At 33.6% G+C, this 116,001-nt stretch overlaps 3 protein-coding genes across 4 annotated transcripts; 1 reads left to right on the top strand and 2 right to left on the bottom strand.

Annotated features, from left to right (window-relative positions):
• Positions 1–17,449: 17,449 nt before the first annotated feature.
• LOC139498476 (bystin-like) lies at positions 17,450–35,679 on the bottom strand. Its single transcript, XM_071286864.1, has 10 exons — positions 35,470–35,679; positions 31,657–31,742; positions 26,958–27,066; positions 26,245–26,377; positions 23,696–23,838; positions 23,174–23,271; positions 21,446–21,524; positions 20,458–20,523; positions 18,738–18,946; positions 17,450–17,696 (listed from the first exon to the last, which is right to left on the bottom strand). The coding sequence occupies exons 1-10, from the start codon at positions 35,614–35,616 to the stop codon at positions 17,465–17,467; spliced, it is 1,302 nt and encodes a 433-aa protein (XP_071142965.1). The 5' UTR covers positions 35,617–35,679; the 3' UTR covers positions 17,450–17,464.
• Positions 35,680–39,961: 4,282 nt separating this feature from the next.
• Positions 39,962–86,906, top strand: LOC139498477 (17-beta-hydroxysteroid dehydrogenase 13-like). Of its 2 annotated transcripts, none has more exons than XM_071286866.1 (6): positions 39,962–40,226; positions 45,313–45,552; positions 45,892–45,998; positions 57,229–57,366; positions 58,164–58,280; positions 86,749–86,906. In XM_071286866.1, the coding sequence occupies exons 1-6, from the start codon at positions 40,002–40,004 to the stop codon at positions 86,828–86,830; spliced, it is 909 nt and encodes a 302-aa protein (XP_071142967.1). In that variant the 5' UTR covers positions 39,962–40,001; the 3' UTR covers positions 86,831–86,906. The 2 variants fall into 2 exon arrangements, with proteins under 2 accessions (XP_071142967.1, XP_071142966.1); XM_071286865.1 differs by lacking the exons at positions 57,229–57,366; positions 58,164–58,280; positions 86,749–86,906 and adding exons at positions 48,376–48,513; positions 49,111–49,227; positions 49,856–54,157.
• Positions 86,907–91,064: 4,158 nt separating this feature from the next.
• LOC139498478 (uncharacterized) lies at positions 91,065–101,284 on the bottom strand. The gene is made up of 3 exons (XM_071286867.1): positions 101,152–101,284; positions 98,454–98,789; positions 91,065–93,217 (listed from the first exon to the last, which is right to left on the bottom strand). Exons 2-3 carry the CDS (start codon positions 98,782–98,784, stop codon positions 91,266–91,268), a joined length of 2,283 nt encoding a protein of 760 aa, XP_071142968.1. The 5' UTR covers positions 98,785–98,789; positions 101,152–101,284; the 3' UTR covers positions 91,065–91,265.
• Between the last annotated feature and the right edge of the window lie 14,717 nt (positions 101,285–116,001).

Genomic DNA, 116,001 nt, shown 5'->3' on the forward strand with positions numbered 1-116,001 from the left:
TCGGAAAAAGACCAAAGTGATCATAACTTATAGTATATCTCCCAGTCACCCTTCACCAAATTCTTTCATAAATAAAAAAAACAATTGGCCACATTATAGAAAGTTTTGCTCTACCTGTTAAATCAAAACATCACTTAACATTATTACAATTTATGCACACTTATTAGAACTCATAATACCGTACATCCTCTCGATACTGTTCATATTTGGCATTGCACAAGTTCGTGCGTTTTATTACGTCTTTACCTAAAAGCGTAGGATATACTGATTAAAACACTTTGGATACACGATTCACTTCTTAGTTGTAATTCGCTTTGAAATAACTATCAGTTACTACAATTACTCCTTTGTCGATATTTTATGTATATGGTTTTTGTGCCTTGTACCGACATTTTGAGTTTAGCCAATTGCAACTGAACTTTTTTATCATGTTGTGCTGTTACACCAGTGTTCTATGTTAAGGAGAGGGTTGGGGGCTCACATGTTTAAACCTGCCGCACTTGTTTTGTCGGTCAAACGTCAGAATCCTGCAGTACATTGGTTATGTAGATCTGTCATTTCATAAGTTATAAATTATTAACCGTTAGTTTAATCGTTTTTTTTCATATTTTTTTTTTCATATCGGGGCCTTTTTTAGGCGACTGTATGGTATAGGTTTTCCTCATTGTTAAATGTTATACATTCAATTTGGACTATAATAGTTTATACGCCAACTTCATTTAAACTTTGACGGACAGTTGTCTCACTGGCCATCACACCACATCTACAAAGCTCCGCATGTAAAAAAAAAAGTAATAAAAAAATTAAAGCAGTTGGAATGCCATCTATGGCATTCGGCAAATTAAGTTCAACGAGCTCCTTCATGTATGTCTGCCTTCGTCTAGGCGAATTTGGACCAACATCGGCATTTGGAAGAGCCTCAAATTGTGAAAAGGAAGTCATTAAAGTTTTAATGACTGTACTATACTTTTTAAAACTTTCTTTCCTCTGAAATATATTTATTAACTGTTCATTTCATCTGGAAAAACATTGAAAGTCTCAATTTTCAATAGAAACATTCCAAGCAGATGTACGCGAGTTACATATTTCAATTTTGGCTTTGTATGACAGATATTTTAAGTTCAACTACTTTGACTAAGTTAACAGATAAACATTTACAATAAAATACAGAAAAAGGGTCGCCGACACCATCTCGAAAACCTTGACAAGAAAGTGTTTGTCACGGTTTTTGTCAACGAACTGTACAGTGATTATTTCAAAACGCACAACGAACGCGACACATTTGGTGGAACGAACAATACAGTCAGAGAAAATTTATTTTGTATGATATTGCGTTTATTCTAAGTTTTAGGGCACATTTGAAGGCACGTAGTAATTCAATGTATAGTTATTTAGTATTGCTTAAGGTATTAATACTCAAAGGTGTATGCACGAAAAGATATTCAGCATTGTTTACATCGTAAACCGTATGAAATTGCACCATGTCTGTGCGTTTTGCATCTAGCAGTTTAATCAAACGTTTTATACAATATCTAAAACTTACAACAACTGTATATAGACAATAACTGTTTAGTGTCTTTAAATATCAGCTGTATTTGTACGAGGCTAGGAAACAAGGTGTATGCGAGCTTTTAGCGAGCTACTACACCTGTTTCGAGCCGAGTACAAATACAGCTGATATTTAAAGACACTAAACGGTTATTGTCTTTATCCTGCAATTAATTCTGTATATAGTTTGTGTTTTGAAAGACACAAAAACTAACATATTTAGCATTTATTTTCGATTTGTAATCCCTTGAGGCCCGCGTAGTAATATCAAAATCACACATTACGCTGAAGACGGGTTCGCAAAAAAGAATCTCAAATGGTCAACAATAATACATCGCTCAAGGTGAATAATTATCTATTTTAACATAACAACTAATTTCAACAGTAAAAACAAATAACAAAACATTGTCAAATTTGAAACAGAAGTGTACGAGTTGTCCTACGCTTCAGACTTTACATTCCCTAAACATGCATGCTGAAATTGACATGGTTGATTTTGTAACACAATCATACACATTCAAGTTTTGAAATCGACAATTGAAATCGTCATTGGAATGCAACTGGAATACACATTCTGAGGTCACACAGGTTCAAACAATACTCAGTCCGGCAGTGGGCGGAGCTTTAAAGCGATATCTGTATAGTATACAGATACAGCATAGCGATATCTGTAGGGCTGTATCTGTATAGTAGGACACCCAATTGCAGGATAAAATTGAATAAAGATACTAACATGCTCATTGACATATTTATATATACTCAAATAAATTCTAGAGAGGCATTCAAAGTTATTGTCATCCCAAATGTTGTCCTGATTATCGCTTCGAACGCGTCAACGTCCGGATTCAATTGTATCGGGGTTATACGGGGTGTTAGTATTAACTTCAGATGATAGGGACTGCACACCCTTGTGACCCTACTCTCTTTCATAATTATATTCGTATACATATATAAACTTAGACTACTATAACACAGAGATTGGTCACTTTTGATTTATTCCGGTGTATTGCTATCACCTAGATTTCCAATTGATACGTAACTTTCGTTTTGGGTTTTTCGCCGATCTATACACATGATGAATACATAGATATCATTAACATTCCTTATCGATTGTTATACATCCATTTCTTTAACGAATACTCATCGAATACTTTTGAAAGAAGATAAATAATATGCACATGCATGAGGAAGAACATCTCAAAAACGTTTGAAATCTCAAGGAACGATAACTTTGCATGGACGATTAAACATTTTTTGTTGGAAAATACGAATGCCTACTCAAATCCATTTTATTAGAAAAATCGAAGTATAGAGTGTCAAATATGCACTTGCACTGCACTATTATTTATATAGTAGAAAAGAATGATATACAATTACATGAACATTATATATACATGTAGATATAGGAAGATGTGGTGTGAGTACTAATGAGACATCTCTCCATCCAAATAACAATTTATAAAAGTAAGCCATGTAACTGTTATGATACAATTATTAATATTATAAATAACAATAAACCAGAGACTTCAGTATACTGAGTTGTATCACTACAATATAAGAGATATTACGGTGAGGTTGAATTCCGTTTCATTAATTTATCATCCACGCACGAACTTGTCCCAGAAAAAGAAATTATATTATATAAACAAACCTGACTATCAGGTATAGATATGTTATTTTTTTTTCTGAGACAAGTGGTTGTCGAACCATCCACAAGAACATGCGGTAATCCGATGTTCAGTACATCAGTACTTTGATTTTTAACTGTTAACGGTTTTAAAAGTTAGATGTGGGTGTATAATTTAGGTTTTGTTTTGCATCTTATATACTTGTATAATTATACTCAATTGGTAGTATGGAGCTACGAGATATTTTAATTTTTGAAATTAAAAGCACATTTAACAAAACCGATTTCTGTTGGTGCAAACAAGTATAATTTGAATTTTCAACTGAAAAAAACGTACACGTACACGTTCACTCATTTTTCACTAATTTTCAATTAAACTTATGGCATATCTTTTTTTTTTATTCATGAAATATATTTAAGTATAGAAAAGCAGGACACATAATTCAGCATTCACTCTCCCCTTAATTCTTTATCAAAAATCTTTGACAACAGACTTTGTTTTGGAATTATAAATGCAAAACTTAATAAAAAATCTTATTTCTTTAAGTGTTATCTAGGTTATCTCATCTTTATTCTCTGACAAATTCTAGTCTGGCCTGCCATAGAATAGTGATATATTTTTAAGTGTTCTATCGAACAGCTTTCGAAAATAACTGACATCTGTTTAGACAAAAAATTTATGTTGAAAAAATCTAAAAATATACCTCAATTTTAGAATTTCAAAACTACTCCATGCCACTGTGACCTCCCTCTTCCTACCCCCCTCACCAATTAAAAAAAGTAAAAAACGCAACACTATAGTCATCCTTTTAGTCAGCACTAAACTGTTTACAAAGATATCTGTAGCTGCTGAAGATACATGATTCAAACGCGCAGAATCAAGGCTGAGTTTCATTTGGTTGAATAAAAAAAAAGTATCTACAGTATCGTACAAATTTGTCAGAGAAACAATATTCAGTATGCTTATATTACACTGAATTCATTATCTAAACTCATCTAAGAGGTGTCCAGGCTCACCTGAATCTGAGTGTTTACCTTAATCAACTTTGTTTGAGTCTGATTCGTACGAAACATGTTAAATCCTCGAGCATTTTAGCGCCCGACCTAAGTCAGGAGACTCTTGGCTTTGTAAGTCTTGTACATGTTTTTTTTAAATTTTAGTTCATTCAAATATTGATAACCAATAACAACTTTTTAAATCATTTGAAATGAGAAAACAGAAAACAGTAAATTAAAAAAATATTGGTTATTTTTTTCATAATAACAGTAAACAGAGTCACAATAATGTCAATTTAAAAAAAACCCAGATAACAGCTAGTTATGGTGAATTACAGTAAAAGGATCAATGATCTTGAATATTTGCCACTTTTGACTTAAATATAAAGGCACAGAACCAGGACATTTGAGCACAGAACCAGGACCGTTTTTTCAAGCACAGCGTCAGGATAATTTCGTTTAGCGAACTAGCACGACTTTTGCAATAAAATATTGTTGTAATATTCTTTGCATGGTACTTATGACGTATCAGAGAAATATTAAGGAACAAAAAGGTTGTTTTATTGCCATTCTGATACAATGTAAACAAACCCACCAGCACAGAATCAGGACACACCAGCACCCGCCAGAACCGAATCACCAACACAGAACGTTCTCTCGCAGGACAACCTTAGCCACCGTGATAACAGTATTGTTAAAACTTGTGACACTTGAAGAAGGCCATTTGTTGAGCCGAAATATTTGTCAACACGTTTTAATAACAACATTTTCGTATAATAACGTCTTATATCAGTACCGTTGTGCAAATTTTTAGACTGATATATAGAGATTAATACATGGCCTTTTCCATATCAGCCTGGGTATCATCCCGAGACCCCCATATCAGCCCGAGACGGAATGATACCTAGGCTGATATGGAAAAGGCCATGTATTAATCGCTTTATCATATACTTCCGACAATAGTTTTATGTAAGGCAAATAAACTAATGCAATAGCTAAAACAGTCAAACATTTTATAAAGAAAATTAAAATTATGAATCAAATATACTATAGTTGTCCAACAACAGCATATATACTCCTTATATATTTATGGTAACATTTCCTATAGAGGCATTTTGAAACATTGAAAATTTGGAAGAGTTTTACGATCATTACTACTCCATGTTTGTTGTACTATAAAATGATTCATAATTGTCAATGGCATTTGTTAGTAAGTATTAAACTATCCCCACAAAAGTTCCCGTAAATTTTGACGTCGTCATAAAAAACATCTGACGTCACCATGGAAAAGTAGACAACCGATACCGGAAACACCGGAAGTAACTTGCACGAGAGGCACTGATATGGGTTTTTTGCACGAGAGGCACTTGATATGGGTTATCAGCCCGGGTGGGAAGATATGGCTTGTGCACTTCCGCCCATTACACATATGCAAAAGCTATCATATTAATGCTAAGTATATGATATATATATATTACAAGAATGTTGCAAGACCGTTTTTCAAGGTTGCATTTCATATGCCGGAAAATACGACAGCTCAACGTCTGTGACGTAACATGCCAAACAACAACGTCATTCGATATATGACGTCACGACAAAATGACCACTACATTTGGGACCAATTGGAGAAAAACATAACCCGTATTTTAATTGAAAGAGATACAGCATTGATAAGAAGCTTGCATAAATTTATCCATGGACATATGTGTCCCTCCGGCACTGCCGGTTTGGACATATGTGACTCGCCATGACATTTGCAGGCTTATGGAGGTAGAACGTCATTGTTAGAAAAATTATAAACATGATAAATATCGAGATTCAATGAAATACGTATTTGTGAAGAAGAGATAAACACTTTCCTTCGCTTCTTTTTTGCGGACGCCGAACTGTACATCATATATAAGTTTGAAGAAGTTTTACTTTATCGTTTGAGGTGAAAAATATTTGAATCTACATTTTAAATTGATACAAAAAAAATTTCCAAATCAAAATAATTAAAATGAGAAGATAAATACCTTACAGATTCCTTTACCGTCGATGCTGAAATGTTTAATGTTATAAACAATTTTAGCGTCTTTGGCCTCAAATTTCTGCTCTATAGATTTCCTTTCATAATTGAAGTCTGAATATATCCATAATTAATGCACCGTATCAAATGCATTTAAGATAACACCTACTTATAAACTGTTACGCGTCGCATACTATGTATAGAGACATGCATAATAAATCTAAATTAAAAAAAGGAATTCTTAATGCTTACTTTGACAAATTTTAAACTAACTTCATTTCAACAAGTTTAAATTACATGTTCTAAAATAGAGCTAAGAATTGTTTGCATTGGAGTAAATTTAAGTCTTTGAAATTTTATTCAAATACGCTATTGAACATCACTAAAAGCCAATTAATACAATAATTTTGTGTTTTATAAATTAGTGCCTTCAATAAATAAAAGTCGTCATAAAACAGTCTCATTTTCATACCGGTATTCGAAATGACTCGTTTCATTGCTATTACAACACATATGTCATAATAAAATGACAGAGAGTTTTGTTTCGGACTATTCTAGATAAATATACAAAAATCATAGTTTAGACAATGTACCCTCCTAAGCCTGGAAATGGCTAGTCATATATAGTTAACGGCGTTTTTCTCACCTCCATAAGCCTGGATATGTCGTGGCTGGTCACATATGTGTCCCTCCGGCAGCAAGAGGGTTAAGCACCAGAATATAACTATAAACTTGTATTTTTGTCCATCTGATGAGTTGGGCCTTTTTCAACTGATTTTTATAGTTCGTTCTTATGCTGTACTGTTATACCACTGTCCCAGGATATGGAAGGGTTGGAATCCCGCTAACATGTTTAAACCCGCCACATTATGTATGTATGTGCCTGTCCCAAGTCAGGAGCAAGTAATTTAGTGGTTGTCGTTTGTTTATGTGTTATACGTATTTGTTTTTTTGTTCATTTTTTTTTATATAAATAAGGCTGTTAGTTTTCTGGTTTGAATTGTTTTACATTGTCATTTCAGGGCCTTTTATAGCTGACTTTGCGGTATGGGCTTTGCTCATTGTTGTAGGCCATATGGTGACCTATAGTTGTTAATTTTTGTGTCATTTTGGTCTCTTGTGGACAGTTGTCTCATTGGCAATCATACCACATCTTCTTTTTTATATATACAAATTTTCAATTTATTTTAGGTTTTATTTTTTTTTCCAAATTTGAGGCGGTGACCAGACTAGCTTTATATACAATAAGCAGTTGTTGCATTTAACAAACATTTGTAGTTACTGGTACCTAAGCTAGTTTCCTATAGGAGCAATAGCTTTCTGTCACTGCTTTCAATATAAGGCACTATTTGTTACATCCTTGGTCAAGTTTATGGTCATCATGTTAGAAATTTAACTGTGCAGGCTTCTTATTGTATGCTATACTCCAATAACTTATGGTTTAAATGGACAAAAGGGAATGTTGTTCTGTAGTTGTCATTTGCTGGGGTGGTTCATAAGTCTTTCTCTTTTCTCGTTTTTTATATAGATTAAACTGTTGGTTTTCCAGTTTGAATTTTTGTACACAACCAAGTCTTTTTGGGACCCTTTATAGCTTGCTTTTTCTGTGAGCCAAGGGTCCGTGTGAACCTATAATTGTTTACTTTTTATATATTGAGACTTGGATGGAGAGGTGTCTCAGCGGCACTTATATTATAGTTAAATTCCAGCTTGTTTTGTGTCAGTACTAGTGAAACAATCAGCATATATATATATATATATGTGTGTGAATTGTTAGATGTAGTTTGTACTTAGATATAGGAAGATGTGGTGTGTGTGCCAATGAGACAACTCTCCATTCAAATAACAATTTAAAAGTAAACCATTATAGGTCAATGTACGGCCTTCAACAAGGAGCCTTGGCTCACACCGAACAACAAGCTATAAAGGGCCCCAAAATTACTAGTTAAAAACCATTCAAACAAGAAAACCAACGGTCTAAACTACAGTTAACTCTCATTGTCTCGAACTCGGTTGACTCGAAATTTCGGATGAGTCGAAGTTTTCACGTGGTCCCGAACTTTATTTCAATACAAAAGTATGTAATTCGACTCCTGATGAGTCGAAATTTGATTAGTCGAAATTTCGGTTGAGTCCAACTAAATTTACTGTCCCAAGGTTAACAAAAGCATTCAAAATTCATTTTTTTATCTCGAACTAATACACATAAGTCAAAACATGACCTCTGGGATTTAAATGGATTGAAGAGTTAATCTGATAATACACGTGTAATTAAATTTCCGGTCACTGACCACTGTATTGATTTATGACATGCTATTTCCATGAGTGTTTACCCAAGATTATCTTTTGAAAAAAATACAGAAAAAAAACTGTTCTGTTTATATTTAAATATATACTCTCAGTCAAATTATTTGTTCAATATTTTACACCATAAGGTATTGGGAAAATCAGGAATCATAATATTTTCGGTGTCATCTGGTTGACCACAATCTTTTTTTCATCAATTTGGGTAATAGAATATATACGTTTAGGGACAAAAAAAAACCCACCCCTCCCCACCCTTAAAGTCGAAATAGTCATATCTTAGAGGTTGATGTGTTCTGTCTTATAATTTAAGCCTCAGTTTTTTGTGGGCTTCGTGTTGCCAATTTTTAAGGTGGTACCCAACACTTCCACTAAAATTAATTTGGCTCGTTTAAATTTCATAAAATTTTGACAAAGTATATACTTTGTCTCTTTGACAAAAATATAAAAATTTCAAATAATTTGAAAAAAACGGTTTTTTCAGAAAAATTACACTGGTTATATAGCAGTTTGACAAATACTAATTTTGATCATTGAGAAACTTAATATTCCCTTTACAACACAACGTAATTAAAACGTTAAGCTGAGTTATCTCCCTGTAGTGTTAGGTACCACCTTAAGTTGTGTTTTGTGTACTGTTGCTTGTTTGTCTTTTTCTTTTTAACCAAGGAGTTGTAAGTTGAACTATTGGAAACTAGGATTGTGCAAACAAATGATAGTTTAAACATATTTATTTATAGTGGATAAGGAAACAAGTTTTGCAACTTATATAAATCCCTTTCAACTTTGTGGGTGCGAGTGCTGCCTTGTAGCGGCATTAGCCTGCTCTTTTTCGAAATCTACAAGGGTGTCTCTAACGTGCAAGAGATATGGCTCTCTCTTAACACAGGTCAGCCATTTATCGTCCCCTTCCGAGGGACTGTCATAGTTTCCTCGAGACCATACAAAATGGTGTCAAGGGAGAGCCGAAAATGATAGACAGAGACACGAAGGTGAACAAACAGAGAGACTGGCATAACAATTGGTACTGAATTAAGAATACAAGATCAATTATTATTTAAGAATTGCTGCATAAAAATATTCTGTCAAATTAAACCAGGTGCTCCGCAGGGCGCAGCTTTATACGACCGCAGAGGTCGAACCCTGAACAGTTGGGGCAAGTATGGACAAAACATTCAAGCGTGATACAGCTCTGAATTTGGATTGTGATCAAATTTTTGACATTAACATGGTTTTTTTTTACACAAAACAAATGTCAAGATTTTACAAATCAATTAAAGATTTCTTCTTCAAACTTTTTAAATCAAAAATTAAATAGTTGACACAGCATAGGTTTCTGACACAGAATGAATGTGGTCTAATGAACTTAAAAAAATTTTTTTTTGCCTTTGAGCAATTCACTATGCTGTTGAATATTAATCCTCTCAAAAAAATGTTTGAAGAAATTTTCTTTTTATTTATGAAATCTGAAATGAGAAAAATTTAAACCCCCCCCCTTTTTTCACATCCCCGTTTCCCTTTTTCCAAAACTGATATCAATTCAAATTTCTAATGGAGTTTGCAACAATAACTTCTCTTTTAAATACATCATAAAATATTAAAATGTAAAATAAAGTGCTTGTTATCACTAAATGGTAAATATTGGTTGGTAGTAAAAGTGAATATACATTGTTTATTGTATAAAACAATAAAAACCAGATGCTCCGCAGTGCGTAGCTTTATACGACCGCAGAGGTTGAACCCTGAACGGTTGGGGCAAGTATGGACACAACATTCAAGCTGGATTCAGCTCTAAATTTGGATTGTGATTAAATAGTTGACACAGCATAGGTTTCTGACACAGAATGAATGTGTTCTAATGAACTTAAAATTTTTGTTTTCTCTTAGAGCAATTCACTATGCTGTTGAATATTAATCCTCTCAAAACAAGAATGTGTCCTCAGTACATGAATGCCCCACTCGCACTATCATTTTCCATGTTCAGTGGACCGTGAAATTGGGGTAAAAACTCTAATTTGGCATTAAAATTAGAAAGATCATATCATAGGGGACATGTGTACTAAGTTTGAAGTCGATTGGACTTACACTTCATCAAAAACTACCTTGACCAAAAACTTTAACCTGAAGCGGGACAGACGGACGGACAGACGCACAGACCAGAAAACATAATGCCCCTCTACTATCGTAGGTGGGGCATAAAAATGTTTGAAGAAATTTTCTTTTTTATTTATGAAATTTCAAATGAGAAAAATTGAACCCAATTTTTTTAATCACATCCCCCTTTCCTTTATTCCAAAACTAATCTCAATTAAAATTTCTAATGGAGTTTGCAACAATAACTACTCATTTAAATACATCATAAAATATTAAGATGTAAAAAAAACTGCTTGTTATCACTGAATGTTATTTATTATAATTTATCAGTTGGTAGTAAAAAGTGAATATACATTGTATATTGTATATAACAAAGATTTAAGTTGATTCTGGACAAAGAAAGATAACTCCAATTAAAAAAAAATCTTGCTATTGCACAATATTTTGCAATTAGATATTTCTTGCTTACTATTCTGGACAAAGAAAGATAACTCTAATTAAAAAAAAATTTGCTATTTCACAATATTGTGCAATTAGATATTTCTTGCCATTGCGCAATACTGTGCAATTGAAAAGACTTGCTATTGCACAATACTTAATATAATAATTTTAGATCCTGATTTGGACCAACTTGAAAACTGGGCCCATAATAAAAAATCTAAGTACATTTTTGGATTCAGCATATCAAAGAACCCCAAGATTTCAATTTTTGTTGAAATCAGACTAAGTTTAATTTTGGACCCTTTGGACTTTAGTGTAGACCAATTTGAAAACAGGACCAAAAATGAAGAATCTACATACACAGTTAGATTTGGTATATCAAAGAACCCCATTTATTCAATATATGATGAAATCAAACAAAGTTTAATTTTGGACCCCGATTTGGACCAACTTGAAAACTGGGCCAATAATCAAGAATCTAAGTATATTTTTAGATTCAGCATATCAAAGAACCTAACTGATTCATTTTTTGTCAAAATCAAACTAAGTTTAATTTTGGACCCTTTGGACCTTAATGTAGACCAATTTGAAAACGGGACCAAAAGTTAAGAATCTACATACACAGTCATGACAGTTAGATTCGGCATATCAAAAAACCCCAATTATTCAATTTTGATGAAATCAAACAAAGTTTAATTTTGGACCCTTTGGGCCCCTTATTCTGTTGGGACCAAAACTCACAAAATCAATACCAACCTTCCTTTTATGGTCATAAACCTTGTGTTTAAATTTCATAGATTTCTATTTACTTATACTAACGTTATGGTGCGAAAACCAAGAAAAATGCTTATTTGGGTCCCTTTTTGGCCCCTAATTCCTAAACTGTTGGGACCTAAACTCCCAAAATCAATACCAACCTTCCTTTTGTAGTCATTAACATTGTGTTTAAATTTCATTGATTTCTATTTACTTAAACTAAAGTTATTGTGCGAAAACCAAGAATAATGCTTATTTGGGCCCTTTTTTGGCCCCTAATTCCTAAACTGTTGAAACCAAAACTCCCAAAATCAATCCCAACCGTTCTTTTGTGGTCATAAACCTTGTGTCAAAATTTCATAGATTTCTATTAACTTAAACTAAAGTTATAGTGCGAAAACCAAGAAAATGCTTATTTGGGCCCTTTTTGGCCCCTAATTCCTAAAATGTTGGGACCAAAACTCCCAAAATCAATACCAACCTTCCTTTTGTGGTCATAAACCTTGTGTTAAAATTTCATAGATTTCCATTCACTTTTACTAAAGTTAGAGTGCGAAAACTAAAAGTATTCTGACGCCGGACGACGACGACGACGCCAACGTGATAGCAATATACGACGAAAATTTTTTCAAATTTTGCGGTCGTATAAAAAACTGCTTGTTATCACTGAATGGTAAAGATTAATTTAATTTATCAGTTGGTAGTAAAAAGTGAATATACATTGTATATTGTATATAACAAAGATTTAAGTTGATTCTGGACAAAGAAAGATAACTCCAATTAAAAAAAATCTTGCTATTGCACAATATTTTGCAATTAGATATTTCTTGCTTACTATTCTGGACAAAGAAAGATAACTCTAATTAAAAAAAAATTTGCTATTTCACAATATTGTGCAATTAGATATTTCTTGCCATTGCGCAATACTGTGCAATTGAAAAGACTTGCTATTGCACAATACTTAATATAATAATTTTAGATTCTGATTTGGACCAACTTGTAAACTGGGCCCATAATAAAAAATCTAAGTACATTTTTGGATTCAGCATATAAAAGAACCCCAAGATTTCAATTTTTGTTAAAATCAGACTAAGTTTAATTTTGGACCCTTTGGACTTTAGTGTTGACCAATTTGAAAACAGGACCAAAAATGAAGAATCTACATACACAGTTAGATTTGGTATATCAAAGAACCCCATTTATTCAATTTTTGATGAAATCAAACAAAGTTTAATTTTGGACCCCGATTTGGACCAACTTGAAAACAGGGCCAATAATCAAGAATCTAAGTACATTTTTAGATTCAGCATATCAAAGAACCTAACTGATTCATTTTTTGTCAAAATCAAACTAAGTTTAATTTTGGACCCTTTGGACCTTAATGTAGACCAATTTGAAAACGGGACCAAAAGTTAAAAATCTACATACACAGTCATGACAGTTAGATTCGGCATATCAAAGAACACCAATTATTCAATTTTGATGAAATCAAACAAAGTTTAATTTTGGACCCTTTGGGCCCCTTATTCTGTTGGGACCAAAACTCACAAAATCAATACCAACCTTCCTTTTATGGTCATAAACCTTGTGTTTAAATTTCATAGATTTCTATTTACTTATACTAACGTTATGGTGCGAAAACCAAGAAAAATGCTTATTTGGGTCCCTTTTTGGCCCCTAATTCCTAAACTGTTGGGACCTAAACTCCCAAAATCAATACCAACCTTCCTTTTGTAGTCATTAACATTGTGTTTAAATTTCATTGATTTCTATTTACTTATACTAAAGTTATTGTGCGAAAACCAAAAATAATGCTTATTTGGGCCCTTTTTTGGCCCTTAATTCCTAAACTGTTGGAACCAAAACTCCCAAAATCAATCCCAACCTTCCTTTTGTGGTCATAAACCTTGTGTCAAAATTTCATAGATTTCTATTCACTTAAACTAAAGTTATAGTGCGAAAACCAAGAAAATGCTTATTTGGGCACTTTTTGGCCCCTAATTCCTAAAATGTTGAGACCAAAACTCCCAAAATCAATACCAACCTTCCTTTTGTGGTCATAAACCTTGTGTTAAAATTTCATAGATTTCCATTCACTTTTACTAAAGTTAGAGTGCGAAAACTAAAAGTATTCGGACGCCGGACGACGACGCAGACGACGACGACGACGACGACGACGCCAACGTGATAGCAATATACGACGAAAATTTTTTCAAATTTTGCGGTCGTATAAAAACTTCATCAGCAACATTTTATATTGGCAAATTTCCAATGAAGTTATTTACATAAAGTTATTGGCAAATAAAAATAGAAAATGACATCATAGTCATGTCTGGCAAATGTCCAACATACATTATCTAAAAACATTTTAGATAAGATAAGGAAAAAAAGCTTCATCAGCAACATTTTATATTGGCAAATTTCCAATGAAGTTATTTACATAAAGTTATTGGCAAATAAAAATAGAAAATGACATCATAGTCATGTCTGGCAAATTTCCAACATATATTATCAACTACTATTCTATACAAAGAAAGATAACTCCAATTGAAAATTAATTGCTATTGCACAATATTGTGCAATTAGATATTTCTTGCTATTGTGCAATACTGTGCAATTGAAAATTTCTTGCTATTGCACAATACTTGATATGGAATCCTGATTTGGACCAACTTGAAAACTGGGCCCATAATCAAAAATCAAAGTACATATTTAGATAAAGCATATAAAAAAAGCCCAAGAATTTAATCTTTGTTAAAATCAAACTTAGTTTAATTTTGGACCCTTTGGACCTTAATGTAGACCAATTTGAAAACTGGACCAAAAATTAAGAATCTACATACACAGTTAGATTTGGCATATGAAAGAACCCATTTATTCAATTTTTGATGAAATCAAACAAAGTTTAATTTTGGACCCCCATTTGGACCAACTTGAAAACTAGGCCAATAATTAAAAATCTAAGTACATTTTTAAATTCAGCATATCGTTAGATTCGGCATATCAAAGAACCCCAATTATTCAATTTTTGATGAAATCACACAAAGTTCAATTTTGGACCCTTTGGGCCCCTTATTCCTAAACTGTTAGGACCAAAACTCCCAAAATCAAACCCAACCTTCCTTTATGGTCATAAACCTTGTGTTTAAATTTCATAGATTTCTATTTACTTATACTAAAGTTATGGTGCAAAAACCAAAAATAATGCTTATTTCAAGTTATTTGGGCCCCTTTTTGGCCCCTAATTCATAAACTGTTGTGACCTCAACTCCAAAAATCAATCCCAACCTTCCTTTTGTGGTCATAAACCTTGTGTTAAAATTTCATTGATTTCTATTTACTTATACTAAAGTTATTGTGCGAAAACCAAAAATAATGCTTATTTGGGCCCTTTTTTGGCCCTTAATTCCTAAACTGTTGGAACCAAAACTCCCAAAATCAATCCCAACCTTCCTTTTGTGGTCATAAACCTTGTGTCAAAATTTCATAGATTTCTATTCACTTAAACTAAAGTTATAGTGCGAAAACCAAGAAAATGCTTATTTGGGCACTTTTTGGCCCCTAATTCCTAAAATGTTGAGACCAAAACTCCCAAAATCAATCCCAACCTTCCTTTTGTGGTCATAAACCTTGTGTTAAAATTTCATTGATTTCTATTCACTTTTACTAAAGTTAGAGTGCGAAAACTAAAAGTATTCGGACGACGACGACTCCAACGTGATAGCAATATACGACCAAAAAATTAAAATTTTTGCGGTCGTATAAAAATGTGAGAGTTCAATTTGGTAAAAACAATCAGTATTTACAATTCAACAACTTGGTATTAGAGGCTGCCAGCATCTTAGTTGACTAGATAAAAAGATCCTGCATTTGTTTTCACCTGTCCTAAGTCAGGAACCTGTTGTTCAGAGGTTGCTGTTTGTTAGTGTGTGGTTTATAGCTATAGGCGTTTCTCTGTTCTTTTTTTTATATAGATAAGACGGTGACCGTTAGTTTTCCCTTTTGAGTGATTTTACACTAGTAAATTTGGGGCCCTTTAGAGCTTGCTAGTCAATAGGAGTCAAGTTTAAGGCTGTACTATACAGTGTTCCAGCTAGGTTTTCAAAAGGGCAGGGTGCCAATCCTGAAAAAGGGCATTTAACACGCGATATGATAATATGAAAAGGGCATATTTTAATAAAAGATGTTAATCAAACATTTGTGTTTATTCGTTGAATCACAGGTTATACAAGAACAACATCTTTAGCCCATATAGAACTCTATCTTTCTACTTTTAAGGCTGAAAAACTTGTCAAGCAGCTTGTCACACAAGTTTTTTTATCATTGCTTGGCACAGTTGAACTTTATATGCAGTATGTTTTGAAAGGAGATCTGTTTCATACTGTTTCTATGGTCTACCACATTTTACCAGTTTCACCTTTCTACCCCTGCTGTGCTTGATGGCAATACAGCACAAAACAGCTGTGCTCAGTAAATTCACAATTTTAGGATATAAAGCAACAGTGAAAAATAGTATCAAAAATAAAGAATACAGAAAAAGATGACCAAGGCACCCTACCAACACTGCTACTAAGACCCTCTTTAACTTTTCCCATAACTCAAAATAAATACCTAAACATATATATTCTTAAGCAAGAAGTATGGAGACACATTTTAGAATATGTAAATGGGTTACTCAATGCTAGGAAAAAAATCAGATTGAGTTATCTTTCTTTATTCGGGTGTGCTCCTTCTTTGGAGGATTATAAACAGTACGTAAATATGATCACAATATGGCCACCGATTTTGTTATTTTCGTATCAAAAATGAAGGCAGTCAATGACAAATACGTCTGAATTTTCTGTTTATTTTACAGAAAACAAGTAAAACAATGTCTTCAACGAGTTTATAATGGTTTTCCAACTTTCTGTCATTACGTTTCTTCCATGAAACTACGGTAAACATCGCAAATTGTGCCCAAGTTGTTGTATGCACATTTCTTCAAAGATAATTGCTGACTGACCGATTCTATTTGAACGAATTAATGTTGATGATCATTAATGACCCATCCGATAAACGGATTACCTATAACAACAGATTATGACACCAGTTGTAACCATTGATTAGCTTGGGGTGGTAAACAAAGTCATAACCTTTTCCCCAGGTAAAATTTAGTAATTAGCGTATCATATCAATACGCAAATTAATATGCAATCGATCTTCAAAAAAGGCAGGGCGCCCTGGAAACTGTAAAAAGGGCACAGGGCGCCGCGCCCTCTGAAAACGGCCTAGCTGGAACACTGCTATATGACCTATTACGGTTTAGTTTACTTTTTCAAATTATGACTTTGGACGGATAGTTGTCTCATTGTCACTCATACCACATCTTCTTATATGTATTAAAATGCTTCTTTCCTGTCATGGATGTAGCCAATGTAAACTGATAAATTGTTCATTTTTAATAACTCTAAAGACGGAAGCCTAAAAAGTTCTGGTAAAGTCTGAAAATATCTATAAAAGTTATGGAGATCAAAATGAGCCAGGCCAGATGAGATCCAAACCATCATTAGATAAAAATGGTGGTCATGATTTTAATGACAAACAAGGTTTAAACTGTGAACAGGGAGAGTTACCATGAATGTTTTGGCTTTTAAATCAACAGACCATGAGTAAAATCACAATTATCAAATCCTTCAGAATGTTTACAAAATTTATTGCAAGGCCATAGCTCCTGCAGATGACTCGCCAATTTCTAAATCTCTTCGCTTTGAATTCATTAGTTCTCTTCTGACTTCTGGAGTTATCTGTTCGTGTACTTGTGCTCGTAAGAGATCCATTAAAGCCTCACATTGTTCACATGAAATGTCCTCTTTATATCTCTGTACAAATGTCAATAAACACTGATGCCACAAAACTGGGAGCAATCGTTTATCTTTTGTAAAACTGAAAAATAAATAATATTTGACTGGTTAGGAAAGATAAGATAAAACTTTAAATAAATAGAGATGATGTCCGAACTTGTATATAATGTTATAAAGGGACATAACTCAAGAAAGACAAAAGTGACTACAACCAAATTTAAACTGAGTTGATGATTTATGTCATGTTATTTTTCTGTGTTCACGTTCATATCTAACTAAGGGAGGTACAAGAAATAAATGTGAATCTTGTATTTGATTATTTAAACTCATATGTGCAACTCAATCCCTTCTCACTTCTTTTGAAGAAGAATGTAACTTGGTAGTTAAGAATAGAAATGCATACCCTTTATAACATTATTTTTTGATAGCATATTTGAGAATGTTATCCCAAAAGTCTTCATAATAGATCTACACTTAATAGGGACATTGACCCTTGTATTACTAGGGTGCAGTATTTCAAATTGAGAAATTATTGCAAGGTTTTTATTATTGCAGAAATTGCGATGGACAGATTTTACAAAAAAAAAATATCATATTTTGTGTATTGAAGAAAAATTGCATTTTTGTTACATTTGTTTTTGTGGTTTTGTCAATCTCTGCATTCAAAGAGGGGGGATAGGACCTTTATCGGGACTCTGGGATCGGGTGTTTTTAAGCTCGGGATTTCGAGATTGACCCTTTTGGGATCAGGGAATCCTTTTTTTCTGATTTCGGGACGTCGGGATTTACTTTATTTAAATTCAGGACCTCAGGATTTCGTTTTTTTAAGTCCGGGATTTCGGGATCAGGACCCCTCTTATCCCCCCTCTTCAAAGTCCATAGAAAAAAATTGTAAGTTGAACATATGTGATTCAACTGTACCCACGAAACCCACAAAAATCGGTTTAAAATGAAGAATTATAAGGAATCCACCAAAATCAAATTCACAATTCTTGTCCACTTTTAGGAAACTACAATAACAATTAAACCCCAAAATTTCTGAATTTACAGCACATTGTTGAATATTACTTTACTTATAATCCTTATTCATGCTGGGACTAGTTTTTTGTATCAAATTACTTACCTCAGAAAATGAAAAACAACAGCATCTATTACCCTGAATGGTAAGGCATATTTTTTATCCAGTAATGTCCTAAGAAATATACTGTTTGCACCATTATAGTCCATTTCTGCTATTTTCAAGATGGCTGCTGCTGAATGTAACATGGGAATTGAATTCTTTGCTAAGATACTGGCAACAATCACTGCCTCTCTTAATGTACAATTTCCTGACTGTCAATAGAAAAACATTCACTTTTTAAAATTTTTTTAAACAGAGTTTAACTGTGTGTTTTGTTATGTGTTTATTTATTCCACATTGGCAAGAGGTATACTTGGGGTTGAGATCTCATAAAACATGTTAACGCTCCACATTTTAGCACCTGTCTCAAGACAGGAACCTCTAGCCTTTGTTAGTCTTGTGTGTGTTTTTTTATATATATTTTGTTTCATTTGTATGTGTGTAGTTAAGTGTGGCGTCCATTTCACTGAACTAGTATGTATACATTATCACTTAGAGGACAGCTGAACCTTTCCTCCAGATCTTCTAGCTGCTTTGAAGACCCACTAGTGGTCTTGAGATGTTTACTGCTCTTTGGAAGTTAGTTGTCACTTTGACTCATTCCCAATTTCCATTTTCTATTTATCATGTTTATAAATCCTTGCAGTGCTGAGCAATGGTGAGAATCAAAATAGAATACATAGGCAGATCCATGAGGGGCCCGCCTCACCCCCACCTTTTTGTGGGAAAAATTTGGTTGATTATATAGGTAATCACTGAAGCATGACTGGAGCAGGCCCCTCCTTATGAAAAGTTTGGGTCCGCCACTGGAATACAATACATTACTTTAGCATTCAAACATTTCCAGCTTTATAAAAAAAATTATATCTTATAAGCCATAATATTATATTTAAATCAACAGGGATTATTTTATATAAAGGGGGGCTAATCATAGTATATCAATAATGTGGTCATTTTTATAAATTTCCTGTTTACAAAACTTTGAATATTTCGAAAAAACTAAGGATTTTCTTATCCCAGGCATAGATTACCTTAGCCGTATATGGCACAACTTTTTGGAATTTTGGATCCTCAATGCTCTTCAACTTTGTACTTGTTTGGTTTTATAAGTATTATGATATGAGCATCACTGATGAGTCTTATGTAGACGAATCGCGCGTCTGGCGTGCTAAATTATAATCCTGGTACCTTTGATAACTATTTACACCACTGGGTTGATGCCACTGCTGGTTGAGGTTTCGTCCCCGAGGGTATCACCAGCCCAGTAGTCATCACTTCAGTGTTTACATTAATATCAATAATATGGTCATTTTTATAAATTTCCTGTTTACAAAACTTTGAATATTTTGAAAAACTAAGGATTTTCTTATCCCAGGCATAGATTACCTTAGCTGTATTTGGGGCAACTTTTAGAAATTTTGGATCCTCAATGCTCTTCAACTTTATACTTGTTTGGCTTTATAAATATTTTGATATGAGCGTCACTGATGAGTCTTATGTAGACGAAACACGCGTCTGGCATACTAAATTATAATCCTGGTACCTTTGATAACTACTCTTCATTGAATGTGATTACTGCAAAGTAATACTTACAGAAAAAGGGAGATAATCAACTACAAATAATAATTTAAAATAAAATTTTAGTTTCTGGGAAAGGGCTATTGTTTAACTATAAGTGTTAGTGCAAAAACTGTCACAAACAATATACTGTTATATTTCTCACCTCACAAAGTGGTAGTAATATTCCTTTAAAAAAGGCAGCTGGTTTGAATAGTGATTTTCTTACAGCCTGCAAAAGAGTAAGATTATCATAAATATATAATTCAAATGTCTGAAAAGAAAGAGCTTTGTTGTAGTGTAAGGTTCTTTATGATCAATTTAGTGGTCCAAATTGTAAAATAGTCATCTATGGTGACTGGACAAACCTACAATTTTTAGCACTGATGAATACATGTGCATAAAAAAACATGCTAACTTGCACTATAATTTTCCTTATTCGTTGAACTGAAAAATCAGGTTCAAAACTGTAGTTTGACACATGATTGTAAAAATTCTCATCAAATGAACATGCATGTTCATTTAGTTTCAAGTTATTATGACAACAACTTCATTGTAAACTATCTTTTATTCTAATAACCAAAACATTTAACCTGATATGGGACAGACAAACCTAAAAATTGCATTATTGTAGATGTGACATTAAAATGTAACAAAGTCTGTATTAATAGCAATTACCCTAAAATATTTACAGTAAGAGTTGAGGGAGAGTGGACCAATAGTTGTACAATAGTTACAGAATAAAAATGTGCAAGTTATTAGACATGCACTGTGTATTCTATAATTGAATCAAAATTTTTCAATGATTAAATCTGTTTAAAATACAGATCCTATGTCCATAGCTTACAAGGACATTAAAATGCTACATTCTATTTTCTATTTAGAGACCTCTGTATTTGTCCGATAAAAACACTTCTCCAAAAAATTTGCAGGCTGACATTTCATTGGCTGATGTAATAAGTACCAGATTAGAAAGTAAAACAGATTTGTGATCAATTGTGTCAGATCCTTTGTAAGCAAAGTTAGGACACATAATCTGTACTATAATTAGTTTGCCAATGATCTAAACAAGAACTTATAAATGTTTTATCACAACTTTCCATACCATCATCGCTTAATCTTTTGGTTTTTGTACTTACCATATATAAACTTACCATATATAAATGAAAATTGAGTCTTTTAAATTCTGCAATATCATCTCTTATTCTTGGAAATAAAACCAAATTAAAAAATCTGAAATAAAAATCATTCTCGATTATAATTTACCATTCTATATTTGAAGTTGGAAAATAATTGTTATGCAAGAATAGTTTCCTTTTAAAGAGTTTTTCTTTTTTTTTAATTTCATTAAAACCTCATTTGAAATTCTTCTGTCAAAAGTCAATTAAACTTTCAATATGGACACATAGCACTGGTATAATTTGTCTCCAAGTATAAAATCAATGAAAATCATAACAAAACAATAAAAGGGCAATGACTGTGAAAATTAATAAATAAACATATCCAAGTGTAAAAAACTGGTTTCGATGACTTTGAAATGATTGTTTGAAGTGTTCTTTTGTGAAGTCAAAATTGAAGGTCAGTGTCTGTGATGATGTTAACTGGTAGGCAAATTGCAATTCAGTGACTCTGACGAAAGTTTAAACTTTTTTTTCCCACTTTATTTGGCCTTTTATCTATATTCATTTGAGCTTTACTGATGAGTCTTTTGTGGGTCTGGAGAAAGAAATTTTAATATGTCTTGTTTTATTGACAAGTTTAACAAGAGTGCACACGCTGAAATGTCTCGCCTTCTTTACTAATCATTGATATTATGTTGATAGACCTAAATATAAAGCTTTATTACAACTGTCACATAAACTCAACATTAACCAAGAAAACAAAACATTGATCAATGAACCATGAAAATGAGGTCAAGGTCAGATGAACCATGCTAGACAGACATGTACAGCTAACAATTTTTCAATAAAACCAATATAGTTGACTTATTGCTTATAAATTAAGAAAAACAGACCAAAACACAAACACTTAACACTTAGCAATGGACCGTGAAAATGAGGTCAAGGTCAAATAAAACCTGCGTAACAGACATATAGATCATAAAATATTTCCATACACCAAATATAGTTGACCTAATGCATAAAGTATTTGAAAAATAGACCAAAACTCAAAAACTTAACTTTGACCACTGAACCATGATAATGAGGTCAAGGTCAGATGACACCTGTCAGTTAGACATGTACACCTTACAATCATTCCATACTCCAAATATAGAAGACCTATTGCATAAAGTATAAGAAAAACAGACCAAAACACAAAAACTTAACTATAACCACTGAACCATGAAAATGAGGTCAAGGTCAAATGACACCTGCCAGTTGGACATGTACACCTTACAGTCCTTCCATACACCGAATATACTAGCCCTATTGCTTATAGTATCTGAGATATGGACTTGACCACCAAAACTTAACCTTGTTCACTGATCTATGAAATGAGGTCGAGGTCAAGTGAAAACTGTCTGACGGGCATGAGGACCTTGCAAGGTACGCACATACCAAATATAGTTATCCAATTACTTATAATAAGAGAGAAATTAACATTACAAAAAATCTTAACTTTTTTTTCAAGTAGTCACTGAACCATGAAAATGAGGTCAAGGACATTGGACATGTGACTGACGGAAAGTTCGTAACATGAGGCATCTATATACAAAGTATGAAGCATACAGGTCTTCCACCTTCTAAAATATATAGCTTTTAAGAAGTGAGCTAACACCGCCGCCGCTGTAGCTGCCGCCGGATCACTATCCCTTTGTTGAGCTTTCTGCAACAAAAGTTGCAGGCTCGACAAAAATTAAATCCTCCTTTTACAGTATTTACCTCTGTGCCATTTTTGCATTTAAATTAGAAGCAAATATTCTGGTGGCCTGGTACATAGATGCTGCAGACCATGTCTCAGGTTCTGTTAAATACAATATCTGAAATAGTAATTTTAACGTTGTAACAATTTATCAAACTTCACAGCTTGTACAAGCAAACTTATTGAGAAACTGGTACAACATACAGTCATAAAAATCAACTTTAGAGAACTTTTTCTAAGAAAAATAATTGCAAGAATCATGTTGTTGATATCATTTAAACCTGGCTGGACTCATTTTTTTCAAAACTGGTTAATTCAAAGATTGTAAAATAATCATATTCTACCAACTGCAAAATTTATTAATAATTAATATGAGATGTCACTCTACACATGTCTTACCTTTTTTGTTATGGAGACTTAAATAATAAATATATGTAAAAATAAAATGTCCTTCTTCTCACTGCTAGATCTGATATGGCCTAAAAGGATGAGTCTATGGACTCACCTTCAAAAGTCCAAGTGCAATTAAAATATTTTTATACCTGTTCCCAGTTCTGTAAATTTGGGATAATTTTAAAGGCTTTAGGGAGCTTTCCACTTCTATATTTCTGTAAAATCTGTCTTATACTTTTGTACATGCCAACAACTCTCTTGTCTAACTGTTGCATATTTACACTGGCATTATCTGAAAATATTAAAAGAGTAATAATTAATCTAAAAACAAGGATATGTGATATATGATTTTGGGATTATCTTGTTAAAAAAAAAATTACCGTTAAAATCGTTAAATAAGCAGCAGGTTTTTTCTCTATCTTTGTCCCTGCATGTGATACTCAGGTGCGTTTAATGTATGTTTTTTTTCTGTTTCCAGGACCAGCGTGATAAAACAATATCTGGATATTTTTTATGGAGACAGTCAGATTGTCAAGTGCTTGCAGTGACTTGATAAATTGTTTTATGTGGCATATTTTGTTATGAATAAATATATTTACTTTATCGTTTGTTCTTTATTTCATTGTTGGTTTAGGAAGTTTATAACCATGTGTTCATTTTATAAACAAAGAAAGATAACCGTGTTTGATGAGAAGTACCATACAGGATATTGTGTATTTATCATAAATATGTAATTGTTTGTTGTTTTAATATGTTTTAAAATAAAATCTTCTAATGGAATAATAAAGGAAGTGATTGTGTTTCTTGCCAATAATCCAAGTTTCGTTTAATGTTGAAAATTTTTGAAATTGTTAAAAGAAGGAAGATTAAAGATATTAAGTGAAAATAATGATTTAAATATTCTATCACTTCTAATGCAATCCCATTCATGCATGACTTGCATTTTGTTTCCTTTTTTTGTGCCATTTTAACAATAATAGTCCAGTCAATCTAGCATAAATTTGACCCTAATCTTAAATTACTTGCAACAGAAGATTTTTAAGTTTTAATCTTAAGCATTATACCCCAAATATACACAGAAAAAAAGTCCAACAAATCTAACTTGAGGAAGACTAAAAAATCACAATTTAAAATTCATATGGAGATTTGTATTAAAATGGGAGATAACTCTGTGAAATATCAATAAAAATTGATCCAAAATTATAAATTTACGGCTTCTTTTCAGAGAATGAACTGATTCTTGATATTTTAGCCATCTTTAGAGTATAACAAACAACTCAAAGGGTGTTTACATATCATTTATTAAGCTACAATCTAGATTTCATAATTCATTGGTTGACCATTTACTAAATTTTTCAACATGTCAAGGTAAAGAATCTCAAATTTAATAAAAAAAATAATTAAGCATATATTTTTCTTTTTGTGGTATAAAGTTTCTTTAAACAAGGTGTATGCTGAAAACATATACTAAACAGATATAACTAATACCAAATTTTCACATTATTTTTTTCAAAATGGTCACAAAGCCAAAAATTTGCAATTTTGCTAAAAAAAAACATTAATTTAAAGAAAATCAACCAAAAATTTACAAAAAAAAGATTCATTTTTGCTGAGTTATCTCCTCTGTCCAATGATAATTTCCATAGGAAATTAAAAATGCTGATTTTCAGTTTTCTCAAGTTAAATTATATGAGACTTTTTTCTGTGTATATTTGGGGCTTTATGCTAAAAATTAGAACTAAATCATGTTCTGTTGCAATCAGTTTGAGGTTAAAACTTAGTTTGACTGGACTATAAGTATATAGAAATAAGAAGATCCCAATAGTGGGGCAATTTTCCACCAGAGACCAAATGACATAAAAGTAACAAACCAAAGGACTTCGTACAACCCCAACAAACTTAACAAAGAGCAATACCAAGTAAAATTCTCTATACAACAAAATTATCTTAAATTCAAAATTTATGGATTAAATTGTAAGAAAACGCAAGTGTTCTTCAGTGAATTAAAAATTTTCAGGAAAAATCCTTTAACAAACAAGGGCAGATAATTATACTGAATTTGTGTTTTTTTTTTACACATTTTAAGAAATTAAGGCATGTGACCCTATTATTTTTTTAATTGATATTTCAGAAAGATCATTGAAAGTAATTCTCTCATTGAATTTTAACAAATTGTATGGTTTATGTTAAAACATTCCTCAAAAGGGAAATTATGCTTTTCGTATATAACTCATATAAAATAAAAGTGATTTTGTTAATTTCAATATATAATACACAAAAAACAAGGTCTGTGGATCACGAAGTTTTAATATTGAAATTTGAAAGTCTATTGTTAAACATTTAGACACTCCAGCTACTTCTTAAGGTGGTCAATAACACTACAGGGAGATAACTCTATGAAAACTGCTGAACATTTAAATCACCTTCTATTGTTAATGAAATATAAAGCTTCTCAATATTTTTCCAAATTGAATCAGGGTCTGGTACACAAAAGAATGATCAAAATTAGTGTATTTATATTTGTATTGAACTGTCAAATATTCAATATTTTTTTTCCAATAAAGTGTGTGGTTGAAGTTTTTTGATATTTTTTTTATTATTGTCAGAGCGTCAAAGTTAATATATTTTAAAAAATTTATGAAAATTAAACAAGCCAAATTCCTTTTAGTCAAGGTGTACCACCTTAAGCACTATTTACCTGACATTTGTGTTTGTACTTCTGTCTTCTTTTCTGTGATTTTCTCCATGATGATATCGGCCAGAGTTCTTTGTTTGACTGGCTCGTTGGACATAAACATTTGTAAGGCTTTCTCATCATCTTCATCCACTTCCTACAAAACATTAAAAAGAAATGCATAAAAAAGTTCCACCTTACACTCATTTAATATTTCCAAGGGACAAAACTCTTTTTAAAATAATCTATGGATCCCCATTATACAACTTGTCTGAGATATAACTGATATCAGCCTATAGTATAAGTTTTATAAAAATTTGGCAAGCTATAAAACAGACAAATATGAATTGCTTGTACAGGGTATTTTTATTAAAAAAAATAGTGAGAATTCCTTGAATTCTTAAAATGAAACTTAAATGATTTACCAGTTACAACTTGTTGATAGAAAGTGTCTGCAGAAAACCTCAGACAAATTTCTTCTGGAGTTTCTATGTTTTCATCTTTTTCTATCTAACATAAGAGTTTATAACTGCTCCTTGCTTTTTTTTAATATCCCAACCACATCCTCATCAAATTCAAATGATATGAATGATTGCCAATGAGACAATCAGTATAGAGAGAGAGCTCCAGTTATTTCCCTTTACTAAATTTTGTGTGGGAAGCAAACTAAAACCAAGTAGACCAAAAGAAACAATTTTTCACCTATGATACACAGTAATAATGTAGTGATAGCTTACAATGTCTTCATAAAATTCTTCATTATCAGAGGCAAGATCATTGTCGGAATCTGAATCATCTCGTGGCGGCCCTGTATCTAAAGTGGTCTTTTTCTTTACAGGTTGGGCCCTGAAAAAATAATCAATATTCATGTAAACATATGTATAAAAGTATAATTTTAAATCAGAAATCCTGCACTTCATAAAACAGAATAAAAACACAACACTTTATAGAAGAGACTGTACAACATTCATATTTTTTTTTTACAAAAATTCAAAATTCCAAGGAAAATTCACAAACGAGAAAGTCCTTTATCAAATAACAAACCAGATGCTCCTCAGGGCGCAGCTTGATACGACCACAGAGGTCAAATCCTGAACAGTTTGGGCAAGTATGGACACAACATTCAAGCTTGATACAGCTCTCAATTTGGATTGTGATTAAATAGTTGATACAGAATAGGTTCTGACAAAGAAAGAATGTGGTCTAAGAACTTAAAATTTAAATTGGACATATACCTATTATGGTCCAATATCCAAAATCTAAATACATGGTTAGATTGAGCATATCAAAGAACCCCAAGAATTCAATTTTTGATGAAATCAAATAAAGTTCAATTTTGAACCCTTTAGAACTCAAATGTGGATCAATTTGATAAAGGGGCCCAAATATCAAAAATCTAAATACATGGTTAGATTCAGCATATCAAAGAACCCCATACTTTCAATTTTTGTTGAAATCAAACAAATTTTAATTTTGGATCCCAATTTGGACCAACTTGAAAATTGGGTCCATAATCAAAAATCTAAGTACATGTTTAGATTCAGCATATCAAAGAACCCCAAGAATTCAATTGTTGTAAAAATCAAAGTAAGTTTAATTATGGACCCTTTTGACTTTAATGTAGACCAATTTGGAAACAGGACCAAAAATTAAGAATCTAAATACACGGTTATATTAGGCATATCAAAGAACCCCAATAATTCAATTTTTGATGAAATCAAGCAAAGTTTAATTTTGGCCCCTAATTCCTAAACTGTTGAGACCAAAACTTCCAAAATCAATCCTAACCTTTCTTTTGTGGTCATAAACCTTGTGTTTAAATTTTATAGATTTCTATTTACTTATACCAAATATAAACTAGAGGCTCTAAAGAGCCTGTGTCGCTCACCTTGGTTTATGTGCATATTAAACAAAGGACACAAATGGATTCATGACAAAATTGTGTTTTGGTGATGGTGATGTGTTTGAAGTTCTTACTTTCTGAACGATTTTGCTTCTTACAATATTATCTATAATGAACTTTGCCCATTAGTAACAGAGAACTATATTTGGTAAAAATTTACATATATTTACCAAATTAATGAAAATTGTTAAAAATTGACTATAAAGGGCAATAACTCCTTAAGGGGTCAATTGACCATTAAGGTCATGTTGACTTATTTGTAGATCTTACTTTGCTGAACATTATTGCTGTTTACAGTTTATCGCTATCTATAATAGTATTCAAGATAACCAAAAACGGCAAAATTTCTTTAAAAATTACCATTTGGAGGGCAGCAACCCAACAACCAGTTGTCCAATTCATCTGAAAAATTCAGGGCAGATAGATATTGACTTGATTAACAAATTAACCTATTGTCAGATTTGCTCTAAATGCTTTGGTTTCATAGTTATAAGCCAAAAACTGCATTTTACCCCTATGTTTTATTTTTAGCTGTGGCGGCCATCTTAGTTGGTTGACCAAGTCATGCCACACATTTTTTAAACTAGATACCCCAAAGATGATTGTGGCCAAGTTTGGATTAGTTTGGCCCAGTAGTTTCAGAGGAGAAGATTTTTGTAAAAGATACCTTTAATTTACGAAAAATGGTTAAAAATTTACTATAAAGGGCAATAACTCCTAAACGGGTCAACTGACCATTTTGGTCATGTTGACCTTTTTGTAGATCTTACTTTGATGAACATTATTGCTGTTTACAGTTTATCTCTATCTATAATAATATTCAAGATAATAACCAAAAACAGCAAAATTTCCTCAAACTTACCAATTCAGGGGCAGCAACCCAACAACGGGTTGACTGATTCAACTGAAAATTTCAGGGCAGATAGATATTGACTTGATTAACAATTTAACTTCTTGTCAGATTTGCTCTAAATGCTTTGGTTTCATAGTTATAAGCCAAAAACTGCATTTTACCCCTATGTTCTATTTTTAGCTGTGGCGGCCATCTTAGTTGGTTGACCAGGTCACGCCACACATTTTTTAAACTAGATACCCCAAAGATGATTGTGGCCAAGTTTGGATTAATTTGGCCCAGTAGTTTCAGAGGAGAAGATTTTTGTAAAAGATTACTTTAATTTACGAAAAATGGTTAAAAATTGACTATAAAGGGCAATAACTCCTACACGGGTCAACTGACCATTTTGGTCATGTTGACTTATTTGTAGATCTTACTGTGCTGAACATTATTGCTTTTTACAGTTTATCTCTATCTATAATAATATTCAAGATAATAACCAAAAACAGCAAAATTTCCTCAAAATTACCAATTCAGGGGCAGCAACCCAACAACCGATTGACCGATTCATCTGAAAATTTCAGGGCAGATAGATCTTGACCTAATAAACATTTTTATCCCATGTCAGATTTCCTCAAAATGCTTTGGTTTTTGAGTTATAAGCCAAAAACTGCATTTTACCCCTATGTTCTATTTTTAGCTGTGGCGGCCATCTTGGTTGGTTGACCAGGTCACGCCACACATTTTTTAAACTAGATACCCCAAAGATGATTGTGGCCAAGTTTGGATTAATTTGGCCCAGTAGTTTCAGAGGAGAAGATTTTTGTAAACGATTACTTTAATTTACGAAAAATGGTTAAAAATTGACTATAAAGGGCAATAACTCCTAAACGGGTCAACTGACCATTTTGGTCATGTTGACTTATTTGTAGATCTTACTTTGCTGAACATTATTGTTGTTTACAGTTTATCTCTATCTATAATAATATTCAAGATAATAACCAAAAACAGCAAAATTTCCTCAAAATTACCAATTCAGGGGCAGTAACCCAACAACCGATTGACCGATTCATCTGAAAATTTCAGGGCAGATAGATCTTGACCTGATAAACATTTTTACCCATGTCAGATTTGCTCTAAATGCTTTGGTTTTTGAGTTATAAGCCAAAAACTGCATTTTACCCCTATGTTCTATTTTTAGCCGTGGCGGCCATCTTGGTTGGTTGACCGGGTCACGCCACACATTTTTTAAACTAGATACCCCAATGATGATTGTGGACAAGTTTGGTTTGATTTGGCCCATTAGTTTCAGAGGAGAAGATTTTTGTAAAAGTTAACGACGACGGACGACGACGACGGACGACGACGCCGGACGCCGGACGCAAAGTGATGGGAATAGCTCACTTGGCCCTTCGGGCCAGGTGAGCTAAAAAGAAGATGTGGTATGATTGCCAATGAGACAACTGTCCACAAGAAACCAAAATGACACAGACATTAACAACTATAGGTCACCGTACGGCCTTCAACAATGAGCAAAGCCCATATCGCATAGTCAGCTATAAAAGGCCCCGATAAGACAATGTAAAACAATTCAATTGAGAAAACTTAACGGCCTTATTTATATAAAAAAATGAACAAAAAACAAATATATAACACATAAACAAACGACAACCACTGAATTACAGGCTCCTGACTTGGGACAGGCACATACATAAATAATGTGGCAGGGTTAAACATGTTAGCGGGATCCCAACCCTTCCCTAACCTGGGACAGTGGTATAACAGTACAACATAAGAACGAACTATAAAAATCAGTTGAAAAAGGCTTAACTAATCAGATGGACAAAAATACAAGTTGACGTGGCCGGGTACTTATACATCCCCACACAAAAAGACACAATGAACAGATCTGAGAGTACTCGCAGTTATCTGACAGCTAGTTCAAAGCCACTAACAACTAATAAAAAATTCATGCATCTAAGACTATATTATCAATCCGTGAACATCCAACATCCAATGGATTTAGTGTAAAGACGTCATAAACAGCCAGAGAAAAAATATGACCTTGTGCAATGCCAAGTTACAGGTATCAACAGATTGTAGATCCATGAATATGTATACAGTATGTATATAACATACTAGTAATATCTAGTTAGCTTTTAATTTACTGATAACAAAATCAATATTTATACCAATAAAAACAATATTCAATGATCTTATTACAGTGTTGAATAGGTAACCTTTTAGAATAAGTTTATTTAAAGGAGCAACAAGTTTACATGGATCATTTCTAAATTTCCAGGCACGGTTAACAACATTTCCGTAAAAATGAGGATGTGCTATCCCGTTTGAAATAAGTTTTCTACAGGTACAACCAAACTTCAAAACCAAATCTTTATATCTATGGAAAAATTTAGTAAAGGTTTTAAGCAATTTATAGTAACGATATCCCTGGTTTAATAATTTACCAGTAATACATAGATTGCGTTCGTAAAAATCAAAAACGTCACAACAGACACGGGCATAGCGAACCAGCTGTGAAATATAAACACCGTAAGATGGTGCCAAAGGAACATCACCATCTAAAAATGGAAAATTAACAATAGGGAACGAAAAATTGTCTCTTTTGTCGTAAATTTTAGTGTGGAGTTTCCCGTTTAAAAGTTTGTTTAGTGTTTGTTGTCTACCTGTATCTTACCTTATAATTCCATGTTCCTCTTCAAGTTCTGCTTGTTGTAATCTTGCTTGTTCCAAAATCTTCTTAGATAGCTTGTCATCAACATACTAAAATACAGTAAATTAAACAGGCTTTGTTAATATTTAACATTTTTAAATATCAAATAATTAAAGATTCATGCCTTTTGGCAATCTTCAGGCAAAGTCATTACAACTGTAACTGCCAGTACTCTTGTATTGTAACTTTAATTTGTATCTATTGTATTTCTGTTTCATATTGTTCTGAAGAGATACATGTAAGCCATTAGCAACTGATGTTTCCAGTGTTTTCTTATGATGTGTTGTTACAACATGCACTAGTCCGAGATTAATCTGACGTCGTACGGCTCTTTTGACAGACAAGCTGGGGCCGTGGGATGTCAGAGTTCGTCCCAATCAAAAAGTAGATATATGCCGCCCAAAATAGATACGCTGCTTCATTGCTTCTGGAGCCGACTGACGGCCTTGTAATTATATAAATGGGGCATCAATTTGTTCATTTTTCTCTTCATTTATCTAAGTTTCACCTACCTGCCACCCTTTATTTTCTCATATTTAGACAGTTTTCAAAGTGTCCCATTCATTTCGCCATTTTATTTTTAACTTTACAGACACATTTCATCCCACTACATACTGTCCATGCCTGTCCCAAGTCAGTAACCTGTACATGTATTTCTGTGATTGTCATTGGATAATGTCTGTCATATTTGTTACTCTTATACATTGTATTGAATTATCATAAAAAATGAGACATCTTTAATAGTTGTGCATTTTCCCGTACCTTCCTATGTCCTAAATTATGCTCTTTTAAAAATAACAATGTATATAGAATTGATTGTTCAATGACACCATTTACATCAATTGACAGGGGCGTAGCTAGAATGAAATGATGTGCAAGCATATACCGCCGAGCGTAGCGAGGAGAAAAATTTTGAGACCCTTTTATGCAGAAAATGGTTTGTTTTTCGGGTTTTGGCCATATGACGGTTAATTAAGAAGCTACATGACGTACATAGGACTTATACATAATTCATGAATGCAAAACTATTCAAAAATCTTCTGAATAGAACATCTAAATAGAATAAAGCATGGTTAATTGAATACATAAACAACACATTTTTGTGTTATGGAATTTACTAAAAATTGTCAAAAATCTGCCCTTCGGGTCTTAGCAGAAACGAACTTCTTTATTACTTTGTCAATAATCACACAAAAATCCCGATGAATATGCAGCAATGCTAGCGATGCTAAACCGTCGTTGTTCGTTGTTAATCGTACATATGTTTTCAACAGACGTAGTACAATGAACGATCTCTCTGCGGTAGCACCCGCGATATGTAATCCAGCGTGTTCGCCATCAAGCGACCTCCCGATTGAATTTGTCAAAATTACAAAATGTACATGACAAGTCAGTTTCTTTTGTCTCAAACAATGCTGTGATTTGTTCGTTTGTTGTATTTCCTACAACACGAGGAAGCAGATATGCGCAAAGCAGTGATTTTTCTGACTGATATCAGACGCGACTCCAGTTCCATAAATTATCATGTACCTATGTACATGTAGCTTCTTAATTAACCGTCCTATGGCCAAAACCCGAAAAACAAACAATTTTCCGGTACCACGATTTCCCGAGAAATACAAGAAAAACATTATATCCCCAAAACAAACTGATATATCCCGAGAAAAAGACAGTTGCTGGTGTTATGCTACGTTTTATAGTGTTATACTACTTTTAACAATATTAAAGAATATTAATTAAAGATATTACTCGTAAATTATCATGTGGTCTATGGACGCAAAATATAATGAGACTTTCCAAGACTGTTTTTGCGTGTTTGCAGGGTGATTGGCTTTGATAGTCACATTGCATCGGCATATTTAACGATATCGAAGGGTTCTGATAAATCTAATGGCCGATTGGTACATCGCATTCGAAACAGATAAACCGTACTCTGTAAAATGTTCTCCGAAACTACAAGAGTATAACAAATTATAATCTTGTAATAGATTCAAGTTACTGTCCGTTTTTGTCATCTGCAATAAAACTTTAATTTTGAAACCAAATGCCGCTATTTAATGACATTATATCATTTGAATACTCGTATGTGTATCCTTTATATTTTTAATTTATAAATTTTTATTTTGCAATTTATTTTTTTTGCATGCCGAATTGATGTGCACGCAACTGCGTGTTGGCGTATAGGGAGCTACGCGCCTGATTGACCTTGAAGTAAATGGTGTACCACGCGCATGCACATTCCTCAAAAAAAAAACTGTTTTCTTGAATGAATGTTTCATATGGACTTATTTCTGCTGTTTTGAAGTTTAGGTTGTTACAATAATTAATTGGACTGCCGAGGTATTTATCAGCCAAAGGTCTATAGCTACAATGTACATGGAACTTAAACAAGTTATTCAAGAAAATAAGAGGCATCATAATAAAATAAAGACATTATGTCATTTTTCTTAGTTTCTTTTGATACCTATTCTGACACAGACTTCTTTTAAGCTGATTTTTACTGTGCATATTGCTGGGTATCGGGACTGTTCGCCCTATAACATGTTCGCCCTAGGTCCGTTTGCTCAGAGTTCGTTCGCCCTCCTATAAAAATATTAATATTCAGGGCATTGAAGTTGAATAAACTTATTCAGATATTTCTATGATATATTTATCTTGTATATTCTTGAAATTTATGGAAACATTGAAATATTTAAAAGTTTATGGCTTGTTTAGGATCGTTAATTGTTCAATGACAAAATAATCACTGATTATTGTCATTGTCTTTTGATGAATTAATAATAAAAACAAACGTTTTGTTTTGATAAAATATTCAGCTTGAAATTAATAAAAACAATGATGTACGAACTGTTAATTATGAAAAGGATTTACAAGTTCATTTATTTATACTCTAAGACTAGTCATACTGCATACATTTGTGATTGACTGAATACAATTATTTTGTTAACAAATATCAATAAAGATAAATACATTGTATTCCAGTATTCTACTCTGCAAATCAAAGTGAAAATGATAAATTGATTGCGGCAATATAAATATTCTGTCAATTTTTCAACAAACTTAACATATTTTGTTCAAATACTTAAAATAATGCGACTAGACAACAATAAGAAAAAAAAAGAAAAATCAGGGCGAATGGACCCTGGGCGAACAGGTATCAGGGCGAACAGGTACTAGGGCGAACATGAATCAGGGCGAACGGACCCGGATTCATATTGCTGTGTGTTTGTTTTTTCGTCATTGGCTAGAGGTATTGGGAGATCTCACAAAATATGTTTTAACGTGCCACACTTTAGCTGAATTGACCCGGATCTGATTTGGTTTGTACCCATGACCATGTCATATCGGTTAAAAGCTCATTAGAGCTAATGTTGTCTTTGTTTGTATACCTTGCCAACTCTATATAAAGCTTATTTATTTATTATTTACCCCAGAAATGACCTATTTTATAAGCCTGTCTCTTGTCTGGGCACTATATTTATCTAGTCCAAATAATTATGACGTCTTGAAAGGCTATTATAATTTTTTGTAAGGCGTCAAAGAAAAAAATTATAATAGCCTTTCAAGACGTCATAATTATTTGGACTAATATTTATCATGTTATAGCTGATCGACTGTTTAGTATTTTGCATTGTTGAAAACCTTAGATGACTTTTAATTTCTTGTGTCCACGTCATTAGCACTCTGGTGTTGTCTCATCTGCTACTAGTTTGATTAACATTAAATCTCCTAATTTATGTAATAAAGCATTTATCATGCTTTATATCATGTTTATACCGAATCATCTTCGTCCTTTCTGTTACGAATTTTATTTCGGCCTTTGAGTTTAACTGATTTATCTGTTAAGATCTGATCTGCAAGTGTTTGGGTTTTGTCGGTTTCGCCCTCAGTTTTAGATACTTTAACTTTCTTTGCCTTTCCCATGTTTACAGGTTTCACGTGTTGACAATTAATATGGAAGAGATCGTTAGGTCCAGAGAAGTTCCGAAAATCCACAGTGTGCGAATAAAGGAATGATTGTATTATACAAATTAGTACCGGAATCATACTGTGATCAAAATCAGCTAAAACTGCTAATTAACTTCATACGCCGATTTTTTTAAATTAAAAAATCATTTATAAGTATTAAAAAATCAACATCAATGTTACCTTAGCGTTAAAAAGATTATTGGACAAGTCGGTTCGGAGAAGTTTTGGACCGATTATGTTAAGTCAACTCGGACCATCTTATATCGACCCAGACAAGTATTTAAGGAAAGTTTGAAGTATTTAATGATTATAAACCATTTAATATTAAATTTTGAATAAAATTTTCTTTTGATAGTTCCTGAATTTGCCAAAATAATTTCATCCCTGTGAATAGACTTAATCCTACGGAATCGTATTAGCATGATTAGGGACAACACAAACTTAATTTGGGCTGGCAATGACCGATATCTGGCAAACATAACTATTTCGTATGGTAAGCCGTTGTGGAATTTATTGTACCACTGAATTTATTTTTTTATTTTTCTGGTGATGGCCACGTGGCCAAATATTCTGCATTGCCCCTATCAGAGCTTTGGAAAGACCTATTCATATCAATATTTATATTTTCAGGAAAAAATCAAAACATAATGTCACATTCACTGAGTTTACCACTGACCGATTTATTTACTTTGGTCGACATACGCGATTTGTAGGTATCTTTTTATTTATAGTCAAATAAGACGTACACGGAATTTCAACCCTTCCATGTATTACATTCAAATACTTGTAATACGATTTCCCTAACCTGGAGTCTGGACTAAGCAAACATACAAACTATTATTCCCATGCATACAGTTACGTTGTTTCTTGAATGCGGTCCAACGATTTACAGAAAAGAGCGACGATTTACAGAAAAGAACCGAAAAGAACCGAAAAGGACCAAAAAGAACCGAAAATGGACCGAAAAGAACCGAAAAGGAATACATATATATTTATTAAATAAAGTTAAAACCATGTATATATACATGGATTTTTTATAGTGTTAAAGTTTTGACTGCCAACAGTCCTTGTTAAGGTAAATATTTAGAAAATTGTTTATCTTTTTATAGGTAAAATACACTAATAAACCTGGAGCGCATAAGTCAATGTCAACACTAGTATTATTGAATTATTAGAGTATATTGCTATTATTTTGTTGCGTGTTTCCTGTAGTATTTTTTCATTACTCATATTACATATCTATCTATTGTCTGTGTATTGCATATATATATATATATATATTGTTTGTATGGCTATATGCCCTCCTAGGGGCCCTTATTTGGTGAATAAAAAAAAATCTTTTCTATTTTTCTATTCTATAAAATAGGCATCCAACCCTACCTGTAATTTTTCACATACATGTGAGTTAAAATTAGTCCTCTCACAGTATAAGGTTTTCAATGATTTGCAATTTGCTTATTTCCTTCGATTACAAAAAAAGTCGATATCCTTTTCGGTTCTTTTCGGTCCTTTTCGGTTCTTTTTGGTCCTTTTCGGTCCTTTTCGGTTCTTTTCTGTAAATCGTCGCTCTTTTCTGTAAGTCGTCGAACCCTCTTGAATGAGCGTAGTTACCGTTAGTCACGTTAGGCACGTGTCTACACAAATTGTTTTCAAAAATATTTTTATTTTATAAAAAAAATAAACAAAGTTATGCTCGCCAGCCGAGAGAAGCCGTCAAAACTCTCTTAAAATTATCAAATGTCATGTGTACACTAGTATATCATCCCTAGTGAATGGAGTATTGGATATAATTGAATGCCCCTTTTTATATAGAAAAGATATCTAAAACTTTGGTTCAGATCATTTCGTTTCTATCAACAAATACTAGATTAGACACAAAAGTCGTGATATTTGTCAATTTTGTTTAGTTGTAGCTGGCTTTCAACTGGCCCGAGAACACAGTTATTTCGTAGTGCATTTCTTTTAGACAATAAATTCAAATTGAAAAAATCGCACCTGCTCTTTCTCAAAAAGATATTACAATGTAGTATACTACTAGTGGGACAAATAATATCAAAATTATAGAAACCTCTACCAGCTCTAACTCAAAATAATGACTATTCTGTGATAAGGGGGTCATAATTCAGTTTGACAGCTTCAGACGTACTAAAATTATACATTTTTAACTGGACCAAATCACTTCTTAACATAAAGATTCGTTCAGCACCCAATTTTTTTTAACATGTAATTAAAATTATTTCATCCCCTTCTTCATATTCAAATCAATATGAGTTAGATGTAATAATTTCTCATATAGATATATCATATATATTTTAAACCAAGTGTTTTATTATTTACAGTCTAATTGTATTGTAATTGTGTATGTAATTTAAATTCTATATGCATAGATCTATGATAATCAATGTTCTGTTCCCTTATACTTGTATTCTCTATCCCTTGTGGGCCCTAAATTGGAAATAAAATATATGAGATATCTTATCTTATATGAGACAATATCTGAAAAAGTCTAATTTTTGGAAATAAGAAAAAACAAAAATTTTTTGTTTAGACCCAGTATTTTAATAGCACAAATCGAAGAACACACATTGGGGATCTAGGAACTGTTGTCTGTAATTCAAACAATTGTTTAATAAGGAAACAATGGCTATTATAAAAATGGTACAAAAAAAATCCAGTTCTTTCCTGTTACCAAAGTGAATCAATTTTAAAAAGTTTCTAATGGGAATAAGGAATAAGTTTAAGACAATATTTGTGGTTTACTAGTATATCCTGCAATAGTTTATCAAATGCCAATTATTGATTTTAGCATTTGCAATACAAAAGGTTTAGAAATATACTTAAATATAGTCAGATATGTCATATGTCGGTAACATGAAAGAATCTTGAGTAACAGCACAACGGTAAGAGGACAGAGTTGGTAACAGAAAGGATTTTTCTGCTTTATTTTAAAGTTTAAGAAAAATACATCATTTTAAATTGGTCACAATTGGAAGATAACAGCAAACAATGTCATTTATCCTTTGAAACTGTATTTGCAAGATGAAAAATCTGCCTAGGTAATGAAAAATTCTAAAATAAATTCCTTTCTGTTACCATCTACTAAACTAGAATTGCACAATGTTCTCTGCTGTTATCAAAAGCAAAAAAACAATTTTTTTATTCAATATACTTTATCTTATTTTGAAATTTATTTAATATGGTGGTGATAACTTATATTAAATGAAATGGTTGGCATATAGTAGATTAACTTTTCGATTCTTCAGTGACATTGTCTTGAACATCCTTCCTGTTACTGATGATGGTTATGCTGTTACTTTTTACCAGGTAACATGACGGAACGTAACAGAAAGGAATTACGCGATAGTTTTTGTCCTTTTTATCACATTAAATGTAAGTGTATTTCCTGTGACATATAACTTTTAAAAAGATGATATAAAAACACACTTAATGCTGTGGTGCACACTTAAAAATATTCTCAGAAAGTGTAAGAAAAGGCTGTAACAGGATAGAACACCAATAAGTATTTTTCTATAAATTCTTACCTTGGATGGGCTTGAATTTTCAAACCTGGCCGCCTTCCAACTATTTCTTTGTACTAATGCATTCAGGAAAAAGTAAAATCACAAAAATACTGAACTTAGAGGAAGATCAATTGGGAAAGTCCATAATCACATGGCAAAATCAAATAACAAAACGCATCAAAAACGAATGGACAAAAACTGTCATAATGATGCTCTTCACAATACATAATGGGAAAATAACTCTTGGTCTTGTAAACGTTTCCACAGGTAAAAAAAAAACCAGTGGTAACAGGAGGCAAATCACCCCTGGGGACAAATTTGTTTTCTCTTAAAATTTGCAAAATTTTATTACATGCTATAGTTATAATATAAAAAGACAAATTAGGGGCAAGTTTATTATATAATATATCATATATGTGAGAATCAGACGCCTGTTTAATTAATTTGGATATTATTTGAATGATTTAGTTTTCAAAAAAACACAGGGGACAACATGATTTTAGGGGGGTTGAACATTTAAATTACAATATTTTATTGGAAGAAATATAAGAATGAGTGTTTAATTGGCAGGACATGGTGCATTATATAACTTAGTTTCTACTAAAAATTTACAATTTTTTAGATATTGTCTCTTATATATATCCTGCATAGGATGGAAAATATTGTCGCAAAACTAACACTGTGCCCCTCGAGTGATTTTAATGAGTGCGGAAATCCTGTTTGATCATATTTATCATTCCTTTATTCATTCTCATTTTGTTGAATTCGAAACCTTCTTGGGTTTTTCCATTTCATGTCGTTAACAGGTAAACAGACGAAATGGCAACAGTTGTTGAAAAACTAATATTTTTCGTCTGCATTTTCTTCCCAAGACTATTTTATTATTATATTGACGCTCTTATATCAGCATTTATTCCTGCCAAGCCCAAGAGTATTGCCGGGAAAATTGTACTGGTAACAGGGGCGGGGCATGGAATTGGCAAGGAAATCGCCTTAGAGCTTGCACGAAAAGGAGCTAAATTAGTTTTGTGGGACGTAAACAAGGTAATCGTTAGTTTAAAAATGGTTTATGTTTTAAATGCAATTCCGTCCACACGCTGACACATTGAATTGGTCAATCTTTTTTAAGTAACTGGTGTGCAATTGTGTGGTGCAAATGTTGACCACTGATATGTTGACCTATGACTGTGTGTGTACTAGACCCAGTCTAGACGACTTTATCTCACTTTTATTTTTATTTTACCTATATAACAGGATTTGAAAATAAGTACCCTAACCCATCTTGTCCACAGTACTATTTTATTTTTTTATTTACATATTTAACAGTCAGGGGGCTTACTGAAATAAGTGATTTTTAAATCACTTATTTGAGTAGCAAATTCGAGGTTTTATCACAAATTTGGATTTTGTAGTTTTTTCAAAATTTTTAACACATAGGTTTAGATGATATCTTTTAATTAGTAAAATTAAAAAAAATATGAACTTTTTGCTTCTTTTAAGTAGCAAGGTTCATGCCTTTGATGCTATCATTTAGCTGAAAATTCCATTTTAGTTGAAAAAAATGCTATAATAATGGCTTTACATAATGAGCTGATACTTTCTTAAAAGATTTTTCACAGCAGTGGGAGTATTTTTCCTTTGAAGTTCAAGGTTTCATCTTTCTGATTATGTAATAAAATTCTACTGTTCGCGATAAAAATTTCACTGTTCGGGGGTGTTGAAATTAGTGTGGGTTATTAACAGTATGATACTTAAAGAAGTGATTTTTGGGAAGAAAATTGAGGTCTGATACGTAAACAAGTGATTTTTATGTCATTATCCTAGATTCAGTACAAGGTCATCACCTGAAATGACCTGGTCATCCTAGACAACACAGATGTTGGTTCTGATAAGTTTAGAAACATAATTAGTCCCTGGATCATTAGTATTCTATATTTAAAGCTACATTTAAATTAAATCACATCTTCTAGTGATTTATTTGTACTACTTAAACAGGTGATTATTAAAGAAAGACAACTCTAACGTCCAACCTTTATGGAAATAATGTTACTTGAATCAGTGATTTAGAAAATCACTTGTTTAAGTAAGTCCCCTGACTGTTTAAAAAGCTATAAACTTTTAATCTGAAGAACATGTACATTTTACATGACACTGTCATGACTGTTCTCAATTCTTGACCTTTTGTTATCTGATTATCAGAATTGGGATTTTTTAAAGCACACTTCATCTCTAACAAACCTGTGCTATCTAATCTATTAACATGATTTAAAAGTTATTTCAATTTGTATGATTATGATGTTTTAACAATTTAAGCACCTTTACTTAAGAGTGTACCACCATGAATAAGAACAAAAATGTTCAGGTTGTTTTCATTCCAGATTGTTACTTTTGTTTACTATTCAATAGTAATTGCCACACTGTACATTGACCAATTACAACAACTAAATTACAAGCTCCCTAGCCTCTAAATGAAGTCATGGAAGTATGCCCTCAAGTAGTAAACTTGTCAGCTGTTAATGTTATTCAAAATTAAAATCTATCATTTTTAGCTCACCTGGCCCGAAGGGCCAAGTGAGCTTTTCCCATCACTTTGCGTCCGTCGTCGTCGTCCGTTGTCCGTCGTCCGTCGTCGTTAACTTTTACAAAAATCTTCTCCTCTGAAACTGCTGGGCCAAATTAAATCAAACTTGGCCACAATCATCATTGGGGTATCTAGTTTAAAAAATGTGTGGCATGACCCTGCCTACCAACCAAGATGGCCGCCATGGCTAAAAATAGAACATAGGGGTAAAATGCAGTTTTTGGCTTATAACTCAAAAACCAAAGCATTTAGAGCAAATCTGACATGGGGGTAAAATTGTTTTTTAGGTCAAGATCTATCTGCCCTGAAATTTTCAAATGAATCAGACAACCTGTTGTTGGGTTGCTGCCCCTGAATATGTAATTTTAAGGAAATTTTGCTGTTTTTGGTTATTATCTTGAATATTATTATAGATAAAGATAAACTGTAAACAGCAATAATGTTCAGCAAAATAAGATTTACAAATAAGTCAACATGACCGAAATGGTCAATTGACCCCTTTAGGAGTTATTGCCCTTTATAGTCAATTTTTAACCATTTTTCGTAAATCTTGGTCATCTTTTAGAAAAATCTTCTCCTCTGAAACTACTAGGCCAAATTAAACCAAACATGGCCACAATCATCATTGGGGTATCTAGTTTTAAAAATATGTCCGGTGACCCGGTCAACCAACCAAGATGGACGCCACGCCTAAAAATAGAATATAGGGGTAAAATGCAGTTTTTGGCTTATAACTCAAAAACCAAAGCATTTAGAGCAAATCTGACATGGGTGAAAAATTTTATCAGGTCAAGATCTATCTTCCCTGAAATTTTCAAATGAATCAGACAACCTGTTGTTGGGTTGCTGCCCCTTAATTGGTAATTTTAAGGAAATTTTGCTGTTTTTGGTTATTATCTTGAATATTATTATAGATAGAGATAAACTGTAAACAGCAATAATGTACAGCAAAGTAAGACCTAAAAAGAAGTCAACATGACCAAAATGGTCAATTGACCCCTAAGGAGTTATTGCCCTTTATATAGTCATTTTTTTTTAACAATTTTCACAAAATTTGTAAAATTTTACTAACATTTTCCACTGTAACTACTTGGTCAAGTTCATTATAGATAGAGATAATTGTAAGCAGCAAGAATGTTCAGTAAAGTCAGATCTACAAACACATCACCATCACCAAACCACAATTTTGTCTTGAATCCATCTGTGTCCTTTGTTTAGTATTCACATAGACCAAGGTGAGCGACACAGGCTCTTTAGAGCCTCTAGTTTTTATTACCGGTACAAAATATTGTTTAAGACAGGGAAATCTCATCTGACAGATAATACTTTATCTTAATTATTAATGTTTTTCTTTCATTTTTGAAAGATAGCTAGGGAGAATTTATTAAGTGATTACCTAAATTTTATTAAATGCTTATGGAACACATCCTAATGTCCTACAATATGATAATATGACCTTAAAGGTTATTTATAACTATTTCAACATAGATTTAAAAGTTCTTTTACTTGTAGTGCATTTACCTGGCTTATATACAAACAAACTGTCAGTTTTTTCATGCTTGGATAAAGTGATAAGAAGTATTATGAAATACTTCAATATGTAGCTTTAATTTAAGGTTGATAAAATAGAATATCCAAATATTTCTTTCTGAAATGTTTTATTTGAAGCTTAAGGCTTTACATTACTTGCTAATATTACAGAATAATAATTTATTCCTGTGACTTTTTTGTTCAAAGATCAGAGATTTGCTATAATTTGATTATTTCACATCTGATTTTTTTTTTCTTCAATTGCCTTGAAAAAATTGAATGACCATAAAAAAAAGACACAAAGTACAGATCTGAAAATAATCCCAGCTCAGTAAGTTCAAAGTCAATAACAACTAAAAAAAAGAATTGTGTATATGAAACCTCTTTAAGTTTCATCCTAGCTGAACCTGATTTTAACTGTTTATTGGTCAATGTTAAGTTTTTGTGTTTTGATCTTTTTTAAATTACCATAAATAATAGGTCAGCTATATTTTGTGAACAGAATAATAATAAAGTGAACATGTCAGTCTGACAGGATTTATCTGACCTTGACCTCATTGTCAGGAACCAATAAAAAATTATAACCATTTTGTGATTTTGTCTGTTTATTAGATACTAAAAGCTACAAGTCAACTATGTTTGGTGCATTGAATGAGTGTAAGGAGTACATGTTTGTGTGACTTGGTTTATCTGACCATGACTGCATTGTCATATACATGTAACATCGATTATGTTTGATAATTTTTAGTTTATTTAATTCATGTAGACAAATGCTGTCTGTTTTTCTTCATAAAAATGTCCCAAACCCACTGGGTATATATCAAATAAGCAAGAAATTATAGAATACATGAACATGTACTACTTTTCAGTTGTTATATTTTGTAGAAATTAAATTCTCTTTTATATATAAGTAAACAACTTTTAACTTTGAATTAAGAAATATGTGGACAAAAATAGTTTGAAATTTAACTTTTTGATACCAAGAAGTTGAGGATGAAAAATGTCCTGTTATTTTTCGCAAAGTGTCTCATTCTGCCTTCTTTTATTCAAAACTCCGGTTGTTTTCAAATTTCATCCTAGTTCAATTTATCTAGAGATAGCCTTATAGTAATCTGTTTGTACATGCATGCATCCTTCATTTTTAGCTCACCAGGATCAAACTTGGCCACCATCAACATTGGGGTATCTAGTTTAAAACCCGGCCCGGCCAACCAACCAAGATGGCCGCCATGGCTAAAAATAGAACATACATGTAGGAGTAAAATGTAGATTTTGGCTTATATCTCTGAAACCAAAGCATTTAGAGCAAATCTGACATGGGGTAAAATTGATTAATTGGACAACCTGTATTAGGTTGCTGCCCCTGAATTGATAATTTTAAGGAAATTTGGCCGTTTTCGGTTATTCTCTTGAATATTATTATAGATAGAGATAAACTGTCAACAGCAATAATGTTTAGCAAAGTAAGATCTACAAATAAGTCAACATGACCAAAATGGCAGTTGACCCCTTAAGGAGTAATTGCCCTTTATAGTCAATTTTTACCATTTTCACAAATTTTGTAAATTTTTACAAAATAGTTTCCACTGCAACTACTTGGCCAACTGGCAAGTTCATTATAGATAAAGATAATTGTAAGAAGCAAGAATTTTCAGCAAAGTAAGATCTACAAACACATCACCATCAACAAAACATAATTTTGTCATGAATCCATCTGTGTCCTTTGTTTAATATGCACAAAGACCATGGTGAGCGACACAGGCTCTTTAGAGCCTCTAGTTTTTATATCAATGAAAAAATATGCATACATAATAGAAGGTTTTCGGTTAATTCCCCTCACCTAGTTTCAAATTCTCTTCTCTAAAGGTTAATTCATTAAAGCATATTCATAGATCATTTGTATTTACCAATGTTTATATATATATACTGATACAAAATTTTATTTGAACAGGTTTCCAATTTATGCATGGTTTGATTGAGACAGGTTTTACTGTACAAGAAAATAATTTATGTTTACAGGCTGATAATGAAGAGACGGCTACAGAGATTAGAAGTATGGGAGAATCAGCTACAGCATTTGTTGTTGATGTCACGAAAACTGACGACATCCACAAAACAGCTGAACAAATGAGAAGAGAAATAGGAGACGTAGATATACTAGTGAACAATGCAGGAATTTTATACGGTGGAGAACTGTTAAAACTAAAAGAGGCTCACATAAGGAGAACTTTTGAAGTCAATACATTAGCACATTTCTGGGTAAATAAGTAATTTCTAAAGTAGTGTTATTATATTTTATATTTGAAATTGATGTGTTCTGCAATTGCCTAACTATTTGATTTTCTTATGTCTTTAATTTTATAATCGAATTGCTAGATAAATTATGACAGTCTTTGTTTGATTTCTTTGCTTGTTTAAAAATGTTTAAGTCTGGTCTTTTATAATTATGTTCTTCAATTCACAGATGCAGCTTAGTTAATACCGAGCATATATATGCTCTTAGATTAAAGTGGTGCTAGTATTTGCTTGAACTTTCAATAAGGTATGACAGATTACCAACTGTTTCATTCTTAAATTTGTCTTTCATATATTTTTTAGACAGTTAAGGAATTTATGCCTGCCATGTTAGAGAAGAACAGTGGACATATTGTTACCATAGCTTCCATGTCTGCTAAATCTGGGACTGCATATTTAGTAGATTACAGGTAAACATAATTTATTTTTAGAATTATGAAATTTATTTTTGTTGTTAGCTTTTTTCTGTGTTGATGTTATATAAATTAATCTGACCACATCCTCATTAAATAATTTCAATAAAGGGATAATCTAATTTCAGATTTCACATGCTTATAGTATTTTTTTTCTTGATCTGTTCACCTATTATTAAGCTATTTGGTTTTATCAGATACAAATAGTTAAGTCAATTTGAGCATTGGCCTAAATGTTTATCCAACATGACCTTTTGGTCTTTCTGTTTATCAAATTGCAACAAAAATGATGGAATGTCTGTCCAAGCTTATTTCTTTGAAATATAAATTACAGTAGCCTTTATTGCGTGATCTAAGCAAAGACCACTTACAATTATACCTCTTTCTTTATGATAAATCGATTTAAAATGGCTTTACTCAAATAAACACCAACAGAAATTACAATTTAAAATCATTTTGTGATTAATTACAGAAAGGGTTGTTGATGTTTCATGTGCATGTGAGGGACTTGCATGTTTGTTAATCAATGTCAAAGCATGTAAAGTAATTTGTTTGTTATATGGCATGTCACATAAAGTTTAAAAATACCACTGAAATTCCATTATCTAATTACTATTAAGTACTTGTAATAATGCTTTTGCTATTCATTCTCTGTATGTTAAAAGGGAAGAGTTTTTATTGTCAATAATTAATTGAGATGTTTTCTTGAGCTAGATTTCATGTTGGTAAAAAAAAAGTGACCACAGAACACATTTCAGACAATCAGACTTGCTAAGGTGACAAATTTTGGCAAGTGATTTCTTTTTTGCTAATTTTGCATATTTCACAAAAATAACACCTCACATTTTTATCAAAATTAGTGACAAAAAAGTTTTTTTAGATAATGTCAAATGATATTGGACTTTCACTGGTATTTTCAAACATGGTGTAATGTTTCCTCCTTTGTATATTTATGTATAAATCCCACTGCTTTAACCAAAAAAAGCAAATACTTATACAGCTTATACTTCTAGAATTAATAGACTAATATTCATCCTTGATTTAAAGTTTTTTGCAGTCATGTTTGCATAAATTTATGGTAAAGCCAAAGTATATTGACCACGGATGTCAATAATTTTTATCCACACGATCGTTTTTTGTCAACGGAAATTTTTAAAAGATTCCTTAGAGACTCAAAAGACGATTAAAAGCTGAATTGAAGGTTAGAAATTAGTTCATGATTTACACTTAAAAAGGCTTAGAGTAAGAGTTAGTATAAGGGGTTGGGATGATGGTTACAAGAATGTTTCTTAAGGAAAATATTTATAGTTTTTTATGAATCTTATATCAGAATGCAATACTCATGAAGTTGCATTGATAAAAACCTTAGATTTATTTCTGAATTTATATAGATAAATTTGGGTTATAAATCTTCCACATTTACCCTTTAGTGAAACTGGGCAGTAATTGGGCCAGGACTTCCAGGCTATTAAGTACACTAAATATTCGACTGCATGTAGATAATTGAGCATAGTATTTGTTTGTTGTATTATTTCTATGTTTTATGTTATTTGTTTCTGTCAGCTTTTTCTCTGTTTGGTGAAAGGGATTTTGTCATTTTTAAGCTATGTTTAAAGGGCATGAATTGTCTCCCTTTAAACAGGTTGGCATGTAATTTTGACTGATGTATCAAGGTATTTGGGTATTTCATCAATTAAAAATTGCTAACAGTTTGTTCCAATTACTAATACTTCACTATAATAACCAGTATTAAAATAATTAAGATATAACCGCATATTTTTTTATTCTTTTTGAGGAAAAAAATCCCTTTTTCTGTTGCATATTGTGCTTAGAAAAATAATTGCAAATATGCATAAAAAAAAAATGCTGACCTTCTGCTGTTGTTTGTTCTATGGTCGGGTTGTTGTCTCTTTGACACGTTCCCCATTTCCATTCTCAATTTTATGTAGGCAAAACATCTGTTCTGAAATATCTGTGAGGCAAAAATTACTCTTTTCAATTTAGCAGACATTTGCATGTAAAAATATCAACTAGCTAGTTACGTCTTATCATCTGTTGACATATAAGATTTGGCTCAAGATTTATAAACAACAATTATATCCATGTATTTAGTTCCGTATAAAAATAACCTTTCGTCGATTTAATACTTTTTGATATTAACTTTTCATGACAGCCATAAATGTATATTTTAAATTTTAAAATACTAAATTCTGATCTAATGGAAGAAATATTGATGCAAATTATTTAATTATATGATTTTGTTATTTAAAGTAATTCAATGCAGGTTAGATATATATAGGAAATAGAAATAGAATAAGTTAACTATCATTTCAGTTAAATAAAAATTTTCATATTTTTTTTTATTTTTCAATAGTGCTTCAAAATATGCAGCGTATGGATTTACAGAAGCTCTGCAAGAAGAAATACTAAAACTTGGAAAAGACGGAGTAAAAACTACAACTGTCAATCCTATGTTTGTTGCTACTGGTCTAGTTAAAGAACCAAAAGACAAGTAAGTCACTGAATTGTTAAGGGAGATAACACACTCTAAAGGTAGATAACTTAAGGATGTCCTTAGGTGAGGTTAGGTGAAAATCGATAAATCAAGGATTTAAAATTGTAACTATAAGCCGGTAGAGCATTCGTTAAGGATAAAAATAAGCTCAAAATAATAATAGGTCATGGACCTCCTTTTGGAGATATTTGAGATTTAAAATATGGCGGCAAAAGGCTGACTCAGACTTTTACCTTACATTTGCAGTGGTATTATTTGGGTCTCAAAACAAAAGAAAGAAAATCAAGAATCTTCTTAAATTTTGGTAAATGACCTTTCATGAGCTATTAAATCTTATGTGAAAAAATAAATCAGTGTTATGGGGCAAAATATTTTACCTTGTATTGTATGGAAAAACACCAAGGAGTCCGAACATTTGACATGAATTCCAAAACCTCACCTAAGTACATCCTTAAGGATTGTATATTTGGACAAATGTAAATGAGCAAAAATACCGAACTCCAAGGCAAATTCAAATCGGAAAATATCGGAAATATACTTGTGATTTATTCTTAAAAAAAAGGTTATTTTTTATGCCCTTCATGTATTTTTCAGGGTTTATCCAATTTTAAAACCAAAAGAAGTTGCCTTAGAAACAGTAAAAGGGATTATGTATGACCAGGAATTTGTTTACATTCCAAGATCGTTAAACATATCACTAAGAGTGGCAGGGTAAGTTGTAGAAAAAAAAGTGAAATAACAAAAATAAAACTAAACAACTCAAAGGAAAGTTCAAAAAGAAAGTCTCTTATCAAATGACAAACTCAAAATCTCAAACACATCAAACGAATGGATAACAACTATAATATTCATGAGACTCAATACTGCACTTTCTTATGTAGATGGTACAGGATTTGATATAAAAATAAGAAGATGTTGTATATTTGCCAATGGTACAATTCTCTGATAATTCACCATGAATCAATTCCAAGTTCTTTTACCACAAAAATATTCACAATGTCATCTATCTACACATTCATCTATTTCTGAAATAGAAGATATGGAATAGAAAACAACAAGCTACTTTACGCTGCAAAGCATTAAAGTTGGGAACATTTACATATACATAACATGTCCTCATGAAGCAACTATCTGTAGATTTTTCATGAAGGGCCAGTGTACCATCTTTCCTGTGACAGTTAAAATGATTTTCAACCTGTTGAACCAACTTTTTAGACCATATATAATTTATTGTTAATTTGTAATCATTCTGATTTATCATGAAATATTTGCAATTTTTCATCTGTTTTACATATGTTGATTTATAACTTTTTTTTGATTTTTTTGATTTTCTTTTCAGATTATTCCCAAGAAAATTTCAAAGATTTTTAAAGGCCTTTGCAGAACAGGGAATACAGCCTCAATATGACCCTCACAGCAAATCAGATTAGAATCGCTACACTCTAGGTTTTCCATTCCGAAGAAATATTATGAATGCATACACAGTTGGCAAACTGTCATATGAAATAATGTTTCAGACATTTATCTTTTGTATGTGGGTTTTTTATACAACCTCAAAAATAATTTTTATTTTGTCGTATATTGGTATCATGTCGTCTGTGTGGTCGTCGTCGTTAGTGTCAGCGTCATCCGAATAAGGATGATTTCAAGATAATAACTTTAGTATAAGTAAATAGAAATCAATAAAATTCTAAGAGAAGTTTATAACCACTAAAGGAAGGTTGGGATTTTTTTTTTTGTCTCAACAGTTTAGGAAGTAGAGGCCAAAAGGGTCCAAAAATAAACCTCGTTTGATTTCATCAAAATTTACATTTTTGGGGTTCTTTGATATGCTGAATCTAACTGTTTATTTATATTCTTAATTTTTGGTCCCGTTTTCAATTGGTCTACATTAAGGTCCAAATTAAACTTAGTTTGTTTTTAACAAAAATTGAATTGTGGGGTTCTTTGATATGCTGAATCTAAACAGGTACTTAAATTTATTTTTACGGGCCCAGTTTTCAAGTTGGTCCAAATAGGGATCCAAAATTACTTTGTTTGATTTCAACAAAAATTGAATATATAGGGTTCTTTGATATGCCATGTATTTAGATTTTTGATATTTGGGCCCGTTTATCAAATTGGTCCACATTGAGTTCTAAAGGGTCCAACATTGAACTTTATTTGATTTCATCAATAATTGAATTCTTGGGTTCTTTGATATGCTGAATCTAACCAATCATCTAGATTTTGGATATTGGACCATAATAGATAAATGTCCAATTTAACTTTTTTAAGTTCTTAGACCACATTCATAATCACTATTCTGTGTCAACCATTTAATCAAAATCCAAATTCAGAGCTGTATCAAGCTTGAATGTTGTGTCCATACTTACCCCAACTGTTCAGGGTTTGACCTCTGCAGGTGTATCAAACTGTGCCCTGAGGAGCATCTAGTTTTTATTATAAGAAAAAGCTGTGCTTACATTATGAAATTTACAGTGTGTTTGAAAAAACAATTGGAAATTTATCATCTGATAAAATGAGCAAGCCTTGTCATGAGTTCAAGTCACATAAAGTCATCTAAAGGAGAACCCCAGCTTGGAGTTATCTTTAATTATGCTCATCTTTAATGAGATAAGAAAATGTCAATGGAATTTTTATACAAAGTGTTATACATGGTGACATCCTCTTCTACCGTATATTTGTTTTGACCAAGGAAAGTTTGGCCATGACAAACAAATATTGTTCTATAATGACATATATTTGGGCATTTGATATGCATACATTTATTCATGACAATTTTTATTAAACTATTCAGTTTTAATGTTGGCAACTTGAAAATGTTTACATTCCATTGAAATATCCTCTTCTACCGTATATTTGTTACGACCAATGAAAGTTTGTCCATGACAACAAAAATATTGTTCTAATGACATATATTTGGGCATTTGATACACATACATTTATTCATGACAATTTGTATTAAACTATTCAGTTTTGATGTTGACAACTTAAATATGTTTACATGCCAAGATTTTGATAATTATAGAATAACTAATTGAAGAATTCAAATAGAGAAAAATATTCAACGAGTGACCGTACAAGACATTTATTCACAAATGCACGTAGTGCATGAGTTAATTATCAGTGTTGTTCGGTCACGAGAATATTTTTAAATATTTGAATTCTTTCATTATTTATTCTTTAAATTACATTGGCAAATGGCTTTTTTTATGGAAATTAATGTAAAACATGTAAGGAACTATATCTTTTTTCAACGCATTCACAATTTGTTTTGATCCGACGTTATCGACGTCTTGACAACATCTATTGTTGTATGATGTCAGAGAGTGAAATAACCACGTTTATTTCACATACAGTGAAATTATCGGGTTTTATTTAACTGTGAAATCGATGTAATTTACTGCAACCAATGTAATAATGATTTATAATTTATATTTTTTAGTTTCTCTAAATGAACAGTACATTTTATAACTGTATAAAACCAAAATTTTTTTATAGCATGACAATTTGTATTGAAATGTTTAGTTTTGATGTTAGCAACTTGAAAATTTTTACATTCCAAAGTTTTGATAATGATTTATAATTTATATTTTTTAGTTCCTCTAAATGAACAGTACATTTTATAACTGTATAAAACCAAAAAAAATTTATAGCATGACAATTTGTATTGAAATGTTAAGTTTTGATGTTAGCAACTTAAAAATTTTAACATTCCAAAGTTTTGATAATGATTTATAATTAATTTTTTTAGTTCCTTTAAATAAACAGTATATTGTAACAATATATTGTAATTATTATAACAAAATATTGATAATAAGGGATGAAAGACCAATGAAAAGTGATGTGTGATTTGAATTTCAAAGAGTTAAGGTTGTATCTCCCTGTTTGTTATATATATGAGCAGAAGTAAAGGATGTTTGCTACTCATGTTTTGACTTTTTGTCAGATATTTCAGAATCCTCTAGTTTTATCCATTTAGCCAATGAAAATTTTGCTTACCATTCCCTACTTTTCTTTCCATAACTTTATTGCATATAGTTTAAAAAGCCATATTCAAAAATCTTATAGAATCCTTGTCATTTTTTTTATTAGTTTTGAAAAAAAATTGTCAATATTAAATGTATGAAAAATCTACAGGGAATTATTTCCCATCAAATTTACAGTTGATTATGTTTCCAAATCAAGGACACAGACCTGTCATTTTTATCTACTTTTCAAGTTCTGTTATTTATATTTTATAAATTAATAACAGTCATTTATAAAGCTAGTAATTTTAAAACAGAGAAGCCAACATCTTTAGATAGGTACCTCATTTATAAAATGAATTTATTCACTGTAGACATTCAAATGAAAATTCAAAGCTGAATAAGAACAATGATTGATAGACCTTTACAAAGACTTCGGTGTAATATGGGGGATAATTACCATTTTAATCTTCAATGAACCTTCTTTGCCTGTGTATAACAAGAATAAAAATCAGTGTTTTCAGGTCTGTGTGTGTGTCCGTCCTAAATCAGCTTAAAAATTTGAGTTTGAGGTAGTTTTTGGTCGGTCAAATTAACATAAAGTTAATTACATAAGTTCATAAACATGTTCATTTTGAAGGAAACTGTTTAATGTATATGCCAAATTAGTATTCACAGACGATGAAATTATGATTATGCATATCAGATAACTGTTAGGTAAGTTAAAGATTTGCTTTAAGGTAGTATCAAAATGAAAATTAACAGTTGCAGATTCAGGGGGATGCATACATTTATTATTGTGGGTATTATTTTTTTTCTTAGAATAAGTAAATTGTATTTTTGTGGACATAAGGTATCATGATTTTGTTAAAATCTTCCTACAAACCATTAGAAAATATGTGGGTAATATGTTGTTATTGGTTTTGGTAGGCGGCTTACTTATGTAGTAATTGCGCCTTAAAATCTAAATGGGTTATATAGTAACAATGTACTGACATAAGAGGTCTCTAAAGACATAAGCTCAAATAGAACTTTCGTTAGTAGAAGCCATGTTTAGGTGGTACCCAACACTTTCACTAAAACAATTTGGCTTGTTTAATTTTCATAAAATTTTGTCAAAGTATTTACTTTGACACTCCGTTTTGCCAGAAAACATACACTGGTTATATAGCAATTTGACAAACACCAATTTTGATCATTGAGAAGCTTATTATTCCTTTTACAACACATCGTAATTAAAATGTTTAGCTGATTTTACAGAGTTATCTCCCTGTAGTGTTAGGTACCACCTTAATTAGAAAATATGTACTTTATTAAACATTTGAATTTTTGGTTCACCAATACTACCCATGGTATCCTCGAAAGTTGCCACGAACAAAATGTAATCCATGGTATCTAAAATAGGTGAGTTGTAAACTGTCCTTAGATCCTTTACTCTTGTGTATTTTGCAGTAAAAGTCATATCTTTAAAGCTCAATTTTTTATATACTTGTTTTTTTTTTTAATATTTACTTTATTTGGCATGTTATGATATAGGAAGTCAAAAATTATTTTTATATTATATTGTACTTATAATAACTATAATACAAGTGTTATTTTTATTCAAAGTTTGTCTTTATACTGCCTTGTTAAACATTACAGCTTGTATAAATAAAATAAATAAGCAATAATTAGTTGTTTGTTTTAATTACATGAGAGGACAAAACATTAAACCATGGTACATGTGTAGATATGTACTCACTAGGAGCTGGGAGAAAGTCAAATCCCACACGCACTTGTCTCAGAAAAAAATATTTCTATATACCTTAAGGTGGTACCTAACACTACAGGGAGATAACTCTGTAAAATCAGCAGAACGTTTTAATGACATTGTGTTCATAAGGGAATATTAAGCTTCTCAATGATCAAAATAAGTGTTTGTCACACTGCTATATAACCAGTGTAATTTTTCTGATTAAACGGTTAGTTCAAATATTTTGAAATTTTTATATTTTTGTCAAAGGGTCAAAGTAAATACTTTGTCAAAATTTTAAGAAAATTAAACGAGCCGAATTAATTTTAGTGAAAGTGTTGGGTACCACCTTAATATATATTTTAAGTTACATGGTGTGTTAGATACCTAATACAATATATATGGGGTCAGTAAATCCATATGGGGTGAGAGCGAAGATAATAAGGTATACAGGGGAAAAAATTCAGAGACAAGTGCCTGTGCTGCCAAATCCCCCTTTTCTTCTCATATTTGTAAATATGTTGATATTTTATATGATAACAAACTTTAAAATTACTTTAGTAAAATGTAGGGTGAGTGCTAAGATCTTTGCATGTTAAAATCCCTTGCAACAACTCTTTAAAGATGTCAGTAGTGGGTCTGTTTCGACAATATGTATCCCGGCTTTAGTACCTTTCTCCTCTCTTTTATTCTGTTAACCAACATAAACTCATTTTCCACATGTGGAGCAGGATCTGCTTACTCTTCAGGAGCAACTGAGATCACCCCAAGTTATGGTTGGGTTCCTATTACCTAGTTTAAATTTTTAAATTTTGTGTTTTGTGTATTATTGTTTGTCTGTTTGTATTTTTTCTTTTCTTTTTTAGCCATGGGGTTGTCAGTTTATTTTCGATCTATGAGGTTGAATGTCCCTCTGGTATCTTTCGTCCCTCTTTTTTAAAATTAAATTAAAAGCAATTAAAATGTCTTGCCTTTTATCCAGGTTGACCAACTTCAAAGAATCTAGCTATTGTATGAATTGTTGATTTGTTCTTGTTCTGAATTTAAATGAAATAGTTGCTGCTGGACATCTGGCTACCAATAATCATTATGAAGTTATATATTCAGCTTGCCTAGAAATGTTTACTGTATACATATTTATATGTGTGCCACATTCAATGACTTTAAAAAATATCCCACCCCCATTCCGACACTCATATGCTGTTGAGCCTCCGTGCTCATAATACATTCCAAAGAAGAGTGATGAAACAACTAGGACAAAGAATGTTAAAGAATTAGTTTTAAATAAAAATAAAAGGAGACACTGGAATGAATACTGTAGAATGCTTAATGTCTTGTGACAAAGAAGGCTAGCATGACCAGGATAAAGACTTCTTAATGTTAAGTTAACACTAGTATGTTATTTAAGGAATGACTGTAATATTTTTTCTGTCTATGAAGAAATAACATAAAAAATTTGGTGCACACTGAATAACGCGCGTAGCGGGTTATTTAACAGTGTGCACCACATTTTTTATGTTATTTCTTGATAGACAGAAAAAATATTACAGTCATTTCTTATAATTTAATTCTAAATTCCATTTAAAACCGTAGAAAACCATGAAAAAACGTTGATGACGTCACGGTCACATAACTAAATTATGTCTATGGGCTCATAACAAAATAACGTCAGCCAATCAGAAGACGCGTTACATCCAAAATTAAATTATAAGGTGGATAAAGGGAGGGGCAATCCCTATATATATACAGCTACATATATAGTTTATGCATAGACACGTTTCCCTAAAATATTTCTCATCAGTGGTATGCTTCAAAGACTGGAATTGGTGTCCAAATTATTATTTGTTTTTATATTTATAATCTATTTATAGATAAGTACTTAAAGTAGCCCATCTTCACTGGGCCAATGCCACTTCTGGTGGAATTTTTATTCCCCAAGTGTATCACCAGCCCTTCTGTGTTGGCATGAATTATCATTGATATGGTTATAAATATATATTAACTATTGACATGAATTATCATTGATATGGTCATAATTAGAAATTAACTGTAAACCAAACTTTGAAGTTTAGGAATTTTTGGTCCCCAATGCACTTCAACTTCGTACTTTATTTGGCCTTTTTAACATATTCTTATTAGAGAGTTACTTCTGAGTCTTTAGTAGACGAAATGCGCGTCTGGTGCAGATAAAAAAAATCAGTTCTGGTATCTTTGATGAGTTTATTTATCTTAGGTCTACAGCAATATAAGTACCAATTTATCCTTGTTTTAATTATCATATCACACCCGACAACTTTTGTCTTCGGCTTCAGTACCTATCTTTGAAATTTTTCATTGTGCAACTACATGATTTTTTGCAAAAAAATTACTTGCAGTTCACCTTTGTTGACAGACATGTTTTTGCATTTTGAAATCGTATATGATTTCGGGTATGATTTAATTACAATAACTATAAATTGTTGGTTACGTTAGAACATATACCAGACGGCTTGAAAGTGAAGTGGAAAGTCCTAATGTGGCTGTATATTTTATATAACACAGAAAAGTATCAAAATAAAAAGTACGTGGTCTACAGTATGCAAAAAAACAGGTCATTGGTTTTCTCGTTTCAATTGTTTAATACTTTGTCATGTCGACGGTTTGTTTTATAACGGACGATATGGTTTTTGCTTATAGTTGAAGATCGTAAAGTGACCTAAAGTTGCTTTCATCCATTTCATTTGGACTTGGATAGTTGTCTCAATGTCAATCATATGTACCTCCTTATTTACATGTGGAGCAGCATCTGCTTACCCTTCCGAAGCACATGAGATCACCCCTAGTTTTTTGTCGTTTTGTTGTTTATTCTTTAGTTTTCTATGTTGTGTCGTGTGTGCTGTCGTTTGTTTGTCTTTTTCATTTTTAGCCATGACGTTGTCAGTTTGTTTTGGATTTATGCGTTTGACTGTCCCTTTGGTATCTTTCGTCCCTCTTTTACATAATAGTAAAGTTTATATGTATATTTTGTAGTTCATCAAAATCAGCTGTATTCGGATTTACCGATGCCTTACGTGAAGAGATTCTAAAATTAGGAAAAACTGGAGTGAAAACTACAACAGTTTGTCCCTCGTTTGTTTCTTCTGGAATGGTTAAGCAGATCAAGGACAAGTAAGTCAACTCAAAATTACCATACATTTTGTCTATGAGGGTCTGGATCATGTTTACAAAAAATAAAGAATTTAATTGGCAAAATAGAGAATTAAAAATCAAAATTGAGAATAAAGGGCAAACAATAAAAAAAAACATATAAATTAAGGGCAAAAAAAAAAGAAGAGAAAAGTGGTGAATAATGAGGTTCGAGAATATGCAGATTTAGAATTTTGAAAAAAAGCTTGAAAAATAAAGAATATAAATTTTCTGAATCTGCTTCTGAAAAATGAACAAAAGATACCCCACCTTATAATTGCGAAACATATGGAATATTGAGATTTACAAATGTTCGTTATGTAATAAAAAAAAATTACGATTAAAATTGAGTAAGTTTTTATTTACAACTTATTATTAACAGTAAAAATAGTATTATGCACATTCAAATATAAACTATGAGTTCTATTTTACACCTTAATAGATGCTTTTGAAATAAATTATATTCAAATCATTGTTCTTACATAAAGGCAACAGTAATAACCGCTGTTCGAAATTCATTAATCGATTGAGAGAAAACAAATCCGGGTAACAAACTAAACTGAGACGAAAATAACAAAACAACAGAAACAGTAAAGTGAAACAAAAGACCAAACGACAATGAAACACACACAGAAACGAAATATAGATAACAACTGCCATTTTTCTGACTTGGTGCAGGACATTTTTAAAAAATGGTGGATTGAATCTGGTTTTGTAGCTAGCAAAACATCGCACTTTTATGGTGTTAAATACAAATGTATAAAAATATCAATATGTAGGTTAACGGAAATTTCTACACCGGAAACAGTGGGCGCTGAAGTCGTGAAAGGTATTCAGTGCGAGGAGGAACATGTTTATATACCTAGACACCTCCATTTTGGATTGAAACTGCAAATGTAAGTTATGAAATAAATCAAATTTGTGTGTATAGTCAAATCTATGAGCAATACAAGTATAGACAATTTGAGACTGATAAAGTAAAAGTGTTGACATCAAAACTTAAAAACAAGAAATCCGGAAAAAATAAAGGCTTAAACAATGTGTGTGAAGTTAGCAGCCGGTTCGTTATTCGATATTCGATATTCAATATCCAACCGGCTGCTAGCAGTCGGTTGGATATTCAAAACTAAGTTGAAAATAAAAAAGGAATAATACTTAATAACATTAAAAGCATGATTTTTATAGTTAAAAGAACTGATAAGATACGTAGGAGATAGTTTCATGACCTCTTCAAGCTGTCGCAAATTCTCGTTGTTCTCGAATATAAACCCTTTTCTAATTTGCATATTTGTCTAAATGTAATATAGATTAATGTCAATAAAAAAAAAATCAAAGAGGTACAGTTCTTTAATACAGGATTTTTCTTAAAAACAAAAACAAAAACCGATTACTCTAGAAAACAATTAGGATTATAAATAGAAATATTTATGGAAAGCCCATAAAAGAAATATATAGTGAAAAGCTACCTGAGACCGCTTAAATGAGGGTGAGACCCCCTAGTCTTTCAATGTTCACAAAATTTAAGTAAATCATAGACTCTGTATATATAAAGGTTGTATCAGAAGGATTGCCCAGAATAATGTCATATTCGATATCTATGGAGGGCTTGTATTGTCACTTTTTAGCCAAAAATTATCAAAATTTTAGGACAAAGGGCACAGGGCAATGGTGAGAGCCCCCTAATTGCTCAATCTTTCTAATATTATGCAGACATTTCGTCAATAGGTAGATACACACGTGACTAAAGGGAATTTGGATAGACTTCCTGTCTTTAATGTTTACGGAGCGCCCAAAGTGCCAGTTGGATATTCAAAATAGATAGTGAAAAGCTTCCTGAGACCGCTTAAATGAGGGTGAGACCCCCCTGGTCTTTCAATGTCCACAAAATTAAAGTAAATCATAGACTCTGTAAATATAAAGGTTGTATCAGAAGGATTGCCCAAAATAATGTCATATTCGATATCTATGGGGGGCTTGTATTGTCACTTTTCAGCTAAAAATTATCAAAATTTTAGGACAAAGGGCACAGGGCTATGGTGAGAGCCCCCTAATTGCTCAATCTTTCTAATATTATGCAGACATTTAGTCAAAAGGTAGATACACACGTGAAAAAAAGGAATTTGGGTAGACTTCCTGTCTTTAATGTTTACGGGGCGCCCAAATTGGCTGTTGGATATTCAAAATAGATAGTGAAAAGCGACCTGAGAACGGTTAAATGAGGGTGAGACCCCCCTGGTCTTTCAATGTCCACAAAATTTAAGTAAATCATAGACTCTGTAAATATAAAGGTTGTATCAGAAGGATTGCCCAGAATAATGTCATATTCGATATCTATGGAGGGCTTGTATTGTCACTTTTCAGCTAAAAATTATCAAAATTTTAGGACAAAGGGCACAGGGCAATGGTGAGAGCCCCCTAACTGCTCAATCTTTCTAATATTATGCAGACATGTAGTCAATTTGTAGATACACACGTGACTAAAAGGAATTTTGGTAGACTTCCTGTCTTTAATGTTTACGGAGCGCCCAAATTGGCAGTTGGATATTCAAAATAGATAGTGAAAAGCGACCTGAGACCGGTTAAATGAGGGTGAGACCCCCCTGGTCTTTCAATGTCCACAAAATTTAAATAAATCATAGACTCTAAATATATAAAGGTTGTGTCAGAAGGATTGACCAGAATAATGTCATGTTCGATATCTATGGAGGGCTTGTATTGTCACTTTTCAGCTAAAAATTATCAAAATTTTAGGACAAAGGGCACAGGGCAATGGTGAGAGCCCCCTAACTGCTCAATCTTTCTAATATTATGCAGACATGTAGTCAATTTGTAGATACACACGTGACTAAAAGGAATTTTGGTAGACTTCCTGTCTTTAATGTTTACGGAGCGCCCAAATTGGCAGTTGGATATTCAAAATAGATAGTGAAAAGCGACCTGAGACCGGTTAAATGAGGGTGAGACCCCCCTGGTCTTTCAATGTCCACAAAATTTAAATAAATCATAGACTCTAAATATATAAAGGTTGTGTCAGAAGGATTGACCAGAATAATGTCATGTTCGATATCTATGGAGGGCTTGTATTGTCACTTTTCAGCTAAAAATTATCCAAAATTTTAGAACAAAGGGCACAGGGCAATGGTGAGAGCCCCCTAATTTCTCACTCTTTCTAATATTTTGCAGACATTTAGTCAATAGGTAGATACACACGTGACTAAAAGGAATTTGGATAGACTTCCTGTCTTTAATGTTTACGGAGCGCCCAAAGTGCCAGTTGGATATTCAAAATAGATAGTGAAAAGCTACCTGAGACCGTTAATTGAGGGTGAGACCCCCCTGGTCTTTTAATGTCCACAAAATTTAAGTAAATCATAGACTCTGTATATATAAAGGTTGTATCAGAAGGATTGCCCAGAATAATGTCATATTCGATATCTATGGAGGGCTTGTATTGTCACTTTTCAGCTAAAAATTATCAAAATTTTAGGACAAAGGGCACAGGGCAATGGTGGGAGCCCCCTAATTGCTTAATCTTTCTAATATTATGCAGACATTTAGTCAAAAGGTAGATACACACGTGAAAAAAAGGAATTTGGGTAGACTTCCTGTCTTTAATGTTTACGGGGCGCCCAAATTGGCTGTTGGATATTCAAAATAGATAGTGAAAAGCGACCTGAGAACGGTTAAATGAGGTTGAGACCCCCCTGGTCTTTCAATGTCCACAAAATTTAAGTAAATCATAGACTCTGTATATATAAAGGTTGTATCAGAAGGATTGTCCAGAATAATGTCATATTCGATATATATGGAGGGCTTGTATTGTCACTTTTCAGCTAAAAATTATCAACATTGTAGGACAAAGGACTAAGGGCAATGGTGAGAGCCCCCTAATTTCTCACTCTTTCTAATATTTTGCAGACATTTAGTCAATAGGTAGATACACACGTGACTAAAAGGAATTTGGATAGACTTCCTGTCTTTAATGTTTACGGAGCGCCCAAAGTGCCAGTTGGATATTCAAAATAGATAGTGAAAAGCTACCTGAGACCGCTTAATTGAGGGTGAGACCCCCCTGGTCTTTCAATGTCCACAAAATTTAAGTAAATCATAGACTCTGTAAATATAAAGGTTGTATCAGAAGGATTGCCCAGAATAATGTCATATTCGATATCTATGGAGGGCTTGTATTGTCACTTTTCAGCTAAAAATTATCAAAATTTTAGGACAAAGGGCATAGGGCAATGGTGAGAGCCCCCTAACTGCTCAATCTTTATAATATTATGCAGACATTTAGTCAATTTGTAGATACACACGTGACTAAAAGGAATTTGGATAGACTTCCTGTCTTTAATGTTTACGGAGCGCCCAAACTGGCAGTTGGATATTCAAAATAGATAGTGAAAAGCGACCTGAGACCGGTTAAATGAGGGTGAGACCTCCCTGGTCTTTCAATGTCCACAAAATTTAAATAAATCATAGACTCTATATATATAAAGGTTGTATCAGAAGGATTGACCAGAATAATGTCATGTTCGATATCTATGGAGGGCTTGTATTGTCACTTTTCAGCTAAAAATTATCAAAATTTTAGGACAAAGGGCACAGGCCAATGGTGAGAGCCCCCTAATTTCTCACTCTTTCTAATATTTTGCAGACATTTAGTCAATAGGTAGATACACACGTGACTAAAAGGAATTTGGATAGACTTCCTGTCTTTAATGTTTACGGAGCGCCCAAAGTGCCAGTTGGATATTCAAAATAGATAGTGAAAAGCTACCTGAGACCGTTAATTGAGGGTGAGACCCCCCTGGTCTTTTAATGTCCACAAAATTTTAGTAAATCATAGACTCTGTATATATAAAGGTTGTATCAGAAGGATTGCCCAGAATAATGTCATATTCGATATCTATGGAGGGCTTGTATTGTCATTTTTCAGCTAAAAATTATCAAAATTATAGGACAAAGGGCACAGGGCAATGGTGAGAGCCCCCTAATTGCTCAATCTTTCTTATATTATGCAGACATTTAGTCAAAATGTCGATACACACGTGACTAAAAGGAATTTGGGTAGACTTCCTGTCTTTAATGTTTACGGAGCGCCCAAAGTGCCAGTTGAATATTCAAAATAGATAGTGAAAAGCTACCTGAGACCGCTTAAATGAGGGTGAGACCCCCTGGTCTTTCAATGTCCACAAAATTTAAGTAAATCATAGACTCTTTATATATAAAGGTTGTATCAGAAGGATTGCCCAGAATAATATCATATTCGATATCTATGGAGGGCTTGTATTGTCACTTTTCAGCTAAAAAGTATCAAAATTTTAGGACAAAGGGCACAGGGCAATGTTGGGAGCCCCCTAATTGCTTAATCTTTCTAATATTATGCAGACATTTAGTCAAAAGGTAGATACACACGTGAAAAAAAAGGAATTTGGGTAGACTTCCTGTCTTTAATGTTTACGGGGCGCCCAAATTGGCTGTTGGATATTCAAAATAGATAGTGAAAAGCGACCTGAGAACGGTTAAATGAGGGTGAGACCCCCCTGGTCTTTCAATGTCCACAAAATTTAAGTAAATCATAGACTCTGTATATATAAAGGTTGTATCAGAAGGATTGCCCAGAATAATGTCATATTCGATATCTATGGAGGGCTTGTATTGTCACTTTTCAGCTAAAAATTATCAAAATTTTAGGACAAAGGGCACAGGGCAATGGTGAGAGCCCCCTAACTGCTCAATCTTTCTAATATTATGCAGACATTTAGTCAATTTGTAGATACACACGTGACTAAAAGGAATTTTGGTAGACTTCCTGTCTTTAATGTTTACGGAGCGCCCAAATTGGCAGTTGGATATTCAAAATAGATAGTGAAAAGCGACCTGAGACCGGTTAAATGAGGGTGAGACCTCCCTGGTCTTTCAATGTCCACAAAATTTAAATAAATCATAGACTCTATATATATAAAGGTTGTATCAGAAGGATTGACCAGAATAATGTCATGTTCGATATCTATGGAGGGCTTGTATTGTCACTTTTCAGCTAAAAATTATCAAAATTTTAGGACAAAGGGCACAGGGCAATGGTGAGAGCCCCCTAATTTCTCACTCTTTCTAATATTTTGCAGACATTTAGTCAATAGGTAGATACACACGTGACTAAAAGGAATTTGGATAGACTTCCTGTCTTTAATGTTTACGGAGCGCCCAAAGTGCCAGTTGGATATTCAAATTAGATAGTGAAAAGCTACCTGAGACCGTTAATTGAGGGTGAGACCCCCTGGTCTTTTAATGTCCACAAAATTTAAGTAAATCATAGACTCTGTATATATAAAGGTTGTATCAGAAGGATTGCCCAGAATAATGTCATATTCGATATCTATGGAGGGCTTGTATTGTCACTTTTTAGCCAAAAATTATCAAAATTTTAGGACAAAGGGCACAGGGCAATGGTGAGAGCCCCCTAATTGTTCAACCTTTCTAATATTATGCAGACATTTAGTCAATAGGTAGATACATACGTGACTAAAAGGAATTTGGGTAGACTTCCTTTCTCTATGTTAACGGAGCGCCCAAAGTGCCAGTTGGATATTCAAAATATTTAGTGAAAAGCTACCTGAGACCGCTTAAATGAGGGTGAGACCCCCCTGGTCTTTCAATGTCCACAAAATTTAAGTGAATCATAGATTCTGTATATATAAAGGTTGCATCAGAAGGATTGTCCAGAATAATGTCATATTCGATATCTATGGAGGGCTTGTATTGTCACTTTTCAGCTACAAATTATCAAAATTTTAGGACAAAGGGCACAGGGCAATGGTGAGAGCTCCCTCATTGCGCAATCTTTCTAATATTATGCAGACATTTAATCAATAGATAGATACACACGTGACTAAAAGGAATTTGGGTAGACTTCCTGTCTTTAATGTTTACGGAGCGCCCAAAATGCCAGTTGGATATTCAAAATAGATAGTGAAAAGCTACCTGAGACCGCTTAAATGAGGTTGAGACCCCCTCGTCTTTCAATGTCCACAAAATTTAAGTAAATCATAGACTCTGTATATATAAAGGTTGTATCAGAAGGATTTCCCAGAATAATGTCATATTCGATATCTATGGAGGGCTTGTATTGTCACTTTTCAGCTAAAAATTATAAAAAATTTAGGACAAAAGGCACAGGGCAATAGTGAGAGCCCCCTAATTGCTCAATCTTTCTAATATTATGCAGACATTTAGTCAATAGGTAGATACACACGTGAACAAAAGGAATTTGGATAGACTTCCTGTCTTTAATGTTTACGGAGCGCCCAAAGTGCCAGTTGGATATTCAAAATAAATAGTGAAAAGCTACCTGAGACCGCTTAAATGAGGTTGAGACCCCTCTGGTCTTTCAATGTCCACAAAATTTAAGTAAATCATAGACTCTGTATATATAAAGGTTGTATCAGAAGGATTATCCAGAATAATGTCATATTCGATATCTATGGAGGGCTTGTATTGTCACTTTTCAGCTAAAAATTATCAAAATTTTAGGACAAAGGGTACAGGGCAATGCTGAGAGCCCCCTGATTGTTCAACCTTTCTAATATTATGCAGAAATTTAGTCAATATGTAGATACACACATGACTAAAAGGAATTTGGGTAGACTTCCTGTCTCTATGTTAACGGAGCGCCCAAAGTGCCAGTTGGATTTCAAAATATTTAGTGAAAAGCTACCTGAGACTGCTTAAATGAGGTTGAGACCCCCCTGGTCTTTCAATGTCCACAAAATTTAAATAAATCATAGACTCTGATTATATAAAGGTTGTATCAGAAGGATTGCCCAGAATAATGTCATATTCGATATCTATGGAGGGCTTGTATTGTCACTTTTCAGCTAAAAATTATCAAAATTTTAGGACAAAGGGCACAGGGCAATGGTGAGAGCCCCCTAATTGCTCAATCTTTCTAATATTATGCAGACATTTAGTCAATAGGTAGATACACACGTGACGAAAAGGAATTTGGGTTAGACTTCCTGTCTTTAATGTTTACGGAGCGCTCAAAGTGCCAGTTGGATATTCAAAATAGATAGTGAAAAGCTACCTGAGACCGCTTAAATGAGGGTGAGACCCCCCTGGTTTTTCAATGTCCACAAAATTTTAGTTAATCATAGACTCTGTATATATAAAGGTTTGATCAGAAGGATTGCCCAGAATAATGTCATATTCGATATCTATGGAGGGCTTGTATTGTCACTTTTCAGCTAAAAATTATCAAAATTTTAGGACAAAGGGCACAGGGCTATGGTGAGAGCCCCCTAATTGCTCAATTTTTCTAATATTATGCAGACATTTAGTCAATAGGTAGATACACACGTGAATAAAAGTAATTTGGATAGACTTCCTGTCTTTAATGTTTACGGAGCGCCCAAAGTGCCAGTTGGATATTCAAAATAGATAGTGAAAAGCTACCTGAGACCGCTTAAATGAGGGTGAGACCCCCCTGGTCTTTCAATGTCCACAAAATTTAAGTAAATCATAGACTCTGTATATATAAAGGTTGTATCAGAAGGATTGCCCAGAATAATGTCATATTCGATATCTATGGAGGGCTGGTATTGTCACTTTTCAGCTAAAAATTATCAAAATTTTAGGACAAAGGGCACAGGGCAATTGTGAGAGCCCCCTCATTGCGCAATCTTTCTAATATTATGCAGACATTTAATCAATAGATAGATACACACGTGACTAAAAGGAATATGGGTAGACTGCCTGTCTTTAATGTTTACGGAGCGCCCAAAATGCCAGTTGGATATTCAAAATAGATAGTGAAAAGCTACCTGAGACCGCTTAAATGAGGGTGAGATCCCCCTGGTCTTTCAATGTCCACAAAATTTAAGTAAATCATAGACTCTGTATATATAAAGGTTGTATCAGAAGGATTGCCCAGAATAATGTCATATTCGATATCTATGGAGGGCTGGTATTGTCACTTTTCAGCTAAAAATTATCAAAATTTTAGGACAAAGGGCACAGGGCAATTGTGAGAGCCCCCTCATTGCGCAATCTTTCTAATATTATGCAGACATTTAATCAATAGATAGATACACACGTGACTAAAAGGAATATGGGTAGACTGCCTGTCTTTAATGTTTACGGAGCGCCCAAAATGCCAGTTGGATATTCAAAATAGATAGTGAAAAGCTACCTGAGACCGCTTAAATGAGGGTGAGATCCCCCTGGTCTTTCAATGTCCACAAAATTTAAGTAAATCATAGACTCTGTATATATAAAGGTTGTATCAGAAGGATTGCCCAGAATAATGTCATATTCGATATCTATGGAGGGCTTGTATTGTCACTTTTCAGTTAAAAATTATCAAAATTTTAGGACAAAGGGCACAGGGCAATAGTGAGAGCCCCCTAATTGCTCAATCTTTCTAATATTATGCAGACATTTAGTCAATAGGTAGATACACACGTGACCAAAAGGAATTTGGATAGACTTCCTGTCTTTAATGTTTACGGAGCGCCCAAAGTGCCAGTTGGATATTCAAAATAAATAGTGAAAAGCTACCTGAGACCGCTTAAATGAGGTTGAGACCCCTCTGGTCTTTCAATGTCCACAAAATTTAAGTCAATCATAGACTCTGTATATATAAAGGTTGAATCAGAAGGATTATCCAGAATAATGTCATATTCGATATCTATGGAGGGCTTGTATTGTCACTTTTCAGCTAAAAATTATCAAAATTTTAGGACACAGGGCAATGGTGAGAGCCCCCTAATTGTTCAACCTTTCTAATATTATGCAGAAATTTAGTCAATAGGTAGATACACACATGACTAAAAGGAATTTGGGTAGACTTCCTGTCTCTATGTTAACGGAGCGCCCAAATTGCCAGTTGGATATTCAAAATATTTAGTGAAAAGCTACCTGAGACTTCTTAAATGAGGTTGAGACCCCCCTAGTCTTTCAATGTCCACAAAATTTAAATAAATCATAGACTCTGATTATATAAAGGTTGTATCAGAAGGATTGCCCAGAATAATGTCATATTCGATATCTATGGAGGGCTTGTATTGTCACTTTTCAGCTAAAAATTATCAAAATTTTAGGACAAAGGGCACAGGGCAATGGTGAGAGCCCCCTAATTGCTCAATCTTTCTAATATTATGCAGACATTTAGTCAATAGATAGATACACACGTGACTAAAAGGAATATTGGTAGACTGCCTGTCTTTAATGTTTACGGAGCGCCCAAAATGCCAGTTGGATATTCAAAATAGATAGTGAAAAGCTACCTGAGACCGCTTAAATGAGGGTGAGATCCCCCTGGTCTTTCAATGTCCACAAAATTTAAGTAAATCATAGACTCTGTATATATAAAGGTTGTATCAGAAGGATTGCCCAGAATAATGTCATATTCGATATCTATGGAGGGCTGGTATTGTCACTTTTCAGCTAAAAATTATCAAAATTTTAGGACAAAGGGCACAGGGCAATTGTGAGAGCCCCCTCATTGCGCAATCTTTCTAATATTATGCAGACATTTAATCAATAGATAGATACACACGTGACTAAAAGGAATATGGGTAGACTGCCTGTCTTTAATGTTTACGGAGCGCCCAAAATGCCAGTTGGATATTCAAAATAGATAGTGAAAAGCTACCTGAGACCGCTTAAATGAGGGTGAGATCCCCCTGGTCTTTCAATGTCCACAAAATTTAAGTAAATCATAGACTCTGTATATATAAAGGTTGTATCAGAAGGATTGCCCAGAATAATGTCATATTCGATATCTATGGAGGGCTTGTATTGTCACTTTTCAGCTAAAAATTATCAAAATTTTAGGACAAAGGGCACAGGGCAATAGTGAGAGCCCCCTAATTGCTCAATCTTTCTAATATTATGCAGACATTTAGTCAATAGGTAGATACACACGTGACCAAAAGGAATTTGGATAGACTTCCTGTCTTTAATGTTTACGGAGCGCCCAAAGTGCCAGTTGGATATTCAAAATAAATAGTGAAAAGCTACCTGAGACCGCTTAAATGAGGTTGAGACCCCTCTGGTCTTTCAATGTCCACAAAATTTAAGTCAATCATAGACTCTGTATATATAAAGGTTGAATCAGAAGGATTATCCAGAATAATGTCATATTCGATATCTATGGAGGGCTTGTATTGTCACTTTTCAGCTAAAAATTATCAAAATTTTAGGACACAGGGCAATGGTGAGAGCCCCCTAATTGTGCAACCTTTCTAATATTATGCAGAAATTTAGTCAATAGGTAGATACACACATGACTAAAAGGAATTTGGGTAGACTTCCTGTCTCTATGTTAACGGAGCGCCCAAAGTGCCAGTTGGATATTCAAAATATTTAGTGAAAAGCTACCTGAGACTTCTTAAATGAGGTTGAGACCCCCCTAGTCTTTCAATGTCCACAAAATTTAAATAAATCATAGACTCTGATTATATAAAGGTTGTATCAGAAGGATTGCCCAGAATAATGTCATATTCGATATCTATGGAGGGCTTGTATTGTCACTTTTCAGCTAAAAATTATCAAAATTTTAGGACAAAGGGCACAGGGCAATGGTGAGAGCCCCCTAATTGCTCAATCTTTCTAATATTATGCAGACATTTAGTCAATAGATAGATACACACGTGACTAAAAGGAATATGGGTAGACTGCCTGTCTTTAATGTTTACGGAGCGCCCAAAATGCCAGTTGGATATTCAAAATAGATAGTGAAAAGCTACCTGAGACCGCTTAAATGAGGGTGAGATCCCCCTGGTCTTTCAATGTCCACAAAATTTAAGTAAATCATAGACTCTGTATATATAAAGGTTGTATCAGAAGGATTGCCCAGAATAATGTCATATTCGATATCTATGGAGGGCTGGTATTGTCACTTTTCAGCTAAAAATTATCAAAATTTTAGGACAAAGGGCACAGGGCAATTGTGAGAGCCCCCTCATTGTGCAATCTTTCTAATATTATGCAGACATTTAATCAATAGATAGATACACACGTGACTAAAAGGAATATGGGTAGACTGCCTGTCTTTAATGTTTACGGAGCGCCCAAAATGCCAGTTGGATATTCAAAATAGATAGTGAAAAGCTACCTGAGACCGCTTAAATGAGGGTGAGATCCCCCTGGTCTTTCAATGTCCACAAAATTTAAGTAAATCATAGACTCTGTATATATAAAGGTTGTATCAGAAGGATTGCCCAGAATAATGTCATATTCGATATCTATGGAGGGCTTGTATTGTCACTTTTCAGCTAAAAATTATCAAACTTTTAGGACAAAGGGCACAGGGCAATAGTGAGAGCCCCCTAATTGCTCAATCTTTCTAATATTATGCAGACATTTAGTCAATAGGTAGATACACACGTGACCAAAAGGAATTTGGATAGACTTCCTGTCTTTAATGTTTACGAAGCGCCCAAAGTGCCAGTTGGATATTCAAAATAAATAGTGAAAAGCTACCTGAGACCGCTTAAATGAGGTTGAGACCCCTCTGGTCTTTCAATGTCCACAAAATTTAAGTCAATCATAGACTCTGTATATATAAAGGTTGAATCAGAAGGATTATCCAGAATAATGTCATATTCGATATCTATGGAGGGCTTGTATTGTCACTTTTCAGCTAAAAATTATCAAAATTTTAGGACACAGGGCAATGGTGAGAGCCCCCTAATTGTTCAACCTTTCTAATATTATGCAGAAATTTAGTCAATAGGTAGATACACACATGACTAAAAGGAATTTGGGTAGACTTCCTGTCTCTATGTTAACGGAGCGCCCAAAGTGCCAGTTGGATATTCAAAATATTTAGTGAAAAGCTACCTGAGACTTCTTAAATGAGGTTGAGACCCCCCTAGTCTTTCAATGTCCACAAAATTTAAATAAATCATAGACTCTGATTATATAAAGGTTGTATCAGAAGGATTGCCCAGAATAATGTCATATTCGATATCTATGGAGGGCTTGTATTGTCACTTTTCAGCTAAAAATTATCAAAATTTTAGGACAAAGGGCACAGGGCAATGGTGAGAGCCCCCTAATTGCTCAATCTTTCTAATATTATGCAGACATTTAGTCAATAGGTAGATACACACGTGACTAAAAGGAATTTGGGTTAGACTTCCTGTCTTTAATGTTTACGGAGCGCTCAAAGTGCCAGTTGGATATTCAAAATAGATAGTGAAAAGCTACCTGAGACCGCTTAAATGAGGGTGAGACCCCCCTGGTTTTTCAATGTCCACAAAATTTTAGTAAATCATAGACTCTGTATATATAAAGGTTTTATCAGAAGGATTGACCAGAATAATGTCATATTCGATATCTATGGAGGGCTTGTATTGTCACTTTTCAGCTAAAAGTTATCAAAATTTTAGGACAAAGGGCACAGGGCTATGGTGAGAGCCCCCTAATTGCTCAATCTTTCTAATATTATGCAGACATTTAGTCAATAGGTAGATACACACGTGAATAAAAGTAATTTGGATAGACTTCCTGTCTTTAATGTTTACGGAGCGCCCAAAGTGCCAGTTGGATATTCAAAATAGATAGTGAAAAGCTACCTGAGACCGCTTAAATGAGGTTGAGACCCCCCTGGTCTTTCAATGTCCACAAAATTTAAGTAAATCATAGACTCTGTATATATAAAGGTTGTATCAGAAGGATTGCCCAGAATAATGTCATATTCGATATCTATGGAGGGCTTGTATTGTCACTTTTCAGCTAAAAATTATCAAAATTTTAGGACAAAGGGCACAGGGCAATTGTGAGAGCCCCCTCATTGCGCAATCTTTCTAATATTATGCAGACATTTAATCAATAGATAGATACACACGTGACTTAAAGGAATATGGGTAGACTGCCTGTCTTTAATGTTTACGGAGCGCCCAAAATGCCAGTTGGATATTCAAAATAGATAGTGAAAAGCTACCTGAGACCGCTTAAATGAGGTTGAGACCCCCTCGTCTTTCAATGTCCACAAAATTTAAGTAAATCATAGACTCTGTATATATAAAGGTTGTATCAGAAGGATTGCCCAGAATAATGTCATATTCGATATCTATGGAGGGCTTGTATTGTCACTTTTCAGCTAAAAATTATCAAAATTTTAGGACAAAAGGTACAGGGCAATAGTGAGAGCCCCCAATTGCTCAATCTTTCTAATATTATGCAGACATTTAGTCAATAGGTAGATACACACGTGACCAAAAGGAATTTGGATAGACTTCCTGTCTTTAATGTTTACGGAGCGCCTAAAGTGCCAGTTGGATATTCAAAATAAATAGTGAAAAGCTACCTGAGACCGCTTAAATGAGGTTGAGACCCCCCTGGTCTTTCAATGTCCACAAAATTTAAGTAAATCATAGACTCTGTATATATAAAGGTTGAATCAGAAGGATTATCCAGAATAATGTCATATTCGATATCTATGGAGGGCTTGTATTGTCACTTTTCAGCTAAAAATTATCAAAATTTTAGGACACAGGGCAATGGTGAGAGCCCCCTAATTGTTCAACCTTTCTAAAATATGCAGAAATTTAGTCAATAGGTAGATACACACGTGACTAAGAGGAATTTGGGTAGACTTCCTGTCTCTATGTTAACGGAGCGCCCAAAGTGCCAGTTGGATATTCAAATTAGATAGTGAAAAGCTACCTGAGACCGCTTAAATGAGGGTGAGACCCCCTGGTCTTTCAATGTCCACAAAATTTAAATAAATCATAGACTCTGATTATATAAAGGTTGTATCAGAAGGATTGCCCAGAATAATGTCATATTCGATATCTATGGAGGGCTTGTATTGTCACTTTTCAGCTAAAAATTATCAAAATTTTAGGACAAAGGGAACAGGGCAATGGTGAGAGCCCCCTAATTGCTCAATCTTTCTAATATTATGCAGACATTTAGTCAATAGGTCGATACACACGTGAATAAAAGTAATTTGGATAGACTTCCTGTCTTTAATGTTTACCGAGCGCACAAAGTGCCAGTTGGATATTCAAAATAGATAGTGAAAAGCTACCTGAGACCGCTTAAATGAGGGTGAGACCCCCCTGGTCTTTCAATGTCCACAACATTTAAGTAATCATAGACTCTGTATATATAAAGGTTGAATCAGAAGGATTATCCAGAATAATGTCATATTCGATATCTATGGAGGGCTTGTATTGTCACTTTTCAGCTAAAAATTATCAAAATTTTAGGACAAAGGGCACAGGGCAAGGGTGAGAGCCCCCTAATTGCTCAATCTTTCTTATATTATGCAGACATTTAGTCAATAGGTAGATACACACGTGACTAAAAGGAATTTGGGTAAGACTTCCTGTCTTTAATGTTTACGGAGCGCTCAAAGTGCCAGTTGGATATTAAAAATATTTAGTGAAAAGCTACCTGAGACCGCTTAAATGAGGGTGAGACCCCCCTGGTTTTTCAATGTCCACAAAATTTTAGTAAATCATAGACTCTGTATATATAAAGGTTGTATCAGAAGGATTGCCCAGAATAATGTCATATTCGATATCTATGGAGGGCTTGTATTGTCACTTTTCAGCTAAAAATTATCAAAATTATAGGACAAAGGGCACAGGGCAATGGTGAGAGCCCCCTTATTGCTCAATCTTTCTAATATTATGCAGACATTTAGTCAATAGGTAGATGCACACATTACTAAAAGGAACTTGGGTAGACTTCCTGTCTTTTATGTTTACGGAGCGCCCAAAGTGCCAACTGGATATTCAAAATATTTAGTGAAAAGCTACCTGAGACCGCTTAAATGAGGATGAGACCCCCCTGGTCTTTCAATTTCCATTAAATTCGACCAAATCATAGATTTTATATGTATAAAGATTGTATCAAAAGTTGAATGTTCTTGAACGGACTGTTTGTTGCAGATCAGATCAGACCAGAACCCTAGGCCTAGTAGAATCGATGACCTAGTTTAAAATACAAACCGTCACTATAGGTTGAAGGGAAAATATACAGACCTTTATCACACACCTTCACACAGCTCACACAACCACCCCTTTTGATGTAAAATCCAGGTCCAAATGCATTGTTGATCGCTATTTCACACAGACAACTTAGGGCTCCAACACCTCATGCTGACATGAATTGTGTTCGCCAACATAGGAAAGGCTCGCATTGCCCTTTCCGCTAACATGGATAGGAATCCACTTTCTTTTTGAATGTTTTTCTTCAATTGGTTAGTGCTTTTTTCCACTAGAACCATTTTGTAGAAGCTTGGTGATCTTTTCAATCTGTCGCGGGGTAAACAACATCTTGTGTTCACCATGCAGGTTTGTGTGGGATAAACGAATGGTGACCGGGAAACCTTTTTTGTCTGCTCTCTGTAATATTTAGATTGACCTTTTATAAAGTTCAAACCGTATTTCAATAGACTATTTATTCATGCCTCGCGAAGATGGAAGCGGATGGTGAGATGTTCTCTGCGGAGATTGTGGAGGATCGCCGTCTGGATTGGTGAGGTATGTCTGCATGCGATTGATGGTTCTCAAGATCACGGGTAAGAACACCATATTTTTGGGGGGTTTGAATGATCTTTACCCCGGAATCGATTGCAGGGGGGGGGGGGGGGGAGCTTCAGATAGTGGACTGTTGGGAGCCGTGTATGTAGCTGCTATTGATGATGCCACTGTTCACCAGGATGCTGTTGATGCTTCTGATGCTAACAATGTCTTCACCCTCTTTGTAACATTTGTTGCCCGATCAAATGTGTAGAGCTGTCGCTTAAATCCCAATGTGGTGTTCGATTCCTTAAATTGTAGTTGGGGTAGGGGGTTGAACAGAGTAAAAATGCGACTGTCGTTTCCAGAGACAAGGATGGAAAACCCTTGTTTTAGGTCTGTGTTGTGGACGATTTGCTGCAACAGTGTGGTGTCCATTTATTTATTAAAACACGACGTTCAACTACTGATCGAACGATTCGAACTGGATGCCTAGGACTCCTACGGAGATTGGAAGTGCAAATGCTTCGGTGTTGGCGGGAACATAACGCTCGAATTCCGCTCGAATTGGATGTCCGCTCGGACTGATGACTTACATCGATGACCAACAGCGGCTATATGTCAATGAAATCAGGGGTTGACATCACCGTTACTAAGGAGGGTGTCAATGTTGTAGAATTTCTTTCTGAAGTCTACATCCTCCTTGAACACTATGGCAACCTTGTTTTCTGAAAAAAACCCGGCATTAAAGTCGACGGCTGAGTAGCGTTCAGCTTTGAGGGTGACATGGATATTTTGCAATCGACAGCGATTGAACACGGAAGCATTATTGGTTTTGTCATTATCTCTGTCGGTTTGAAAGGCAACGATAATATATCTTGGCTTTTCGCGACCACTATTGGCAGCTAGGCGGCAGTTAAACTGTGAGGCTTGGAGAACGACTATGAAATCACACTGTCTCATGCGAAATCCACAGAGGATCGTGGATTTTTTCTGGATGGTTTTGTACAGTTGCATCTTGTTTTCGTCTGCAGGAGTGACGCTCCAGAGTTGGTAAGTTGGGCGCCGGCTTAAGGTTCGAATTCGTGAACCTAGTATTAATATTTTTGAAGACTTTCATCGAAGGTCAACCCTTCTGTGATTGTAAGGATGTCAGACATTATGTATTTATTTATAGCATTGGAGGAAGTTGGGATGGTACCGATGCCACGACCAGAGATGAAATTGTTTAACTGGGTTTGGTTGTTGGGCTTTCTGCGTTTAACACTGAGCTGTTGATTGGGCTTGCTGCGTTGGTCAATGGGTTTTCGAGTGCGGGTCACTTTGTCAACGACATGGTTGACGACTACCACCTACCACTCCTATCATGGCTGCATTGGTGGCAGTGCTCATAGGCCTACTTTTCAATGTCTTGGCAGCAGAGGAGGTGAACATGCGACCAGCGATACTGGTGATAGTGTCAAAAAAACTTCTACCACCGTATGCATACTTTCAAACAAAACCTTTCTTAATTGAGGATATTACGATGGAGTTGCTTATATTCCTTGATGCTGATGTGTTCACCTTTCTTTATGGCATCGATGATCGCCATAATCGCGTTGCGCACACCATTGTTTCCAGCACGGTATGCAGTGTTGCACAGATCCAAGTAAAAAAGGAGCTGGTCAAAGTCGGAGGGTAGAAACACGGTTTGAAGTCCGCTACAATGCTTATCTTGCTTTAGATGTGAGACACAATCTTCGTCCACTTAGATCTTTATCGCCTTAGGGTTCTCGAGAGGGTTAATTGCCTTGATACATACACCGGAACTGTGCAGGATCTCTGCATAGTCGACAAGGTCTTAAAAACTTCGGACTCGAAAGATTCTGATTTCTTTTTCACCATGAGTTCCCAGAGGTTAAGGGTTCCTTTGTACCTCACACCATCCACGAAAATATCATCGTCGTCAGAAGTAACTGGTTAGATTCCGATGAAGAGATCGAGATCCAAAGGTGTGGTCGGCGAAGGATCGTTACTGATCTGCAAATACTGCTGTGCTCGAAGTCCGAGGATGGTGTCTATAGGTGGTGCAATGGATAGTGGGTAGTCAAACTTGGGCGGTGGAGGCTGGAGGGCTGTCACTGCTGCAGGAAGTTAAACGATCGTTTAGGTGATCGGTGAAGCTGCCTCTCGCTGCGCCTCAACCACAGGCTTAACACCTTGGAAAGGTCAGGGTTGAGTCCAATCTTCTCCAGGCGATACTGCATGTTACTGGCTTGAATCTTCCGCTTGATCTCTTGCAACTCCTTGGCGAGCGCCTCACACTGTTTCGGGTCTGTAATCTTTATAAACGTTCATTTATTTAAAGCGTTGACGTGAACCTTCCTAAGTGAAGGTTTGAATACCTGTAAGCGTTTGTTTGAACGCCCCTAAGCGTTGGTTTGAACAGTTGTACCTTTCCTGAAACTATAGGCATATATCTATCGAAAGGTTAAAAAAACACACATGCATTTTTGCTCGTTTTTCCATAATTTGAATTGAAAAGGTCGAGCTATAAATATTTGTTGATAAACACTACAATAATTTATGGACCTATGGGTGGTACGGATAGAAAAATACGGACTGTCAAACAGATACATACCATATAAAACATGCTAAAAACAATCTAAATGTTCATATAACCCCACTAAGGAGGCTATATTATTCTTCAATTATCTAAAAATGTATTTCATTGTACAAAAACTTTCATATTTAAAAAATTCACCATGGCCATAATGCGATACTAAACTTCTATTAAACTGTGTATTGCTACAGAACCTTATCGTTTTTGATTTCAACCTTATCGGTAAATCAAAGCACTCAAAGTCCGCGTACACTACGAAAGGGACTCTCATCGGGTGGGTGTTGTTGACAAAAGTCAGCTGGTATGTCCCTTCTTTGGGCAGCTCTGATCTTGGCTGCCTTGTGGTTGACGCAACACTCTTTGTTGGTTTTCAGAACTTCCTTGCTATAAACGTGGTTTAAGCACATGTAGCCTTGGATCAGCAGTAAGTTGAGTTCTCTCTCCCGCTGTTCACCAATGTTTGAAATGTGCAGCGGGTATACTTCACTATCATCTATTCTAAATCAAGGGTTAATCTACCCTTCTCAAGGGTTTCAAGCAAGTCCGTGGTTGAAGGGAAAATCTGGTTTCCCGAGTGAAAGTATCCCACGTTCTCATCATCCATCTTACCTGTTTGGTTAATCTTCACAGTGCAGCATCACATTGACTTGTTATCCTTTCAATGCCCAATCGTCTATAAGTTCCACCCTTGACATCTGAGAGACCTCAAGGAAGGTCTGCACCTCCATGTCAATAATAGTGGTCATCTTTCAGGTAGTAAATACATCTTTAAAGGCTTTCTTCAGTGGATGTACCTCAATTTTATCCCCAATGATTTCCTATCTTCTCTGATCTGTTCCTGTAACTTATCCAGTAGTCGATCTTTCGACATCCTGCTAACCTCTATCAACTCATGCTGTTTGGCTTGGGTGATAATATCCTTCCTAGTATAGGGTTGGAACAACGCTAAAAAATGTTGGTCTTCGTTCCGATCAACTGATCCAACTGATCCTTCCTCATCCGGGAGTACCATCGGCGGTGGTTCATTTTGGCAATACCACTCAGGGCTTTGACGTTTTCAACAACTAATTCCAGCTATTAATAGTTATTGGATCGATGTCTTAATCTTTATAACAATCCAAAATAAAATCAATTTGTTTCACCCAAAACCAATATCCACGATTAAACGGTTTTTAGACCCAGCTTTTGATCTTTCGATCCTATCGTCCATATCAAAAAATATAAAATTCGTGGTAATCATACCCGATGCGCCTGTTTTTTTTTTCATCCCATAGCTCACAATTTGCCGAGCTTAATCGGTCTCTCTCTTTGTCAAGACGGTGGTCAGCTGCTTGTTTAATCTCTCACAACCCCAAGTGGGGATATGGTTAGCCCTTTCCAACATAAGGTTATAATTTATGCCTACCTATTAACTAAATGTCTGCTTAGTAATACAAAGATTGAGAGATTAGATGGCTATCACCATTGCCCTGTGCCCTTTGTCCTAAAATTCTGATAATGATTAGCAGAAAAGTGACAATATAAGCCCTCAATATATATATCGAATATGACAATATTCTGGGAAATCCTTCTAATACAACCTTCATATATACAGAGTCTATGATTTAATTAAATTTTATAGACATTGAAAGACCAGGGGGGTCTCAACCTCATTTAAGCGGTCTCGAGTAGGTTTTCGCTATATATTTTGAATATCCAACTGGCAATTTGGGCGCTCCGTAAACATAGAAGACAGGAAGTGTACCCAAAGTCCTTTTAGTCACGTTTGTATCTACCTATTGACTAAATGTCTGTTAAATATTAGAAAGATTGAGAGATCAGGGGGCTCTCACCATCACCCTGTGCCCTTTGTCCTAAAATTTGAACATTTTTTGACTGAAAAGTGACAATCTTAGCCCTCCGTAGATATTGAAGATGACGTTTTTCTGGAAACTCCATCTAATACAATCTTTATATATACAGAGTCAATGATTTGGTTGAATTTTAGGGACATTGAAAGACCAGGGGGGTCTCAACCTCATTTAAGCGGTCTCGGGTAGGTTTTCGCTATATATTTTGAATATCCAACTGGCACTTTGGGCGCTCCGTAAACATAGAAGACAGGAAGTGTACCCAAAGTCCTTTTAGTCACGTTTGTATCTACCTATTGACTAAATGTCTGTTAAATATTAGAAAGATTGAGAGATCAGGGGGCTCTCACCATCACCCTGTGCCCTTTGTCCTAAAATTTGGACATTTTTTGACTGAAAAGTGACAATCTTAGCCCTCCGTAGATATTGAAGATGACGTTTTTCTGGATACTCCATCTAATACAATCTTTATATATACAGAGTCAATGATTTGGTTGAATTTTAGGGACATTGAAAGACCAGGGGGGTCTCAACCTCATTTAAGCGGTCTCGGGTAGGTGTTCGCTATATATTTTGAATATCCAACTGGCACTTTGGGCGCTCCGTAAACATAGAAGACAGGAAGTGTACCCAAAGTCCTTTTAGTCACGTTTGTATCTACCTATTGACTAAATGTCTGTTAAATATTAGAAAGATTGAGAGATCAGGGGGCTCTCACCATCACCCTGTGCCCTTTGTCCTAAAATTTGGACATTTTTTGACTGAAAAGTGACAATCTTAGCCCTCCGTAGATATTGAAGATGACGTTTTTCTGGAAACTCCATCTAATACAATCTTTATATATACAGAGTCAATGATTTGGTTGAATTTTAGGGACATTGAAAGACCAGGGGGGTCTCAACCTCATTTAAGCGGTCTCGGGTAGGTTTTCGCTATATATTTTGAATATCCAACTGGCACTTTGGGCGCTCCGTAAACATAGAAGACAGGAAGTGTACCCAAAGTCCTTTTAGTCACGTTTGTATCTACCTATTGACTAAATGTCTGTTAAATATTAGAAAGATTGAGAGATCAGGGGGCTCTCACCATCACCTTGTGCCCTTTGTCCTAAAATTTGGACATTTTTTGACTGAAAAGTGACAATCTTAGCCCTCCGTAGATATTGAAGATGACGTTTTTCTGGAAACTCCATCTAATGCAATCTTTATATATACAGAGTCAATGATTTGGTTGAATTTTAGGGACATTGAAAGACCAGGGGGGTCTCAACCTCATTTAAGCGGTCTCGGGTAGGTTTTCGCTATATATTTTGAATATCCAACTGGCACTTTGGGCGCTCCGTAAACATAGAAGACAGGAAGTATACCCAAAGTCCTTTTAGTCACGTTTGTATCTACCTATTGACTAAATGTCTGTTAAATATTAGAAAGATTGAGAGATCAGGGGGCTCTCACCATCACCTTGTGCCCTTTGTCCTAAAATTTGGACATTTTTTGACTGAAAAGTGACAATCTTAGCCCTCCGTAGATATTGAAGATGACGTTTTTCTGGAAACTCCATCTAATGCAATCTTTATATATACAGAGTCAATGATTTGGTTGAATTTTAGGGACATTGAAAGACCAGGGGGGTCTCAACCTCATTTAAGCGGTCTCGGGTAGGTTTTCGCTATATATTTTGAATATCCAACTGGCACTTTGGGCGCTCCGTAAACATAGAAGACAGGAAGTGTACCCAAAGTCCTTTAAGTCACGTTTGTATCTACCTATTGACTAAATGTCTGTTAAATATTAGAAAGATTGAGAGATCAGGGGGCTCTCACCATCACCCTGTGCCCTTTGTCCTAAAATTTGGACATTTTTTGACTGAAAAGTGACAATCTTAGCCCTCCGTAGATATTGAAGATGACGTTTTTCTGGATACTCCATCTAATACAATCTTTATATATACAGAGTCAATGATTTGGTTGAATTTTAGGGACATTGAAAGACCAGGGGGGTCTCAACCTCATTTAAGCGGTCTCGGGTAGGTGTTCGCTATATATTTTGAATATCCAACTGGCACTTTGGGCGCTCCGTAAACATAGAAGACAGTAAGTGTACCCAAAGTCCTTTTAGTCACGTTTGTATCTACCTATTGACTAAATGTCTGTTAAATATTAGAAAGATTGAGAGATCAGGGGGCTCTCACCATCACCCTGTGCCCTTTGTCCTAAAATTTGGACATTTTTTGACTGAAAAGTGACAATCTTAGCCCTCCGTAGATATTGAAGATGACGTTTTTCTGGAAACTCCATCTAATACAATCTTTATATATACAGAGTCAATGATTTGGTTGAATTTTAGGGACATTGAAAGACCAGGGGGGTCTCAACCTCATTTAAGCGGTCTCGGGTAGGTTTTCGCTATATATTTTGAATATCCAACTGGCACTTTGGGCGCTCCGTAAACATAGAAGACAGGAAGTGTACCCAAAGTCCTTTAAGTCACGTTTGTATCTACCTATTGACTAAATGTCTGTTAAATATTAGAAAGATTGAGAGATCAGGGGGCTCTCACCATCACCCTGTGCCCTTTGTCCTAAAATTTGGACATTTTTTGACTGAAAAGTGACAATCTTAGCCCTCCGTAGATATTGAAGATGACGTTTTTCTAGATACTCCATCTAATACAATCTTTATATATACAGAGTCAATGATTTGGTTGAATTTTAGGGACATTGAAAGACCAGGGGGGTCTCAACCTCATTTAAGCGGTCTCGGGTAGGTTTTCGCTATATATTTTGAATATCCAACTGGCACTTTGGGCGCTCCGTAAACATAGAAGACAGGAAGTGTACCCAAAGTCCTTTTAGTCACGTTTGTATCTACCTATTGACTAAATGTCTGTTAAATATTAGAAAGATTGAGAGATCAGGGGGCTCTCACCATCACCCTATGCCCTTTGTCCTAAAATTTGGTCATTTTTTGACTGAAAAGTGACAATCTTAGCCCTCCGTAGATATTGAAGATGACGTTTTTCTGGATACTCCATCTAATACAATCTTTATATATACAGAGTCAATGATTTGGTTGAATTTTAGGGACATTGAAAGACCAGGGGGGTCTCAACCTCATTTAAGCGGTCTCGGGTAGGTTTTCGCTATATATTTTGAATATCCAACTGGCACTTTGGGCGCTCCGTAAACATAGAAGACAGGAAGTGTACCCAAAGTCATTTTAGTCACGTTTGTATCTACCTATTGACTAAATGTCTATTAAAAAAGTAGAAAGATTGAGAGATCAGGGGGCTCTCACCATCACCCTGTGCCCTTTGTCCTAAAATTTGGACATTTTTTGACTGAAAAGTGACAATCTTAGCCCTCCGTAGATATTGAAGATGAAGTTTTTCTGGATACTCCATCTAATACAATCTTTATATATACAGAGTCAATGATTTGGTTGAATTTTAGGGACATTGAAAGACCAGGGGGGGGTCTCAACCTCATTTAAGCGGTCTCGGGTAGGTTTTCGCTATATATTTTGAATATCCAACTGGCACTTTGGGCGCTCCGTAAACATAGAAGACAGGAAATGTACCCAAAGTCCTTTAAGTCACGTTTGTATCTACCTATTGACTAAATGTCTGTTAAATATTAGAAAGATTGAGAGATCAGGGGGCTCTCACCATCACCCTGTGCCCTTTGTCTTAAAATTTGGTCATTTTTTGACTGAAAAGTGACAATCTTAGCCCTCCGTAGATATTGAAGATGACGTTTTTCTGGATACTCCATCTAATACAATCTTTATATATACAGAGTCAATGATTTGGTTGAATTTTAGGGACATTGAAAGACCAGGGGGGTCTCAACCTCATTTAAGCGGTCTCGGGTAGGTTTTCGCTATATATTTTGAATATCCAACTGGCACTTTGGGCGCTCCGTAAACATAGAAGACAGGAAGTGTACCCAAAGTCCTTTTAGTCACGTTTGTATCTACCTATTGACTAAATGTCTGTTAAATATTAGAAAGATTGAGAGATCAGAGGGCTCTCACCATCACCCTGTGCCCTTTGTCCTAAAATTTGGACATTTTTTGACTGAAAAGTGACAATCTTAGCCCTCCGTAGATATTGAAGATGACGTTTTTCTGGATACTCCATCTAATACAATCTTTATATATACAGAGTCAATGATTTGGTTGAATTTTAGGGACATTGAAAGACCAGGGAGGTCTCAACCTCATTTAAGCGGTCTCGGGTAGGTTTTCGCTATATATTTTGAATATCCAACTGGCACTTTGGGCGCTCCGTAAACATAGAAGACAGGAAGTGTACCCAAAGTCCTTTTAGTCACGTTTGTATCTACCTATTGACTAAATGTCTGTTAAATATTAGAAAGATTGAGAGATCAGGGGGCTCTCACCATCACCCTGTGCCCTTTGTCTTAAAATTTTGTCATTTTTTGACTGAAAAGTGACAATCTTAGCCCTCCGTAGATATTGAAGATGACGTTTTTCTGGATACTCCATCTAATACAATCTTTATATATACAGAGTCAATGATTTGGTTGAATTTTAGGGACATTGAAAGACCAGGGGGGTCTCAACCTCATTTAAGCGGTCTCGGGTAGGTTTTCGCTATATATTTTGAATATCCAACTGGCACTTTGGGCGCTCCGTAAACATAGAAGACAGGAAGTGTACCCAAAGTCCTTTTAGTCACGTTTGTATCTACCTATTGACTAAATGTCTGTTAAATATTAGAAAGATTGAGAGATCAGGGGGCTCTCACCATCACCCTGTGCCCTTTGTCCTAAAATTTGGACATTTTTTGACTGAAAAGTGACAATCTTAGCCCTCCGTAGATATTGAAGATGACGTTTTTCTGGAAACTCCATCTAATACAATCTTTATATATACAGAGTCAATGATTTGGTTGAATTTTAGGGACATTGAAAGACCAGGGGGGTCTCAACCTCATTTAAGCGGTCTCGGGTAGGTTTTCGCTATATATTTTGAATATCCAACTGGCACTTTGGGCGCTCCGTAAACATAGAAGACAGGAAGTGTACCCAAAGTCCTTTAAGTCACGTTTGTATCTACCTATTGACTAAATGTCTGTTAAATATTAGAAAGATTGAGAGATCAGGGGGCTCTCACCATCACCCTGTGCCCTTTGTCCTAAAATTTGGACATTTTTTGACTGAAAAGTGACAATCTTAGCCCTCCGTAGATATTGAAGATGACGTTTTTCTAGATACTCCATCTAATACAATCTTTATATATACAGAGTCAATGATTTGGTTGAATTTTAGGGACATTGAAAGACCAGGGGGGTCTCAACCTCATTTAAGCGGTCTCGGGTAGGTTTTCGCTATATATTTTGAATATCCAACTGGCACTTTGGGCGCTCCGTAAACATAGAAGACAGGAAGTGTACCCAAAGTCCTTTAAGTCACGTTTGTATCTACCTATTGACTAAATGTCTGTTAAATATTAGAAAGATTGAGAGATCAGGGGGCTCTCACCATCACCCTGTGCCCTTTGTCCTAAAATTTGGACATTTTTTGACTGAAAAGTGACAATCTTAGCCCTCCGTAGATATTGAAGATGACGTTTTTCTAGATACTCCATCTAATACAATCTTTATATATACAGAGTCAATGATTTGGTTGAATTTTAGGGACATTGAAAGACCAGGGGGGTCTCAACCTCATTTAAGCGGTCTCGGGTAGGTTTTCGCTATATATTTTGAATATCCAACTGGCACTTTGGGCGCTCCGTAAACATAGAAGACAGGAAGTGTACCCAAAGTCCTTTTAGTCACGTTTGTATCTACCTATTGACTAAATGTCTGTTAAATATTAGAAAGATTGAGAGATCAGGGGGCTCTCACCATCACCCTGTGCCCTTTGTCCTAAAATTTGGACATTTTTTGACTGAAAAGTGACAATCTTAGCCCTCCGTAGATATTGAAGATGACGTTTTTCTGGAAACTCCATCTAATACAATCTTTATATATACAGAGTCAATGATTTGGTTGAATTTTAGGGACATTGAAAGACCAGGGGGGTCTCAACCTCATTTAAGCGGTCTCGGGTAGGTTTTCGCTATATATTTTGAATATCCAACTGGCACTTTGGGCGCTCCGTAAACATAGAAGACAGGAAGTGTACCCAAAGTCCTTTAAGTCACGTTTGTATCTACCTATTGACTAAATGTCTGTTAAATATTAGAAAGATTGAGAGATCAGGGGGCTCTCACCATCACCCTGTGCCCTTTGTCCTAAAATTTGGACATTTTTTGACTGAAAAGTGACAATCTTAGCCCTCCGTAGATATTGAAGATGACGTTTTTCTAGATACTCCATCTAATACAATCTTTATATATACAGAGTCAATGATTTGGTTGAATTTTAGGGACATTGAAAGACCAGGGGGGTCTCAACCTCATTTAAGCGGTCTCGGGTAGGTTTTCGCTATATATTTTGAATATCCAACTGGCACTTTGGGCGCTCCGTAAACATAGAAGACAGGAAGTGTACCCAAAGTCCTTTAAGTCACGTTTGTATCTACCTATTGACTAAATGTCTGTTAAATATTAGAAAGATTGAGAGATCAGGGGGCTCTCACCATCACCCTGTGCCCTTTGTCCTAAAATTTGGACATTTTTTGACTGAAAAGTGACAATCTTAGCCCTCCGTAGATATTGAAGATGACGTTTTTCTAGATACTCCATCTAATACAATCTTTATATATACAGAGTCAATGATTTGGTTGAATTTTAGGGACATTGAAAGACCAGGGGGGTCTCAACCTCATTTAAGCGGTCTCGGGTAGGTTTTCGCTATATATTTTGAATATCCAACTGGCACTTTGGGCGCTCCGTAAACATAGAAGACAGGAAGTGTACCCAAAGTCCTTTAAGTCACGTTTGTATCTACCTATTGACTAAATGTCTGTTAAATATTAGAAAGATTGAGAGATCAGGGGGCTCTCACCATCACCCTGTGCCCTTTGTCCTAAAATTTGGACATTTTTTGACTGAAAAGTGACAATCTTAGCCCTCCGTAGATATTGAAGATGACGTTTTTCTAGATACTCCATCTAATACAATCTTTATATATACAGAGTCAATGATTTGGTTGAATTTTAGGGACATTGAAAGACCAGGGGGGTCTCAACCTCATTTAAGCGGTCTCGGGTAGGTTTTCGCTATATATTTTGAATATCCAACTGGCACTTTGGGCGCTCCGTAAACATAGAAGACAGGAAGTGTACCCAAAGTCCTTTTAGTCACGTTTGTATCTACCTATTGACTAAATGTCTGTTAAATATTAGAAAGATTGAGAGATCAGGGGGCTCTCACCATCACCCTGTGCCCTTTGTCCTAAAATTTGGACATTTTTTGACTGAAATTTTTTTTTTTTGGCTTTCCATATATATTTCTATTTATAGTTAAAAATATTTCTAGAGTTATTGGTTTTTCTTTTTGTCGTAAGAAACATTATACACAAAAGAACATCTTTGAAGTCGTTTTAATGACAAAACTCTATATTACATACAGACAAATAAGTCGCACGGAAAAGGGTTTATATTCGAGGACAACGAGAAATTGCGACAGCTTGAAAAGGTCATTTAATGATTCCTACGTATCTTCTCAGTCCTTTTGACTATGAAAATCGTGCTTTTTAAAATTTCAAGTATTTAATTTCTTATGATTTTTCACTAAATTTTGAATATCAAACTGGCTGCGAGCAGCCGGTTGGATATTGAATATCGAATAACGAATAACGAACCGGCTGCTAACTTCACATACATGCTTAAACAGATATGATATGCTTACAAAGATTGACCTATTGTCATGATAGGTGCATACTTCTACCATTCTACGTCATTTTGCCTGATGGGAATTTGTGTCATTGGCAAATACACCACATCTTCCTTTTTTATATGACTTTTTTATATGAAAATAAATTTTAATATAAGACAAGAAAAAAATAACAAAATCAAACATACTAGACACATCGAATACAATGTAATAAGTAGACAACGCAAACTTTTTTATGTTAACAAACGAGACAAAATATTAGAACATTCATAAACAATCAAATACACATTATTAAAAGATAAAATTAAGTTTTGGTTTTGTAACCCGCAATAAAAGACGTAGTTCTGAGATACAGATACAAATGAGACATGCTCTGTGACATTTACATTTTTATTGATTTGCTTGATATCCATTTATAAACCTTTCATATGGACCTAGTCCAAAAGGTCAACTGTTGTTCGATTCTATTTAAAAATAACTCATTGAGGATGCCGCTTCAGTTTCAGTACCAATTTAATTTATGCGAACCGACTCGGATGTTCAATCGATAATTTAAATTAACAAAAAATTGTGTGAACACATTATTTTCATTGTATCTTTTAACTTTTTATATTGAAATTTTAGGTTCTTTCCACTCAAGTTTTTTAGATGGTTGAAAGAATTTGGAGAACTAGGCATCGTCCCACAGTATGATCCGAATACATAAATTATAAAATAAGATTTTTGACTGTTTTACATGTTTCAATGTATCAGTGCTATAATATAAAAAATTTAAGTGTTAACGTGTATTAGTTACTATCTTTTTTAACAATTGCTGTGATGTCCGCTTATTCATCCCCAATTGCTTTTTTTTTAATGAAATCACTACATAAATTTGACTAAATGCATCATTTTACTGAACCAACACTTATCCATTGTATCTCCTTTAAATAATTTCCAACTATCTTGTACGACATAAACAATGTAGGTTTTTCTTTCTTAAAGTACACCATTGAATAAATAATCATTAGATTGTTAATATGTACAACGCTCAGTGACAAATATTTCATATAAATTCAGGACGACATAAACAATGTAGGTTTTTCTTTCTTAAAGTACACCATTGAATAAATAATCATTAGATTGTTAATATGTACAACGCTCAGTGACAAATATTTCATATAAATTCAGGACGAGAATAAATTAACCAATAAACCAATTTAACGCTTAAACTCCGACTAACTGTGGCTGCGTATGTAATCTTCCACGCGCATATTTTCCTTCACAGAGCCAAACATACTTACCTGTCAGCGCGACTCTAACGATGGAACAGGATAAACTAGGGTGACTTTAATTTTTATCCCAAACCAGGTCAGATCCACAATTTTCTATACAATTGAACGGAATTCTGTGAAGTTAAGAAATCCAATACCAACAAGGAAAGTCCTCCGATTTGCTTTGCTGTTCAATGCAATGTTCAATGAAGAAATGAAGGACTTATGATTCGCCAAAATTCAATCCTTGTCAAATGATATGTTTTTGTATGTTAGATTACCTGATTGCTAATTTATTCCTAATTCTTTTTAAAAGACACTCGTAGTAGTATGATGTACATATAAAAACAAAACTCATAGATCGAAAATAAACAAACAACGCCATGGCTAAAACATATAAAGACAAACAGACAAATAATAGTGCTCAAGACACAACATGGAAAACTAAAGACTTAGCAACACGAACCCCACCAAACACTGAGGATAACCTCAGTTGTTTCGGAAGGGTAAACAGATCCTGCTCAACATGTGGCACCCGTCGTGTTGTAACTGTACGCGTACGATACAATAGGAATAGCCTGATTTTGAAACTAAGTGAAATTTTAGATGTTACCTCTTTGTGATGTTGAACGTTGCTGATGTTGATTGCATCAATTCCTTTATTAGTAATCTGATCAGGAAGGAATTTTCTATTTTCCTCATGTGTAGGTTCCAATCTTACTTGTTAACTAGAGGCTCTTAAGAGCCTGTGTCGCTCACCTTGGTCTATGTGCATATTAAACAAATTAAACAGATGGATTCATGACAAAATTGCGTTTTGGTGATTGTGATGTGTTTGTAGATCTTTATGTACTAAAATTCTTGCTCATTACCATTTTCTCTATCTATAATAAACTTGGTCCTTTCGTTACAGAGAAAATATTTTGTAAAAATTTACAAAAATTTACCAAATAAATGAAAATTGTTAAAACTTGACTATAAAGGGTAATAACTCCTTAAGGGGTCAACTGACCATTTTGGTCATGTTGACTTATTTGTAGATCTTACTTTGCTTAACATTATTACTGTTTACAGTTTATCTCTTTCTATAATAGTATTCAAGATAATAACCAAAAATGGCAAACTTTCTTTCAAAATTACCAATTGGGGGACCGCAACCCAACAACCAGTTGTCCAATTCAACTGAAAATTTCAGGGCAGATAGATATTAACTTGATAAACAATTTAAATGCTTGTCAGGTTTGCTTTAAATGCTTTGGTTTTAAAGTTATAAGCCAAAATCTACATTTTTCAATGTTCTTTTTTTTAGACATGGCGGCCATCTTGGTTGGTTGGCCGGGTCACCGGACACATTTTTTAAACAAGATACCCCAATGCTGATTATGGCAAAGTTTGGTTAAATTTGACCCAGTAGTTTCAGAGGAGAAGATTTTTGTAAAAGTTAACAGACGACGGACGACGGACGCAAAGTGATGAGAAAAGCTCACTTGGCCCTTCGGGCAAGGTGAGCTAAAAAGGGCATTTTTAGAATTTAACAGGCAGTGGAAAAAGAAAAATGCTAATGTAATGTAACACTACCGGAAGATGAAGAAGGTCATTAAAACTCTTAGGGGGCTATCAAGATTGGGAAGACTTTTTTACATTATAGACCGATGGCAATGTTTTGCTTATGACTAAATTTGTGTCCTAAATCAGTATTAAATAAGCTCTTTACATTTACATTACTGCAAGCTGGACTTGACAAAATCCCTCCTCTTTTGATGTTTTCAATGCAACCAATGTGGTATTGCAGTACCTAGTTTCCTTATCCCAGAACGGATTTTTTTGTGTAGTGCTATTGGTGTGGTGATAAATGTTCTCGGTGATGCGTAGATAATGAAGGAGCATGGTCAGGTTGATTAAAATGATTGTAAAGAACCCTGAATTGATTGTCTTAATTATCAGGCCTGTGTTGCTTTGTCCTTTTACGCAAAATTTATCTAGTTTCATCCACAAAAAGTAGTCCACCCAAAGTGCTTTCAATTCTTTGAACGACATTGTCTCTGGAACAGTCCAGAGACTAAAATATTGCTAAATAGTTATCAAAAGTACCAGGATTATAATTTTATACGCCAGACGCGCGTTTCGTCTTCATAAGACTCATCAGTGACGCTCAGATCAAAATGGTTAAAAAGCCAAACAAATACAAAGTTGAAGAGCATTGAGGACCCAAAATTCCAAAAAGTTGTGCCAAATACGGCTAAGGTAATCTACTACTGGGGTAAGAAAATCCTTAGTTTTTCGAAAAATTCAAAGTTTTGTAAACAGAAAATTTATAAATGACCATATAATTGATATTCATGTCAACACCGAAGTGCTGACTACTGGGCTGGTGATACCCTCGGGGACGAAACGTCCACCAGCAGTGGCATCGACCCAGTGGTGTAAATAGTTATCAAAAGTACCAGGATTATAATTTTATACGCCAGACGCGCGTTTCGTCTTCATAAGACTCATCAGTGACGCTCAGATCAAAATGGTTAAAAAGCCAAACAAATACAAAGTTGAAGAGCATTGAGGACCCAAAATTCCAAAAAGTTGTGCCAAATACGGCTAAGGTAATCTACTCCTGGGGTAAGAAAATCCTTAGTTTTTCGAAAAATTCAAAGTTTTGTAAACAGAAAATTTATAAAATGACCATATAATTGATATTCATGTCAACACCGAAGTGCTGACTACTGGGCTGGTGATACCCTCGGGGACGAAACGTCCACCAGCAGTGGCATCGACCCAGTGGTGTAAATAGTTATCAAAAGTACCAGGATTATAATTTTATACGCCAGACGCGCGTTTCGTCTTCATAAGACTCATCAGTGACGCTCAGATTAAAATGGTTAAAAAGCCAAACAAATACAAAGTTGGAAGCATTGAGGACCCAAAATTCCAAAAAGTTGTGCCAAATACGGCTAAAGTAAATGTTTTTCTGTATCTATTGAAGATGTCAATATTTCTCTTTTTTCACGAATAGCACTTACTGACATTATAATTCAGTACTTTTTGGTACCTCAGAACTGCTCCCACACTTTTATACATAAGAAATGCCTGTTTCAAGTCATGAATATGACAGTTGTCAAATAAGAGAGGCGAAAGATACCAGAGGGACAGTCAAACTAATAGATCGAAAATAAACTGACAATGGCATGACTAAAAATCCATTCGATTGATGTGTTTAAGCTTTTGATTTTGCCATTTGATTAGGGACTTTCCGTTTTGAATTTTCCTCGGAGTTTAGTATTTTGTGATTTTACTTTTTACACAAGTTGTGAACAATATGAGTCAAGGGTGACTTCATCTTTTTGCAGGAATTTAAAGTGCAATTATTATATGAAAATACTTCTTATTTCAGTACTGTTTTGGTCACAGTGGAACCCTTCGATAGTTCAAACAAAAAGTGCTGTTTAGTGATCATGAATCAGATCTTATCCAAGCAATGTCATGCAATTTGTTGATTTTATGTTAGTTTGATATAAAAGTTACAATATGATGTTTATCTAAATTATCGTACTTATCAAGAAAAGAAACTAACATTACAAAAAGATATCTTTAAAATAATCATCTCGTGTCATTTTTTCCTGAACGAGTTTTATCTTTTGTTTTCCATGAAATTTATTAAATCATCGACAAACAAATGTTCACAGCAGAAACATAGAAACCTATTTGTGTTTTATTTTATAATTTCATTTTGCTAAAGGAAATTTCAGTACATAATGAAGCTAAAGCAAGGTAACACCTCTATAATATAATTTAAGATGCCTCCTTTAAGAACGAACACATATTGGCTGTATATCTTTATCTGCTGAAACAATATAACATAGCAATTGCATGAGTTTTTAATGCTAAACGTTTATATTAAATCTCAAAAAGCTTTGATTTCCTTATTTTGGCTGTAGGACATACATAATAAGGACATTGTATAGCCAAGTCATACCACTGATAGGCTGCCTCCTTATTACCGGAAATCTCACAACATACACCAAGTAGTGTAATTGATTCAGAAAATCCAACTTGTGACATGAAATATTTGTTTTTAACCGTTAAATATAAATTATGTAATGCCTCTTGTCTGTTGGAAATACCAGAAAGATGATGATAACATAGAAATCTTAGACAGTGAGACAAAACAACAGGCGGTATTGTAAAAATGGGATCATTAACCTCTAGCCGTAGTTCTTCTGGTATTAATGACGAGTGCTGTAAGTAGGAAACGGTATCAACAATGGACATTTTTATCCTTTCAATTAATGTCAATGTGGAATGTACATTTTTACTGTTGTAATATTTTTTTTCACGATGATTGCGTAATAGTCTCATATCCGGTATGCATCTTGACAGAACATAATCTGTCAGTCTCAGTGTAACATTGTATTGCCCTATTACGTAATAAAATGACGCGTATAACAACCAGCCGGACACAGCATCAGTATTGATGCCGTCTTGTAAATGTCTATGATAACGTTCATGTATGTTGTACATACTATCTCTTGTATTGGGAGACGGTAGAAGTTGTGCTATAAATTGATTGATTTCAGCATAATAATATTTACATACATCAATAATAAACGTAGAAGATTCAGACTTTATGAAAGAGTCAGCTAATTCAAGACCTTTTAAACAACTTGGAATTTCTGTTGGTGCCGATGTCGACCCACCAAGCTTGTAAAATAGAAATTCTAACTTAACCGACGAAGATTCACTATTTGTACTTGATATGCGGTGATTTGCATTATCAAGCTGAAATAAATTCACTATTAATCCATTAATCCCTCCATACTTTATACTCTCAAGTACACACAGTAGTATCTTATTGTTACTTTTATTGATCTTTTGTAGGAACATATTATGTTCAGGAATAAAATAGTTCGGACAGTAGCAAATGTTTACCCATGATATCAATTTATCAAGACAGAGAGAAAAACAAAAATACAATTTCGATAATTGAAATGTGTCGATATCCTGCTCCTCCGAGACCCAGAATAAAGCCGTCTTTAGAAAGTAGGAACACAGTAAATCTTTAACATTATCGTTTCTGTTAACGACATGCTTTAATGTTAATTTGAGTAGACCGTAACATAGCAGTTGAGTGAAATTAAACGAATGTACAAGCATTTTTTCTGCTACAGAGAAGGACACTCTCCATAAAAAGTCATCTTTTGATCTATTCTTAGGTCCTATAGGTACCATCAAACATCCGTAATCTATGATCCTGTCAATAACGATATTAGGGGGCCATTGACGTCGATGACGGTATGCCCATGGAATTGCGTTATGAGGTAGATATTTACTCCGTAGGCAGAATGCATAATCTATTGTCTGATCTTGATCTGATAAACATGGACCGTGTGTAAAGACTGTCATTTTCGGAATCGATTGCTTATTCATTTCAACAAAGTGATTAACTCTAAGGTACAACCTATTACCAGCAAAAGGTACAAAGAAGGATCCATCTTTCTTTTCGGTTACCAGTCGGAGTCTAGTGAATCCAGGATTATCATTATCAGTCTCCATAACAAAGGTAGTATGATGTATTGGGTGTTTGATACTCCTTACATATTGTACTATGTCTGCTTCTTCCATTTTGTTTATGCACATAATATCTATGTCACTTCCGGGTAAATTCAGTCCTTCCGCCAAACTTCCACTTGATATTTTTATTTGATGAGTCGAAAATTCATTTTCGATTTTATCACTGATGATAAATAATCGTTGTCTAGTTCTTATATCGATTTCAGTACCAACTCTTTCTACTAGGTGTTCGTATAAGTATTTCTCCTTCGGTTTGTTTTCGAGCCAAAGCAAGTGATCTGTAAAAAGTAATTGTTTAAGAAATAATTCATGGCAGCCGTAGATTTGTTTTCATTTAACCATGGGTTGGGCATTTATATTCGATTATTTTACCCTGAGCGTTGGCGAGGGGTAAAATACGAATATAGATGCCCAACCCATGGTTAAATGAAAAGTAGATATACTGTGATTATACTGGTTGACGATAATAGGTAGTCATATTAGAATTTTTCTTTATCTATCATAAAACCGTATAATGACGTGCGAACAAAGAGAGTCATCTGTCCGATATTTATTTATAATAATCGTTATGATTAGTACGGTTTATCGCTTTTATAAGATAAACCAATTTAATTAAAGAGAAATGATTGTTGCCTCATTCGGATCCGGTTCTTGTTTCCCGCCAATCAACGTCACATGACTCGTCAGCATTACATTGCACTAGCCAATCTTGTAGATATGTAAAAGTTGAAAAAAATGCAATCGTAAAATATCTTTGACATCCGCATATCCTATTCTAATATTTTGAAATGAAACTATCGTAGAGACGAGACAATTCTCCAAGAAAGGATTTTCATTTGCAAGGGTCAGCAAACGACGATATTAAAAGGTAAACCGAACGGTCACCACACGATCCAATGCCATCAACCGAGTCATCAACACGAGGAACACATCCAGCTTCTTTCGACATGTTTATGTTTGTGAGATTATTAGAACAATTTAATAATGTATCTTCGCCATAAAAGTTATACAATGCTCGAATGACAGGGACAGCTTCCAATTTGTCAGTGGCTCATTGACCGGTGATCAATTTAATGGCAGAACAAAATCTTCACACCAGGAGCCCCCGTTTAGAATTCCACACAGCACAAGATGCACTTGTAAGGAAAACACGATGTAAAAGAAAGAAAAACCACTGATCCAAAGAATTCACTACCTGTTTCCAGCGGTTTGCAGATTTCGTCAAGCTTTAACCTCGGTATGTTGAATTTATATATATATATAAAAAAAAAAAAAAAAAAAAAAAAAAAAAAGTTGATGTTTTGTGGTGTATAATTATTCTAATTGATATTTATCTCATTAGGAATAAGATTATCTGATGGTGATAAGATAAGATTACTGAAAGGATTATTTATTATTATAATTTGATGTCATATATTTAATTCGTGGCCTTTTTTACATGTCTGCTTTAATGTACATAAACTATATAACCATGCAGTCGTTTTGAAGACGCACCTAGCGCTATTACACACAAGATACACACGAGGGCAATAAGTGCAAATTCCTCATCTTTATTTACTTTATAGATTCTACCACTATTATACACAATTTTACACTATGTGTTAGATGGCTCAGCTGACGTGTAATAGATGAAATACACTATACGAGAGTTAGAAGAGAAATTTTGTGGCGGATGACGCGATAGCTTTAGATTAAATCCATCAGAGTCGATGGCTTAGATTAAAATATTTACAAGTGGAAATCCTTTGAACATGTACAGTCTTAAATATTTCCTAAACTGTTTGATACACTTAAAACGGCATTACTATATAAAAAAAAAAAAAAAAAAAAAAAAAAAAAAAAAAAAAAAAAAAAAAAAAAAAAAAAAAAATTTACATAAATTATGCCTACTGTTTTCTCGTTTGACTTGTTTAACATTTTTCTTTTTGGTTTTTAATTACTCTTTAATGCAGTATCATGGGCTCTGCTCATTGTTGAATGCAGTACAATGACTTCGTTTAATGCAGTATGGGCACTGCTCATTGTTGTAGGCAGAAAAGTGACTAAATGTTATTAATGCGACTTGGGCTCTGCTCATTGTTGACGGCAGTACACTGACTTATTGATATTAATGCAGTATATGGGCCCTGCTCATAAATGAAGGCAGAAAAGTGACTAATTATAGTTAATGTGGCATGGGCTCTGCTCATAAATAAAGGCAGAAAAGAGACTACTAATAATTATAGTTAATGTGGCATGGGCTCTGCTCATTGTTGAAGGCAGTAAAATGACTTTTTGTTATTATTTTATTTGCCGTTTGTTCTACTGCGAAGAGTTGTCTAATTGAATCATACCAATTCTATTTACACGAGGGAGCTTCTCAGTTACATGTATATATTTATACTTTTCAATTTGCGTTTATTTTCTTGTTAGCTTGCTTGTTTTAATTTTTGCATGTTTGCCTAGCTATTTACATTATGCATGTGTTCCTGTTGTAAAATATGCTTATATTAAATTTGATATTTGATTTTGATATGAAATATCACGTCAGTTGAACTTGTGAGAGATTTGCAGAGCTCTTGTTTACGTTGTTGAATCCTACATACCAAGCCCAACCCTAAATTTTCTGACTTGCGTAAATATAGTTCATATAGTGATACAAGCAAATATAGTTATACAAGCAATAGTCTGTATAGGTTTCAAATAGCTTACTTATGCTCATGAACAGGACAATTAGTTTACCAACAAGTCAACTTAGAGAAAATAAGAGAATTATGTGCACTATTCACACAATTATCAAATTACTTTATAACTCACGAAGCAGTAGACAGAGCATGGTACACAACATCCTCTATACTTTGAAGTGCGATAATGTTATTGTATATATACACATGATACATGTACATGTATTGTTTAGATTATTTTTGATTGTCTTATCTAACTCAGATATGTGAACATTGATGTTTTAATACGTTTGTATTTTACTATCATATTTATTTTACATGTCGGCACGAACTATGGGCTTCCCCACATCTATTTTTTAGAAACAAAACAAATATGCGGTATATAAGTTACTGTTAAGGACTTTTACAAACGAACACGCATATTATCCAGATGGGAAACTCGATGAATTTTTAAATTTATTTCAAATACTCTTGATCTATTTCCTTCTATCAAAGGGAACATTTAGCATTCTTATCTAGAAGCTGATGGACACAATCTTTTTAATTCTAGTCGGAATAAATCAACTATCCATTACTTAAAGTAATACCATGGAATTTTACTCTAGCACCTCGTTCTTTTAGGTCACAAAATATATTCGACGCAAAACTATTCAAGATAGAACTTTCCAAAAACATGTATTCGAATTTTTAAGTACTACTAGGAATGCATGGGGTAGCCAATTTAGTACAGGAAACGCCTAGTTCTTTTAGGTCTCAAAATATATTCGACGTAAAACTATTCAAGTTTGAACTTTCCAAAAAAGCGGCACATACTGCTTAGCTGTATCCGAATTTTAAGTACTACTAGGAATGCATGTGATTGCCAATTTTAGTCATGTTAGTACAGGATATGTGGTACTTTCTATGTATTGATTGATATGATTTTTTTTTTTTTTTTTTTTTTTTTTTTTTTGTACGTTCTACTCCCTTGGTTTCTAAAATATTGGTCACGTTACTTGTTTAAAATTAATATATAGATTAGCCTATACAAATGTACACGACTTTGAAGGAGTGCCTAGGATAGCACTTATTATATATACAGGTAATGTATTTTCGTAAACTTTGTAGAGGATTATAAAATTGAAAATGGAAAACTAATATTAGTGCATATTACAGATTAACAAAGCAATTGAGTAGATTCATGGCATACCACCATCTTGCATTGTACTTTTGCAGTGACCAATCAATCTAGTTATTACCCAAATCTCCGAATGTATACACAGATGTTCAGTTTTATTGATTATACTGTTTATTTTTATGAAGAAACTTCCTGATTTATCGAATTATATCTCTTAGAAATATTTAACAAGTTCCAAACATATGTGCTTTAGAATACATTTTGTTCAACTAAGCCGGTTAAGGCGAGATAACTCTTTTAGTAAACCCATTGGTAATTCATGATCGGTTTATCAGTGGATGTATTACTGCTAAAACAATGCGTTTTATGATGATAAATATATATATATATAACATGGATAATACAACGAAAGAAGTGATATCTTCAAAAACAGCACCTTTATAACAAAGCTATTACAAAAGGAAAAATATGATTGTCTAAGATTCAAACATATTAACAAAGAATAATGCCTTCTTAGCTAGTTCACCTAAATGGACCTTTATGTTGTAGGAAAAGGGGGGGGGGGGCGGATTCTGGTGAGTGTGTATAGACACACTCAAGTGGCAAGATTAAGGGGTTATGATCGTTTCCCGTAATTGTACGTCGGATCATATTAGGTTTTTACTTTCCTGCGGTACCGCAGGAAGTTCTGTTGAGACCATCTCATGTCTACCCTGAGTGGCCGGTTCTGAATTGGTACCAGTTCGAGCTTGACTGTTAATGATACATAGTATGGCCTATGTATTCAGTGTTTTATAATATAAAAAATGTTAATCTTTACTCCCCTGAAACCAGGGGGTGATGCGAATAAGACCCGACGTATTTGGGGATCATAACCCTCGTTCTCTTTAGAATTTAACCTGGAGGAACTTGAGCATCCATTGCTACCAATGGTGCACAGATTTGTCAGTTAAAACTAGCATGTCGGCATTCTGTAATCATGTCAGACCTCGTCATTCTAAGTGAACTGTGGCCGTTATTTCCACAATAGCTATTTGTTTGTTATGTTTTTGCCTAAAAATGGATTCTGTGATTAAAGCGTTAATATTGAGTAGTATGTAGGCAAATTGTATGTCTATTCTAGTATATTTTAAGACAGTTATGACAATTTGCAATCAATGGAACAATAATAAATGCTGACTTATTAAAAACACAATGTTTATTTTACCAGTAGTCCTATATAGACCTGGTTGTATATTTGCTTTAAAATCTTGGGTTTAAGCGCGTCTTTAGAAAACCAATTGAGACGCACTTAGTTTACATATTCATGACTAATGACTAATATATATTAAACTGCAATCTTTATAAGTTAATACTGAATTATTTTGTATTGCACGTAATAAAGTACGATCGACGTATACATTTCAAAAATCTTATACGTAACACTATTTTTATAATTTAGTATTGTTCTACTACCAAAACCTTTTCACGAGGGTCTGAATGGGTACATTTTCAACTACTTATTTTATTTTTTTCGTCTCTCTCTTTCGTTTTATCATTGTAATGTCTGTTTGAAGATTCCCTTTGTGCTATTGTGTTTTCTGTTTGTCTATGTTTGGTGGAATAAGATTTAAATCATAATATGTTTCCACCTCGTAATATCATTTTTCATTTAAATTAAACCAAACTCTAGACTAGTAAACACCGGCATGTCATGCACTTGATTTTAAGAAGTTAACATTACACACTAGATACCTTTATTACAGTCTGTACAGTTCTGTAAGTAATCCAGATATTCATTTGAAGATTTATCAGGATATCTAAGGTTCAGTATCCACTGCTGTTGTGTTGTCCTTCTTTCTAAGCAAGCTTTATACATTCGTTCAAACTGTCTTATTGTCAGTCCAGAAACGTCATTTGAGATTTTCATCCCGCCATCAAAAGATTGGTAAATTAAGGGTGTAAATCTACGCCTTCCACGATACGGAAAACGTTTCACACCGTATATTTCCCAAAACGAAATTTTCCTCATTCCAAATAAATTGCCATCGTCATTATTGTCCTTGTTGATGGAGTGTCCATTCATGATGCCTGTAAGAAAGATATGATTAAGTACATTTTAACTCTAGACTAATTTCGTATGAAATGAATTCCAAGTTCCATATAACTGTTTGATATATAAAATAATATGCTGACTATCAGTTGATATATAATCAGTCAAAATGTAAAACTTGGTTTCTAAGGGAGGAGGTATGATAAGAAGTAAAATCACAAAATACTGAACTCCGCGGAAAATTCATAACGGAAAGTTCCTAATCAAATGGCAAAATTCAAACCCCAATCATATCAATCGAATGGATAACAAACTGTCATATTACTGACTTGGTACAGGCATTTTCTTATGTAGAAATTGGTGGACTAAACCTGGTTTTATAACCTCCCTCTTGTATGACAGTCATAATAAGGACACTGCATTGTCCCCTTTAACTCAAAAATAAAAAAGTATTTAAATCTATCACAAACATATTTTTCAGGTGTTTATAAGACATTAGTCTGTGACATTAGTATTATTTTTATACTTTGTACTACATGTTATAATTAAGGCTTCGAACTTCTTAAATGTAATGCAGAACAGCAAAAACTGTCAAATTAACCACATTTTTTATCTTGTTATTAATATAATATTAATATTATAGAACAGCAGCTTTACACAAGAAAATATTTTGCTACAACGTCACTATGACATCCGATATGACCTTTCTACACTACAGTGTCCAGATTATATTTGTTTACCAATTAAATTAACAATAAATAACTTAAGATTTCTATTTTTCAATTTAAGGGGGCTCCTGGGTATAAATGAAATTTTTTTTCTAATATAGGATTTCGCTATATTTTTTCATAAATGAACTTTATCATATACTTAAAAGAAAAATGAAATAAAAAAATGGGGTCACCGTTCATTTAAGCTAAAATCTGCCTCTGGCAGAAGCATACATTTTTGTTAATGTCCTTTTTTTCTGTTGAACTAATAGGAGAAAAAAAGGAAATATCGAAATAAAAAAATAACCTAATATAAGAAATCGCTTAAATTTTACAATTATTTAGTTTATGTACAGCTTATTTGAAAACAATAATAAAAAATATAGGTCACCGATGAGTTAAAAAAGATATTTCAAATTTAAGGCAAAAAAAATGGCATTTTTGCACCAAAGGGAGATAATTTGGAGCTTTTTCAGTTTTTAAAGTCATCTTAGGCCAAACCAAATCATTTTTTGGGGTTGTTTTTTGTACCATATCATAAAGTAACAACTAGTAGTGTAATAAATAAAATTTGTAATGAAAAAATAAAGGTTTAATTTTTTGCTAAAATTTTTGTACCCACGAGCCACCTTAAGGTGTAAAATAGCATTTTTTTTTATCAATCCTCCTCCTTTTAGTTACAATTTCCGTTAGTTACATTTCATATATCTGATGTAAAATGTTAGGAACTAAGTTGACAGTCGTGTATCTATTATATTAATACCGAGGTTTAGAAAAAAAAGTTGCATTTATCATTGTGATTTGTTCTTTATCCCACTCCCTCCCCCCAAAAAATAAATCAAAACAATTACAATTTCGATGATCACATGGAAGTATATGTCATGTCTTATAAATAAAGACAGTAGTAGTTTACCAATGCTTAAGTTTCGTATATCAATTAAGCAGAGACTTACAAATGTAACAAACAAACCCTGGGGAAATCCGGGTACCACAACAAGGTAAGCGTCTACTACAATGTTAGTGTTTCTATTACTCGATTTATGTCACTTAACTTGGCGGAGTTTAACCGGTTCGCTCACAATAAACCAGTCCATCTATAGATAGGTGTTTTAGGATGAAAGCATCAATCAAGTGTCCAGTCATTCGTTTGTAAATTTCCTTCGATGACACTGATAGGTGATTATAAATCAATAATAATTATAACGGCAATCATCCTTATCACACACATCATCAAATAGACTGTCTTAATGCAAAATAATTACATTAGATGTATGTTTCATTATTATATTTTATTCTGATTGGCTAACTGTACATCACGTGTTATTCCGTAAGCAGTTGCACTGCTCAATACAACTTTTCACTCATGATAACACGTGCTCCAACAATAAAGTGCACAGGTGAATTAAATAATAAAATAAATAAAATTCGTGTTTTCATGATCATAGCTAAACAATGTAATTATAAGTATTGAATGCTTCTTTTTGTAACTTTATAGGGTTGTAAAAGCGTTGATCGTGCGTACATTTTTAGAATGAAGCGCTTTCGCGCTTCATACAAAATGTACTTCGGTCAACGCTTTTACACCCCAATAAATTTACAAAAAGAAGCATTCAATTTTTAATTAAAACGTAAGCTCCGCCTGATCAGTAGAAATAACATTGGTAATATATACAGATGTATTATCTCTTACCTTTTTCACTGGACCGCTTGATCGGTGGAACACTTCTTGTCTCACAATGTTACTTAAAATGATCAAAAGTAGGATTTTATAGAAGCTGAAACAAAGAGAAAAAAACTTCCTGATGAAAACAGTGCAAATATTTGTCATGCGGATATTAGATTGTGATCGTTTTAAATTAAGGATGGAACGAAGGTCACTGTTTATTAAAAGTTATGTACTTACAAGGAAATCAAAACATAACGTTCACGAATCATAAAACTGTCTATATTCTTGTTGTCTAATACATACAATTCTCAGTAGTCAAATGATAACTATCATACATTTATTTGATTTTGCCATTTGATTAGGGACTTTCCGTTTTTGATTTTAATCGGAGTTAAGTATTTTTGTGATTTTACTTTTTACGTATTTATTATCGTTTGATATTTGATACGTAAAATGCAAATGGACATGTAATAACATCATGATTCTTCTCAGCGTGAATTGTTACATAAAATTGATAAATTTAATGTGTTCTATATTTCCTCTTTTTCTTGAAAAGCACATACCGTATGTTTATATCCCATGAGTGAGATTTTACGCAAATTGTAACAATTAAGTAAACTTTTGATGACAATCACTAAAAGTGTTGATATTTTATGAAAATCATGCACTGACATCCTTCATTTTGTACTTGTTATACCTCGATATGGATTGTTACACACGAAGTTGTAGATATTGAAGTTTAAAATTTCTGTATGTTTTGTCAATGTATAGTTCAACTGTCAATATCTCCCTTTTTCCCTCATTGAAACCATGTTCTGACTTTTAAAAAACATTTCTGCTGTTACCTTTAAGGATGGACTGTTTTCAACTTATCCTGCAAAATATATATAAGTTAAGGATAATTTATTTGCTTTAAAATCACGCACATGCATTGTTATTCAGAAGTTGCGGTACTTCACATTAGATTTGGTGTTTTTCGAATCACAAATTATGATTTATTTAAGTTTGCCGTTTATACTTAATTTTGTCATTAATTTGTTGGAATTTCTTATTTTACTTAAAAATCTTTTTTTTTTAAATAACGTATTTTTGTCAAATTTCAAAACTTTTTATACCTCATAATGGATTGTTACACGTCAAATATGATCAGTTTGATTTGGTCTGTATCTATTAGATCTGTCAATATTTTTTCGGTTTTTGTTTAATATCATGAACCGACATTATAATTCTGTACTCTTGGTTCCCCAGAATGAATTGTTGATCACAAATTATGGTCTGCAGTAAACATTTGTCGTCAAAAATTCAAACCGTTGATAGCTTTAATTTTTCCGTCGTCATACCACTTTTTTATTTCTCACTTCTACGACAACAATGCTTAGCATTGCGAAGACGCCTTATCCACCTCCTCAAACTATAGCTTGTATAAACATATATATATGTGTCTTTGGTAACTTTACCTCGTGAAGTCATCAATGAAAAGTGTCATTTTGTATTTGTTTATGTAAAATTATAAACCGGCTATACATTTCAGTACTTTGGGTACCTCGTGATGGGTTGTTTTACACAGACTGAGAACTATATGAATCTATGGTTACGTAAGGTGTTGTCGAACACAATTAATTAAAATCTCTATAATTACCTCTTTTTCTTAGAATTATGTATTGGCATCATAAATCAGTACTGTTTTCAACTGAGGATATGATTGTTTTAATTAAAATCAGAACAATCTATGATTAAAAATATGTCGGCATTTCTCAAAGGTGCTATTGTTTTCCCTTTTTGTCCAACATATCAAGTATTGACAACAAAATTTAGTACACTAGGTACATTTGATTGTTCATTTATCAAAACAAATAATAAAAAGCCAGGCCTTTCCAACTTCATGATTGATTATGATTGTTGAGTTTTAAAAGCAGAATTGAATAAGCTCATTACATTTACATCACTGCAGGTTGGACTTGATAAACTTCCTACTCCTTTGATGTTATAATTGCAACCATATAGCATTGCAGTACCTAGATCCCTTATCCGGGAATTTTCTCTATCTCTTCGGAGAGAAGCATTTAGTATAGGGCTATTGATGTAGTGATAAATGTTCTCGGTGATGCGTACTTTCATAGATAAAGAAGGAGCATGACCAGGCTGATTAAAATGATTATAAAGAACCCTGAATTGATCGATTTTTAATTATAAGACCTGATTTGAATCATTTGTTTACGCAAAGTTTGTCGAGTTTCACCCACATAAAGTAGACCACACAAAGCACTTTCAATTCCATTAAAGACATTGTCTGTGGAACAGTCCAGAGACTAAAAGATTGCTCAATGTTTTCTGCATCGATTAAAGATGCTGATATTTCTTTTTTTTCGCGAATAGCACTTACTGACATTATATATAATTCAGTACGTTTTGTTACCTCAAAACTGATTTTTGCACTATAAAACCAGGTTCAATCCACCATTTTATACATTGTGATTTTACTTTGTACACAAGTTGTGAAAAAATATGAGTCTAGGGTGACTTCATCTTTTAGCAGCAATTGAAAGGGCGATTATTTTATGAAAATCACCCTTATTTCAGTACTTTGTACCACTGATAAGCTCCCTCTTTGTTACCCGAGAACTCACAATATACACCAAGTCGTGTAATTGATTCAGAAAATCCAACGTGTGACATAAAATATTTGTTTTTGACTGTTAGATATAAACTATGTAATGCCTCTTGTCTGTTGGAAATATCAGAAAGATGATGATAACATAGATATCTTAAACAGTGAGACAACACAACAGGCTGTATTGTAAAGCAGGGAACTGTAATAATTTTTAGCCGTAGTTCTTCCGATATAAGTGACGAGTGCTGTAAGTAGGTAATGGTTTCTACAAAGGATTTTTCATCCTTTCAAGTAAAGGTGACTCCATCTTTGGTGGCAGCAAATATCTTATGAAAACCACGTAGTACTACTTTTACCATTATTTCAGTATTTGTTTTGGGATTAAAGATTGAATTAATGCAATTAAAACCCTATGGGACTGACTTGATATATAAGTCTTCCAAAGTTTATCGATTTATGAATTTCGAACAGCGATATATACTGCTGTTGCCTTTATTTATCACAGTGACTACTCTTAATAGTTTAAACACCATAGTGTTGTAAAGTGATCATTAATCAAATCCTTTACAGTCAATGTCATGCAATTTATTTATGATATATTAGTTTGATATTTGTGTGTATTTGAGTTACCGGACTTGTCACGAAAACATACTAATATAATTATTACAAAAAAAGTTCTTTCAAAATATCATTTAATGTAAACTTTTCCTGAACGAGTTCCATCTTTTGTTGTTCATAAAATTTATTGAATCATCGACGAACGAATGTTCACAGCAGAATAGATTCGTGTCTTTATTTTATTTGACTACAGGAACTTTCAGTACATAATGAAGCTTAAACAAGGTAAAACCTCTATAATATAAGCTGATATGCCTCCTTTAAGAACACCGATTTGCTGTATCTTTATCTTCTGAAACAATATAGCAAAGTAAACTACAATTATTATCAATGCTGAATGTTTATTTTAAATCTCAAAGAGCTTTGATTTCCTTATTTTCGCTGTTGGGCAATTATAATAGGGACATCGCATAGCAAACTCGTACCAATGATAGGCTGCATTTTTGTCGCTGGAGATCTCAAAACATACACCAACTATTGTAAGTGATTCAAAATATCCAACGTTTCCTGCCATAAGATATCTATTGTTAACTATTTGACATAAATTACGTAATGCCTGCTGTCTGTTGAAAATATAACCAAGATGATGATAACATAGAAATCTTAGACAGTGAGACAAAACAACTGGCGGTACATGAAAGCAGGGATATTTCGCCTCAAGTTGTAGTTCTTCTGGTATTAATGACGAATGTTTCATGTAGGTAACATGATCTAAAGTGGATATCTTCATTCTTTCAAATAATGTCAATGTGGAATGTACATTTTGATAGTTATAATAATCTTGGTAAATATGCACTTGATAGCCTATTGTTTTCATTTCAGGTGTACATCTTGAAAGAACATACTCTGTTAGTCTCAGTGTTACATTGTATTGCCCTATTACATAATAATACGACGCGTATAACAACCAGCCCGACACAGCATCTGTCTTAATGCTGTCTTGTAAATGTCTATGCTATATAATGATTAATTTCAGCATAATGATATTTACATACATCAATAATAAATGAAGAAGATTCTGACTTTATGAAAGAAACAGTTCATGCAAGATCCTTAAAACAAGTTGAAATGTTTGTTGGTTCTGATTTCGAACCAGCAATCTTGTAAAATAGACATTCTAGCATAATGAACGAAAGTTCACGCTTTGTTCTTAATGAACGGTAATTTGCATTGTCAAGGTGAAATAGATTCGTTATTAATCCATCAATCCCTCCATACTTTATACTCCCAAGTACACATAGTAGTATCTTATTGTTACTTTTATTGATCTTTCCTAGGAACATATTGTGTTCAGGTATAAAATAGTTTGGACAGTAGCATATGTTTACCCATGATATTAATCTATTAATTAAGACAGAGAGAAAAACAATAATACAATTTAGGTAGTTGAAATGTATCAATATCTTCCTCCTCTGAGACCCAGAATAGAGCAGTCTTCAGAAAGTAGGAGCACAATAACTCTTTTACCTCATTATTTCTGTTAACGATATTCTTTAACATTAATTTGAGTAGACCGTAACATAACAATTGAGTGAAATTAAACGAATGAACAAGATTTTTTTCAGCTACAGAGAATGACAATCTCCATAAAGGGTCATCTTGTGCTTTTATCTTAGGTCCTATGGGTACTATCAAACATCCGTAATCTCTGATCCTGTCAATTACGATATTAGGGGGCGATGACGTCGATGACGGTATGCCCATGGAATTGCGTTGTGGGGAAAATATATACTCCGTAGGCAGAATGCAAAAACTGTACTGTGGACTTGATCCGATAGACATGGACCGTGTCAAATTAACGACACATTCGCAATCGAGGATTTGTATCCATCAGCAAAGTCATCAACTGATGCATACAATTTTTTACCCTCTAAGGATACAAAGAAGGATTTACCTTTCTCATAGATATAGGAAGATGTGGTGTGAGTGCCAATGAGACAACTCTCCATACAAATAACAATTTAAAAAGTAAACCATTATAGGTTAAGGTACGGCCTTCAACACGGAGCCTTGGCTCACACCGAACAACAAGCTATAAAGGGCCCCAAAATTACTAGTGTAAAACCATTCAAACGGGAAAACCAACGGTCTAATCTATATAAACAAAATGTTTCTTTTCGGCTACAACTTTGAGTCTAGTAAATCCAGGATGATCAATATCTGTCTCCATAACAAAGGCACAACAGTGTAATGGGCGTTTGCTTTTCCTTACATTCTGTATAACGTCTAAAGTCTTCTCTACATACATTATATCAACATCACTGTCAGGTAAATAAAGACCTACTGCCAAACTTCCACTTGATATTTGTTCAACATAAGACGAACGAGCATTTGTCGTAATATCGTACATGATAAAGAATCGTTGTCTTGTTCGTATATCTATTTCAGTACCAACTGTTTTCACGAGGTGTTCGTATAAGTATTTCTCCCTCGTGTCTTTTCCGAGCAAATGCAAGTGATCTGTAAAAAAATCTATTTCCTTATTCATCTATCATAAAACCGTATATGACGTTCGTCAAAGAAGGTTATATGCCCGAAATTTATTCCTTGCAATCGATATGATAATAGCGTTAATGTTGAGTAGTAGGTATACGAATTGTACGTCTATCCTAGTATATTTTTAGCCAGAAGTGACCATTAACAACCAATGAAACAATACTGAAAGCTGAATTATTATTGTTCTATATGTAAGCATGTATATTTGTTTTAAAATTTTGCGTGTAAGCGCATCTTTAGAAGAACAATTTGGATACACTTAGTTTATGGCGTTGTCAGTTTATTTTCGATTTATGAGTTTGACTGTCCATCTGGTATCTTTCGTCACTTTTTTATAAGTAAATCATGACTAATATATATTTTATTGCACAACCTTAAAACTGAATTATTTTGCATTGAACGTAATATAGAACAAATCGACGAATACATTTCAAAAACCTTTTTCATAATCTAGTATTGTACTACCACTAAATATAAACCTGTTCATGAGGGTCTGGATGGGTTTACAGAATTTAGAATAATAGACTAAACATACAGAATAAAAGACCCGAAAAATAAAGAATAGATAAAATCAAGACAAAAATATACAGAATAGCGAATAGAAGCGTTAACTAAAAAAAGTGAATAATAGAAAAAATAAATAAAAAGAATAGTGAAAAATGTCTTCAAAGACCCATATTCATATAATGTACGTCGATCGGTAGCATTTGTACTGATATTGACTCCAATAGAAAACTTGCATCTTGGTTATTGCAAGTTTACCCTTGGCACTAACAAGAGTGCATCAAATTTTGGTACAAGGAACGAATTGGGAAGACTGCCTATTGAATGTCATATAAAAACCCAAACTATTATGTATTTAGCAAGGCTTTGCACCTCAAATTTGAATCCCTTATTACATGCATCTTTTCAATTAACTAAAACTTTGGATTCTAGTGGCTCCTATTCATGGTTCACTTTTGCAAAAGATATTCTTTCTGAATCTAACATTGATATACATAGACTAAAAACCTGTAATAATTTAAAACAATTAAAAAAATTTAAAAGCTATATTAAACCCCAAATAAACTCATATTACAACAACCTGTTGATGGATAAGTTGAAATCTATTGACGATAAAAGTAAATTAAATTTTTATAAAGGACTTGAGCCAAATCTATTTATCAAACCTTACCTCTCTAACCCAAACTTTGAATTTAGAAAATTAATTACAAAACTTAGAATCAGTGACCATTCATTACTAATTGAAAAAGGAAGGCATTTTAAAATTCCTCGCGACGAGAGACTTTGCAAAAAATGCAAAGTACTAGATGATGAGAAACATTTCTTAATAAATTGTTCTCATAATTCAAATATTAGATTAACATATTTTAATTGCATTAACAGATAAAGTAATTCATTAGCTAATCTCACTGACAATGACAAAGTTATATATATACTTAACCCATCAACACCAACACAAGTGAATAAACTAGGATCCTTTATAAAAAAGTCAATGGAACTGAGGACAGGGGACCCTTTAATATTTACCTGAATTTGTGTATATATATTGAGTTACTTAGTTATTGTCTTTATTTGTTTTTGTTGTTGTTATATGTCACAAACTGTATAGTTTATATGGTAATTAAACTTTGAATTGAATTGATATTGACATAAGTCTTTCTTTAATTTTAAATATACGACTTCTAACCAATCTGTTTTGTCATGAGTAGCAGGGCATACGGTTGATCAGGAGTTGCAGCATTCATGATCATCTAGTTTTTGACAGGGTTTCTACAACTTTTTGGAATATTGGGTCCTCAATGCTCTTCAACTTTGTACTTGTTTGGCTTTATAACTATTTTGAAGTGGGCGCCACTGATGAGTATTAAGTAGACGAAACGCGCGTCTGGCGTATTAAATTATAATCCTGGAACCTTTGAATACTGTTAACAACAGTGGGTCGATGCAACTGCTGGTGGACGTTTCGTCCCCGAGGATATCACAAGCCTAGTAGTCAGCACTTCAGTGTTGACATGAATATCAATTATATGGTCATTTTTATAAATTTCCTGTTACAAAACTCTACATTTTTCGAAAAACTAAAAATTTTCTTATCCCAGGAATAGATTACCTTAGCTGTATTTGGCACAACTTTTTGGAATTTTGGGTCCTCAATGCTCTTCAACTTTGTACTTGTTTGGCTTTATAATTATTTTAATCTGAGCGCCAATGATGAGTCTTATGTAGACGAAACGCGCGTCTGGCGTATTAAATTATGATCCTGATACCTTTGATAACTATTTCTAATCTTCAGTTATTAGATTCGTGATTAATACGTTTTGAACGATTTTGTATTTGTTCATTTTTCTTTCTTTGGTCGAGATAACGTATGTTTGCCGATTCCCATTGTGCAATTGTGTTCTTTGTTTGTCTTTATTTTGTGGTTTAAAATTTGAATCATGGTATATTTCCACCTCTTAATATCGTTTCATTATTTGTATTAAACCAAACCCAGGTATTTACCAGTCATGCACTTGATTTTAAGAAGGTACATGAGGTAACATTACAAAGTTATTACCTTTAGTAGAGTCTGTAGAGTTCTGTAAGTAGTCAAGGTAGTCATTTGAAGATTTATCAAGATATCTTAGGTTCAGTATCCATTGTTCATGTGTTTTCCTTCTCTCTAAATAAGCTTTATACATTCTTTCAAACTGTCTGATTGTCAGTCCGAAAACGTCATTTGAGATTTTCATCCCTCCATCAAAAGATTGGTAAGGTAATGGTGTAAATTTACGCCTTCCTCGATACGGAAAACGTTTCACACCGTATATTTCCCAATACGAGATTTTCCTCATTCCAAATAAATTGCCATCGTCATTATTGTCTTGGTTTGTGAAGTGTCCATTCATGATGCCTGTAAGAAAGATATATGTAAATACATTTTGAATGTGGACTAATTTCTCTTGCGATGAATTTCAAGTTTCATATTTCTGTTTAAATTTGTTTTGCTATAATAATTATCAGTTAATATACGATCAGTCAAAATTAAATTGAAATATAAAGAATGAAATAAGTTTTCTATTTTCGCAATTTCAGGTGCAAAATTATGACTCTTAAATTATGTCTGTATTGTTTATTTTCATTGTTTTATAGATATATATTGTATATCATCTATAATATTTTAAGCCATTGGCCCATATGTGAGAAAGGGCTTGCATATGTCCGTAATGCTGTAAAATATTTTTGACATGTTGGTTTTCAATATGAGTGAGTGGTGATAAAGTTCTTGCAATGAAATGGGTCACTGCCTCAATCACTTCAATCTTTAAGTTTATATATTAGGTTATTCGCTCTGTTTTTTGCAAATGTTGGCTGTCATACTGACTTAAAATTAAGTTGTTTTTGTTTTACTCATTATCAACGTAAATATCTAATTATAATTCATTACAATGTTGGCAGTTTGCTCTAAAAAAAAAAAAAAAAAAAAAAAAGGATTTCAGAAAGCAAAGAAGTTAGTTCAGCTATTTTTAATAGATGGAAATTTAAAATTTATAATTACTTGCATGTTTTTATAATTTTGTTTTTGGTAATCTCCCTAATTACAAGTGATAAAATTTTCAATGGAGTAAAATTTAATGTAAATCTAACACTTTATTAAACATAATTGTAATAAAAAAAAGTCTGCATTTCATATTTAAGAAGTCTTTCATCATTTGGTTAGTCATGTCAAGAGTATTTTTATTCTCAGTTCAAAATTATAAACAATACATATTTTAGAGTCCAAATTAGACACATGTATCTATTACTGAAAAATGTTTCAATGCATTTCTTTCTTGTGAAAAAGATGATGAATCTAATGATAACCTATTCCATTTTTCAATTCTGAATAAGGCATTTGGTTTAACACTCACGTCATATTTATACAAGAACCGATGCATTAATGCAGATGCCTATTTTCAATAAAACTAGGTTATTTATCATCAAGCTATTTTACTAAAGTTATTCAACTTAAGGGAGCTGGCTTATCAGTTTCAAAATAATTAACTTTTCAAAACACTAGCATATATTGATAGGGGATTTATAAAGTAATCAAAAGAGCAGAAAAAATATATAGGTCACGGTGCTTGCTTTCAAGATATTAGTCATTGAAATTTTGGCGGGAAAATGTTCTCTCTTGACTTTTCGTAGCTTTATCATTTACAAGTTTAAGTCCTCAAAAACTATTATAAAATAATTAAAATTTTATAAGACTTTAACAGACAGTTTATCATTATACATGTAAAAGAATTATAAAAAGATAAATGGGGGTAACCGGGCAAAATTTGTTAAGGCATTCAAATAGATAAAATAGATAAAATCTGACCAAAATTACAAAACATGACAAGCAAGCTTCCTTAATCGATCATTACTCCCAAGTTTTGCTGTAATCAATTAAATTACCGTAACGTTGTAATCGAAAATGTTGCCGATTACAGATGACTGTTAATATCTGAAACAAATGTAATCAATTACAACAGATTCGATGATCACATCGAAATATATTTCATGTCTTGCTACTAAAGACAACAGTAGTTTACCAATGTTTAAATTTCGTAAATCAATTACTAGTAAGATATACGAAGTATATATAGTATATAACACACAAACCCTGAGGAAATCCAGGTACGGTAACATAATAAGCGTCTCCTATGATAATGTACGCATCACTAAAGATGTTTAATATCTTGCCTTTTTCTCTGGACCGCTGGAACGCTGGAAAAACTTGTTGTCTTAGAATATTACTTGAATGATTAAAAGTATGATTTTTAAGACGCTGAAACAAACATTACAAAGAGAGAAAAACTTCCTTGTGAAAATATTAGAAATAACTTTCCTGAGGATATCTGATTAGGATCGTTTTTAAAACAAGGCTGAAAGATCAGTTACCATAATTGTTAAGTCGTTGTATAAATGAATTTACAAGGATATTGAAACATACAGTTCATGAATCATAAAACAACGCCCACTTCTAATTCTTAACTTTTGGTTCATATAGTTCTCGGTGGTCATATGCATTTTGGTTTTTCATTTCGTTTGGAACCTGATGTAGCATATGTTTTATGTCAATTGGTATTTGACTGCTTAAGCGACAACTATCAGTTTAAGCTCAAAGAGGAAAGATGTAATCAACTACATGTCACCTTCAATCTGAGCAAAATTCGTATCGTTTATTTTGTTATTAAAATCCCATGTATAATTGAAGTGAAGCATTGCAACCTAAAGAGAAATCTAATGTTTTTATTTTTAAGGCAACCGTTAAAGAATTGTAATTTTCTTGCATTCAGTACCCAATCTATTGAATTTTACGTCAACAAGGCCGTAAGCACCCACTATCTACGGAAACAGGCTCATATGATCACACCTACAACTTGACTGCATTTGCCACATTCAAGTCGTTTGTATGGAGAAAAAACAATCAAATATAAAACATGTGATTTTGTGCTATATTTTGATTTTTTTTTTTACATCATACCTTTTTACAAGCTTCCAGTTTGACAGTCATTCGACAGCGTTAAAGGTTATAATAAAATCAACGGTACCAATTTTGTTGCACCAGATGCGCATTTCGACAATACATGTCTCTTCAGTGATGCTCGTGGCCAAAATATTTGAAATCCAAAGCATATATAAAAGATGAAGAGCTATAATCCAAAAGGTCCAAAAAGTATAGCCAAATTCGTGAAAGGAATCAGAGCTTTGCATGAGGGAGATACATTCCTTAATGGAATACCATAATCTATGAAATTTAAAATCTGAGCTTTTCATCTGAATACTAAAGTGAAGCATATGATAAATCGCAAGCCTATTAGATCTATTTTATAATTGGGATGCTTATATAGCAATCATGATTAAGAAACTAAGATAACTATTCAGTAATAAGACTCAGTCTTAAAGTTCCTTTAATCCCCCCCCTAAAAAAAGCTATGATTAATGATAACTGTGATTATCAATTCATATGTATAATAAAATTGAGAATGGAAATGGGGAATGTGCCAAAGAGACAACAACCCGACCATAGAAAAAAAAAACAACAGCAGAAGGTCACCAACAGGTCTTCAATGTAGCGAGAAATTCCCGCACCCGGAGGCGTTCTTCAGCTGGCCCCTAAACAAATATATACTAGTTCAGTGATAATGAACGTATGATTACTTTTATACTATACTTATTTCTCAGATGACGATAAAATGTGTATGTGATAACTATAGATCTTCAAAGCGATCTAATAAATATACAATCAACAATTTATCCTAAAATTCTTAGTGTTTTTAAACATAACATATAATTCTAGTCATACATGTACATGTCATAGACGTATTTTTAGTTCAATTTTGTTAAGTTAGCGAAAATAAAAAAGTTTACTTCCTTAGAAATAAAAAAACATGGTGGTAAATGTTCATATGATCAAGGATGAATTCATTAAGGGATAAACATTGTTTATAATTTAAACTACATGCAATCTTTACTGTAATTTAGGAAGCCATTTATCTCAATATCTTTCACAAAAATTCTGAATTTATAATTCTCCAACACATTAAACGAATGGATAACAACAGTCATTTTCCAGACTTGATAGCTGCATCTGTTTAAAATGTCGTTGAGAGTTTTACTTATAGATAATGCGTCTATCTTGGTCGGTATAAGTATTGATATCCTACATGGTTTTTTTTTTAATTTAAACTATTAGAAAAATAGAAACTGAAATAAATGAAAACAAAACTTCCTAATACAATCATTGTAAAATTAATGTACAAATGTGTTGGTATCAAGTGGCAATCTGTTTAAGAATAGGGCAGTTGTAAAAGCGTGCACAACAAAAAAAAAACCTTTAGTTTAACTTTTACAACAAGTTATGTTCATAATGTATAATGGTGAACGAATATGCCATACCTGTTCTGGTTATCCTAAGGAGAGTTTCATTGTGCGTTTTGCTGTGTTTACATGATTCTTTATTACACACTTGATCGAATCTCGGTGAATAATAAGCTTCAATAACACTTACATGTGAAATGAAATTCGACACACGATGCATGCATAAAATCTAATTCATGACCACCCGTAATAAATTTCCGTCATGGAAGTTTGAAACACTGCAATCCGCATCTCAATCAAATAAGTAAGATAAATAATACCACATGTATATCAGATCTAAAACATATTATTATTTGATGCGACTGTCATACAAGTGAGAGGTTTAACTAGCAATAAACCAGGTTCAATCCACCATTGTCTACATATATATGCCTGTATCAAGTCAGTAATATGACAGTTGTTATCCGTTCATTTGATGTGTTTTATCATTTGATTTTGCCATTTGATTAGGTACTTTCCGTTTTGAATTTTCCTCGGAGTTCAATGTTTTTGTGATTTTACTTTTTATTAATTATTTCCCGTTTATCTGTACATGTTCTGCTCTTTGGTCGGATTGTTGTCTCTTGATTTGACAAAGTTTCCCTAACTAGGACAGTATTCAAGAGTTTTCAGCTGCTACTCAAACTTAAAAACACGTCATCAGTGTGTGAGCAGATATTTGAATTACCAAAGTTATGTAAAAAATGTCTAGTCCTTCTTCTTAAAAATTTCATTGGAAGATACCAAGACCCTGTTGATTAGTATTCAGTATCAACTTCACAAATAATACATCGTCTTGAAGTAAAGATTCTATGTGTTGACTTTGTTTATTATCTTAATTACGTGTTAATTGACATTATTAAGACACTTGATTTCTTGATTGACAACATATTTGTTTAAGCTTTTCAACAAACAATCGGCATTCCCATGTGAAGCAACTGTGCTCCCTTATTCATATGAGACTGGCATTTATTCATACAGGAACTTCTAATTTAAAAGAAGAAATAAAAAAAGTTAGCAGTATCCTATAATTCACCTTCTGCTATATAGATGAGGTTCTCTCACTAAATAATTCAAAATTTGGTTACTATGTTGAACGCATCTAACATGTCTAATAGTATCCATTCGAAATGAAGAATACACCAATTACGGTTAACTCGGCCTCATATGTTGACTTACATCTAGAAATTGACAATCATAGTCGGTTAAAATCAAAACTTTGTGACAATAGATTGGGTTTCAGCGTTCCAATTGTGAACGTTTTTTTTTTTTATATAGCAACATTCCAATTGTGAACGTTTTTTTTTTTTCTTCAATGTAGCAACATTCCATCAGTGCCTGCATACGGAGAAAAAGTGTTCATGTTAATAAGCTATTTAAGGGATTTTTTTGTGTTGATTTAGCGTTGCTGCTCACAAGAAAGCTATTAAAACCAAGATTTTCAAATGATGAAGTCAAAATCGTCCCTTCGTTCATTTTACGGACGCCATCACGAGTTGGTTGACCATTATGGAACATCCGTTTTAACGGATATGTTCCAATTGTCTAAACTACAATCCCGTCTTTTGTCCCCGAATTTGACCTACCGAATTATACTTATGAACGGGTTTGTACTAGCATGAGCAACAAAACGGGTGCCACGTGTAGAGCAGGATCTTATCCTTCCGGAGCACCTGATATCACACCCAGTTTTTGGTGGTTCGTGTTGCTTAGTCTCTGATTTCCATGTTGAGTTTTGTGTAATGTTTTTTTTCTCTTTCAAGCCTTGGCGTTGTCAATCTATTTCCGACTTTTTAGTTTACTTGTCCCTGTGGTATCTTCGCCTCTCTTTTTTGTGTTCTTTATTATTTGTCTATGTACATTTTTAACCTTTTCTATTAAGTCTATTTTTTAAATATACTATATATTGACGTGACTCCCATCTTTGTGTTAGTGTACTATTGTCAATTTTGTATTCCTTTTTTTTTTCATTTCAAATAGCTTGTGATGTTTGTCTTTTATAGAGTGTCTATATTCCGTTTTTATGTTTCTTTGTTGAAAATTCCTTTGTTTTGTTATACTGTTGTACCCCAAATTTTAACATTTTTACCTTTGTATGTAAATGGTATTCTATGCGACTGTCATACAAGTGAGAGGATTTAGGTAGCTACATAATCAGGTTTAATACACCATTGTCTACATAAGGAATACCAAGTCGGGAATGTGACTTGTTTTTCATTCGTTTGAGCTTTTGATGTTGCCATTATATAAAGGACTTTCCTTTTTGAATTTCACTTGGA

This window comes from Mytilus edulis, chromosome 12 (assembly GCF_963676685.1).
Source record: "Mytilus edulis chromosome 12, xbMytEdul2.2, whole genome shotgun sequence".
NCBI lineage: Eukaryota > Metazoa > Mollusca > Bivalvia > Mytilida > Mytilidae > Mytilus > Mytilus edulis.

Coding starts and splice junctions, on each gene's coding strand:
- LOC139498476 (XM_071286864.1), bottom strand. CDS start 35,616: ATGGGAAAGGCAAAGAAAGTTAAAGTATCTAAAACTGAGGGCGAAACC. Junction 27,067..31,656: donor GAGGAACATGGAATTATAAG/GTAAGATACAGG, acceptor TTATTTTTTCAG/GGCCCAACCTGTAAAGAAAA. Junction 20,524..21,445: donor TCAATTTTCATTTATATATG/GTAAGTTTATAT, acceptor ACTCTTTTGCAG/GCTGTAAGAAAATCACTATT.
- LOC139498477 (XM_071286865.1), top strand. CDS start 40,002: ATGGCAACAGTTGTTGAAAAACTAATATTTTTCGTCTGCATTTTCTTC. Junction 40,227..45,312: donor TTTTGTGGGACGTAAACAAG/GTAATCGTTAGT, acceptor TTATGTTTACAG/GCTGATAATGAAGAGACGGC. Junction 49,228..49,855: donor ATATCACTAAGAGTGGCAGG/GTAAGTTGTAGA, acceptor TTTTCTTTTCAG/ATTATTCCCAAGAAAATTTC.
- LOC139498478 (XM_071286867.1), bottom strand. CDS start 98,784: ATGAATGGACACTCCATCAACAAGGACAATAATGACGATGGCAATTTA. Junction 93,218..98,453: donor CTGTACAGACTGTAATAAAG/GTATCTAGTGTG, acceptor TACTTTTTACAG/ATCACTTGCTTTGGCTCGAA.